Source organism: Lampetra fluviatilis, chromosome 4 (assembly GCF_964198595.1).
Source record: "Lampetra fluviatilis chromosome 4, kcLamFluv1.1, whole genome shotgun sequence".
NCBI classification, from domain to species: domain Eukaryota; kingdom Metazoa; phylum Chordata; class Hyperoartia; order Petromyzontiformes; family Petromyzontidae; genus Lampetra; species Lampetra fluviatilis.
The window spans coordinates 22,453,346-22,597,524 of record NC_136278.1 but is presented as its reverse complement, the minus strand read 5'-3'; the positions used below and the strand labels follow the sequence as shown (position 1 = coordinate 22,597,524).

Genomic DNA, 144,179 nt, shown 5'->3' with positions numbered 1-144,179 from the left:
CAAATAAGCGAAATTAAAATATATATCAAGATGCCATTCGTTTCAGGGTTTACTTGGTTTTGAACAATTTCACTCTTGAAACCCCCATTCCACTCTTGATTGAAGCACTTTTTTACGAAGCATTCGGCGATGATAATTTAGCACAATTCTTGGTCATGGTTTCTTCGAATAGACTACATAAAATGGCACGACGATAATTGTTGCCAACATAAATGCTCTTTCTTGACTTAAAACTTTCGTGACTGCAGGAATTCATATTCTTGGGTGTTTCGGTAAAGTCACGTACAACATCGGAAGGTGGTCGGATGGGAACCTCATAGTCATTTTTGACTTAAACAGGTTGATAACGTCCATCCAATGATTGCTCAGTTTCGGACCGTATTCGTGAACATAAGATAGATTTAAAACACGGTAGGACCAATACCTCGGCCGTGGCTGATCATTGTTTTTATTCGGTGGGCTCACGAAATCGATTTCTCTAAGACGAAGGTACTTTGCAAACCCACTGGCTATCAACAAAGATTTGTTCATGAAGCCATCCATATATATAGACCCAGATACAATTTCAACCGGGAAGATGGGTACAAACTGAGCAATCATTGGAAGGACGTTATCAACCAGTTTAAGTCATAATTGGATATGATGTTCCCATCCTACCACCTTCCGATGTTGTGCTTTACGTCCATTTCAAACCTTGAGCTTTCACAGTCACTTCGCAAGCCAACCCCGTGGTTGCGGCTCTGCGATCTTTCATTATCATGTTAATCTCTCTTTAACATGCTAATTTTCACCTGGCAGCCCTATGATTGATGGAAAACCAACCACCTTCGGTTTGGCTGCCCACCACTTACATTATAATTGGCTGCTGACATTTCGGCTACACCCACTTCAAACCCTTATAAAAGTTTGCCTTGGAAGCTAACCCCCCTTTTCCTGAAGACGACCGCTTGTGTTGCGATCGAAACGTCGTAGTTTTTTGTAATTTTTTGTTATTTTCTTTTAACCTATCTACATGACGTTACCGAAAGACCCAAGAATAAAAATGCAAATTTTTTTCACAACTGCACGCGTGGCAGATACACCTCCCGTATTCGTGTGTAAAATTGTATTCATTTTTGCCAGAAACTCAAGCAGCAACAAATCCGAATTGCTCAGCGTTGCCAAAGAGCTTCAGTAGTCAGGATAATATAAAAAAGCTAAATTAATATTTAATACCAGCTTAGGGAAAAAAACCACATGCATTTGGTCAAACATTACAGCTGCAGCGATTTCAAACGGAACAACATAGTTAAAACGAAATCGAAAAAAATATATCTTCAATCCAAATTCCCCTGGTTATGGTGTGTTGCATATATTATCGCTGCTCTGTTCCAGTGGCACATTGGTGCAGAGACCACAGAGTTCTGGCAACAGTGGGGGTTTACTGGCTGCATATGTAGGCAAATGATGGCTGCTGGAGTGATGCCTTCATTAGCTGCACAGTTTACAATATTTTACATCAATTGAGGCTCATTAGGACGGGCAAGCATTTTGCACGCTTTTATTCGACGCATTTTTTTGCATTGCTAATTCAGCCCTAATTTAAACACACATCTGTTTATTTCAGTGCAGTAAACCATTAAAGACAACGAAAATAAAAGTGAAAATGACCCGTACAAAACGTATATTACTGGACAAGGCAACCATGCAGAATAAGCACTGTGTTTCTGCATCTCGAACACGTAATCATAACATGCTTAATGTTGCATGTAATGAAATCATTAATAAACTTTTCAAACCCAGTAAGTACATTATGCAGGAGCTCACAAAAGAAATGTAATGCTAAATAATTAAGACACTGACAGGAGATTAAACTAAATAATGCAAAACTGCAGCCCATGTCCCAATTAGTTCAGTGTGTTCTGCAGCCATCGATGAGTGTGTATATATGAAACGTAGATTTGGCATTCGTTTTCTTGCTTGTAATGCTTTTCAATTGTTAATATACAGTACACTTATTGCCGAGCTAAGGGGCCGTCCATAAATGACCTCACGCGATTTTGGATAATTTTTGACCCGCCCCCCCCCCTCGTCACACGGCGTCACAAAAAGTCAGACCCCCCCCCTCAAATATAACGTCACAAAGCTCTGCCCCCCCCCCCCCAAAAGAAATATCAAACATGCTTCAAATCGTCTTCTTGGTTCTTTCGGTAAAGTCACGTAGAATGGAAATAATAAAATAATAAAAATAAAACAATAAAATAATTCTCACGACGTTTCGGCCACAACGCAAGCAGCCGTCCTCAGGTGGAGAACAGGTCTGTCGAGGAGACAGAGTCTAATTAAGTAGAACAAATGTCTGACCCCCCCCCCCCCCCCAGGTGCGTGACGTCATTTATGGACGGCCCCTAACTTTGGTTTGAATACGCATGGGGGCTATTTATGTTGCTCAGACAAACACTGAAGTGGCATTTTGGCTACAGCGCATGCCAAAGAGTTGTCACCAAGTGTGCAATGTGGCCAATCTTTGAAAACTATGCGTATCGCTCATTAATGTGCTACTTCATCAGACGACTAATGGTCCGACATGAAAGTAATGGCAATGGTGAAAATGTACAGCATCAGTTAAAATGTGTGTGGGTTGGGCGTTTGTTCTCATGAATATGTTGAAAATCATAAGAGAATTTCGTTATGATTTAAAAAACAACTGTTGTGAATTGGGGCGCCATATTCCACGCACTCAGGCTTATTTTGAAGGTCAGGGTCCTGTGTGTGTCATAGTCATTGAGAGTCAAATATTCTGCCGTAATTATGGCTTGAAATTCTGGCATTTGCAGCGATGTTCCACAGCTCTTTAAATGTCCACAAAACAACTACTGCAGAATTAAAGGATACGGAGGAACGGCTGTGCGATTGTATATTAATTGTAAATTTTTTGGTGGCATTTTATGTTTACCACTTTTAAAAAATATATATATTTTTTTTTAAATATATATTTTTTTAGAATCAACATGTGCATGAAAGTTGACTCTTATTAACGCCGCCACCACTATTGCCTTGTCATTTATATTCACGGACACGGCAGAAGATGGAATTATTGAATCGATTTCATTGGACGTAATCCAAGCCTGCTCTTTTCTCAACACGACAACATAATTAATTCACGCGGCCAAGTTGAAATCTCAACTTGCATGTGAGCCAGACAAAACAGGTAGCCTAATCATTCTTAATCACGATCTGCCACCCTCCCAAAAGAACACCCCCATTTCATATGCAGCTTTGTGCACGGCTACCAATTCCCAAGTTACAAAGCTGTCATGCTAGGTTGTAGTTTAATTGCGAACAACTCCACCAAACTGTGGCCACTATTTGTCACTGATTAAGTATTCCACTGCCAGTGCCTTGACCACCAAACCATTGCTAACACTAAGTAAAAGTACACCTAATTATGGCTGGTTCAGTCCAATGCATGATTGAATATTGCAGGCGTAGCACTGGATATGCACACTGAATAGCGCGAAGCTATAAACGCAGGGATGCTGTTGCTAACTGTTGTCCCAATGTGGATTTCTGTGTGTAATGTTCAGAATTGTATTTCACTTGTGTATGATGCATATCAAAAATGTAACCACCACCACTGGCTCAGGAACACCCGTGAATACCACCACTGCTTCTTTGAACAATGGGCATTGTTATTTGCAGTTGATAACTGACCCTACCTACCCTTGTTCAAGTTCTGGCTTATTTGCCTATGATCCATTGACAGTCGCCCATATTTAAATTGAATCCAAGTGTCGCTTGCTGTAAAATGTAGCTTGGAAGAATAAGCCAAATACCCTTTAGATGGGCTGTCTAGAACTCGCTGTTGTATCGTCTCTTCCGCCAGCGTTAAAATATAAATACCATACCTCCCCATATTCCAGGTCCCACTTTTATAAGGTGTCTTGAGAGGCAATCGCATTCAAACACTATGAATCCAAATTGTATTTTTGTAATTAAATTAGGTTTTTTTCTTCTCTTCAAACGTCAGGCTGGCACGGTGAATGCCTGGACAGGGACATTGCCCCTCGACTCGTCGCTTAATCCCTGTGGACCGTGACTTGCGTTGTGATAGCATCACGTGACAGCACACACTGCCATACCTACCTCCGCCTGGTGTTTGTGACACAACGGGCCTCATTCATGTTGCGTTTGTTTTGGCACATTTGTGTTAAAAAAAAATCTGGTCTTACCCAGGTAAATTCCACAACATTTATCCCACCCAATTCACCCGCCAGTTTTGGCACCATTCGCCACGTGGAATGAATGGAGCTCCATTCTGTGAGAATTTAAGGATGTCCCGATAAGACCGTTCATTAGGGGACATTGTCAAAATAGGATTTCTATCAGGATCCATGTCTTAGAACACAGTCTTGAACTGTTAGTCAACAAACTTCTCTGGCCGGTCTATCTCTGCAATGATGGAGGGCCATTGACCTATTATAGCAGTGTTATTGATGGAATTTTTTTTTGTTTAAGTCTAAATAACAAGAATTAGTTGCTTAGACGAGCAAAATTATTAAGTCGATGTCACCACTTTAAGTAAGGCAGTGACTATCATAGTAATGGGTAGAGCATTGCAAGTGGGGGGAAAGTTATCAATCAAACAGGGTGCACATTACCTAAGACCACAAAAGACGTGTTGAAGAAGAGGAAATATATATAACATGAACGGAGATCCTCTACGAAAGAATGAATACACAAAACGATGGTCAGAATCTTTGTGTGCCAGTGTGGTTCAGTACTGTAACATCGCTTGCATTTCTTAATTATATTTATTTTCAAACTAAACTATTTTTTTATTGTGCCAGGTGGGGCTCACTGAGCTATATAGCTATTTTTCATAAGCGACCCGGCCACAAATGATAGCCCAATGAAGTGGCTTATCAGGTGGAAATTAATAACAGCCAAATATTCTAAATGCACGTTTATAAATGTGGAGGGGAAAACCGGAGGACTCGGAGAAAAACCCACACGACCATGGGGAAACATGCAAACTCCAAGTATAAAGGCGTCAGTGTTAGGATCGAACCCACAACCTCCTCCATACCAGGCAAGCAAATTAACATCTCACCACTGCTGCGCTCCATCGTAGCATTGTTCAAAGGAAGCACTACGCAGCCATCCGGTAGCTGACATGATTATTGCTGCAGGTAACGGAATCAATGTGCAGCACTAATACCAATGCGCACGACATACGGTATTTTCTCTGGTTGGCAGTTATTTCAAAATGGCATTTCATTTCTGAAAAGGTTAAATGTGCATTGGCATTCTGCCACTATCTCTGCGTATCTTTAGCCCCCTTTTGAGTTAGTGAATTATTAGAGGTTGCATAAGCAACGATTTATGAAATATGCAGCCCCAGATGGCATTCCATATGCCACACTATAACCAATCACAACCATGTGGCCTCAATCATTTTATTATTATTATTATTATGATAATAGGTTTTACCCTATTTTCTGGCAACAAAACAGGTGTTAAGATGATAAAACACCAAACTGAAACCTTTTTACCAGGAATCATGTCTGCATTAACCACAATACTTGTGATCAAAATGCAAACAAAAATCACACTGATAATATATGCATTGTCCTTGAAACTGATTGGTCCACACCAGAGACAGCTTTCTTTTGAGCCTCGTCTCAAACGGTGTTAGACCAGAGGACAAAAGGCGTGGACCAATTAGTTTCAAGGACAGTGCATATATTATCATTTTGCATTCTGACCACAAGCATTGTGGTTAATGCAGACATGATTCATCCTAAAAAGGTTTCAGTTTGGTGTTTTAACATCTCAACACCTGTTTTGTTGCCAGAAAAAGGGTAAAACCCTATTACCATATTATGGTACTAGCAAAGGAGGTCCCATGCTATTATTATGTTTACGCTTTTCATTACAAGGATAATTTGCAGTGATGTGTCGTTAAGCATAAAGTTTAGGCAACATCACAGCACATGGAGTCTGGGGAATCGTGATGATTATATAGTCCGGAGTTATCCCTGGAGGCGTCCAATAAAAAACCTTGCTTTATTCAACACAGACCTGCAACTGCATACAGTTCTAAATGGCGTTGGTTACATGTGTACATTGGTGAAATTTTAAATAACCTATTCAATAGGCTTTGCCAGTAAAAGGTACATCATTATAGTGGTACGTTGGTTAGATGCGCCTGGACTATATCCACAAGAGTGAGTTCACCTCCCTCCCTGCCTGTTTGTCCAATGTGTAAATGTTTACATGACACGGAGGTGGAGAGAGTAGGTGGCAGACGTGAGCACGGACATTGCGAAGTAAATATCCCTGGGATCATTGGCTTGGAAAAAGACCAATATTTATGTGTCCACACATACAACACGTAGTCTAAGTCAAAGTTCGAGATTTACAAATCCCCATGCCTTATAGGATTGTAAATCCCATTATAAACATACAATGAAAGAATCATTGCTGCTGAGATTATGATTACATATTTACTTCTTTTCTGTTGGGTACGTATTTACTTCGCATCAATGTTAAATTCCAGAGGCTTAGAAAAGTGAAAAATGGTCATCAAACTCCTATGTCCTGTGTTACGGCTGCAGCAATCTTACTGAAAATTAAATATCTTCATTCTCCATGCTTCTTTGCACACTTTTCAGGTATCCATCTATATGTTCTCTTGATGCCCATGTTGCTGAACCATGTGTCAAAGCAGGTGGTACGTGTTGATTACAAACTTTCTTCTTTAGGCACATTTTGCTACGTTTCAACATTTTCTGCCTCTTTTTATCATCCTCAAACTCACAGCATATCAACAGCCCTCGTAGAATGCTGATGACTGCATGGGTACTGCTTGCAAAATGACCCCATGAAGAGTATCCCTCTAGAGTAATTTACTCCCTCCAGAAGAATGCTCAATAATACGAGGACAAGATGCTGATGTGGCTTCGATCCCTTCGGTCAATGTTCACTGTTGCGCCTAAACCAATTTAGTGCATCGTCCCTCTGGCATGCCACACTAAAAGTCCCAGTGTGCCCCGGTGACATATTCGTCACACAATGCAAGCTGACTTGTACTGAGACTCATCCAACCGCAGCTACAAGCCTCCCTCCCCTGGCTGCACACTGCCACTGCCATTCTGTAATGCCTGTAAGTCCCAAGGAGTACTACACTACACTTGTCAGTGAGCCAATCTTTTTTTTTTCCCACATCCAGGGTGATACGTTTATAGGGACACCACTGATTGCTAATAAACCAGAGTTGTTATACGATACCCGGTAAACAATTACCGGCTCTGAATGTGAGGAACCGGTAATCATTTCCAATGAAATTTTCGTAATGAATGCACCGATTTTGCACGTGTCAACGTACAAACCACACGGCGGCCTAAGTCACCGCATGGTACATTATTTCACCCCGTATCTTAGTAAAAGGTAAAGATGCAACGCTGCATTTGCTTGCTCACATCACCGCTGGCTGAAGGGCCTCCACTAGAGGGAGCTCTAGAGGATATTGGGCCTACTCTTCCTTGCTGACCGCAGGTCTTCGCAGAGGTGGGCATAACCACACTTTACCCAGCCACCCACATTAGCACTGGGTGAGGGGAATTCAAGACATTTGATAGATTGTATGAGTATAATATACCCTCTAAAGGGTCTCTAAAGCTCTCCATCTCGTGCAGGTCCTTCAGCAGTGGCGTGAGCAACTGCGGTACTTTTACCTTGTTTTGAGTGAATACCACATACCTTCATACATGTAGCGCTACTTGTCAATTAGACCAAGAGTGTGTATCTCTAGGACTTTGTGTGGGAATGCTTTCGAATTTGTACGCAATTTTTTACTGTGCAAGTCCCTTCACCTGAATGCAAAACGATTTCAAGCCCGGTCATTTCAAGCGACTTTACTCACCTTGTACCGTAACTTAAAAAAGAAAGAGTCCGTCTTGCCCCCCGCACTTCCAAGGAACCCAGAATGGATGGCATAGTGAGCGGTTTGATCTATGAACAATTCAACTGAAGCACAGCAAGTGTGGAGCCAATAACTCGCCCACGCTTCTGCTTTGTGCCAGCGTGTGCTTTATGCTGCTGTAGCTTAACCAGAAAACAAGGCACAATCATAATTCTGTCCGCAACTTTACATTATCGATTCTAATTCAAGTCTACATAGTGCCTGTTCGTTTTCAAATTGCCAAGTGATAAACTAAGTTCGGATTATTATGGCCACAACCATAGATTCCGTTTTCTGTGTTAAGATTCCATTTCATCTGTGATCAATATTCATTTATTACTCGTGAGAATTAAAAAAAACCGATGGTTAGTCTTGCAGAAGTAAGTACTGTAAAGGTAAAGGTGCAGTCTTGCAATTGCTTGCTGTCGCCACTGCTGGTGGAAGGAACTCCACTCGGGGGAGCTCTCGACGGCCCCTGTTGATGACGTTTGACTTATACTTCCACACTGAAAGTGAGAGTACCCACACTTTACCCCACCGCACGCAACTTGCCAATTGACTAGCGGCGGTGCACCCATTTAAGCTGCTGGGTGGACAGAGGCGAGGGGCATTTAATAAACTTGTACCATTGCCCATGACAGGTTTTTGGGTTAGATCGCGTTCAGTTATGAAGAATTCCTCCTGTTTTCGTCTTAAATGCTCTGGCTGTCGCCTGATGATGCTGGTTGTGATTACCTGCGAAACCTTGTACTCCAATTGTAGATGTTGTGGGTTTACGCACCAACACACCGGTGTGCTGAACTAGTAACGAATTTGCATATTTTGTCTAAATGACAAACCTTACTAATTGGCTGTGTTGGGTGGTGGCGGATTTAACAGCACATTTATATTTATGCGATCTAACCCAAAAACCTCTATTTTGTATAATATATACTTAAAGCTTTCGTGACTGTAGAAATTCATATTCTTTGGGTCTTTTGGTAAAGCCACGTAGATAGAAAATATAATCAAAAGAATAACAATATCACGACGTTTCGATCGCAACACAAGCAATCGTCTTCAGGTGTAAAAAGAGTGGGAAATCTGCCAAGGAAGGCTGTTTATAAAGGTTTAGAGATGGGCGGTGCAGCTAATGTTAATGTAGGAGAGGTCTCTGTAACCTGCAGTAGGTCTACACCATTCAAAGAGCTGTTTACAAATGGTTTAGAGATGGGTGGGGCAGCTAATGCCAATGTGGGAAAGATACTATGGATCTGTGCGGGGTGGCCATTGTATTGTGAGAGATTAGCATGTCAATGTAAGAAATTTGAAGCGTGGCGAGTGCTCGGACAGCGCAGTGGCCACATGGAGGTGGAAAAGAATGGCAAGTGGCCATTTACTAACATAGCTAACGGTGGCTGTGTTAGTGAATGTGGCTGTGGGGGGTGGCCATTGTATTTTGAGAGATTAGCATGTCAATGTAAGACAGCGCAGTGGCCACATGGAGTTGGAAAAGAATGGCAAGCCGCCATTTACTAACACAGCTAGCGGTGACTGTGTTAGTGAATTTAACTCAGAGAGAAAATAGCTGCTAGGTAGGATAGGAACATCACAGCCAGTTATGACCTAAACTGGTTAATAACGTCCTTCCAATGATTGCTCAGTTTGTACCCATCTTCTCGGTTGAAATTGTGTCTGTGTAGAATTATCTGGATGGCTTCATGAACGAATCTTTGTTGATAGCCAGTGGGTTTGCAGAGTATCTTCGTCTTGGCAAAATAAATTTCGTGTGTGCCCACAGTGTTAAAATAATGATCAGCCATGGCTGAGGTATTGGTCCGACCATGTTTCAGATCTGCCTTATGTTCACGGACCCGGTCCGAGACATGTCGCTTAGTTTCCCCAATATAACTGCTGCCGCAGACACAGCTTAGTTTGTAGATACCGGGGTATTGCATGTCGGGGATCGCATCCTTCACAGAAGGGATCAAATCACGAATTTTACGTACTGTGTTCAATCGTACCTGGATCTTGTTTATGTTATTATTTTGATTATTTTTTCTATCTACGTGGCTTTACCGAAAGACCCAAATAATACGGATAATATAGGTCGTGAAAGCCTCCATGTTAAACTTGTTCCTTTTTTTCAATTGCCGCACCAGGAGATCAAAACGGCGACCTGGTGTGTGAACGATCACACTGCGATAGCATCATTCTGCATCTGTATCGAGATCTAAAGAAACAGTCGGCAGCGCATGATAGCGAGCGAGATGACGCGTGTCAACCTGCCTCCAGACTCCTTTCCTCGTCCCCAAGTATCAGCTTCTATTTTACTCACCCATGCCTCTCCAGTTGAAGACACTGCCTGTGTTTGAGTGTTCGTGGGGAGTTGACTGGATTGTACCAGTGAATGTCACCTGAAATCCACGTTCCGTCTCTCTCTGTGACAAACACTCTGACGGATCCACTGCTCAGAGCCTTTGTGTGACGGTAACAAATTACATCTTGATGCTGGCCGGCTCCCCACGTCACATCGTCTTCCAGTCATGCACTGCAACGCACGCCCTCTATTGTAAAAGACAGAGGCGCCATCGAGGCAACTGGGGACTCCACGGAACATACACGGCAGTTATAATCAGAGATTATTTTGCACGCTATACGTAAATGTGTATAAACAAAAATAAACCAATTATTTATTCAACAACTAAAAAATATATTTTAAAAAGGCACGTGACAACGGAATGGTGCGTATTGTTTATATCCAAGGGATAAACGAAAAACACTGCCGACCAATTGTGCATTTTGGACAAATTGTGTTTAAATTATTAATATTACACCTTGACGTTTTCTTAAACAGATGATTTAGTGATACGCGTACTGCGTTGACAATAGTGCAGAAGCACGAATGCACAAAAACATTCGTCAATAACCATTGTTATCGATGGATTGTGAGTTTTGTTGTTGTTGTTAAAGTACGTTGTAATGACATTGAGCAAGTGTTGGTAGTGTCAGTTGTTTGTGAAAAAGGGTATTAACTGTAAAGTCATCAGTGCTATACCCACCAATGCATCCAAGTTCCTCCGTTGTCACCATTACCCAGATTAGATTTCGATTCGCTTTTCTTTTTTTCTGAATGCCAATATACGGCGGCTGCCACGTTGAATGATGTCCTCTTGTTGACTTCGGCACTCATAATACTGACAGCACTGTGGAGAAATCTTAAGAAAGCATTTCTCAGCAGATGCACACCCTTTGTATGTACTGTACGTATGGCAGACTGCACTGTAGTGCATGTGTTTGCTGGCGTAATCGTAGGAAAATGCCAAATGTAAAGATTTAGCTGCAAGATACTCGATTGGGATTATGCATAGTATCCTCACCTTCTTTAGAAAAACTACTGCTGACTGTCAAATGCAGCATATTTGTAATAGCGTTGCACTTTGAGAATGCTCCGAATACCAAATGTACTCATGATGATAATGATTTTGCAAAAGCACCACTCAGCCGCTTCAGAAGGCAAATTGATGGTAATGTGCAAAGTTTAATTCACATTGTCACACGATCTCCCAGGAATTGCCAAAATCTGATAAATGCAATCACGAGTACAGCATTTATTTCCCGCGGTATACAAAATGGCTCTTTTTTTAAAGTATAGTTTTTAGCAGGGGCGGTTTCTTCATTAGGGCGATTGGGCGACGCACCACCAATGTCATTCAACCACAGAGTCACGCTAGCCGTCACTGTGCCTCTGGATATAGTCCAATCAGCGTCATGTCACGTTCTGTGGAGTACCGCCTCTTTTTGGGCGATTTCACTCCGGCTGAGAATCGCCCCGAGTGGCCCCATAGACTTACATTCAAAGATGTTTTTTTTCGACCGGGGGGGCGCTGCAATGCATTCTCTATGGCTTCCGGGAGGGCTCGCCCTAACGTGCTTACGTCATCATACGTAAGCACGTTTCATCCAACAATATAATTTGTCGCCACCTAGTGGAATCTTTAATAAAATAAACGTGAGTGGATTGTATTAATAGTGAGTATAGAAACAAACAAGATGTATTGTAAGAGTCACTTTATTTTTCATTAATATTAAAGAAGTGAAGTTGCCTTTACATGCTTAAGCTGTTAATTTATCCATTGCATGGGTGGACCTTATCCTTATCAATCATCCAGACATTTGCCCCCCCTGAGAGATTTTGCAGGAGCCGCCACTGGTTTTTAGAGCAAACTGCTCAACTCATTTAGGAGAAAGTTGATGATGAGAAATTGTTTTGATTATTGCTTATTGATCCCTAACCTTTGGTTCTCGCAGTGGCTTTTGGCTCACCATTGAACAAAGACGGTCACATAAGACACTTCGTTCAGCTATCATTGGTGGTCAGGTCGGTTCTGAAAAAAAACTGCATATCTCAGTGGGCCTTACCTGGTAAAACAAGTGAAACATCGCCATGGCTAGCTTGCTGCATTACGTTTAGAGCATCTTGAGTTTGATTACTACCGTACTTACGGCGTGTATCACAGGTTTGATTACTACTAAGCAGCGTGAAGTATAGTGGATTGACATGGCGCTGTATGTTCTGTTATCTACCGATTAAGGTTATTTTTTTGGCTAGCCATGGAACAAAGACCGTCACTGCATCACGCGCTTTCAGATGAGCTTCTGCGGCCGTCTGGAACGCTCTTTCTTCTGATATTAGGAAGCCACTGGAGCTTTCCACTTTGAAATCATCTATAATGAAAACTCATTTCATTAGAACTGCTTTTTGTACACACTTCCGAATCTCACGGTTAGTTATGTATGGTGCGAAAGAAATTCAACATACAAAGGTAAGGCATAGAGTCTAAAACTTGCAATTTTAGAAGAAAAAAAACATCGCAGTTGAAAATAAAGCAGCACGTTGAACAGGCTTAATAACAGTGACAAAATATCATGGAATACCCGTTATCGGCTGTACAGAATTCGATGCTCTGTGAGAGCTTCCAGCAAGTACAACAACAGCCACCATTTGCCACTAAGTGATGCCACCGCAGCACTTGTGCCAGGCTTAGTGTATGTTATGTTCTTCCATTCATTACATACTCATGGTTCATGTGATGCGTATACGACTTTTGCAGAATGTCGTGGATTCGGGGCAGTGGAATTAGAACACTGAGAAATACGCCCCGTGTGGCGTGTGGAGAGGGACAAAATTTGTGGAACATTTTACCATAAATAGTTTAAACGAAGTGGGCACAACAAAGAGCGGTCTTGGGCATGGTTTCACTTTTTCAATTGTGTTTCAGTCTCACTTGTTGTATATGGTGACCATGCACTGTTGTCGTTTAGCGCATTGTATTTAATCTGGCAATCACTTCCTTGCCGAGTAATTCTCTCGAATTTCTTTCGGCGACTCGAGATGCATCGCATGGGAGGCGCGGTATGAATGATAAACGATGACGATGGTAGTCGTGATGGTGATATTACCCCTTTTGTAAACCATACATGGTGACCTAAAGTGTCTGAACGTCCTTTTTTTCTTGGTTGAATGCAACCGAGTCCAATAACAACATTGCAGTATTCGCACCCGGTAAATCCTGTTGGGCAAACTTTCCACGGCGAAACGAGGAGCGATGAGGGGCTGTAAATTAACTCGAATCGTTATCGCATTTTGTTTTTGAGTCATTCTCATAGGCTTTGACAACGGCGCTATCTTTCAGAGACGCAGCCTGCAGGGGACTATGTATGGTTAGCATGGTTGGCTACGTACGGTGCGAAAGAAGTTCAACATACATATTGCCCATATACTAACACTACCAATAGACTCAACACTGCCCTGAAACCATTGGAACCTCATTTGCCAGTAAAACATATGATAATTGTTTTTTTACCCTTTTATCTGGCAACAAAACTGACACCTTTTTTAGTTATGTTATGTTTTTTGTTTGCATTATGACTGCAGGTATTGTGGTCTATGCAAACATGGCTCCTTGTAAAAAAGGTGTCAGTTTTGTTGCCAGATAAAAGGGTAAAAAAAACAATTATCACTGCCCTTAGACTCAATACTGCACCTCCGATTAGTACGGTTGGCTACTTACGGTGCGAAAGAAGTTCAACATATGTGCATACATCTGTTAATGTACCTGCTGTATTCATTAGGGCGACCATGAAAATGGAATCTCTGCAACAAGCAGCAATTGCCCTTCTGCTCGTCCATGTTATGTCGTCTTTTCCCTGCAGATCTGTTGGCTGCGATACTTTTGCTTGAGTGTTAAAATAAAATCTAGAGAAACGTAATGGAAAAATTGAACACGAAGTGCTTTGAAAGCAGAATGGGAATGCAATTCATATAGATTTCTGCAATAATGGGGACTGGATGAGAAGCAGAGAAGCAGAGAAGTAATCAAGGCTTAATTTCTGATGCAATGTTTTCTGCGGGCACTCAGCCCACTGGGGATTATTTTCTGGAGCTCAGCCCCAGAGTGCTCTGGCTCACATTCAGCCCCTGGAAGCAACGAGAGATGAGTTGGTCAATGATGTCGCGAGCAACGACAGAGCACGTGGCAGCAGCATGACATCAGCAGAAATCCTTCATACTTCTTTTAATGCTGACCCTCAGTGCATACAAAAAAACACAATGATTCCTCTGCATTGGTTTGTCAATGCCATTGTTGCTGTGCGTGCTGCTTGCCACCAGCAGTTTCTGATGGCTGTACACTACCACTGAGATATGATGTTAAAGATTTTTTTCCCCCAAATGCATTGGCAATGCTATTATCTAACGTGCATTTCAGTAATTCGCTTATTGATATATTAAATTAAATTGCTGTCAGAAATCCCTAATGACAAGGAGATTGATTAAATGCCACTTTCACAAGAAGGAACATTGCAAACCAGGACAGTATTAGACCGTATAGATCTACAGATACTGTAGTTACACTTTACATGTGTAAAATGTCGTCTTAAAAACAGCTCTTGTCTTATATTAAGTGCAAGGAATCCGATTATTTTGCCATCACTCACTGTTGTGCTACTTCACCAATGGGCACACAACATTTTGTTGGTAAATTAAAAGCAACGAGGTCAGAACCTACACTTGTGCTCCTTTGTTAACGACAAACCTGAATATTGAATATTTGATTTCGACGGAGCCTCAGGCAAAGAATGAGATCACACTGTCACTATTTCCCTATCTGCAGAGCTCATCGGATTGACTTTGATTACGTTTAACTTTTATATAGCTGCCGGTCGTAAAAAAAAGTTCGTCTCAAGACATTTGTGTTGAAGTTCTCTTTGAAGCAGCTAACCGTAGTTTTAGTCACAGTGGCGAAAATAAATATATAAAGAGTACCCCCCTCCCCCCCCGAAAGAAAAGGTCTCTGTCAAATTATATTTTCATTTCCGTACACGATCGATTTCAATCAGACGTTCAATCAACCAACGATCTATGCGATTTAGGAACGTGGAACGAGTCGTGCGCATTAGCGCTCGACTCGAACACATCTCCCCATTGCCCAACTCGACCTGTGTTTTAAATTGTTAGAAGCTTACTTCAAGCATGGGTCGGGGCAATAGAGGAACAAAATAGAACCTGACTGTTTATTGACCAAGCTGGTGGTGGTGATGGTGAACGATTCCTTATGGAGGGAGCAAAGTAGCCTACGTTACACTTTACAGTTTCACCGGACAATTTCAGGCGATTCATTTGTTAGAAGGGCAGCGTTTATTGTTGGTTGCATACTCTTTGGTTATTTCGGTAAAGTCACGTAGGTATAAAATAAAATAAATCACGATGTTTCGATTGCAATACAAGCAATCATCATCAGGTGGGAAAACCACAGCAAGATATTTTTTTGCTGTGGTTTAACCACCTGATGATGATTGCTGGTGTTGCAATCGAAACGTCGTGATTTATTTTATTCTATATATACGTGACTTTACCGAAAGAACCAAAGAGTATGGATTCCTGCAGTCACGAAAGCTTCAAATCTAGATTGTTGGTTGCATGTTAAGCTCCAAAACAAACATAATACATTTGGTCTCATCATATACTAAAACTAAACAACTTTTTTATTTTACCAGGTAAGGCCCACAGAGCTATATAGCTCTTTTTCAGAAGCAACCTGGCCACAAATGATAGCCCAATGAAGTGGCTTATCGCGTGGAAATGTATAGCAGCCAAATACTCTAAACGCACGCTTCTAAATGTGGAGGGGAAACCCGGATGACCCGGAGAAAAATCCTAGCGACCACGGGAAGAAGATACAAACTCCAAATATATAGGTGTCAGGATCGAGCTAACATCTCACCAAGTAATGCTGCGGAAAAGTGCCGACCTAACAATCAGTCTGCACGGTCCACAAACCCTCCACAGCCGATTCAATGAGCATTGCTTCGTGAAAAGTGAATTTTAGTCATCTTAAGGATCGACTGGCCTCTGCCATGTGAATTTCCACCGCAACTTTAAGCCACCAATGGAGATGAGCACTGCCCATTTCACAATTGAACTGTAAGTCACTTTGATGTACAGCGAAAACATTCGGAGCTGTTACAATGGTCAGTGCACTTCAGTATGAACCCAGTAGCATACGAGGAGTTTAACTCTCGGCCACAGCTAACGTCCCCCCCCCCTTCTCCAACCTGCAATGACCAGCGTGGTGAAGTATGGACAAAAACCCCCATGACCAACACGGCATGGGGAGGCCTTCATCCATTGGCGGATTGAGAATGGCTGGAAATTATTTATATTATTGTTATCAGCTAATAAGAGAATGAAAACGACATCGGTACCTCACTTAAAGCTTTCTTGACTGCAGGAATTCATATTCTTGGGTCTTTCGGTAAAGTCAAGTAGATAGGTTCAAAGAAAATAACAAAACATCTACGAGAGGCTTTTCCTGAAGACGTCCGCTTGCGTTGCGATCGAAGAAACGTCGTAGTTTTGTTATTTTTTGTTATTTTCTTTGAACCTATCTACGTGACTTTACCGAAAGACCCAAGAATATACATTAGTACCTTGAGTAGTGCATTCATCTGTACTACTGCGTATGTTTTCGCGATTGTGCTGAACGAGGCACCCCAGCATGTGCAGCGAATATGGTCGTACATCAGCTGAACGACATGCGCGGCGTGATCTGAAAACACGTCGGAGAGCTATTGTTCCTTTGTGTTGCATAGTGTTTATTATTTGGTTCTTTCGGTTAAGTCACGTCTAAAGATAAAATAATAAATTAAATAATAGAATACGACGTTTCGATTGCAACACAAGCAATCATCATCAGGTATAATGAAATAGCGACATAAAATCTAACCAGAAAACTATAGACAGACATATTAGCAGACAGATATCACCAAGATACATAGCGGGAGCAACACAGGTAACAGAGAGGGGTGATCGTCTCTGTGGGGTGGCCTTAAATAGACAGAGGGGGGGGGGCGGAGGCAGAGAGAGGGAGGAGGGTTAGAGAAAAAATTAGCATATCAATGAGTGGTCAACAGACGTGGTGCTGCACGGCAAGTAAGCCTGCAAATCAGGAGGACACACTAAAATTAAATAACCTAGTAAAATATCGAAATGTAATGTAATACAACACAGAGGGTCGGTCAACACACAATTAACGCATAGCCTGGTTGATTACGTATTTCAAAGATTGCTAAGTTAGAATTTAAGTGTGAACATTCTAAAGAGGACACAGGCAGAGAAAAAAAGTCGCCAGAGAGAGAGAAAAAAGATAAGCTTAAAACTTCCCCGTAGAAGTGGTTCAATCTTAATTTTAGAACTTTCGTGACTGCAGGAATTATTATTTGGTTCTTTCGGTTAAGTCACGTCTAAAGATAAAATAATAAATTAAATTAAATATTAGAATACGACGTTTCGATTGCAACACAAGCAATCATCACGGTTGTAGATTAATTTAGAATCGCCTTATTTCCGTTTAATATAAGTTGGTTATAGAGTTGATATAAACTGCTACGAATGGGAAATATCCGGCGTTGACCGGGGCTAAAATATTATTAAAAACACCTGCAAACTTTAAAACATAACATACGAATGAAAATAAAACTCTGTAATTAAAAATTGAAACCTCCTATGCGCCAGGAATCGATTCTTTGAATCGCGCAAAGGAATCATCGAAGGTTGTAGATTCCTTTAGGATCGCCCTTAACATGTGGTGAGGGAGAGAGTGGTGAGGGGGAGAGTGGTGAGGGTGAGAGTGGTGAGGGGGAGAGTGGTGAGGGGGAGAGTGGTGAGGGTGAGAGTGGTGAGGGGGAGAGTGGTGAGGGGGAGAGTGGTGAGGGGGAGAGTGGTGAGGGGGAGAGTGGTGAGGGGGAGAGTGGTGAGGGGGAGAGTGGTGAGGGGGAGAGTGGTGGTGGTGTGGGTGAGTGGTGAGGGTGAGGTTGAGTGGTGAGGGTGTGTGGTGATTGGTGAGGGTGAGTGGGGAGGGTGAGTGGCGGTTGTTAGTGGTGATTAGTGAGGGGTGAGTGGTGAGGGTTAGTGGTGAGCATGAGTGGTGAGGGTGAGTGTTGAGCGTGAGTGGTGAGGGTGAGTGGTGAGTGGTGAGGGTGAGTGGCGGTTGTGAGTGGTGATTAGTGAGGGGTGATTGGTGAGGGTGAGCGTGATTGGTTAGGGTGAGTGGTGAGGGTGAGCAGTGAGGGTGAGCAGTGAGGGTGAGTGGTGAGGGTGTGATTGGTGAGGATGAGTGGTCATGGTGAGTGGTGAGGGTGAGTGGTGAGCGGTGAGGGTGAGTGTTGAGGGTGAGTGGTGAGTGGTTAGGGTGAGTAGTGAGGGTGAGTGGTGAGCGTGAGTGGTGAGTGGTGAGCGTGACTGGTGAGGGAGACTGGTGAGGGAGAGTGGTGAGGGAGAGTGGTGAGGGAGAGTGGTGAGGGAGAGTGGTGAGGGAGAGTGGTGAGTGGTGAGGGTGAGTGGTGATTGGTGAGGGTGAGTGGTGAGGGTGAGTGGGGAGGGTGAGTGGCGGTTGTTAGTGGTGATTAGTGAGGGGTGAGTGGTGAGGGTGAGCGTGAGTGGTGAGGTTGAGTAGTGAGCAGTGAGGGTGAGTGGTGATTGGTGAGGGTGTGATTGGTGAGGATGAGTGGTGAGGGTGAGTAGTGAGGGTGAGTGGTTGTTGTGAGGGTGAGTGGTTGTTGTGAGGGTGCGTGGTGAGGGTGAGTGGTAAGAGTGAGTGGTGAGGGTGAGTGACGGTTGTGAGAGGTGATTAGTGAGTGGTGAGGGTGAGTGGTGAGGGTTAGTGGTGAGGGTGAGTGGCGGTTGTGAGTGGTGATTAGTGAGGGGTGAGTGGTGAGGGTGAGCGTGAGTGGTGAGGGTGAGTGGTGAGGGTGAGCGGTGAGGGTGAGCAGTGAGGGTGAGTGGTGATTGGTGAGGATGTGATTGGTGAGGATGAGTGGTGAGTGGTCAGGGTGAGTGGTGAGCGGTGAGGGTGAGTGTTGAGGGTGAGTGCTGAGCGGTGAGGGTGAGTGTTGAGGGTGAGTGGTGAGTAGTGAGGGTGAGTGGTGAGCGTGACTGGTGAGTGGTGAGGGTGAGTGGTGAGGGAGAGTGGTGAGGGAAATTGGTGAGGGTGAATGGTGAGGGTGAGTGGTGAGGGTGAGTGGTGATTGGTGAGGGTGAGTGGTGAGGGTGAGTGGGGAGGGTGAGTGGCAGTTGTGAGTGGTGATTAGTGAGAGGTGAGTGGTGAGGGTGAGCGTGAGTGGTGAGGGTGAGGTTGAGTGGTGAGCGGTGAGGGTGAGCAGTGAGGGTGAGTGGTGATTGGTGAGGGTGCGATTGGTGAGGATGAGTAGTGAGGGTGAGTGGTTGTTGTGAGGGTGAGTGGTGAGGGTGTGTGATGAGGGTGAGTGGTAAGAGTGAGTGGTGAGGGTGAGTGACGGTTGTGAGAGGTGATTAGTGAGTGGTGAGGGTGAGTGGTGAGGGTTAGTGGTGAGCATGAGTGGTGAGGGTGAGTGTTGAGCGTGAGTGGTGAGGGTGAGTGGTGATTGTTGAGGGTGTGATTGGTGAGGATGAGTGGTGAGTGGTCAGGGTGAGTGGTGAGGGTGAGTGGTGAGGGTGAGTGGTGAGGGTGAGTGGTGAGTAGTGAGGGTGAGTGGTGAGCGTGACTGGTGAGTGGTGAGGGAGAGTGGTGAGGGAGAGTGGTGAGGGTGAATGGTGAGGGTGAGTGGTGAGGGTGAGTGGCAAGTGGTGAGGGTGAGTGGTGATTGGTGAGGGTGTGATTGGTGAGGATTAGTGGTGAGTGGTGAGGGTGAGTAGTGAGGGTGAGTGCTGAGCGGTGAGGGTGAGTGGTTGTTGTGAGGGTGAGTGGTGAGTGGTGAGAGTGAGTGGTGAGGGTGAGTGGTGAGGGTGAGTGGTGATTGTTGAGGGTGTGATTGGTGAGGATGAGTGGTGAGTAGTGAGGGTGAGTGGTGACGGTGAGTGGTGAGGGTGAGTGTTGAGGGTGAGTGGTGAGTGGTGAGGGTGAGTGGCGGTTATGAGTGGTGATTAGTGAGGGGTGAGTGGTGAGGGTGAGCGTGAGTGGTGAGGGTGAGCAGTGCGGGTGAGTGGTGATTGGTGAGGGTGTGATTGGTGAGGATGAGTGGTGAGTGGTCAGGGTGAGTGGTGAGGGTGAGTGGTTGTTGTGAGGGTGAGTGGTGAGGATGAGTGGTGAGGGTGAGTGGCGGTTGTGAGTGGTGATGGGTGAGTGGTGAGCGGTGAGGGGTGAGTGGTGAGGGTGAGTGGTGAGGGTGAGTGGTTAGGGTGAGTGCTGAGTTGTGAGGGTGAGTGGTGAGAGAGTGGTTAGTTTTGAGGGTGAGTGGTGAGGTTGAGTGGTGAGGGTTAGTGGAGAGTGGTGAGTGGTGATTGGTCAGTGGTAATTGGTGAGGATGAATGGTGAGTAGTGAGGGTGAGTGGTGGTTGTGACGGTGAGTGGTGAGGGTGAGTGGTGAGGGTGAGTGGTGAGGCTGAATGGTGAGGGTGAATGGTGAGAGTGAGTGGTGAGGGAGAGTGGTGAGTGAGAGTGGTGAGGGTGAGTGGTGATCGGTGAGTGGTGAGGGTAAGTGGTGAGGGTGAGTGGTGAGGGAGATTGGTGAGGGAGGTTGGTGAGTGGTGAGTTGTGAGGGTGAATGGTGAATAGTGAGTGGGAGTGGTGAGTGGTGAGGGTGAATGATGAGTACAGTCAATATGCACTGCTGTTATCATACCAGGTACCACCACCACAATATGTACTCCTCTCATCATAGCAGATACCACCACAGCAGTATGCACTGCTGTAATCATAGCAGGTACCAACACAGCAGTATGCACTGCTGTAATCATAGCAGGTACCAACACAGCAGTATGCACTGCTGTAGTGATAGCAGGTACAACCTCAGTCGGTATACACTGCTGTAGTGATAGTAGATACTGCTATCGAGTTGGTAGATACCGCTATAGTAAATACTAAAACAGTCAGTATATACCACTACAGTCAGTCAATACTGCTACAGTCAGTATATACTACTATACAGTCAGTACATACTACCACGGTGAATAGCTACTAGAGTCAGTAGATACTATTATAGAGTGAGTAGATACTGCTATAGATTTTGTAGTTACTACTATAGTCAGTGGATACTACTATAGAGTCAGCAGATACTATACAGTTAGTCGTTACGAGTATATAGTCGGTAGATACTACTGTAGGCCCAGTAAATACTACTATGGTCAGTAGTTATTACAGTCACTAAATACCAGAGGTGGGACAAAGTCATTGTTATGCAAGTCCAAGTCGAGTCGCAAGTCATCAAATTCATGACTCGAGTCTGACTCGAGTCCAAGTCACATGACTCGAGTCCACATCTCATAGTTGGGACAAAGTCATTGTTATGCAAGTCCAAGTCGAGTCGCAAGTCATCAAATTCATGACTCGAGTCTGACTCGAGTCCAAGTCACATGACTCGAGTCCACACCTCTGCTAAATACTACTACACAGTCAGTAGCTACTACTGGCTCAGTAGATACTACGGTACAATCAGTAGATACTACTACAGAGTCAATAGATACCACTTCCTCTGTTGTATGTAAGGTGTTGTTAGTATATATACCTACGAGGGGTAAAGATATTTTTTGAGGGGGGGGGGGGACCACAATTTTCGGAAACATTTTGACATCAACTATTTACCCTACACTTTCTACAACTTTTTGGACTTGTGAAAGCCTCTTATATATTTGTTGGTGGAGAAATGTACAAACAGCCAACCGGGCTTTGACAATACCTTAGTATCTGTGTATATATATGTAAGGTTTTTAAGAAATATATTTTTCACCCGGGCAAAGCCGGGTACTTCCGCTAGTGTAATATAAAGTTCACAACTTTGCAAGTTTAAAACACTTATCACAGAAGCAATATTGCTCTATTACAGCTGCACATTAATTTTAACTTGGCCTCAATTCTTGCCCGAAACCAGTTTTTAAGCATCTAATACATGGCCTCAATATAGGTTTTTTTATATTTTCATTTGTTACAAATGTGTTGCAGCTGAAGATAGTTCAACAATTACAGAAGTAGTCTATAAGTTTGAGCGGCAGTAAGACCACATACCAGAATAACGTTTTCAATTAAAAAATATATCCCAGGAAATTAAATACATGTCATATGTGCATTACAGGTGAAAACTGCAAGATAATTGCCTGTATAATTAAGAGTTCGTTGAGGAAGAGGAGAGATATGAAAAGAGATCAAGATTATAAGCAAAACATGTGACCGACAAATGTCTGTCATTTAACAAAAAAACCCAAAATGATGTCATTTGTCATTGCAAGCGATACAATCATGAAAGCAGTCAATATGAGGTGGATGACTGGCAATGGAAAAATGGCATTCCTTAGGGAGATACATTTAACCATAACACATGATGGATATGGAATTGTAATATTTGTGGAAACATTTTATGCAGGTATCTACAGCCACAAAAAAACTCGATATCTCAGAAAAAAGCTCCTAGACCAGATCTGAATCTTTATTTATACTGGAGGAATCCGATGAGATATAAAGCTCGTTTTCACAGATGTTCAGTTGGGGTAGGTAAGGAAGTTACAACGACAAACAATAAAAAAAAACACGATAGGAGTGCAAAGTATAGGAAAGGTCAGCAAATCACTGATTAAAATAAAAGTTAACTATTTTTTATTTTACCAGATGGTATCATTCATAATTGATTGTGTGGGTCAGATCGCGTGACTTCAATGCCAACGTGTGTCGTGCATCCCCCTCCACCCGTCAGCTAAATACATAAATTTGCCACGTGGACAAACCCGCCAATGTTTTATTGGCATTGTACTCACGCGCTCTGACCCAAAAATGTATTATGAATGATAGCATAGGTCGTGAAGGCCACGTGTCAAATAGTACAGCTGTGGACGTCGTCAAAGAAGCGTGACCACGCATTGAATATAAATGAGAGGACGTATTTATAATAAATGTTGAAACAGAAATGAAATACATCAACCAATCCTCAGTCGTTCATCTATTCAAAAAGTGCAACGTAAAATGCACCCATAATTGTGCCTTATTATGGTCCGAGGCGTAACAACGTGATTCTGTTTCATCAACGCATCACGGTTTATCTCCCTGAAGCGCCAACACCCTACAACATACGTAGGTTTGCTTTACAAACAGAAGCACATGTTTATGCAACCGTCAATCTCAAACCCAGGGTGTGTAAGACGCGGCATCTGTAGGTTAAGCAGCGGTGATTCTAAGTGCGCCGCGTGGGTTACACGCGACAACAGCTAGCCTATGACATTCCGCTATCGGAACAGGGCTCGACACTTGTAGAACAAATTTCCCAAGCCAGGGTTGATTGATTATATGAACCGCCAACATTAAAATAACATCAGTCCCTTCGGGCCAGGGCCCGTATGCATAAACACTGATTTATTCATGATTTCCGTGGCACAGATGCGTCAGAACCCTGGAAATGCATAACAGATGGTGCCAGATGCAGTTGTCTGCCTCACTGGCACCATGCAACACGTTTAAATCCGTCGAGCAGAATTTACTTTCAAATAAGATGATTCTTCACAAATGTACTGTCTCTTAATGTATCATGTTTCACAAAGGGCAACGTTTGAATTATGCAGCAATATTTCCAATGGCCATTTTTTTAAATCTTTCTTTTAGGTTAATATTCGTATGTTTTCTTGTACAATAATCCATGCGTTTTCGTTTATATATAAAAGGTAGAGACGCAGCCCTGCAATTTCTTGCTCACGCCCGTGGCGACGAGATAAGAGAGAGAGAGAGCTCTAGATGGATTCTCGAGAAAGAATTTCACCGATTCCTCCACGCTGTCCAAAGAGGTGGATGCACAAAGACAAAGATCCCCCGAATAGCCTGAACAGACTGTTGGGGCAAGTATTGGTAGCGAGTAGCACCGATGAAGGCCGGCACGGCACACGAGGGGGGTGTGGGTGGCCAGCATCACGCTCGGCCGCCTTTCTCTCCCCCCAGTGGCGATGTTTACACTGCACCAGGTACGCACTTGAGGCTGAGTCGACCTAAGGGAGGTCCATGGCCGGTTCAGATAATTGTCACCGCTGTTTTCCGTGTGCGGGATTCGGACTCGCACCACCGCTCCCCATGGTGGATGTACAACACACATGACCGGGTCGCCCAACAAACTGTGGCGCATACATTGATACTCCTGCGTGGATCGTGGCAGGAGGGTTTTAAGAAACGTGGTTCCACCGGTACAACTGCCGCGACGGGAGATCGAATCGAAAAGGTGCTCTCTGGATTGCAAGTTTCACCATTTCACCTCCGCAACATCCTTGTGTTCATATACTCCAGCATTATTTTCCCTTTACACCCTGACATTATTTTTATATTGCATTTTGATTGACAGCCACACAAAATCCAATGACGTTACATTGAATTAGCAATGAATTCCAAGGTGTGCGCATGTGTGTATGTGTATACATGTGCATGTACGTGCACGTTATATTGCACTGTCTCAAAGTCACATTTCGCTGCTTATGGATAAACCTGGATCTTTATCACTCTCACTTCATTAAAGGGTGCACAAATGAATCATTTAACTGCGTTACCTCGCATTATCTTTAGAGAGTTTTTAACGTCAAAGGTTTTTCACATGATATTGAATCCTGAGGTTATTTGCAGAGAAATATGCTGAATTTTATGGTTTTACAGCCTCAAACGTGCATGACTATAAGCCTTGATGACCTTGAAAGCAATTCAACCTACATCATTACTTGCTCTTTGCTGAGAGTTTTGTTGTTATTATAATCAGTGGAGAGTAGTACGATAGTACGGGAGGGATAATTTACAACAAATAATAATTCTGTTACAAAACCATGATAATTGAAAACAACGAACCTTTGCTGAGAAAGTGAAATGTAATGGCTGGTTGATGAGGATTTTATGAAGCCTTCATTGTCCATTATAGAGTTATTTATATCGAAAATGTTCAGGGAATGTTTGTATTATAGAAAGGAATACTTAAAATTCTAAAGGTAATACAAAGTGCAATTACATACAGTTATTTATTTTATTCGCACTGTTTGGTTATAAAGTAACATTTCTGCTATATTCAAAGCTTGTTACGTGAGCAGAGCTCGTTGCTATTTTGCATACGAAGTAAACACATTGGAGTATTGCATGCCTAGGGCATAGCTTCCCTCTCTAACTGATGATGCATGTGGCATAATAGGCAGCTCACATAAAGTACTAGCAGCAACGTCAAAGCAGATTTTGTGGTACCCATATTCATCCGGCGCCATGGAAATGCGTTGTTTAGACAACTGAACACGTGCCTTTTGATACTGCAGTGGCAGTGGTGTATAAGCGCAAATAGCAAAAAAAGTAAATACATTTCTCAATAACACTGTCCTAAAGATGACATATATAATAGGTGACGTTTCGGGCAATGGGTCTTCTTCATAACAGAGAGATGATCTATAGAAGTTGTTGTTTTTTGCTATTTTACATTTCGTATGCTATCATGGTGACTGCATCTATACAATATCTAGTCTTGAATATATAATAATCTCTTGAGATGTAATCATACATTTCCCACATTTGAATGAGTGTACTACTCATGCCGCGTGCACGTTAAAACTTAACACAGATCCAGAAATAAATGCTTTAACTGCAACATTTGGGTGATTAAAGTTTCATATATGAACTGTCCGTTCTGTGTTTTATAATGCACCAGAAAATGCGAGATTCTATATGACGAGCCATTGTGTCAGCAGATTTTGATTTTTAAAATGCGATGCTGATGCAGTATATGCGAGTGCACTGAACCACTAGCACATGTATCAATTCCTGTCTCGAGTGGGAGCAGCAGTGGCGCATGACCTATGAACCTGAAAACTTGAGTTTGATTTTCGGCCAAGGCAAACACAAGTGATGAGTGATATCTGAACCCATGCTGGGGCCTGCACCTCGTCAACTGGCCACCATAGCGAGGTATGGTCACGTGATCCCCATTACTGACATATAGGAGGAGGCCTTTATAAGCAGCGGATTGGCAAAGGGCTAAAACAATATATTGTAGTGTTATTCTTAGGATACAAAATATGTAGACGATCATAAATGTGGCCCGAAATGTAAAAACATGCATGGAATTGTACACTTTTTTTTAATATTAGGCACTTTGCATTTCTATTGTGTTTCTCAACCATGCTTACAACACATCGTTTACTAATAACAAATGGATAATGGTATCCATTACACCGTTTTGATTTTAACATGCAATATTTCAAAGCAGCGTTACAATTTTTATCTAACAATAGAAAAAGTACAAGTCATTAAAGTATCAGTAATTTAAACATTTAAGTAAAGAAATAATGTACTATTATTGTGTTTATTAGTGTTTTTTTTACAATATTCCTTAGTGAGATATGTGGTAATTTTGAACAAAGCCTTCTTGTCAAATTGTTGTCTGTAATAATGCATATGATTAACTTTACTCATGTTACATTGTTAAAACTTAGTCGTAAAATAAAAAAGCACAATTTCTTTTTCTATTGATGGACAGTCTCCATTTTAACATAATGGAAAAAAATGTAGGGATACTGACTTTATTGCATTTTTATTGCGGAGCAAAATGTGACCTTATGACTGTATCCAGCTGTAAGCGATAATAACTCATCAACATCAGCAGCAGCCTAACAATGGTGTTCATATGCATTGCTCAATTTCACAGAGGTTTCAATGTGATAAATTTTTATCAGAAGCAAGGCACGAATATAATACAAATGCGCTGCCTGTGGATTTTTTTTTTCATGAAGAATGTCAAACTTAGTAATGGTAAAAGATATATAAACGGTTTACAAATGTGTTATATACTAGATAACTCATTAACAATTTCAGAGTGCGTTTCAAATGTTGATAAATGAGAGATCAAATGCATTTAAGTATGCTATTACTTGAGTTGTAATCATAATAGCTTATCCACCATGTAATTATGAGATATTTTATACGATGCGAAAATGGTACTCGATACATTCATTGAAAAAAATCGTGAATGTTATTCTACGACTGTATTTTTAATGTAATGGCAGGTGGAGCAGCCGTTTGAATCCCAACCAGGACTGGTGTCAGTAGGCAGTGACATCTGAACCAGTCCTGGTTCTATCCCCCCCAACAACCTTCACCAAAGAACATGGTGAAGTACGGTCAACCAAACCTCACGACTGACACGTGGCCTGCGATCGATCTCGGGTTTCTGGGCACAGAGCACATTGTGCTATCAACTGCATTGCAGCTCCACCCCATGTGTTCCACATTGTCACTGAAATTATGTAATTACTCTGCTAACTATGTTATGATACGCGTGTGCACATGCAGACATTTAGAATGTGTTCTCTTTTGAAATAAAATGGCTTGCATTTTATCACAAGACTAATTTAAAAGGGATGTTTGTGATTCTGTTTCACTGCAAAGTTAATGTGAAGGACATCCATCAAATCTGAAAGGTTTACTGTATGTGCTCTTTTCTGTGAGAATTTAAAATCTTAGGAAGGAGTGCAAGTGGATGTAATACTGTCGCAAAGTTTGATTTGAAGACCTCTTGAGGCATTGCAATAAGTGTGCAGGGATAAAATATGTTAATTATGACATTTAATCAGAAGAACCCATATAGAATTTATGCAGTGCTACAATCATGAGCAATATCAGCAGCAGCAGCAGCAGCAAAACCACACTCACCATTACCACTGCATCTATAAGCTCAGAACTGGATTGCATTCCCAATCTCATCGTCAACATCATCATGTGTCTTCAAAATCTTCAACAACAGGAATTGCCATTCGGGATTACTGATAAGTTTCTACATTTGTACCTGAGGAGTTCAGACTCTGCTTATTGGACGAAAATTGCATGGGGAATTGAAAATGGGAAACATGCAGGCTGCTTCAGATCACTCTTGTCTGGCCTAAATGGAGCCTAGGGATGTTCTTACAGGCACTGCAGTACTGAATTATATATGAAATTGGCCACTCAACAGTACATATAGATGGGCAGAGTGCCTCTAAAGTCATTGTTGTGCACAGTGTTTGAAATACCTTGAGATGCCATGCACATTTGAGGCAGCTCAAATGATGGAGACAGCATTTCCAATGTGATCGAATAAATAAACCAATTCTTCTCTCCACAATCTCCTCCCACGCCACCCGACCCGCTGCCCGTGGAGTGTACACCACAATAATCTACATTACTGCGATGGGAACACTGCAGCGCTCGCGTACCTTCACTGTAATCCCAGAGCAGGGCTTTGATTTAGTAATCCTAACAACCGCAATATTCGTAAAATTACGTAAAATATTTGTTGCGCATCAGCACAACCATAAGTAAGTGCTCTCTTGTGCCCTGGCATGTCTCGAGTGCACGTGTAGCTCATTTGCTATTGAGGACTTTACAGTCCCTGTGTGCTGTGGTCCTTATTAAAATATGTAATATCTTGTTAACTAATACCATTATGGGAAAACGAATGCAATATTGTACGATGCATATTTTTCTGTAAAAGCCTTAATGTCGCCGGTGTGGATAGAATGTGCCTCTGTGGACAGATTTCCTATTTAATTGCTGGTGACTCTTACACTGATTGTGCTCCGTGCTAATGCAATACGGGGAGTTGTTTCAATGGCTTGTTATAACGGTTTGGATGAGTGTGCAATGCGTACTCTTGTCCGCATGGTGGCAGTCTTGAACAGCTGTAAGAACACACCGTCACTCCGTCAGTGCCTCGACGACTGAATATCTTTGCGGCTGCGTAGCGGATAACGATGACGATTTACATTATTTATCTATAGATTTGAAGCTTTCGTGACTGCAAGGATTCATACTCTTTGGCTCCTCCCCCTCCTCTTACCCTATATAACAATGTCTCATCACAAATAACTCTCGCTACAGTTATTTTGCTGTGCCTTCTTTAGACCTGATGAAGGAAGCTTGTGTTGCCTCCGAAACGTCGTGATTTAATTTCGTTTTCATTTATTTTATTTTATTGATTGTTTTACCCACGTGACTTTACCGATAAAACCAAAGAGTATTATTTATCTGATTGATTAGCATGGAAGTTATTCCTCCTCCAACATTTTCAAGTCAAACGCCAATTAGTGGAACCACTTAATGTCACGACATAAAACTAGGACTTCATATATTGCTGTAAAGGTGATGTCTTGCTCAAATTGGGCTATCGAGCGGTGATCCACCCAACCCCGATTTACAAGCCCGAGCCACATGGTGGAAATTACACATTCCTGCGGTTGGGTGAGTCCACAAAATAGTTGTCTATTTATAACCCCACAAAGAAGAGGGGGGCGAGTCAGCACCAGCCAGGGTACAGACTCGCAATTGTCCGATTGTGAGTGACTCGCTGTGGTGCCAAGCCACCCAGCCTGCTCCGACTGCTAATACAATCCCAATTAATGAAACCACTTAGTGTCACAGCATACGTCCCAGACTTGATATATCGCTGTCTAGCGAGTGGCATTTCACCACCGCTCTGGTGCTGCACAGGTAATTCAGATTTTTTTTAAACAGTATATTGTATTGTGAGGAAGAATACACTAAATAATACATGCAGGTGGAGAATGCTTAGTCCCACCTAGTGAGAATCGTGTGCCTCTGTCATCAGCTATCTGCATGTATTACAGTATCTGCAAGGATGGCCAAATGTAATTTATATATTTTCATTCTAATGGTTAATGGAAAACTCATTATTTAAAAAATACCTAATTTCCAAAAGTATAATTGTGTGTCCAAACAGCTGACACCAGTCTTAATTTAAAAGTATGTTTTGGATACAGCACATGGCAGGCCTTCATCCAGCAGTGAATGGAGCACAGTTAATGGTGTATGACATGGCTTGAACAATGATTATGGGTGTGATTATTATTTCTGTTCACTGTGTCACGTATAATAATTAACCTCATTCACCTTTGTCAATGAATTGCTGAATAAAATCATCCCCCACGGCATATCGGTCCTGTTTGTTTATACTTCACCACGCTGGTCAGGGCAGGTAGGTGAGGCGGTTAGAAATTGTTGTGCATGGCAGGTTTGAACATCACTCTCCACGGATGTCAACTTTGGCAAGAAATCTAACCAAGGCTGGCTGAAGGAAAGCACAGTGTGCCTAGCTCCCCCCCCACACCAACGCAGTATCACACACCGTATTGTAACATACTCCAAAACGATTAGCCAGAGTGGAAGAGTAGGCCAAATACCTTGTTTGGCGGCTGGCACTTTAAGCTCCCTTTAGCGAAGGGCCCTTCCGCCAGCAGTGGCATGAGTAGATAATTGCAGGGCTGCAACATGAACTTTAATTTGAATTCTCTGTCACATTTCGATTACGCAAGTTGGACTTGACCGTTCCTTGGGATGGGTGGCCCCAGCGACAACACGTACGCCGATAATGCATGTGTACAGATGTATGCGTGTACTACGACCTATTTTCAATCAAACTTGGTTTAATTAAAAAACTGAAAGAGTGCTCAATTTCACGCCTTATTTCTCTGCTCTCCACGCATCCTTAGGGGGAGCTCACGTGCAGCTTGGAGGTGCGAAATGTCACACAGTTGACTTTTGAAGGTTAGCATTTCCTGGAAACCAATCAACTCCAATAAGCCTTTTGAAAATAACAATCGTCCAAACGAACATGGCCCACATTAATGCAATGGCTCACTGCAAAATTCAGGCATATATGCCTGTAAAGAAGTACAATTTGAATGATTTCTCACAATGAGCACACTGCCATTATTTGCATTTCCGTCGTATGATTTGAGGGCCCCTTGCCTCCTGCTGCGTCAACAGCACAAATGCAACTGGGTCCTTTCATTTGCGAGAACAGCACCAACTTCCGCCGATCACGGAACCAACTTCCGCCAATCACGGCTGCTCCTTTGGGGGCGAGTTAGAAGAAAAACACTTCCTTTTGCACCTTTTTAAATCAGGTGCACGCATACAGTTTGTCACTGCCTGATTGTGTTATTAATTATCTCCAAATAAATGTGGTTTCTTTCTTTGGACGATTGCCCCGTGATGTTCGTAGATGTGCGCAGTGATGTATTTCAGCACTCATTGCATTGTACCACACACAGTGCCCTGTTTTTTTCCGGGATTGTCTTTAATTGGATTTAGCTGGGAACTCTGTAAGTCTTTCCATCCCATTAAGTCACATTTGTGTTAGTTGCATAATAATTAATACATCACTCAAGACAATGCATTTACATGTATTGCTCCACTTTCCCAGTACATTATGAGATATTGTTCTTCTCATAATATGCCCTAGATCAGGGGTCGGCAACCTACGGCTCCGGAGCCGCATGCGGCTCTTTACGGGCTGCTTCTTGACGATATGTACGTATGTACAGTATGTACTCAGATGCATTGCGGCTCTTGAAATACTGAATTTTGTACCGAATTGGAAAGAAATGGCTCTTCTTGTTATTTTGGTTGCCGACCCCTGCCCTAGATTGTTGTAACGTACAGTTTATAGATTAATCCGTACTGTGGGTGTTCTAATAGAAAGTGATTTCCTGTTCAAATGCGCATTGAGGCGGTGCCCATCTCCTGTTCACAGCACCTCAGGCAATGGTGGAAAGTCCAAATTACTATGGCGGAGGAGTATATATTTCCATCGGACAACCACTGTTGATTTCCCCAAAAAGGGGCACTCAATCGGTACTCGACCGCGAACGGAAGATCGGCTGAGTGATGAGTCAAACCCCAACCAGGAATTTAAGTCGCAACTTTCCAGCTGGCCGAATCCTCCCTATAAAGTAGCAACAATTACGACTCCAACACATCAGTGGTGTTGTATAATTGTTCACCTGGATGACCAAATGGAACAGACGCCACTCTTTTTCCTCATCCATAAATCTACCCATCTCACAGCCAATAATTGCGCATTTAGAGTAACAGAATGCGTAATATGTACGCTTCGCATGCGATGTCATGCCGTTGGATAATATGAATGCTAATAATGAGGTGTACACAGTACATATGTAGCGCTGTAGATGGGCTGAAATTACCTGCAATGGCAGACAGGGCCCATCAGGGGCAGTACCTCGTACCGGCAGGGGGTCACTTCATTCCCCAGCCCAAAAGCAGGAGGGGGCTGCGGGGTGTCCTAGGATCCCCCGGGACCCCCCCCTCTCCTGGAACTCTCTGGAAGAGAGGCGTGGCCAGAGGCTGACACAACGGAGAGGTGTATAAAAGCAGGACCTCTCAACAGGTTTTGGGCCAGTCCAAGACAGAAGACCAGCCAGCCTAGGACCCTGGGACCTCTAGCCCCGCTGTCCTTGTAAGGGCCGGGGCTCTGTGAGCCAGTGGTGAGACCCTGGGACTCCTGGCCTGACGTCCTTGTAAGGGACCCGTAGCGTGGCTGGGTCGGGTCAGATAGCCTCCCTTCGTAGCCGGAGGACCTGAGAGCGTAGCCGGTGTTAGGCACATTAGCCCGGAGGCTGTGTTCCTTGGCTATATCAGGGAAGGGCTGTTGCCTGAGTGAAGGCAGGAACTGTTGCCTGAGTGACGGCTGTGGACTGTTGCTGTTGTGCGTTATAAATAAACGCGTTGCCTCTCAAGTGGTCTCCAAGAACTCACTACACATAAAATAGCCTTGGGACCTGGCACACCTGTTTGTGAACGGCAGTTGTGAAGCAAACTGAACGAACGTGTTTATCATCAGCATTAATCACCATTCTTCAACAGACATACCAAAATAAGAAGATTCTTCAACAGACTCTGGTGTTGAGAGACTCTGTATGTAGAAACGCATACAGAGCATGCTTTTCATGAATAAATAATGTTGAATTTGTGCAATGCAAAGGTCGTGGGCCGATGGTTTGTGAAAAAATACATATACAGTACTTTAATATGGAAAAACAGAAACATGTAGACATAGTCTGCATATCTATTGTTTCCTGTATCTTTTTTTCCCGACGAAAATGACTGTTGTTGTGCATTCTTCAACAGGAGCGAGAAGCTTGAGGACAGCTGTAGACCTGAGTAGCTATAGTGGATAGGGGCATCCATACCAGTCAAGGTACTCAACAAGAGTCGAGACAAAATGTGCTCCTTTCACCAACTCACACTGAACGTGTTTATACAAAATTACAGTTAGAAGCATGCTTATCTAGGCTAGCAGACGGTGCATCAACATACATTTCTGTTTGGAGTTTGACAATAGTAGTCAAAAAAATTTAACCTGCTGTTCCTCCCAAGCACTATTTCACACAGCAATAGACTCTGGGGCACACCACATTAGTTGATGAAAAAGTCACGATATGATGCCAATTACTGGTAAGATAGGTAATAATATTACTCGCTTGGCTAATTAAGGAGACAGAGGGGTAAGCTATTTGGTAGACAAAGTCAATCACTGTTGATGTGTCCAGTTTGCGTGGTATGTGTACCTTGAGCTTTAAATTATGGTGTTGATATTGTATTCCACATGGTCTAGTGGTAGGGCATTAGCCACTTGCAGCAGAGGTCTACGGTTAAAATCCAGTGGCTGCCCTAATTAACCCTGCAGGTGTATGAACCATAAATATGCACACCGTCCACTTCACAGTGGATGTTAACATCTCAAAAAGCCATTGTGTTTTGGCGTCATGGCCTAAATTTGTTACATTTTGGAAAAATGACTGGCAAATTTCGACGTCGAAAACCGGGAAAGACCCACGTGGAAGCCACGAGGCTTTCCGGGGTACAAAAGTGAAATAACAATAGCATTGTATGTAATTCTGTATCATGATGATACGGGATTTAAAATGAGATAACAAAAAGCTGCACTGATTTTTCATGTCTCGTTTTCACATATTTTTGAAAGCTCCTCTTATTCGCTAGACAGATCATCTCACATTGTTGAGTTGGAAAAATTTTAAGTAATGCCCCCCCCCTCCCCAGGTGCTATTATCCTACAACTATTAAACACTACTATGTCTGAAGCAAATTAATTTTTTTAGAATTTAAAATTAACCAAGATTGTGCCTCTCAACTATTCTTCTTCATTAACTCCTCGCAATGTGTGCAAGTTAAAATATTGTTGTCATATCTAGGGTGGAGCACTGTTATGTCCTCACTGATTGATAAAAAAAAAACATCGCAAAGCCATTTGAGAGATGATCCAGCTCGTCACTCTGTCATTTATGCTAAACCACCTCCACATGTATCACTCTTTTATCGTTACTACCGTGTCTACTTTCCCCTTGAAGCTGCACTCATTAGTTTCTCCATTCATGTTGAGAACTACAGTACAATATTCGCTCATTATTCGCAATGGATACGTTCCAGAGATGCTTGTAAATATCACATTTTGCGGAGAATATTGGCCTAAAAAAGCCCTATCTTTTGAATGAATAACCATAATACTTAAATAACCTATTAAATACATAAAAATATTACTTTATCTCATTACTTTATCTCACCACTTTCTCGCATCATATTCTCCATCATCACTTTATCTCATCGCTTTCTTTCTCTCTCGATGCAGTTGTACAGAGTTCCAGATGCGATTCGCGGAAAGCCAAAATCGCAGATTGCAAGTTCGTGAAGACTGTCTCATTTCAGCCACATTGTGTTCTACCGCACTGTGGGTCACAAACAACACTTCTCTCGCTGCTTATTTCCTTTGCACTGCTCTACTTTGGAATTCCTTCCCATCGTGTCTTTTCCCCAAGTTCTTACAACCTCGCTCAATGCACGAACATGTATTTATTCTTATAAATTATATCTTCACACTGTCTTGTTTGTAGGCCTCTTGGCGTTTTGAACCTTAGGGCCTGAGCTCAGCAATCCTGATAAAAAAATGTCACCCATAGTTTAGTTTATAAAAAACAATGTCACCCATAGTTTAGTTTATAAAACAGTGTTACGCGTAGTTTAGTTTACACGGAGCAAATAAGAGTGCTTATTTTAGCAAATTTACCATACCATTGTGATCCTGAGCACAATTTGTTTTGAATTGGTTGACGTTGTAGTTTTTTTTTGTTTACCGTTGTGCAAATGGCCCCCATGTCACGCAAGACTGCACTCGGCAAGCCTGGTATTCCCATCATCTGTGGAGTGGAATTTCTGCAGGCAAATGTGTTTTTTTTGCTGTCTCTTTCCCCTTAAGTGAACTTTCCAGTTGAAGTCAGTGTGAAAGCAATGGAATGAACAGATATAGAGTACTGGAATTACTTTCAATGAACACATTTACAAATCTGCTGTTTGTTAATCCACTTCTGGATGAAGGCCTTCCGTGCTGTATCGATCGCGGGGATTGTTTGACCATACTTCATCACGCCTGTCAGTGCAGGTTGGTGAAGAACAGGGGTGGCAGGACTGATTCAGATATCACTCTCCACTGATGTCAGTTGTGGCTGTAAATTGCACTGGGGTCACCGGGTTCATTGTGGTGAGATATTCTCAGAGCATATATGTCAATTTGTGTTATTTACTAATGACATATTTAGAAAAAAACACTTAAAACAAATTAATCAAAATAATGTTAAGCTGGTTGTAATTGTTACGTCCCATATTTGTATTCTATAGTTTAATTTGACACAATATTTACAGTGAAGGAAAAGCCCATGAAATTGTATGGTTAAAGACCCTTCTCAGTCTACCAAATGTCTTGGTTCAGAAAGGCTGTGCCTGTGTCCTGAACTTTTGTACAAATAGGTTTACAAATTTTGATAATCCGATGACGTCTTTTATGTTGATGTGTTCTGTAACGTCTTTTTTTGTATCTTGTTTCTGCTCCACGTGTTATGTTATTTTTACCTGCATTGTTTTATATTAAAACCCCTAAAACAAGGTAAAAAAAAAAATCACAAAACATGTCCAATTAATTTGTATTACCCTCTCAAACAATGGCACCGATATTTTTTAATTTGGCAAATACATTGACAACTACCAACTCTTACGCAAGCTCTCAAAATAATGTTTTGGTCGCATGCTGAGAGAGGTTCGATTCTGTATTCCCTCGCCCAGTGTTGTTCTTGTGTCAGAATTGTCAACAATGGAGAGAGCTGCAATCTACTGACACGGGGTGATCTCAAGGGGAAAGTACGATGTCAATATGTCCCTGGTCCAGTGACTTCATTCAGAAACATGAGGTCTCAGTCCACCTGGCTTCTTTCTAGCCTATTCCCTTTGGAGACACAACAACAACAAAAAGAGAAAACGTAATTTTGTTTTCCCCAAATGTGTCAACACACTTTTGTTCAGTGCATCTCCCAGAAATCCATTAATTCACGCCAGCGCATTGCACAATTTTAATTGCAGTGATTACAATTTTTTGTCGCATCTACTCCATTTTAAGTTGTAGAAATCCATTCTCTGCCTTACAATCTGCTGTTGACATCCAAAACAAGACAACTGCCTGAGAAGATGGCTCAGCCCCACTGTACCACCCATCGCCTTCTGTGCGGCTGCGGTCACAAAGCCTTTAGGGTTTACAAAGGTGACCTTTTTTTTCCAAGACAAAATAAATTCGCGGCGCTAAGCTACAGTACAATTTGCAAGGTTATATCCTTCGTGAGGTGGGCCACCAAAATCGTTAACCGAAATTGGTTGATATTTTTTTGTTCACGATTAAACGTGACATATTTACACTGCGGGTAGTTTGCGGCGATGTGCTGTACACAATGTATGCACAACGGCACAACCATTGCAATACGGTACTATATTATATATGTGTGTATAATAATAATAAAACTCACATTTTCCCCGATACAGTGAGTAAATCTTGCAGCTTTACTTGTGACCCATCGGACAAAGGTGTTGGCCCTGTGCCAGTATTCAGCTGCTGCATTAGCGTTAAATTTTTCCACGTTACATAAGCCTCAGTCTACATTTAGGTCTGGGGATTGGTGCGAGCATGCACGTGGCATATAATCTCTTATTTGTACCAGTCACATTGGCAGGACACGTAGGATTCTGTGGAAATGCCTAAGGCTTAGATTGGACAGAGAGAAAATGTTTTTTAACCTTTATGGAACAAAACAATAAAGTACAATCATACGGTGCAGTGAACAGAAAGCAACACATCATGGCCAATATGTACATGAATTACTAAATGCGGTAGAGAGAATATTGGGGGTGGGTGGGCATGAGACATTTTGGGAGCCACAATTAAATGCGATAGGTGACACGGGATGGTTAGGCAGGGGTGTTAGTTAACACGTGTAAAGCTTCTTGGCAAGGAAAGTAACTTGTTGCCACTGTGGCAGCCTTTTCAGATGTAAATGTAAACATTCTTTTGCAATGCCTGATTCTTATGGTTGTCGTGCACAGTAATGTTCTAAATTACAGTATTGCACTAATTACGTTTCCTTATTGATTTTCATGAGGGCTGAACCAGTGAAAGGTCCACAGGAAACGGAAACAGCGTAAGTTGTGAGTAGGTTGATGGCTCTGCAGTAAAAACCCATTTAACAAGAAACGTATGGTTAATTTTATAAAGTAGCAGAAGCCACAATGCACCTTTTGTCAACAAATGCTGCCCGTGTTAACATCTGCCATCTGCTACCTTGATTGGTCCTAAATCAGGCTGGATAGCTGAGCAATCTGTGCTCTCCACTGAGCCAGCAAATTCTCCTTATAGCTGCCCTGTGATCTCTAGAGAATTGAGGTTTGCTTAAAAGTGAATAAAGACCTCGTGATATTATCTGAGAGGAATCCACTTTGTACAAATCATCATCATCAACCATGTACTGTGATTTTTTTTCTTTTCGGGTTTTCAATAGAAAACAGTAGTGCAGGAAAAAACAACAGAGAGCGATCTCAGTCCACCAATGCAACAATTTCACAAAAACTGATCTCATTGATCAATCTCTTGCCACTCCATCATTCGTCTAGAATATTGACCATCATCCCTTATCGTCATGTTTCCTGCCAAAGTCCACTTTTCTGAACATTGTTATGTTAAACTTAAATCTATTATCTGACCCATGTGTTCCTTTTTCTGTCCAAGTATAATTCCACCTCTTTTGCAGTTAATATAAAAATACATCTAAAAAACATTTTTTGAAAAAAATGTAATGTGTGTGTTTTTCTACTTTCGTCATGCAATCTTCATACATTTGGATAACGTGAGTAATGGATGTAGTTGGCAGAGGACGAGGCTGGGGCATTGAGGAGTGATGAACAGTGACAACTTCCGTGAGGCCACTGGATGTGTGGGGTAGCTATGTAAAAGTGGGGCAGTCTTCTCACCATGTGTTTAACCTCCAAAACACGTAGTAACTTTATTTAAGACAGATTTCTCGACCATCGACCACCTCCAATTAGATTATGGAAAAATATGATTACATATAATTTTGCCTTGCATTCATTGACTATGAAATGCATTTGAATAACAATTTGAAAAAGTTAAACAGAGCTAGAAAACTAATAGACTGTCACAATCGTATCACATGTTTCCATACCTGATTAAATAATGGGATCATGGATGTCTATTGGCTCGAGGAACTTGACCCATGGCATAGAACTGTGCGCGTTATTCCACTACAGAAGCAAGAACATTTTGTACATGTTGGTTTTACCATCTTAAAATATACTGCCGTTTTTGTTTAACCTTAATCTGGGCGTGAACCCAGCCCATCAAGTACCCAATTGACAATTGAAACAACAGTAACTTTGCTTCCATAATAGAGGTTTTTTGGGTTAGATCACGTAAATATATAAATGTGTCGTTAAAACCCGCCACCATCCGACACAGCTAGCTAGTAAGGGTTGTCACGTAAACACAACGTGGTAATTCGTCACAGCACACCGGTGTGTTGGAGAGCCAAGCCACAACATTTACAAACTGAGTACGACGTTTCGCCAGTAATTACAACTAGCTTCATCAGGCGACAGCCAGATTTGTGAAGGCTTACTGTTTCGTTCCTTATATTAATACAATCTAAATGCTTATTTAAAACATGTGGAAGCATATTGAGCACACTGAAACTGTATTTTCAATGGATACCATTCACATACATTATACATTGGTAGGTAGAATTATGGGTGGCATCAAATATAAGCAGAATTATTTTCTCTACAAAATAAAAAATGCCATTAGCAAACTCTTGATTACTAGATATAGCAAACTCTTGATTACTTCTTCTTGTTCATCCATCAAAGTTGATGATGACCATGGCACGTTTGTCATTTTGTTGGGTTTTGATGAGTGCGCAGATGGCTGAAGAGGCCAATCCGAGCCTGGAATTCCCTGTGGCACACTGGACAGGTCAAGGAGGATGTAGAGCTCTGAGGTGCAGCCACACGTCCTTCCTTGGTAGATATGCGCTGCTGCCTCTTCAAGATGGCACAGGAGCTTCTCCTACTCTCACAGAGGACTGCACCGTCCTGTACTTTTCTTCTCCAGGCAGGTCGGTCCTGTGCTAGGGATTCCCAGCTTTTCAGGTCGAATCCAATGCTCTTCAAGGAAGCTTTAAGGGTGTCCTTATAGCGCTTTTTGGGGCCACCTTGTGCTCGCTTGCCATTCTTCAGCTCGCCAAAGAAGACTTGTTTTGGAAGTCTCGCGTAGGGCATTCTGGTCACGTGGCCAGTCCATCTAAGCTATTCCTTCGCAAGCAAGGTGTAGATGCTGGGGATATTTGCCTTGCTGAGGACTTCCGTGTCAGGGATTCTGTCTTGCCACTTGATCCTCAGCAGTTTCCTCAGACAGCTCAAGTGGAGATGATTCAATTTCTTGGAATGGCGCTGGTAAACTGTCCAGGCTTCGCACCCATACAGAAGAGTTGGTAAGACAACAGCCCGGTAGACCTTCAGTTTTGTCTCTTGCTTGATGCCAGTCCTTTCCCATACCGAGTCACGTAGACGTCCAAAGGCTGCACTGGCCTTGACAATCCTGATGTTAACTTCATCATCTATGTGCACAGCGCGAGACAGTGTACTACCAAGGTAAATAAACTTGTCAACGGCTGAAAGCTTTTGCCCATTCACAAAGATGGTTGGCTCAGTGTAGGGTTTCCCAGGAGCAGGTTGGTATAGGACTTCAGTCTTCTTTGTGCTGATTGTTAGGCCGAAGTTGTTGCAAGCTGAGGAGAGGTGGTCCATACTGTCCTGTAGATCTTTATTTGAGCCAGCAGCCAGAGCACAGTCATCAGCAAACAAAAGTTCTCGAACAGTGACTTCCTCCACTCTAGTTTTGGCTTGCATCCTCCGCAGATTGAATAGCCCACCGTCAAAACGGTAGATGAAGTTAATCCCAGTGTTGTGGTTCTGGAATGAATCTTTCAGCATGGCAGAAAACACCATGCTGAAGAGCGTTGGCGCTAAAACGCAGCCTTGCTTCACCCCGTTTGTGATTGGGAACGGATCAGAGAGTTCTTGCTGGTCTCTGACGCTGGCCATCATACCATCATGGAGATTGCGCACGATGCCAATGAACTTGTCTGGACACCCATACTTGGCCATGATTTTCCATAGGCCCTCCCGGCTGACTGTGTCGAATGCTTTTGTTAGATCAACGAAAGCCATATATAGATCAACATTTTGTTCTTGGCATTTCTCCTGTAACTGCCGGGCAGTAAATACCATGTCAGTGGTTCTGCGGTCTTTTCTGAAACCACACTGACTCTCAGGTAGCAGACCCTGGTCTAGGTTGACAATTAGGCGGTTCAGAAGGATTCTTGCCAAGATTTTGCCAGCGACTGATAGTATGGAGATCCCTCTATGGTTGTCGCAGTCCTGCCGATTGCCTTTCCTTTTATATAGATTGATTATAGTAGTATCCTTGAACTCCTTGGGAACGGCTTCTAATTTCCACAGAGACGGGAAGAGGTCGGTCAGTTTCTCGACTAAGCGAGGCCCTCCAGCCTTGTAGATTTCTGCTGGAATGGCATCGGACCCTGGAGCTTTGCCTGATGAGAGGAGTGTTATGGCTTTGCTGGTTTCCTCAATGGATGGTAGAACCGCCAGGGACTGGTTTATTTCAACTTGAGGCAGTCTCGCAATTGCCTCCTCATTTATGCATGATGGCCGGTTGAGGACCGCGCTGTAGTGTTCGACCCACCTTGCAAGTATTTTGTCCTTATTATTTGGTTCTTTCGGTTAAGTCACGTCTAAAGATAAAATAATAAATTAAATTAACTAATAGAATACGACGTTTCGATTGCAACACAAGCAATCATCATCAGGTATAATGAAATAGCGACATAATATCTAACCAGAAAACTATAGACAGACATATTAGCAGACAGATATCACAAGATACATACATAGCGAGAGCAACACAGGTGACAGAGAGGGGTGATCGTCTCTGTGGGGTGGCCTTAAATAGACAGAGGGGGGGCGGAGGCAGAGAGAGGGAGGGGGGTTAGAAAAAATTAGCATATCAATGAGTGGTCCAAAAGAAAACGTGGTGCTGCGAGTACGATGGCACAGCAAGCAAGCCTGAAAATCAGGAGAAAGACACACTAAAATTAAATAACCTAGTAAAATATCGAAATGTAATGTAATACAACACAGAGGGTCGGTCAACACACAATTAACGCATAGCCTGGTTGATTACGTATTTTTGTCCTTCTCCGTGAGGAGTGTTGTTCCATCTGAATTCAGGAGAGGTGAAGTTCCTGAGTGTTGCGGACCATAGACCTGCTTGAGTGCATAATAGAGGCACTTGGTGTTGTTACTGTCAGCGTAGGATTGAATCTCCTCAGCTTTTGCGCACAGTCAGGCGTCTTGCATGACTCTGAGTCTCTGCTGGACAATCCTGTGAATGTTGAGGAAGGCAGTTTTCTTTAAACTTGAGCTGCTGTCATTCAGATATGCTTTATGCAGGCGGTGTTTTTCGTCAAGGAGTGCTCGGATTTCTGCATCGTTCTCATCAAACCAATCTTGATGTGTACGTAATGGAACACCAAGTGATTCAAGGGCTGTAGAATGCAGCACGGTCTTGAGAGCAGTCCAGTCTGCCTCAGCGTCTGTATGCTCGAAGCTTAGAGACTCCAGGTGATGGTCTAGAGCCTCAACAAAGGCCAGTCTGGTGTGTTCCTGTTGTAGGCAAGTGATGTTAAGACGCTTGACACGTCTTTTTCCTTGTAGGCGTCTGGGAGGCTTAATCCAGATGTTAAGTTTGGAGATGATGAGACGATGGTCAGTACAACATTCAGCACCACACATTGCCTTGGTCACCCTGACATCGTGCCGGTCGCTCCTCCTCATGATGACGTAGTCAATCAAGTGCCAGTGGTGTGAACGAGGATGCATCCATGAAGTTTTCTTGCGCTTTGGTAGTTGGAATATCGTGTTGGTGATGAGCAGGTCAGCAGTAGAAGACCGTTGCTGTTACATTTTCCAATGCCATGTGCACCTATGACTCCATTCCATGATTGATGGTCACTTCCAACTCTGGCGTTGAAATCACCCAGTATCAGGAGTTTGTCCGAGCTGGCTGTGGCAGCAATAATGACTTCCAGGTCATTATAAAACTTGGTTTTGATCTCGTCAGAGTTGGTCATGGTAGGGGCATAGGCACTGATGATGGTGGCCGCATTTTTACCCAATAGGTGGAGCTGTAAGGTCATTAAATGGTCGTTTATCCCCTTGGGTTGACTTGCGAGTTGGTTGACCAGGTGGTTTTTTACTGCAAAACCAACACCAACATCACGTCTCTCCTCCTGGCCTCGTCCGCTCCAGAAGAATGTGTAACCTGCACCCACTTCAGTCACTTGCCCAGTATCGGCCAGTCGGGTCTCACTAAGGGCAGCAACATCCACATTGTATCTGGCTAGCTCTCTGCCCACGAGGGCGGTGCGTCTCTCAGGTCTTTTTGATCCAGATGTGTCCATCAAAGTGCGCACATTCCAGGCGCCAACAGTGAGTGGTATCACTTTGGTCTTTTTCATTTTATTTGTTTTTCTTTGTGTTTTTAGACCGCAAGTATGGGATCCCGCCAGCTGCGGTAGGCTGGCCAGGATGTTTTGAAGCAGACAATGTTTAGGGTACCTTTTCTAACCCTTTCCTCACTACGGAGGTGAGCAGTGCGATCCTGAATAGGGCTGCTCAGTCGCTCAGGGTGCTGCCGGACTTCACTGCTGCTTCGGTCCAGTGAGGGAACGACCAATATCCTGAGCCGCCTGCGTGCAGGTTTGCGGCTACAGCTTCCAGCATATCCGTGCCTGCTGCTTCGTCGCTCACCCATCGCCACAGGACTTGGATAATGACGATGGTAAAAAAGTGCCATGACTTGCACAGAGAACTTGGATTTAAGTGAGGGTGATTTGCGCAGCATTCAACCTCACTCTCTCGACCAGCCCCATCTGTACCCAGTGGCAAGACGTAGTCAAGACGACTGGAGATGGTCCTGGTTGCAGTGGAAGGTCCAAAGACCCGTTTTGGTGGAATTTCCTCCACCAGGGGTTCCACACGCCCAGGCTCAGACAAGCTGAGTTTTCCGGGTTAGTTAACCGCCGCCCGGGGTTCGGCGTTGGCAGCTGCTGACTGTAGCGACTCACCAGGGATGTTGAGCCTGGTGTGTTGTCAGCTGCTGACTGTAGCGACTCACCAGGGATGTTGAGCCTGGTGTGTTGTCAGCTGCTGACTGTACCGACTCACCAGGGATGTTGAGCCTGGTGTGTTGTCAGCTGCTGACTGTAGCGACTCACCAGGGATGTTGAGCCTGGTGTGTTGGCAGCTGCTGACTGTAGCGACTCACCAGGGATGTTGAGCCTGGTGTGTTGGCAGCTGCTGACTGTACCGACTCACCAGGGATGTTGAGCCTAGTGTGTTGTCAGCTGCTGACTGTACCGACTCACCAGGGATGTTGAGCCTGGTGTGTTGGCAGCTGCTGACTGTAGCGACTCACCAGGGATGTTGAGCCTGGTGTGTTGTCAGCTGCTGACTGTACCGACTCACCAGGGATGTTGAGCCTGGTGTGTTGTCAGCTGCTGACTGTACCGACTCACCAGGGATGTTGAGCCTGGTGTGCGCCTACGGTAGCAGCTAGAGGGCCGGGCCAGATGGAACAAGCCTGAGGCACAACTAGCTGGTCAGACATCAGATATATTGCGAAGAGCATAGTGTTTATATGGAGTTATTGTGCCAATAACATCTGATAATTAAGCACGACCAATGCTGACGAGACCCCAAAGATCCCATCTGGTTCTATTTGCTTAAATTCAACTGGATATTGGTGTGGAAAACCATTTAAGCATGTTGTATGTGGGAACTCAGAACGGGGTTCTATATATATGTTCAAGCTAAACTACCACAAAGGAGTATGAAACTGCTTTTTCGTAAATAAGTGACCTTGGCGAGATGTTAACTATCTCGCCTGGTATACAGGAGGTCTTGGGTTCGATTCCGACCCTGACGCCTGCTGTGTATTTGGAGTTTGCACGTTCTCCCCGTGGGCGTGTGGATTTTTCTCTGGGTCCTCTGGTTTTTCCCTCCACGTTTAGAGTATTTGGCTGCTGTACATTTGGACGTGATAAGCCACTTCGTTGAGCCATCATTTGTGACCACGGTGGCTTCTGAAAAAGAGCTAAGTAGCCCAGTGGGCCTTACCTGGTAAAATAAAACAAGATATAATAGCCGACGATTCGGGCAATGGCCCTTCATTTGATGTGCTGTGAAAAGGACAATCTTCCGACACGTTGTCTGGTTAGGGTATTAGTCATGTTAAGGCCACACAGTGTTGTTATTGGTGACTGTGTTCGCGTGTTTTGTTTATTGTGCTTTTCAACTACTGCCAACGTAGCAGCAGCATCACCACCAAATAATGTATTCCACGTTAACTATTTTGGTTGCGAAATTAAAGCGACATTTTTTTATTTACGTAAAAACACAATACGTACGGGGACATTGCGAACAAGGTTATGCGGCGCGACACGAAACACGCTTTGCGGCACTCGAGGTCACCCGGGATTTAGCTGGCGTTGCTTATTCGTTGTACGAAATACAATTAGAGCCGTCTCCGCTCAGCGCTAGGACGTTAGTCCGAAAGGGGAGCTTGAGATTGGAATTCCTAGCGCGCTTAAGCACGGGCGCGCGCCCCCTCGCCCTCCGCCCCCCGCCCCTCGCCCCCCGCCCCTCGCCGCCCGCCCATCGCCCCCCGCCCCTCGCGACGTCTTCAATCGGGCGCACAGTGAACCAATGGTAGGGGCCGAATCGGGCCCGACACCACGTGCTTGAAACAAGCCAATCGTGTCGCGGAGTACGGCGTCCGTAGCCCCCACCACTAGCCCCATCGTTGCCACCCCATGCGGCGTCCGTACGAGCGCCATCATAGGTAGGGGAGAGCCACAGTTATATCGGAGACCGAACCCTACGTCAATAAATAAATGAAATGTCACCCCTCCCCCGCATGTCACAAGATCGTCGATGTAACAGTTAAAACGTGTATCAAAAGGGGCGTCAAGTGTACGATCAACAAATGCAATGCAGCTATTGAGTCCATGTTACCCCTTAGGAAGATGGCTACCGGAACTCACTAGAATAAATAGTAACATTTTCTTACGTGCCAAAATATCGATTAAATATAATAATAATAAAACGACGTGCGTACAATGGAATTTACAGTACCACAACACTGTCAGTGTTTTTTTTATCCCTTAGAAACATGGCCACCGGACGTGCTCAACATTGTCGAGAGTTTTGCCGGAAGTAGCTGCGTCCACGCGCCGCAATGCACGCCGGGTAGTCGGCCCGGCCGGGAGAGGCGAGATGGCGGCTCCGGGCAGGAGGAGGCGGCTGAGGCTACGAGACCACAGCGGCTGCTCGCAGTGGCTGTGAGGAGCGAGCGAGCGAGCTAGGCTTGAGCAGAGAGAGATCAAAAATATATAAACAACACGCGGAGCAGAGAGCGGCGTCGCTGGTGGCGCTCTCGTGCCTTGTGAGCATCCACAGCAGGAGCGACGAGGTGAGGAGATGCAGAGGGGGCTGGGGGGTCAGGCGCCGCTTGGCCTCTGCTGCTGCTGTTATTCTATTACGCGCAGTAAAACACGCAACGTAATGTGAGTGTAGTGACAAGTTAACTGTGCTGTCGTCCTGCATATTACGCAGAGGCTGCAGTGTTTAACGTTGGTACCGTTGACGTATAACCAGCGTGCGACGTGTTTCGTACGTGTACTGTCAGCGGTGTGGATATGGTACAGTGTTGTATTATGGTGCTAATAGAACACAGATCCTCCACTGTTCGTGCAGCGCCGTGCGTATTACACAGACGTGCATTCCCTGTGTCAGTTCACTGCTGCGTTGGTGAGTCTACCTTGCATAGCAAGTTTTCAAGGCTACGAGGCTACGTGGTTGGGCAGCAGAGGGCAATTCAGCAGAATGCATTGCTATTCTGTACTGTACTTCCAAGTGATCGTGTTAATGGGTCCCTACTTTAATCAACTGAACGGCGTGGTGAAGTATGGCCAAATAATCACTACGACACGGACGGATGACTGTACATTTATAAACAGTGGTAATGCTCTACAGTACCTATGGAGCACAACATGCTGTAGTCATACGATGAAACATAATGGAATAGAAAAGTAGACAATGTCCTCCGAAACGTCGTGATTTTTGTTTTTATTTTATTTTACTTTCTGCGTGGCTTTACCGAAAGAACCTAAGAAGATAGACAATGTCTCTATATCTCCACATGAAGAATTGAAGTGTTTTACACGACCCAACGACCCCACTGGCTGTCTGTGAGTGCATAATTCCGGCAAGATTGACTAAATACAAGCAAACTGAACCGCTTGCAACGTAATGTCTCAATAGCAAAGTCAGGCTTGCTTGAATCAATGCTGGTGAACTGCCAAATATAATAGGCAAGGGCATGGGTCCTATTCCGATGCAAAACATATAATACTACCACACACTCATCGGCGTCGTTGTGGAGCATATGAGTAACAAAATAGTTCAGCGGGCAACGCGTCCCCTTAATATTTTCTGTTTCACTTGTTCATAATCAACGTTTTTTGGGTTTAGATCGCGTTATTTATAAATGTGTCGTAACCCTCCACCGCCCGACACGGCCAATCAGTAAAAAACTGTTTCACTTGTATTTGGTCAATTCCTCTGAAATGATGCACAAGTCCGTGGGGCCATTGATTTGTTAAAAAATGTATTACTCTTCATTTTTACGTGGGGAGACGGATATATTGTCTTAGCAATTTTGTCACTCATAATTTCGACGACACAGGTTATTTGTATTATTGATTGGACATGGTAAACATTGTATATACAAATAAATACTTCTACAGTTATTTAGTAATGTTACCAATCTTAATACTGTGAGACATGGAAAACTGCTTATGTATTATACATACAATACATATAAACTATTTCACAGGTAGTTAAAAATACAGTACTCTACAATAATGTATTGAATTTGATAGTAATAGTATGCACTATTTAACGCATGTCTTCCAGTGCTTATTCTGTACTTCTATTGTTAACCACAATAAACATTCAGTATGCCTTAAATTATTATACTGCATAGGCTTCACTCGTTTTATGCGGAAGATGCGTTCCAAAAAAAGGCGCAGAGCGAAACCACACGAGACTGCTACCTTGCCGATTTGCGCACACAATACACAAACAATGTTTACCACGTCCGATCACATAACCGCATATGAGTGAAATCAAACCGAAGCCGCATAAAGCGAGTGAAACGTGTTCTATTAAAAAAATAATCTATGCTTCGAGTGTCCTGGCTGGCTTGCTGGCTGGGCTCCTTTCCACCCCAGCAGAAACTCTGTTGTTGTTAGTGACTGCCGGCCATTGTCTCCAAACTAGCTGAGTACTTGGCGAAATGGATTTTCAACGTAACATATTAACATTGAATTGAACATTCGAAAGAATGGATTACGATACTAAAGAGGTGGGTGTAATGAATTCAGAAGACGGAGACACTGTTTATTTAAAATTGCTCTCACTTTTCAATTTGTGCTCCTAGTAATGTAATTATTTAACCATAATATTACGTAAACTCTAGAGAATATAATAATAAAAAACCTAAATACATGCCATTGCCATTCTATCACATAAAAAAGCAGATTACGTTTAGTTTCCCGAGTGCAGAATTGTGAGAAGAGTTAAAATGACAGCTATTTCTTAATTTCCATTGCAGAATGCGGTAACGGGCTCTCTATTGGTTTTTCGATCGTAATTATTTGCTCATGCTGTAACTTAAAATGTGGTGTTCAAACACCATATGTTATTATTGGTAACATTACTGTATTGTGTTTTGTAGGCTATTCATGATAGAGGTTTTTGGGTTAGATCGCGTAAATATATAAATGTGTCGTTGAAACCCGCCACCACCCGACACAGCCAACTAGTAAGGGTTGTCACGTAAACAAAACATGCCAATTCGTCACTTGTGTTGGAGAGTCAAGCCACAACATTTACTAGAGAGCCAAGCCACAACATTTACTGTGTGGCTTAGCTCTCCAACACACCGGTGTGCTGTACTAGTGACGAATTAGCATGTTCTGTTTACGTGACAACCCTTACTAGTTGGTTGTGTCGGGTGGTGGCGGGTTTTAACGACACATTTATATATTTACGCGATCTAACCCAAAAACCCCTACCATGGATGATATTGGTCGCGAAGGCCTACTTGTTAAATTGTAGGCTATTATAAATACAGTAAGTGCAGATTATTTTTGTTACAGTACTGAAAGATTACGTGCTTGCTTGTTTTTTACTTGAATAGCAAACCATACTTGTCACATCACTTCCACTTATATTAACAGTTCATTCAAATTATACCATTTGAATTTATAAATCACATTTTCTAATTAGCTAGTATGAATTGTTTACATGTCTATCTTTAATTTATATTGCTACTGTATGACAAATTTTTGTTAATCCTTTTTTATTCATAATGGAAAATATTAATTCCACTGAATAGGTATTGATTTTAACATGTAATACTACTTGTCAAATGTTTAAATTCATATTACATGTTTACAGCAAAGGCATGTCACATTTAATCTATTTTCATTTCGTGCAGTTCACGTTCAATGACTTGTACGGTTCATGGAATCACTCACGTATCATTTACATGCAGTGCCTATGCACATATCTTGGTGGTGGTGCTTGTCAACGTTTGTACAGTACCACTGGCCCGTACTGGTGGTCAGTAGCTTGTTTACACAACACGTTAAATGTGTGCTTTATCCTTTCTGTGCTTGTTTCATGCCCGTGTTCTGCCATTCCCTTGACTCAATAAGGAAAGCCCATGTTATAATTGGTGGATCCAAGCCAAGACCTCTGGTACCCATTTATCCATGCCTTCTCCAGAAACGGTCATGCTATTACTGTGACCCCCGTGACCATAATTCACTAAACCAAAACATGATCGAGCGCAAGCGCATAATAACACTTGGCAAGAAAAATCTCTCGTAGATTTTCTCTGTAAATAACTTTAATTTTTTTTTAAACATTGCACCGTGCCTGCAATTAATGTACATTTAAAATGGACGCAATAAGTTAAAAGTTATCTGGCAGCATTTATACTTTGCATGGTTAATGCATGCAGGCCACGGAATGCGGTAAACAATGACAACGCTGTGCGAAACTACGTCAGCCCCCGAGGTAGCAGCGTGTATGCTCCGTAGCGTGGTGTGTTCTGGATTGTACGGCTCCGTGAGGGTCGGGCCAGTTTTCGCCACGTGTTCTTCAAAAGAGGTTAGCAAAGGTTGATTCACTATACAAATTGTCATCTCACGTTAAGGTAAATGCACGTACTTTTTTTCCCAAGCGTAATCACCTTCGATTATTGATAGAAGGTATAAATATAAAAAAATATAAAGTGTATTCAAATGATTAATTATCCAAAGACGGCTATTGTCCGAGCAAATGACGCTCCAAGATTGATGTCTTGTACTGTACATATTGTTTTATTTGTATTCCATATTGGATTGGTGATCAACATGAATAGCAGGTTGTCTTTGGTTGTTTCAGGGCTAAGCTATATTATGAGCAGTGCAACAAAAATTCAGAATCAAATTCTTTATTTTTACTGGAGGAATACGATGAGCTATGAAGCTCTTTTTCATAGATGTCCTGTAGAACACCTTCAACCTGCACTGGCCAGCAGTGTGAAGTATGGTTATATAACCCTCACAAACCACATGGTATGGGGAAGCAAGCAGTGGAAACCTCTAATTTAAGGAAAAACAGATGACACGGTTGAATAGACGACAACCACAGTGACAGGTTAACGTACAAAGATTTATATAATTTTTTCGTAATTTTTTTGTGATTCAAATTTAAGGTTAAAGTATGTTTCATTGTTGAAGTACAGGGTCCCCTCAGATATGTTGCAATGAGCTTTCTCTGCATCCTATTTGCAAAGTACACAGTAATACACGAGCTAAATAGATGTTTTATTTACACCACTCCCCACCACTCAGCCTCACCTATATGAATTCCCAATTAAAGTGCCTGTTTTGGCCAGACACTAGGCCACTTTGGGTATGGAAAGTGGGTGAGAGTGACGATGGCTTTTGGTATTTTGTACTTATTTCGCATAATGCGCAGCTAGCCATGCGAATTGGAGGTGTGGGAAAGGACAACATCCTAAATCCAAAAAAAGCTTTTGTAAAGAAATTAGTTTTCAATCTAAATTTAAAAGTCCATATCTGCAGTGGATTCCTAATATCGGAAGGAAGAGCGTTCCAGACGGCGGCAGAAGCGCATCTTAAAGCACGTAATACAGTGACCAGCTTTGTTTGATGGTTAGCCAAAAGCTGCTGCTGTGACAATGACCAGAGTTTGCATGATGGGTAGATAGGTTGAACCACTGGAACTAAGATCTGTAATTTGTGGCAACATGATGGGCTGAGCATTTCACTGTTCTGGGTACTCTTTAAGACTCATGGAAACATTTAACGGGTCAGAACAGTGAGAATCAATTGCTGACCTTGTGCACTTTTTGTCAAAAAAATGCATTTTACATAAATGTCAAATATAATATCAAAAGTGCATAAATCTGTTTATGCACATTGTGGGAGAGCCACTATCATCGTATTAGAGTACTTGCAGGTATTTATTTACTTATGGCGAAGCATTACGTGGACAACAACATTATTTACCTCATGCTATTTTTATTTCCTAATGTTTTTATTCTATTCAGTGCTTAAACAATAAATAATATATATTTTCCCCGAGTATTGGAGCACAAGGTAAATCAATGTTCGGGTTTTTTCTCATGTATCTAATTTGGGTTCAAATGTATTTAGCATCTGGCAGAAAATCACATTCTAAGGTTACTTCTTGGAAAATACAACATGCTGCACTCGTTTATTCAAATTTTTAACCTTAATTAGGCTATTGTTAGGTTTAGGCTCATATAAGCCTCGTAATTAAATAAGATTCACTCGAATTCACCCTCTTATGTAAATAAGAAATTGGGCCAATTAAAAGCCAAAATGGAGATGTCCCACAATGAGTGTGGTTGTTGACACTGGTGAACATGCCTTATGCCACTGACACTGTAAACTGACATTACCTTGGGCTAAGCATTACGGTCCGATATGTTTAAAATGCAATTTTTCTCACTTGGCATTTTTTTAGCGCCCAAAAACATCTTGCTTCATTTTACTATTCTTAGAAATCCACATTAACTTTAAAGTATGTATTTTTATTAAATGTATTTTTGCAAACACAAATGCAATTCTGATTGAAGTATGTTTATTACATATCTGGATAACAGGATTTATAGTATACAGTGTGTTCTACAATGTTCAACACGGCAGAAATTATATTGTAGATTCCGTTCTCAGATCAAAACTTTATTGGTTCACAATTAAGAAGGAAATTACACCACGCATTGCAATTTCACCATTACCGTCTTATCATGTGACAAATAATTAGCAACACATTTTAGTTTGTATGGGACAGCAAACACTTATTAAAACTAATGTTGCCTCAGAATTGATTATTGCACGATTTTATTTTTCTGTTACTCATTTAAAATGCCCTTTTCATTGTAAGGATGTCATTGTTAAATAATGGTTTGTACAGCACTAGAGCTAAATAGGTGTCCATAAATGGATTAATGACAACTTTCCTGGGTTGTATAACAGCCGCTTTCTCCATGGCAATACCTCACTTTGCATTTGCTATGTTTAGTACTGTATAGTGTCATATGAAGTTAATTTATAGTGTGCATTACCATGGCCTACTGAGCAATGCCCACTTTTTAATGTGGGTGTGTTATGCAATTTTTTCATGTCTATAGTTTTGCTTTCAGTGTTTTATTTCTACTTGGTTTTATATTATTTTGTTCTCAGATTTTATGTACATATTGTGCTTTTGTCAGTTTAACACGTAGGCTTTCACGACCAATATCATCCCTAATAGAGGTTTTTGGGTTAGATTGCGTAAATGTATAAATGTGTCGTTGAAACCCGCCACCACCCAACACAGTCAACTGGTAAGGGTTGTCATGTAAACAGAACATGGCAATTCGTCACTAGTACAGCACACCTGTGTGTTGGAGAGCCAAGCCACAACATTTACAAACTGAGTACAACGTTTCGCCAGTAATTACCACTAGCTTCATCAGGCAACAGCCAGATTTGTGGAGAAGTCTTACTGTTTCGTTCCTTATATAGAGGCGTAGATGTGTTGACCACCCTTTCTGCGCTCTTGCACAATGTGGGGGGGGGGGGATGGATTACTGAGGCAACGTTCATTATGCATGTGCATTATGCGAGCCCTTTGAACTTGTCCTTCCTGTCTATTGTGTTTATTAAAATAGCTCTACCAACGGTAATCCTTATTGAAGTACGCTGCCGTTTGTAGGCATGCATTTAAATAATGTATTATTTGATAATTCACTTCCACGCAGCACTAATTGAAAGAAATCAAAATAACTTTAACCGTTCGGATAGCTACCGTCTTAGTGCTGCGTGGAAGCGAATAATCAAATAATACATTATTTAAATGCATGTCTACAGACGACAGCGTACTTCTATTGTGGTTGTGCTTTTGTCTGTTCAATATCATGCATTACAGAATTATATCCAATAATTTTAATTTTAATGTGAATGAACATTGTCATCTGGTCTGTTTTGGTTTATTAGCTTGTCAAATTTTGAGATTCTGAGGATTCAAATCGGTACAGTTGCATAGGTTTTGGTTGACTTATATTATTCGTATGCATACTTCACTGCTCTACAGCCAAAACAGTTTATCAAAGCGGTAGCACTGTTGATCAACACCTTATGTAATCAAAATACAGTGCAGTAGTTGAACCTTGTTGAGTTAATTATGTCAAAGTAACTGAAGTCCTGCAATTACTTGCTCACACCACTTGATGGATCGATGTGTCTCCACTGGAGGGAGCTCTCGAGATTTGTTTAGAGGCTCTGGCCTTCTCTTCCATGCTGGCCAGACATCTTGGATGAGGTTGGAGTACCTAACTACGTGACCTGCTGATAAACCGACTGATGTACCCATTTATATTTCTGGGTGGATAGAGGTTGGGGGGATTTAAGAAACTTGCTCCGTTGTTTTAGCTTCTGCACAGGAAGATCGAATCGACCGGTCTACCTCTGAATTGCAAGTCCATTGGTATAACCTATGCACCACGGCATAATGCCATCAAGTTATTTACGAGCAGAAAAAAATGTCTGCAGCATCAACTGAGATGTTTATGTTCAACAAAAAATTATGTGAGTTACAATATGGCTTTTTTTATGAAACCGAATAATAACAGTGCTATATTGTGAAACTATTTTCTTTCATGATATTGCAATTAAATTGGCCTTAAGATAGTGTTTTCGCTGGATTATTTGTCTAATTATTGACTTCGTCACATGCCTTTTTTATAGAAATGTGTGATGTCATACCAAATTCTCAGTATCCACATATTTAATTTTCTGTCAACCCATGTGACATCCTGATTACCAATTTCGGTTTGATTTAGCTAAAAATTGCATCGTTCATGGGGCATAACCTTGGTACTCTTGTGCAATATTTTTTGTTCCAGATTTTTCCACCTGATGGCAGATATATCACATGTACATTTTGGCAGTGCCCTTGCACAACTGCACATTGGATGAACAGTGAACTGTTGATGTTATTTGTGCTTACAGTGTAAAAACAAAAAAGTTATGTATCGAAGAGTGAAATTGCAGTATACTGACAACTGTATGAATCATGGCGACAGTTGCAGTCAGGACATGGACATGTTTGTGATGACAATAGGACTGGCTCTGAATAACAAGTGAGTGGGAATTAAGGATATGTCAGTAGTAGAGAGATACATGTGTGAACAGTTTATTTGTCCATGATGAGTAGATTTTTTTTTTAACTGGGCATTTACAGGAGCTGGGTATATACCAAATTAACAGTACCACACAATATTGGCCTGGTAAACATAATATCTAGGGTTTATTCTGTTGCTCAGAAAGTCATATTTGGTATCTTTAGGATTTTAAGAGTTCTGTTTGCATGACCCTCGGAGCCAGAAAAAGGCACCTTTGGAACTAAGGTTCCACTGTTAAGGTGTTTGTATCAGATGGACTCGGGCACCTGCAAAGTCATTGATACGGCAATGAAACAAACAGCCAGACTAAGGTACTGTCAGAATATTTTGGTTAAATTTGTAATGCTCAATGCAAAATAAGTGAAAATGAAGCACATAAAGAAATTGTATTTCCAAACATTGTTTAAGCAAGTTTCAAGAGTGGCATAGCCATGAGTTTGCATGTATTTTGCAAGCATATAATAATACAACACATATCCAGTTACCACCACGGTGTTGTTCGACATCAATGAACACAAAGCTGCTTTGTTTTTATGAATTTAGTGCGGTGATTCCTGTGTGTTGTGTTGGTATCCTGGGCAACAATAGGCAAACTGTCCCAGACAATTAACAGTGACATTTTACTCGAATTTTAAACAATTCCCATGAAGCATGCTCAAAGACGATGTGGCGGTTCTTTCTCTTTCTTTACTCAACGCGATAATTTCATAAACACTGCAGTTTAAACACTCTACACGGACCAAGCAGTTTAGTTGGCAGTTATTATTGTTTAATTAATTACTCCCAAACAAAAACAATTGCTTGGTAACTTGACAAAATACCATATTGTTTTTGAACTCCCTTGAACTGTGTATGCACTGGTTGCAGTGGAGTGCTTTTCTTGTCTGTTTGAACGAACATGCGTGTTTTGACTGTGTGAAACACCATAAATAGTACGCACTCCATTAACCCTTTGAAACTAACCTAATTGAGGCTACTATGCATATTTTAGAAAAGCAGTACATTCTGTTCAAGTTGAAAGGAACTTGGCAGTACCTGTCTTTGACAGTCTTTGTGATTCAATATATGTTTGGTTGTTGCTAATATCCCCATAAACCATCCTCCATTGACCTCTGCAACCCAGCCAGATGATGGGCTGATTTGACCCCAAACAGTTTTTTTGTTATTGGTAAATTAGTTCTAAATATATATACTAACTCTCAGTGTACAATAATCCCTATATCGCACCAGTGTTTGATCACAGGAAAGTCGGAAATGCTTTGATAATTATTAATCCATACACATTTTTACTTGTAAATTGTCAAAAACATTGTTCAAGAAAGAACACCCCTACGCCGCCACTGCCTGGGATCCCTTGTACTGCTGCCATTATCAACTCGCACAACTTTGAATCGCGTGGGCCGCTCTGTGACTGGAAACACGTTATCTTGGCTCCTGTGCATGCGTCCTTCAGTCTTTTATTGCCGTGTATAGAGAGCAAAAGCTGAGATCAAGGCTGCACTCAACATTTTTTAAATTAGTTTTACCTTAGGTTGTTCTGTGGGCTCAGTGGGGATCTTTATACAGCAGCAATCCCGTGGTCTAGCAGAATTGTTCAGTCAAAAACTCATGGCCTTACTGCCTGCGTTTTTTTGTTGTTAAAATGGCTTCTGATTCTAGACTTGACGTTTTCGTGACTGCAAGGATCCATACTCTTTGGTTCTTTCAGTAAAGTCACTTAGATGAAAAAAAATAAAAATAAAAAAATAAAAAATAACCTATTTTTTTTTCATCTACGTGACTATACCGAAAGAACCAAAGAGTATGGCTTCTGATTATTCCTGGGTATGGAATCGTGTCTTGATTTTAGTGCTCATGTTATTAAGAAGGTTGTTAGAAGCTATATATGAAGTACTGTACAATACCATTTGAGTATATCGTCAACTGTATGTATATACACACACACATGATGTACTTAGACTGGTTGGAAGATTCGTGCAGGAAAGGTCAACGCAAAGTTGACTTGTAGTGTATAACAGTGACACTTCCGATTAAGCATGCCTTCATCCAGTGTACTAAAACTATAAACAATGTGCTGTGATTTGCATTGCAGAATGTGTATTGTTTCTAGTCAGCAGATTTGCATTGAATTCATGAGGAACGTGTAGCCTTCATTGTGTTTGACATGGCTATCCCTTTTAAACAATTCCAGGGGCAGACAAGCAAGGATGTGGGCTTTCCTTGCTGGACAGATGGCACCTATCTGATCGTACTGATATCTTAAACCCAAGTAGAGCCTTTCTAGAGAACTACATGCAATGTAGTAGTTCCATTGACATTAAAGGTTCTTACCTCTTTAACTTTCTTTCTTTAACTCATGTATAGACATACAATTTCCAAAAAACATTCCAATCTTCTCTCCCTGTTTGCAAAGAATGAAGGCTCTCACCTGACTCACATAACCAGCCCACAGTTCCGGCCCACAACTTCTACGCATCAGCACCGATTGCTTAACATGAAAACAGATGGGACCCAATTATGTTAAGTGTATGGGTGAGTGCTCACAGGATTAATTGAAGCCACCTTCCTTACCACAGGCAGCAATGCACAAACTGTGTTTTAGAGCGATGCATTTGTAGACAATTCTATTGCCTTTTTAATGCATTCCATCATCTTTATTTAAAAATTAAGTTGCATGTTTGTCATGATGATGGTTTGCCAAAGTAAACATTATTTTTTTCTTTATATTTTATTTACTAACAATTGGCATCCTGTGATGTTCCTAACCCTTCTAATTTAAATGATTTGCACAAGAACAAAAGGTATACTATTGTGATGTCCATATTGCATACACTTTATATGCGGAACGTATAGATAAATGCCATCAGCAATTTGAACCGATGAAACTGTTGTATAAAGCTATTAAAAACCACACGTTATCTCATAAGCATCCCTTGTGGATATACCAAGAAAAAAGCATTGTAGTTTTAGATTAATGCAAAAAAAAACTCTCAAGACATTTTGGTGAACTAAGCACATAATATAACAACTCGAACACGTTTCTTTTACAAAACATGCGTATTCGCAATAAAATATTAATTGTGAATCTAATATTAATGTAGGCTCTCTGAAATGTGAAGGCAAAAGTAGAGGCCGTGAGATGTTCGCAAGGGGCCTATCCTTAAATGGAATTCTTAAGAATAAGTAATGACCAGTAATGTCTACAATGTTTCATTTATTGAAAGCTTGCTCATTGTACAACAATCACATGAATAAATGTATTGTTTAAGAAACTATTAAAAGTGCTTGTGTTTAATATCTGGAATGGCACTTGCCAAGTCAAATCATGATTATTAATTTATATTGTAATGTAATGTTTAGTCGGAATCAGAAAGTTGTATTGAATAATATACTGTGCTTTGCCTCCTAAATTAAAATAACACAATTGGTGTCCCATCATTGCATTAGGAAGCTGTTATTTATTTGACCATATTCTTGGGTCTTTCGATAAAGACTTTCGGTAAAGACTTTACCGAAAGACCCAAGAATATGAATTCCTGCAGTCACGAAAGCTTTAAGTCAAGATTTATTTGACCATTTACAGTCAATTTGGCAAATAAAATGTCGGTATAAATGGTTAATATGATTTTTCAGGTAGAACACTTTTCATTGTCTTACATTTTCCATGAAGTAGATGAAAAACGTAACTTTACACATTGAAAAATATGATACTATTACATAATTTTTTTAAAAAAATTTACTTCGTTACTTTTTTCAAGCAGGTTTAATTTTTTTTATAGATGTTATTCTTGTGGGCATAAAACCTGCTCAAACTAAATATTTTCTGAACATGTTTTGCTATTACCGTTGTGAATATTTTACGTGATATAATATATCATGTCTTGAATTGAAAATTTGCAACAAGCAACTTGAAAATGTAAATATTCACATCCATAGCATACGTTTAATCATTCTTTTCATTGGAATGCATGGCAAATCTGTCTAATTCGCTGTTTATCAATAAAATATAAATTCTCAGCTGCAACACACTAGAACGCCATTATGTAATTTGACAACAGCTGTGTAGAACATTTGGTTGACACTGGCAGTCAAAAAGGAATGCGCCTGTGAGGATATTCACCACAGAAAGAGCTATGAAGTTAACATTTTGCCTCCGTGGGATGCTGACGTCTGTTGTATATTTGGAGTTTGCATGTCTCTTTCCTTGTCACCTGGATTTTTCTCCGGGTCCTCCAGTTTTTCCCTTCACATTTAGAATCAACATGTGTTTAGAATATTTAGCTGTTATAAATTTCCACGTGATAAGGCACTTCGTTGAGCTATCATTTGTGGTCATTCCACTTCTGAAAAAGCTATATATCTCAATGGTTCTTACCTTGTAAAATAACAGTTTAGTTTTTAGTAAGTGTGCAGGAGGTTGTTGGATTGTTGCTTTGCCAAACATGCAGGATAGCGACTGCCTTGGGAGGCCTTCGTCCATCAGTGCATTGATCATGGCTAATGATCTTTGAGACACCAGTTATACTGTTTTCTTAAAAAAACAGTATAAACCAATTGCTTGAATTAATAAAATAATGCGTACATGTAGTTGTTAAGCTGAAACTTTTGACTCGTTTTTCTTTCCCTGATCGTCGATTATTAATGAGTTTTTAGTGAGCCTTTTAAATATTACATAAGAGAATTCATAAAATATAAAAAAATATATATATATATAAAATCTGATATGTAAAAAAAATCTTTCTATTTGTGTCATTTCGAGCTATCTGATTGATGCTGCTGTGTTTCGGATGATGCTTTGTTTAGACATTTGAGAATCACTTCGAGAACATAATTTATAGTACTCCAGCAGAAAGATATGTATCTTGTTCCAAGTGTTGTGAGTCCAACTGAGCCGCAGATGTTGTCTTGGGAGCAACACTATTTATTCCACCAACTCAACATAACATAACACAACCTACACTTGGGTGTTGAATGCCCATCTAGTCATGCTACGGCAGAACTAGACACGATTTGCTATCCCGGCCCGGACCACAAGCTGGGTCCTGGACTGCGTTGCTCGAGGCTTTTTTAACCGGACATGGATCTTCTTCATCAGCAACCCAAAGAACCCCGAGCCCCTCACGGGGTCCTCGTTATATCGGGCTGGGGCTGGCTCCGCCCCTCGCCCCGCCCACCTTCTAGATCTCTCGAGCTCTTTCCCGAAGGCTCCCCGAGAGCTCTTTTATACCACGTGACCGGCCAGCGGCTCGCATCCACTGGTGACCCCCCTCCAATATCATCCGGTCACGTGTCGGCAGGTCAACCAGCGTATCATGCCCCAACGTAACCCTGGCTGGCTGACGCTCCCTCACCGGGAGCCCGCACCGCACACTGTACGTGGTGCCTCCTTGCTGACCAGCGCTCACCCAGGCCCCGCGAGGGCTGTAACTACACCCAGTAAGCGGGCTATACATAATGCCAACACATTATCCGACGTGACTTCGTAAGCCCGGCACCACACAGTGACATTCACAGTCACTACACAAGTATGAAGAAAATAAGATGTAAATGAAACGTAGCACAGATGATTATTTTGTATAGTTTGCGGAGCGCAAAGATGAATATGCTGATGTAATATTTCGTGGTCCTTTAAAAAGGACTGGAATCTCTTACATTTCCTCATTTAATTGAATAACATCATTCTGCATTTGAATGCTTGTAGGAATATGTACGTATACTTTTTTTGTCAATTTTAACTCGATGTTTCAACTAGATGTTTTATAAACCTTTTATTTAGCTTTAACTTATTGTATGGTACTGATTTAACCTAAAAATATATATTTCAGTACAAGTAATTTTAAACCGCATTGTTTGTGATCATATAGGCATTTACAGTCATACCTCATTTAATGCGGTTGGTACGATCCCATGGCAGGGCAAAGAACAGATTAGGGTACACCGTGTACCGTATTGTTTTGCGTACTGTGTCATCACTCGGCTGCGCAGCTTCAAGTAGTCAACCACACAGAAACCGCGTTGTGTGACGTGTTCCCTAATTGAGGAACCGTGTTATAGCGAAAATGTGTCGTATGAAAACACGTTTGAGCGAGGACATACCGTAGGTGTGAAGTGATAGCAAAATTCAGTCATGTTTTTTGTCCACGTGTGGTTGTTATTTATTGATTTAAATTAATTCAGTATTTTTTCACACTTGTAGAAAGGTGTGGAGGTGATGGTTTTGGCTTCTAATGCATGACATACAATTACAAAGTTGGGGAAAATAGTTGCTTGCCATCGTGATATAGCAAATATTCATTCAGTAGCCAAGCACTCCCTGAAGCATTATATAATTACTCAAAAAGAATGCTAATGGTGGCTAATTATCCATGTCATCCCTGGGTTACTCCCCTTCATGCCTGGTGAACATTCTAGACAACATCACAATGGGTGATATGCATGCAGGCATTTCAGGGAGGCTAAATTGCAATAGGCTGCTAAGTAGATTTCTCTAAAGTCCTCGTGAAATTGATTAATTAAATGCATTCATCACACTCAACATCTCAACCTGACATTGTGTAGCGCTAGATTTTCAAAAGCCATTTGCAAAGGGCATAGTCGACAGACTAGTACATATTGAATGTGCTCATTTCACAGTGTTATTCCAGCTTGTTATGTACGCATTATTTGGCCTTTTTGTTTCATCTGATGAATAATGTATATGGTAATGTGCATACATATCACGCATTTTTTCAGTATTTAACTGGTTTAATGTTTTTTTAATGTTTTATGTTATTGGCCAAACCTTTGTTCTTACGTCATGTTTTTTTGTTGAATCTCATGCCAACAACATAGATTTCAATCAGAAGCTACTATGAAGCCAATATTGCCTATCCATACTATTGAAGTGTCTCCATGCAACACTAGTTGAGAGTTGTAGATGACCTTGCAGGCAGTGACTGTGTTTAAAGCAAGGCACGTCATCCAGTCGTACGTCTTGGCCAAATATATTAAATAAACAAATTAATGAATGGAACGAATGGATTAATGAACTCGTATATCATGTAAACGAACACCATCCATCAAAGCTGTTCATGCGTTGTTGAACTTTACTTGTTTTTAAAATGTAAATAGTTTTATTAATATGTTTTGGGTATGTGTTCTTATGTTAGGTAATTAGAAATTGAGTGTATATTGCCGCAACAGGACAATATGAATTTGTCATTAAATAGGTGCGTCACGCCAACCTGCGACTGTTGCGCAGCGCCTCGTGTGAATTTGCTTGCAGCCCCGTGGCCCTATTTCCACTACATATCTGATAAACAGCAGCTTACGAAGGCTTCATTACTTAAGGTGCATGTGTCACGCGACGCAAGCACGCAACCCTGCCACGAACTAAACGGCAATGAATTCTAGCTAATTAAGAGCCTCTACGGTTGTGTAACGGGCCCCGCTTGTTTTTTGGTCTTCCCTCCTGCCAGGTTTGGCTCTTGCGAGGAATCTAATGACTGCTGCAGGGCCGTCTGCTGCTGGGGCCATCGGAGCGACAGGCGCGCAGCCCTCTGGCTTCTGAGAGTTGTTAGGGGCCTCTTCTCCCAACTCACCTGCTGGCACGTCAGCCCCATGCGACCAGCAGGTTCTACGAAGTAGAGGTGAGCGGGAGGTGTGGCGCTAATGAGGCGGGGTCTTTAGAGAATAATTTTGCGTTCGCGTGGGGGCCTTTTGCTCTCTGCCACAGGTCACGCCAACAAGCATTGGGATGTAGTTTTTTATTTATGGCACAGAAGCGCCGGCAGAAGATCGCTTAATATGCAATTAATCCTTTGTGTCATTGGCCCTGTATGTGTCTCCAAATGCATGTTAGCTTGGGTTATCCAGAGATATTGACTTTTTGTAAATATAATAAAGGTTCCCTCAACATGTGCTTAACTGTCCAAATTGTCTGGTATTTTTAATTTACATTGGGGGCTTAAGTGTGCTTTATTTTTCTTTCGTTACATTGTCAGCTTCATATAGTGAATGAGCTTCATTGTGTTCATTCACTGACTGTCCTTCAGTATTGCAGCCCAACTGAATGCAGAGTGCTTGCATAGTGAATCACGTACTGTTTAACATTACACACGTGCTGTAACATTAAAATTATATTATCTAATTATATATTGCCTGCTAAAATAACAATGGGTAGATCTAAAAGAGCATTCTCAACTATATTGATGTATTATTTTTGTTTATTTTGCTTGTGCACCACTGCCAAAGCAACAGCATCAAATGATTTGTGTGGATATATTTGATTGGTGCCAAAGATTGTTGAAACATTTTTGTTTTGGCATTCGTCTGTTTACAACGAAGAAAGTTAATGCTCACACGCGAATGTTGTGACCACGTGATGTAATTCATGAAAAGTGGATATCACTTGAACATTTTATAACCATTATTTGTTTCTATTTGCACAGAATTGTTTGTTGTATTTTAATGTGCAATTGCCTTTAGTCTTTCTTTGAAATGTTAGCTTTACATTGGTGAAATGCATGTGGCTAGTTTTCCATCCACTGACCAAAATAAGCATCCGTTTTACAACTCACAATTATCCACCATAATGAAGGCGACAACATCTGCTTCCGACTAGACCTATGACCGATTAATTTCTTTTTCCGTCCATTTTCTATCAACCCAGCTGCTTTATGGGGATGTTCTCAACACCGTCATGAGTATAAGAAATATATGAATACGATTATTTGAGCATGTTTCATTAATGAACACTTTATAGTATTCCTCTGATTTAATTAGCCCTTTTAACTACTTTGCATTTATTGAATCTTCAACTTACTGTAGAGACTCATCCCAAAGTTGTACTAAGACAAACACAAACCGCAACATCAAATTAACATTATGTTCTGTTAGGGTTCATGTGGCTCTAATCCATAGTTTCATTCATGCAATGCACGATTTGAAAAGGGCTTTAATTGGACGGGCTGCCCTCCGAGACTGGTCCATGTGGAAAATATTACAATACTTGTGTAATTTCCCATCATATGAAGGGTTAATAGAATTTCATTTAATGAAAAAGACAAAAAATTAAAGATTGTATTGAATTCATTTAATCGAAAATGTATCCGTAAATCACCTTTATCATAGCGTTCGAAGAACTGTTTGATTTACCTTACTATCAGGAAGTAAACGAAATGTTTCAATAAAAAAATGGTTTCCAAACTTAAATTTTTTCTCAACTGTCAGAGTGAATAAAACAATTCAAACAGGTGTTTCTCGAGTTATGTTTGTTGCAAATGTGCAATTGTTGTAGGAAAAGTATCGACTTACTGGATTCTGTATTGATGTGAATACAAAAACAATAAACTATTTATAAACCGAAATGACAGGTTGTTCACTAATTTTCACACATTTTTGCAAAAAATGTGAGGTCGCTTTTGCCAAAATGAATTTGCACTTGGTAAAAATAACTTACTGGTTTTTGAATTCATATGAATTAGACAAAAGTTACTATTATTGATAGGAAGGGGAGAGGTCAATGTTAATTAATTTTCACAATTTTTCACTCTGTGTGAGCTAAAGAGATCAAAGTGAATCTCTGCTGAATTCAAATTTAAAGTGATTCCACTTCTTGATTGAAATTCATATTCGCTGTTCAAAAACAACTGTTGTCACACAATTTAACTGACTAGATTATAATTATTATTTGTTATTATTATTCTGTAACGGCATGCAAAACGAAAAGATAAAATACATATACAGGAGCGCACATGACTTTTATTAAAAGCGGTGCTGGTATATTTTTGGAGATAATTGATTATTCTTGTAAAAAAACACTAATAATTAGTAACAATTTTACTAAGCCTTTCATGAAAAACTAAAAAAACAAATTGCACGAAAATCCACGTAGCCTATCCGGCGTTACGCACATAGTGTCAGGTGTTAGACACAGATCACCAAAACTATATATTTTTTACTCTAACCTATAAAAGGAATTTTTTGTCTGTGTGGCTGATACTTGCGAGGTATTTCGCTCACGAACCGTGGGGTTTTTTGTTTAAAAAAAAATACCCAGGTAGCACGCCATAAGCCGCGTGGTGAGCCAGCGCTATTTGCGTCTGTCACCTTTAAAGTAGTTTAATTAGCGATTTAGTGCTGTATTTGGTTATTTACTTATTAAAGTTGTGCCTTCGAGCGCGCCAAAGCATGCAATTGCGCATGCGCGGCCCTACCAAGTCACACGCATTCCGTGAGGGGGAATTTCAGTAAAATGTTTCAGGTTCATTTATTTGGTATAGCCCTGTGAGCCATTCGGCTCTTGAATCGGGTGCAACCGCAACAAACAAAAACATGAACAAGAAAACATCTTAAAGTGACTATGCGCAAACAGAAAATCCAGGAAAAAACTGCAAAGTCTTCCAGAAAAAAAGCACCATACACCAATGCTGTGCAAAAATCCCAGTGGGATGCAAGTGAAACAACAACAAACACAAGACAACTTAGATTAAAGCCATCATTCTAACTCCGTACTACAACAAACAAACATGGCCAAACCAAAATAACTTTTCTAAATCACCAAAATAAAACCATAAGCAATGTAACAGTGATCATAGGAACTGTGACCGAAATTTCACAGTAAACGACATAAACAACATGTACCACCAAACCCTGTAGCCACTGTACAAGACAAGGCAGATTTACAGCTCCCTTAGAACATTTATTAAAATTACTGTTCACTCATTGCTATTACTGCTATTCAATATTAAATGATTTAAACTTGTATATATTTTTTAATGCACCACTCGGCACGCGTGCTGGAGCCTACCAACTCACACGCGTTTGGACGGGGGAGGGAATTCTCATTCGTGTGGACACTGCACAACGTAAGACTCACATTATTACAGCTCCCTTAAAACATTTATAAAGATTCCTGTTGACTCATTACTGTTATTTTATAGGTTAGATGCTACACAATAACCAATGTTTTATGATAGTTAATCGAAGTAACACGATTTTTCTCCCTGAGTAGTAAGTACTCTAAAATTGGTTTACAAAATGGTTATTCCCCACAAACTTGCTTTAGCGCCCATGTCTTTTTGTGAGGCAATGACACAAATGCACACATTTTCTCTTTGAAAATAGGTACATTTCTAAATATCACTGTCCTGCTCACAAAAACAAGTTTTAGGGGAAGAATAGCCTTGTTCTGTACTCTTGAGGCATAAGCAGCCACCTAATATCACTTACTGCACAGGGGCAAAACAAATATACTGATTACTATTACATCTTCATTCTCACATTTACACGTGCCCCCTCAGTACGGGGGTTGAGCAGTGACGGTATACCAATTACGCTTGATTGGTGCACATCTGCCTATCATCACAGCAAGGATTAATTGATTTATTATTCGTTGACTTTCATTTTTTTTGCCAGTTTTGCTCGCGGAAAATGTACTAAAATGGCGGAACACCCTCGTCGTCGCTCTTAATTACTTATTATATACACGTGCATTTCCCCTCTCCCTTCTTTCGCTAAAGTCACATAGATAGAAAACTATTATTTAAAAAGTTAGTAAATGTAAAAGTAATAGTGTGTGGTGTTCGTCGATGTGTGCGTGTGAGTCCATATATGTGTGTGCGTGGTGTGTGTGCGTCGATGTGTTTGTGTAAGTCCATGTATGTGTGTGTGAGTCCATGCGTGTGTGTGCCTGGGTATTTTGTACCATCGGGCACTCCATTCCCACAACTCCCAATCGGTGATGGGGCAGTTGTGGAGAGAGTGGAGAGTTTCCCATACCTGGGCAGTGTGCTCATGGCCGGCTCCGATTTAACAGCAGAGGTCTCACTCCGAATCAGTCGAGCGGCATTATCTGTCGCTCCGCACGAAGCTTCGGGTCTTCTTGGCCACAGTCATTCCCTCCCTTCTCTACGCTTGCGAAACGTGGACCCCCCTAATGGAACATCTCTGCCGGTTAGAAACATTTAGGCTGGCCTGCCTACGATTAATCCCGGGTTTAACCAGGCTGGATTGTGTGAGGAGCTCACAAATCCTCGACAGATCTGGACAAAGTCCCATCGGTGAGCTCCTCCGGCAGGCAAAGCTGTGTTGGCTGGGCCATGTAGCCCGCATGCCCAATCACCGTATGCCCAAACAGCTTTTGTTCGGCCGGATCGATGGGGCTAAATGGGCGCGGCAAGGGCTAGAGAAGAGATGGAGTGATGTGGTACAGGAGGATGTGGAGCTGAGTGGACTTGCCGATGACTGGTACCAGCGGTGTCAAGATCGGCCTCTGTGGAGGAGGCTCGTGAAAGACGTTACTGGGCGGTTGGAGGCAGTCGCCCTCCAACAACAACAGAGGGTGGAGGAGCGATGCTCACAACAACGAGCGGAGCGCCGGGTGGCTAAAGCACAGCAAGTTGGCACAGTAGGGGGCACAGGAGGTGCATCAGCCAGTCATCTCAGTCATCTCAGTCATTTGACCTGTGGCACCTGGGTCTGCCCCGTGACCTCCTGCCAGCAGGCGTTCGACACTTTACGTGACCTCAAGGTGCACATAGCCTGGCACAAGCGTCGTTGTTGTACGTAAGTCGCTGTGCGTGTAAGTCAATGTGTGTGTAAGTCGATTGTGTATCAGTCGATGTGTGCGAGTCGATATGTGTGTGTCAGTTGATGTGTGTGTATGTGGGTCCATGTCTGTGTGTAAGTCGATTTGTCTGTCAGTCGCTGTGTATGTGGGTGGCTCTATGTGCGTGTGTGAATCGATGTGTGTGTGTGTGTGCGTCTATGTGTGTCAGTCCATGTATGTGTAAGTCCATATGTTTGTGTGTAGTTCGATGTGTGTGAGTCTGTATAAGTCCATATGTTTGTGTTCAAGTCAATGTGTGTGAGTCTATGTATGCATGTGTGCGTGTAAGTCGATGTATGTGTGTGTGTAAGTTGATGTGTGTGTGTGGGTCGATGCGTTCGCCCGGGCAATGCCGGGTACTTCCCGCGAATAATTTCATACATTTGTGAAAGTTTCTTGTTTGTTATTGTGTAATCGTTTTATTCAGTTCAGTTTTCAGTTTCATTTATTAAGATTTGCCCTGTGAGCCATTCGGTTCTTGATTTGGGTGCAACCGCAACAAACAATAAAATTACAAGATACACCTAAAATTCATTGTACACAAATCTAAACATCACATACATAAACAATCAAATCCTACAGAAAAAGCACCACCCGTCCATGCTGCGTATAAAAAGTGCAAAAAATTCCATTTCGATGTTTGATCCCAATAACCATCATAATACAATACAGATCAAAATGTTAAGTATAAATCTATACTAAATAAAAAAAATCGGGCCAAACCAAGCCCCTTTAAAACTTACTAAAACAATGCTATATAAACAACGTAACACTTACAAAGACATATTTGGTTGAAACACTTTTAGGGCTACAAAGCTCATATGTTAACCCGTGCGTTTATATTTAAACTAATTTCGACATAGGTGGCCATCTCTTGAAGCCTTAACATGTGATAGTATTCAAGGATATATTAGCCCCTATTCCCACCCACATTATTTAGCACACATTCCTCTAAATATAACCCTCGTGCTTTACATCCATGACCACTGGAGTGGCCCATCTAGCCGCATTTTCTTCTCCCAACGTTTTAAGAGCCACGCTGCTCCATCGACTTGGCTCCTACCTAAAACATAATACTAGGTTTAGAGTTCACTTTGGTTAGGTTATGCTATCCCAAGCTAAAAATATTTTGCATGTTTTTTCTACCATCTTTTACGTCATGAAACTCCGCAATGAAATTGACTGCAGTAGGATATGCCATTGACTATGCTTCTCACTTCCAAGTTGACCCTGTGAGGTCACAATTAATCAGAGGAAGGCCTGGGTGAAAGTGTACAGTTCCCGAAGTAACAGGTACTACAAAGCCCACTAAAAGCCAGTCACACGACTTTGTTAGCGCTGCCTTAGTCTAATAAGGCTGCCATGGGAATCCAGTCTGAACCCACTGAACCCACTTGTCCAGTGCGTGAACCTCATCAGCCTGCATTGCACCGCTCATGGGAATGTGGTGATCGTGTAGACATACTCTTCACGGGGAAAGACTGAAAATGATGATACTGTGAACATTAAGCATTGCTTGCATGTATGTAGAACTTATTTCTTACCATACATAGCCAACCTTGCTAATCAGAGATGCGATGAAAGGAGTTGTAAATAAATTAGTTTCCAATTGAGATTTGAAAGTGCATAGCCCAGTGGCTTCCTAATATCGGAAGGAAGAGTGTTCCGGATGGCTACAGAAGCGCATCTGAAAGTGCACTATGCAATCTGTTCAATGGTTAGCCAAAAGCCGCTGCGAGGATGACCGTAGTTTGCGTGGATGACCGTAGTTTGCGTGATGGTTTTTGCTCCTTGGTGAGATCAGCAAGGTACTGTGGTTTATTTGTGGCAAGCACTTTGTGTAATGAGTGTGACCAAACATCAGTATCTGGGGCTACAAATTTCCCTTCATGAAACCAGAACCATTATTATTATCATCATCATCATTCTTTACCATATTCACTATTGCGAGGCAATTCCTCTAGCAATTATTTTCGAATCCCACAATTCAACTGTGAACGATTCCTGCAGAAATCACAATTGACTCATGGCTACATCCCATATTAAATTATACATTCACTTGAGTGGGATTATAACAGGGTTAGCATGTGGTAATACGATACTTAGATTCACCATGAGAATCGGTGATTATATTTTATATTGAGGAAATTCCTTTTTAATGAATAGGGATTTAATAGACGATTCCTAGGGTGTCAAACAAATCCCAATTCATTTAAATAGAATCCCTGCATCTACATTTATTTAATGAGTAGTCGCCTTAAGATCATCTCAGAAAATATATGTTTTTATTTGAATGGGAATGCAAGAATTGCCAATTATATAAATGGGGTTTCTCTTGATGAATCCTAAGTTGGTCGATCTCTTTCTTTGATTCACTACACGTGAATCAATGGTGACTCACGTGTAGTGAATCACTTCGGAGACACTAGTAGGAGGCACTCTCATTTATTCCAGCCATGACAGTCACAGGGGATAACTATATACTTGGTCAGGACAGCCGGCACACTGCCTGACCAACAACGCCGAGGAGGTGAAGACGAGGACGTAGCACGAGTTCCATTCCAGACGACAGCCCCGACCCAGAGTCGGGGCCTCCCTTTTATCCCCCCAGCGTGGCCTTGCTCCGCCCTCGGCCACGCCCCTTTCTGAAGGTTCTGGGCTTCAACTCACATATCCTCTCTGTCACCTTTGCCCCGCATCCATTTCTCCGGCCTATCATGTGCCCTGCTAGCAGACTGGGCTGCTGCACCTTCAGATCCCCCTCTGCCAGCAACCAGCGCTACGCGCCCAAATGACCCGTTCTATGTCACTACACTTGCATCATGCAATTACTTGATATTCTGGTGGAAACTTCAAAGATTTCCGGAGAACACACTGGAAATTCCCCATAGACTATACTGTATCCTCATGATCCAATTAGGAATCATATTGAATTATTTTGGGCAAGGGACGTAATGGAATTTCTCAGCAGTAATTATATATCACCATCAATCATAAATGTCCTCATCTATATAAGTACTCTTTACAAAGTATAGGCTGGGTTTTTGGTGTCCTGGCAGGCATTCAGGGAGTATTTTATTTATTAAGTGTGGCAAATCTCTCCGTTTTGTATGATGCCAACACACATTGGCATTCTGAAAAACACTGTCCAGGTGATTTTTCAAACCAACACATTTTGGAAGACTGCAAGTTTATTTCATTCTAGTTCTGCAACACAGTTATTCGCCTTGAATGCTGAGTAAACTTGAATCCTCAACTCTGATATCTTGCTACCAGGGCATTCCAAATAAAACAAATGACAAACTATAGCATTTTAATAGCCAGCAGTTTACTGCCACTCTCACAGTGCTCTGTTTTTCAATGGTTTCACTTAACTTGATTCCTCTGTCGTGGTCAAATCTTGTAATAAAAATTTCGTCCACTTCCCGTTGTCCAATCAATTCCACATTGTGCACACGTACTCAGATCCCGTGACAACGCATGCCTGTATCAATTTCGGCATCAATTATTCAATTATTTCGCTACTTTAAAGCAATTTACATTTTGTATGGACATCTTATTATGTATATATATTTGTGTAGGTCAAAAATGCCGCGGTCCCTAAACTGTGGAATCGGCTCGCACAAAAAGCAGACGCCACTTGTCTCAGGCTCTATTAGCATACTTCTCAAAGACCGTGAGTTAAACGAAGTTGTTAATAAAATCGTTGTTTAAAAAAAAAAACTTTTTAATGGAGTTTATTGTCTGACTTGCGTTTGTTCAAGGGGATGGGGGGGGGTGTAATTAACAGAGCAATACTATGAATGTTGTTAATACTTTATCCTTTAAAGTACATTTTATCCAAAGTATGTGTGGGTATACCATCCAAAGTTGTTTTTTGCATGTTTTCCAGTGATAGGCAGAACATTTGTAAACGGTCTCCCATTTAATAATTTGGAAACATGCGTTTATACTATTTCGATTATTTTGCTGCTAGGAATGTCTAAATGATTAATCACTTTGTTGAGCTATCATTTGTGACCAGTTCCCTTTTGAAAAATAAATTAATGCCTCAGTGGGCTTTGTCTTGTAGGATGTGGGTGGTTTCGTTTTATTTGTATGTGTTGGGGTGATTTGTTTACCTTGTTCTTTGCACTCCTGTCGTGTTTTTGTATTGTTTGTTGTGGTAATGTTATTACCTCCCCCCACTGGACATCTGTGAAAAAGAGCTTCATAGCTCATCAGATTTCTCCAGTGTTAATACATATTCTGATTCTGATGATATGATGTGCAGCATAGTGTTGCTGAGATTAAAAAAAATGCAGGACTGTACACAATGCCATTCTATGGTTCTTTCGGTAAAGTCACGAGATAGAAAAAATATATGACAATAAAATAATAAACAGAAAGTGAATAAAAATATCACGACGTTTCGATCGCAGCACAAGCGGTCGTCATCAGGAACAGGGAGGTTAGCCTCTGGGGGCAAGCTGTGTATCAAGATTTAGAGATGGATGGGGCAGCTAATGTTAATGTAGGAGAAAGCTCCGACACCGGCAGTAGATCTACACCAATCAAAGCATTGCACCTCGCTCCACACGCCCACACTGCTGACGGTGGAGGTTGACAAGAAAACACAAATCAAGTCATGACCCAAAGTGGTTGATGACATCTTTCCAATGATTGCTGAGCTTATAACCATCCTGTCTGGTGAAATTGTGTCTGTGAATATGGATGGCTTCATGAACGAATCTTTGTTGATAGCCAGTAGGCTTGCAAAGTACCATCATCTTAGAGAAATCAATTTCGTGTGAGCCACTGCAGAAGTATTTGTCCTACCATGTTTCAAATCTGCCTTATGTTCACGGACACGGTCCGATACATGTCGCTTAGTTCCCCCAATGTAACTGCTGCCGCAGATACAGCTTAGTTTGTAGACGCCGGGATACTGCATGTCAGGAATCGTCTGTCACAGATGGGATTAGATCACGAATTTTATGTACTGTGTTAAATCGGAACTGGGTCTTGTGTTTGTTCATAATTTGGGAAATATTTTTGGTTACCCCTGCTATGTATGGCAGGGTGGTGGTTCTATCTACGTGACTTTACCGAAAGAACCATAGCATATGAATTCCTGCAGGCACGAAAGTTTTAAGTCAAAATGTACAAAATGTCTATACATTTCATTTGTTCATGTCTCTGCAATTTGTATAAACAGGTTCGGTGTAAAGTACCAGGGTGAAGCACATGTTTAAAATGTTTTTTTATTCATAAGTGCTTTATTTGCACACCCTTTGTCAGATAGTAAACTGTTTTAATATAAGATACAAATAAATGATCAAGTTCCAATAAATAAACTAATAAACTGTTCATCTGTCATATGAATAATACGTAGTTTTATTAAAAGGAAAGGAGGAAACATAGAACGTCTTGCAATGGAGAACTACTCGTTAGACTTGCCTCCAGCCAATTGCGTGTTTTGTGATTTGACAGCCTTGGCATTCAGTCACTTACTACGGTGAATAGTTTTCGTACGTTGTGTAACCCACATGTTACGTCGATTGTAGGGAGTGAAAGCTGTTGTTTTGAATGCTGGGGGGTTGCAGCCACTGTAAGTGTGCCTGACCACCGAAATTACTACGAATTTTCCATTCCCTGACTGTCAGTTAGATGGGCTTTTAGTGCTAGGGCTATGAAATTAGGTCATCGTGCTATGGAAATGTTGCCCCTGAATTGGGTCCAATGCATTTTTTTCCCTCCTGTGCGTAACATTTACACTTCACTGTTCTTTAGACTGCCTGAATACAGGTGTTAGCTCCAAGAGCTGCAAAGCAATTGCCCTTTAAATTTTCAATAAATAACTTAAAGGCACACTGTGTCCACCAATGAGATACGTAATTAGAACCGTTTGCCCCAGGAAGCCCACCCACGAGCAGCTTACATTCGATTAACATTTTTATGTGCACAAGCAACGTTAATGCATTCAAACATGCATGTCAGCATAATTATTGGACTTGATCCACTTATTGGTTGCTTTAATATCAACATTGATTTTGTTTCTAATTAACCAACAATTCTTGGCTGTCAGGTCAATTGTGTAGATCTCTGCTTGGCTAAATGCAACACTGGATTAACCCTTATATATCATCACAAATGTTTAATGAACACGAATATAGCAAAAATGAATATAGAGCACGTTGTTGAGATTCAGTTAAGCAGCCTTAATTTAGTGAGATAGTTAAGTGAGCCTAATGGCACATATTTAGGGATGGTTAGATATGACGCAACCATTTCTGAATTTGACATCTTGTTCATTTGCAAAGTGGCTACAAAAGGGACCAATGGTCAATGTAAAAAATGTTCACAATATGGCAGTGGCTCTGTGGACATTCCATTTGCAGTCTGCACATGTGAAGGTTTTCTACAGAAAGCTATGTTTAGACATGAATTGAAGGGGATACAAGTACATTGTCTGAATGAAATGACGAGGGCAATTTTGAGTGCAGCATACACCCGGCAGAACCGAGTACATCTCCTGACGGCAAACTTTATATCCTGTGATGGATTTATTGTTTGCCAACTTGGTTGAGAGCACAAGTGCCTCCCCCCCTCTCACAACATTCTACTGTACTCTGCTATTTAATAATAATAATTGACATTTCATCCATAGAGCCCATTTTGCTATGTATGGAAAGCAGGAAATAAGCAGAACCAGGGTAAACGGCCAGAACTTGTGGGGGGTAAAGGCCAATTTAAAGAGGTGAGCTTTCAAGACAGACTTGAAGAGCTCTCACGACTGATTGCCTTATTACCAAAGGCAAAGCTTTCCATAGTCTGGGAGCTGCACTGGCAAAAGCCCGATCGCCCCAGGAACAGAGCTTTGACCTCGGAGTACTTAGAATAAGGCGTTCCGGAGAGCCCGGGGACCTCTTTGGAGTGTAAGCATGGATCAGTTCCTTCAAATATTGTGGGGCTAATCCTTTGATAGCCTTTTAGGTCAGCAGCAGGATCTTATCGTCCACTCGATACTTGACTGCTGGTAGCCAATGCCAAGAGGTGAGCAGGTGTGGTGTGCTCACGACACGGTGTGCACTTAAGGACTCTAGAAGCTGAATTCTGAACCCAAGGTGGAGTCTACCCAGCACCTTACATGGAATCACAAACAGTAATACAATGTGGTGGCCTATGATTGGAAAAGTTTTTTTTTTATTTTAAATGGAAGTGTATTGAGGTCCTGGTAAGTTAATTAGTGAAATTAGTTATTGGTCACTCTGCTTATTCATGGTGCTTCATTTGAAACTAGAGCTTTTTGAAGAATGCACCTTACCGCCACGCCACGACATTTATTTTGTAGATGGATGGATTATAGGGCAGCTTTAAAGGACAGTGAAAAGTCAGCAAATGTGACAGCTTAAGTAGGCGACAATCCAGTGTCTGAAGGGGAAAAGCAGTATGGAAGGTGAAGTGCCAGTAAATAATACAAAAAATGGAAGCAATTGTCGTGTTTAATTAATACATAATGATGTATTAATTAAACACGACAATTGCTTCCATGCACTAAGAACGAATATTACAGCCTATTGTGCTATGGTCAAATTCAATCTACTGACTACACTGTTATACTGGTAGGTGGGTCTTGTCATATATTTCTTAATTATTATTGTCTCGAGATTTATCAAAGACCTTTCCATATTCATAGATATGCCAGCAATCGTATTAAATACACGGACACCAAAATAATTTTCAGGCAACCAGATCATTGTTTTGGTCCATACATTTTAGCATGTTAAAATTAGAATGTTTATCAGTACTACAGATTGATACTCTAATATACTTGTTGAAATACAAAGTTTAAGTAAAACCCAACGAACTAATGCAAACAATACAATGCACACCAGGTGGAGATGGAGGTTACATAAGCATTCACTTAAGTGGCTCATGCTTGGTAGTGAGGTGCCATTCATGTTTTTTAAAGTTTTTTTACTCTTAATAGCATTGGCTTCCAGCTCATCAAGTAGTGTAACCGATTGAGACAATATCTTCCGAGCAGTTTGCTCATATTCTTGTTTCCTATGTTAATTACACAGCTTATGCGGCTGCACTGCATGTTGTAGCCTGTTCTCTTTCATCATGAGAATACAGTCATTGCCTAAGTGAGATGGATACAATTGTCATTGACGTGCTTGCTTGGTTCGCCAAGGGTGCAGCGGCATGAAGACCCGCGACGCAAGGTCAAGCCGACTCGTCCGCATTGGTGGACGGTTCGTTGCACTTCTCTGCAGCCTCAAGATTCTCACCGTTGTCATTATTTGCTTCGAGCAAGACAGTTTCTTTGTTGAATTACATTGCCTTCTGGGTCACGGTCGCTTAGTTTTACGTTAGCGCGTCACTTCAGACTAGACTCGTCAAGGATTGCTTTTTGACAAAATTGCTGTGGTTGGTCTGCTGGGCAATGTTTATTTAAACAAAGAGCATTGGACCTGATAGGATTTTCTTTTTTTACGGCAACTGATCGCATTTTCTGCTTTCACCCTTCTCCAGTAGAATATAAGGTCAGTTTGGGTCCAGTGGGGAGTCGGAATAAGGAAACTTGGTCTTCAGACTGGGACACCATAGTACTGCAGTAAATTGTAGAGTGGTTTTCATTTAACTCATAGTATTGTTAAACTTTTTAGTTATATTTGTCACCAAGGTCTTCCTGAGTTGTCATTTCACATTGATAGATATGACGTAGGGCCCCGGTAGAGTGACACTCATCTTGTTAAGTTTTTAGTCTTTTATGTTAGGTATAACATAACATGCATATGATTGCCTTACAAAATGAGGTTTCAGGTGAATGCAACCGCAGTGTGCCACATGCAACAGCTTAATGTGTTTTATAGCCATCTATGATTATGTAATATGTTGTGGCAATATCAAAAAGGTCAAATGAATCTTAATGGGCTACGTCACATGAAGAGGGTGTGGCTTGTAAGACTGCATTCTACGCAATGTTCCGATTCGCATGGTTGGCTATGTATGGAGCGAAAGAAGTTCAACATACATACAATGCTAACATTGAAACAGGAAAGCCAATGAGCACATTGTTTATTTTTTATGTGATGCATTTGCCGTGACAGTAATTATTTTTGGCATTCACAGCGCAACCAATCGCCAATCAGTAAACATGATTTCTTTACAGAATGTATGCGTACATTTATATATTTTTAAAATGTCAACGGAAAAATGCGTCATCTTAGGAGATGAGATGTGAAATGCATTTGGATTTAAGTATTAGCTCAACACATCTGATTTGCCCTCCACCAGAACAATCCTGCATTTGTGAGTTAGCTAGTTTACACTTGCTTGCTGGAGAGCCAGGAGAATTGCACCAAAGCAAAACACTCGGGCTTGTTTTTTTGGATGTGTCCGTGGCAACAGCGGTGTTGCTAGAGAAACGGACTGCCGTGCCCATGGAAACTCTGCTCTGCACTATAGGGAGTGAGTCGGCAAGGGACAGGAGCTGCCACGGTTATCCGGTCCCCTTGGCTCACCCCTGTTCACACTGAATACTTTGTCCAATCCGTGCTTAAGCTGTGGTCTCGGAAGCCACGGGAAGATGAAAAGTGATGTCAAAAACTAGAGTTCGTGTTGTAAATTTGCTCATACACTTGTTCGTTATGTTTGATTCAAACCACAGTTGTGTTTTATAAGCTGATTCTTTTTCTGATTTGATCAAATGAAAAAGACAACTGTCATCATTTTGTCTGTCTTTTGTAAACTATGAAAAGGCATTTTCAATCGGTTCACCCTTACGCGTCGCGATTCACTTTGCAGTTTGTTTCTGCCAAGGCTCCACCCCTATCCTAGGCGTGGCTTAGTCCCCCCTTAAAGTTGCCTCTGGGTCATGCCCTCTCATATTTTGTTTTAGCGTGTGGGTTCCCCATGTGAGGCTCAACACCACCTTCATTATTTTGCTTTTTGCCATGTCTTCGTCTTTAAATTGTTTAGCGATGGTCGATAGTCGCCACTCGGACCCTTAAGGCCACCAACAATAGCCTTTTATTCAAGGCCTCCACCAATAATTCTACAATCTCTGCTACCCTGCAGGATACTGGGTTCAGACCCTTTGCTTGGCCTCATGTTCGAAAATGTTCCCAGTGGAAAGTATACACCCGCCAAATAGACTGTCGACTGGATTTCGGAAGTAAATCTTGCATCCCTTTGTCCAGACCAAATCTGGAGAACCTTGCCCTCAATTTCCATGCCATCACGTTCAAAGCCTGCAGGCCCTGAAACCAGACTCCCTTCTGTGAGAGCAGGTCTGGTCTTGGCTGGAGCTGCCATTGTTCGCTTACCATCATGGACATCAGGTCTGAGAACCAGGAGCTCCTTGGCCATTTCAGGCAGTCAGAATTGCTTGAACTCCTTACCTCGCAATATTTCCAACACTTTGGGACTAATGGGAATAGGGGGAAGAAGTATTCCAGTCCCCCCGACCAACACATTCATGACCATAGCTTCCTGCTGTTGATGCGTTGAGGCGAATTGCCTCACTTTTAATTTTCCTTGGACACAAACCAGTCCATCCGGTGGACCGCGATTCTTCTGACAACTAGCTGAAAAACCCTGGAATGCAACGGCCACTCGCCCGGGTTCAGAGTCTCACGACTTAACCAACCTGCTGATTGGTTGTCAACCTCGGAGAGGCGACGAGCTAGCAGTTACCCCCCCCCCCCCTCTTATCCACCTTCCTTGTCAGGAGGTGGGCTGACTCGCGCATCAGCTCGTCAAACCATGGAGAGTCCTGCCGGTTCACCATGGTTACTGCCGTCATGTTGCATCTAACCAAGACATATTTTCTTATCACTGTTGCTCCAACAGCACCACTCATTTCCCTGAGCTCGAGGAGATTGATGCTCTTATTTCTCTGCTCATCATTTGACTTGCAACACTGCTCTGGCAGCATGCCCTCCAGCCGAACATGCTTGCGTTTGTCTCCACCTCTACCTGCGCCCTGAAGGGAATGCCTTGTGTCCACCAAGGAGACTTGAGCCATCACAGTAGGTCCTGCCTAGCTGACTTAGAACTTCACAGATTGCTGCATGTCACCCACAAAGGGGTCCTGAGTGGCTAGGAGGCACCATGGCAGGGCCGCAATATGGATTCTGGCCCAAGGGACCATGTCCAACGTCGCCATATTACCCAAGATTACCATGGAAGTGTCTCCCCGCTCCACCATCATTGTTCACCAAACTGACTGCGTCTGCCCTGATTCATCTGACCTTTTCTGTGGGGAAAAACCCTTCTTTGGAGGGTTTGGATGATGGCCCCATAGTGTTTATACCTCCTTACTGGCTGCATACTGCACATGGGGGCATTCACGACGAGCCTGTGCACCTGCAAGGTCCACACCACCTTGGCCACAGACCTCTACACAGCCCGCTCGGACTCTGCTCTTATCAAGAGGTCATCCAGGTATAGATACACATGGTTGCCACCCTTCCGCAGGTGGGAGATGACCACAACCGACACCTTGGTAAAAAGCTTGGGGAGGCCTATAGCTTGAATGCAGAAACTTGGAACTCCCAGTGTCTCCCTCAGAAGCTGAAACACAAGAATTTGTGCTGATTTCTGAAAATTGGCACATGAAGGTATGCATCATTCGGGTCCACTGACACCAACTAGTCGCCTGGCTTCAGGGCTTTTTTGACCGATGCCAGCAAATATGATGTCTTTTGAGCCGTTTTTGATCCAGAATAGCCCTGTAACCCCAGATGCTTTTGGGGACCATAAAGAAATGAGTAGAAACTCGACTACCACTGCCCCTTGAGACTTAGCCCCTATTTCCAGGAGTCTCAACAACTATGCTAACAAGGCTACCTTTATACGTTGTTCCAGCAGAAGGTGTGATTCTTTCCAAATTGGTCCTTCTTTACAAATTGATCCTGAGGCATGCCCCGTGAATTCCAACCTGTAGTCGAAGGTGGCTGCACTTTGGACCCACTCGTCACGAGTGGTTCTCTCCCAGACTGAGGCGAACGGAGTCAGACATCCCCTCCAGTCTCTTGGTCGCCGGGATCAGCAGACCCTCAGCTCCCCCTCTTCATTGCTGAACGGGGTGGGTTGAGAGGCCCTATTGTCCCCACCCCACAAGAAGCCTGCAGGAATCACCTTGGGCGCCTCAGCTGATGTGCTGCAAACTGCTGCTTTCTCACTGATCTATTCAATTGTCGAGTGTTGTGCTTCAGCCTGGTCCGGGAGCTTGTACACAATACGGCTAGATGCACAATTAAATAACACGATGTACATCATAACAGGGATTCTGAAATCGACACCAATCCCCTAGCTCCATGTTCTGGCGACAATTTTGCCACCAAATATCCAGAGACGAGGAGTTTCCACGTATTCTTGCCAATGGCAACCTACCCATCAACCGAAACCTCAACAATATTCCGATCTCCCTTCTGGGATCGTGCTGTCACCATCCTATAATCTCACCCAGATCCATAAGAAAGCTGGCGAACATTGGAACAACGCCAATGTCCAGAATAAACACCTCATTCTAGACCCAAACAACGACCACCTGGATTTGAAATTCCTCAAAGACACTGGTACCATCAACTGTATAAAAAAATCAGTCTGTGCACATCTCCTTTATAAATGTAAAATTAAAGACAAGCCACAATGCGACTGGCTACGCAACCCAAACTAATAGACCATTTAGTACACCACTGTAGTCTGGGCTCCTTTATTGGAGGAATAGCAAAACTACACAAACTTTCCTGAAGCCCTGTTTTGGTTAGCAGACCTCGGACATTGACCTTTAGCTCCTGAACATATTGCAATACCCAAGAATGTTGAACTTCTTTCGCACGTTACGTAGCCAACCATGCTAATCGGAGAATAGAATGTATCCTATTTAGCAATAAACCATATTTTTCTAGAAACATTTTGAGTAGCCCTTTGAATTGTAGAGCCACCATCTTTACTGTACTGGCAACGATCTTGTTTTTCATTTAAGTCCAGCACTTTTCCCATTCGCTGTTTTTACTTCTTTGGCAGAGATAACTTTTCATTTCCCAAAATGCATCACTTAAAATCCTTAATGGAATACTCACTTTAAGGTTAACCCTGTTGATGTTAACCCGATGTATTTGTTAATTGACAACTGAGAAGTTGATTAAGTCTTTCATGATACTGGACATGATGAATGTCATATGGCTGTAAAAGTCCATAATAGAGGTTTTTTTGGTTTAGATCGTGTAAATATATAAATGTGTCGTTAAAACCCACCATCACCCGACACATCTAACTAGTAAGGGTTGTCACGTAAACAGAACATGCAAATTCGTCACTAGTACAGCACACCGGTGTGTTGTAAAAGTCTTAAGTAAATACTGCCGGCTGTCCTACTCTTTGGCCTATCGATGTGCAATTGCACTTTGTTGATGAAGCCAGCCTGGCTGTTTTAACGAAAGTACTTTTCTCGATTACAAGTCTACTATGCATACTCTTAGGTTTTTCGGTAAAGTCACGTCGGTAAAAAGTAAATAATATAATTGAAATAATAATAGAAATAAAATAATAAATCACGACGTTTCGGAGGCAACACAAGTCTCCGTCATCAGGTGGGACCGTCACAGCTAGATTTACTGTCTCAAGTGAGGCAAAATTCCAAGAGTCAAGCTCTTGAATACAAGTTAAGGGGGAGGGAAGGGGGAGGGGGTTATCTGAATGTGGAAGCCAATGAGTGGAACGTCTTGGGGGGGGGGCGGGGCTAAAAGAGAACAGTTGGTGCATCTTGTTGATATTTTACTCGATGTTGGTTGGCAATCCAAATGCAACAAAGGAGAGGAGAGTGCTGTTAAACGCTGGGGATGTCAACACTGGGTAAAGTAGAATAGTACCTGTCAAATAAGATGGTCCAAATATGTGCAGTTAAATCTTTTTTGCATGGTTATTTCTATTATTATTTCAATAATATTTTTATTATTTATTTTTTACCTACTTGACTTTTCCGAAAAACCTAAGAGTATGAATCCTTGCAGTCACGAAAGCTTCAAATCTAGAATCTACTATGCATCTTTAGTACTGTGGTTGATATCCTGTGTGTGCATAGTGCCCCCTCAGAGGGTGGAGGTTTCAACCGAGGTGTTTTTTTCTTTTCTTTTGGTAGCCACACCAACTGAGGTGCTTCATTATCCAGAATTGTAGCCCACCTTACACATTCTGCGAACAGCACCCTGTGTTCTCATTGTGATGTGTATGGTCACTATGACCTCAATGTACACTATTGGCCTAGTAGCATGGTTACGATGCTACTTTGAATAATGGTGTTTTGTGTGGACATTCATGTTACCAATTCGATTTTCTTTGGCAAAATATTCGTGCCTTTCACAACTATGAAATCTATTTTTACAATAATTATTTGTAGTAATAATACATAGCAAGCACTTTCCCCAGGGATAACTAATATGTTAGTTTAAATCCAAATAATATACAGTGAAGTTTCCATTAACCGCATTGATTTTTGGGGATGCCATTTGTGGGTCATATTTTCTTTATGTGTCTACGAAGACAACTATGTTTTGTGCATTTTATCGCTGGATATATGTGGATAATAGGAATAGTTTTTGGAACTTGTGGGTGATTCCTTGTATCTGTAGAAGTTTTTATTTATTTATTTTGGTGCCCATGTGTCTAAGTAACTTGAAGAATTTCCTTTTCGTGTTATACCATTTGCAAAAATACTAGCATTTTAATGCTCTTACATTAGCACACCAAGCCACGCATAGTGTGGTCATGTGAGTCGGTGAAAGGTTACTATTCTGTTTTGCACATGACACATACACAGCAAATAGAGCTCTAATTTTTGGCTAAATTAATTGATGTACCGTATTTTCCCGCATATAGCCCACATACGCATATAACCCGCAGACGCATATACCACGCAAAAATAGCGTTTTGTGTAAAACAAATTTCAGATAGCCCGCACCTCCATATACCCCGCATGCATTAATATCTTTAACGTCGTTACCGCAGCTTAATTCCATCATATTAATACGAAGTTTACATTTGTAATACATTCCACTATCAATTGTTAACATTAAAATCATAACGTGCACAAAGAAAACTAACTAACCGGAAACGAGTGAACTTAAAACAGTAAATACGTAACAAAAGTAAATATCCAATAAATAAGTAACACATAGCGATAAGTAAGTACAGTTTTAGCACTGGTAGATTGCACACTGCGCAGACAATAGCGGCACTACGGTAACGCCGTTGCCTCCCCCCCCAACCCCCCCACCTCTCTCTCCTCCCAGCTCTCCCGTCGCAGGTAAACAAAGTGCCCCCACTTCAAACATTGTCGTTTCATTGTACAAACAATTCGAATAATTTAAAACGTGACAACATGTGCAATTTTAGTGCGAGTCGTTTATTCCGCAGTGCTTTAGTCAAAGGTAAGTGTTGCATAGTGGATAGTCCTACTATGAAAACATTTAACGAGTTATGACATGTCACACGTGTAAAATATTCTTGGGATAGCCCACACCTCCATATACCCCGCAGGGTCTTGATTTGTTTGTAAAAAGTGGTATACCCCGCGGGTTATATGCTGGAAAATATGGTAATTTAATTGATTTCATATAAAGTGTCTGGGAGACCACTGCCGAATTGCTCAAAAAGTGGATAATGTGAATTTGCCACCACGTATAAGTGACTATATTATGATGACTTGAGGAATACTGGTAGACCACTCGTGGGAAACTTGTGAGTGGATATATTTATGACATTTACGCCACTGCTGGATTACTTTTCCAAGAACAAATGCATCTAGAAGTAATCTGCGACAAGATTACTTCATGGTGACTTCTTAAAAGGGCTGCAGAGAAGGGGAGTTTATTTTAAGTGTCATGTATTTTTTTTCTATCGTCGTGGATTCTTCTACTTCCATAAGTTCCGTACTTTTTCTTGCTAAAGGCATATCTCTCTTGGACGGTGCTGTTTTTAAAGAATGTGTAGCTAGAAGGTTTGCAGCTGAAATCAAGTGTGTCAATACATACAGTGCACGGCAATGTGTGCATACAGTCCACAGTTCCCCTCTTTATTTACATCTGTATTTACTTCTAGCCATTGCTTTTGAAACTTCATTCCTCTGCCTTGTTTAGCTTTATGTATACAAACATTGACTGGCATGCATCCGTTGAGTGGTGGACATGATTAGTTAGACCTCTTGGGTTAGGTTATGTTGTTCTGTACTGTAGACCAAGACCACTTCACATGTTATCAAGAACAAATTAACCCGTAAAAACAAAGTTTTTCACTATAAATCCTTTATATGCGTGGCGGCTAGAGTCCTCTCGTCCTCTGGCTTGAGATGGCTGCCACCTATGGGTCAGATGATTGCCTGCCACCATTAAGAAATTGGTAATTAAATATAATAAAAAATTTTTCCTTAAAAGTGTAAAGTTATATAAAAATGTTTACAAAAATAAACTGTCACGCACAACGAGTCTGTGTGCAAAATGTCAGCTCGATTGGATCACGGGAAGTGGGTTAAAAAACGACCGAAAGATTTGCACGGTCGTAAGCGCGCAAGCAAGCAAGTGAACTTAATATAAAGGATTTTAAAAACAACAACCCATAGAGCAATTCACTCCTAAGTTTACCGCCAAAGGGGGGTGGCACGGTGGTGCAGTGGTGACACTTGTACCTCACAGCAGGACGAACCTAGGTTCAATTCCTGACTCCGGTGCCTTTCTTTGTGGAGTTTGTATGTTCTCCCTTTGTTTCCATGGGTTTCCTCTGGGTTCTCTGGTTAACTCTATCGCTAAAACTACCATACAATGTAACTTTTCTTGGCCAACTTCCCAATGTTGAAAATTTCCTTCATATTACTCAGGATGAGAAGCAGACAGGGATGCTCCTGAGAAAGAGTCATTGAGACTTTTACATGCAAATAATTGTAATCAGTTAATAAATAAACCACACAAATAACCAATGCCAGTGACTAGATCTATACAATTTTGTTTGGCAACAAAGTACTTTATAAAAAAAATGCTGTGATGTGTATCAACACAACTAGCTCACATGTACTTAATGCATGCACTGGGGATTGAGTGTGCAGCCCATCATGTTCATCAATTTCAATATGCCTTCGCTCGTGTTTTATACACAGTACAGTGCAATTTTTTTACAAAATAGAGGAACTCGTAATGCATTTGTTGAGAGGTTTTTTTACACTTAATTATGGGGTCTTGTACATAGGTAATCTGGCATAATGCACAAAGTGATAATTAACAGTTACCCTGTCTTTTAAATGTTCTGTATATTGAACGGTGGTAATTTTAGGCACAAAAAAATGCATTAAATGTATGTCTTTAAATTGCCTAACTTTGGTATGCATTTTTATCGTCCATTATTGGAGATGAAATGTAATGAAATGTATGTAATGTGTTTGCATTTTGAGATGAACACAATAAATAATGCTCTACCTGTTGGAGTCAAAAGCTGAGGCATTGGGACCCCCCTGCATATTTAGATGCACACGGCTGTTCTCAGTGGTCAATGTGTTGTTCCCATTGCAGGATTTGCCTCGCACACGATGAGTACTCTCAGGGAAAGTGCCGTGGATCCCGGCCTCTCCGAGTCGCGCAAGCGCAAGTCCTCATCCTCGTCGGATCCACTCAAGACGAGGTAAGGGGGTCCATTGCATTGAAAATTTGTGTGACCTTTGCCGAAAAATATATTTGCCGTTGTAAATTTGTGGACAGCGCTCCTCGTCACCGGTGCAACTTTACACGTTGATGCGGTTCCTTCACGAAGGTGCTTGAGGGGACTGTCAACCTTATTTGCTCAAAAGACATTTGCTCGCCAGTGATAGGATTGGAATATATAATTGCATGTATTCAGAAAGAGGTCTAATCACATGAAATTATAAACTTGCATAGTGTATTTTTTCATTGTCAGCCATGGATAATCCGCTTATGGATGAAGACCTCCCCAAGTCACCGCCATCTCTTGATCAGCTCGCAGTTACGAACGAGCTGATTTCATTGCACCATCTCCTTGTTGGGCATCATCAAGACGCGTTTCATTCCTTGGCGGCCCCTCATTCATTATTCTGCATCATTGATTTGATTATATGTTTGGGAAATAATGCAAAAGATCAAACTTGCATCTTTTATGCATGTATTGAAGTTTGTGATTACGAAAAAATATTTTCTCAAAAATTCTATATACGTATTCAATGTTCCTCCAGTCATGGTTTCACCTTTGTACACTTGTAATTATATTCACCAATTATACATGCACATAAACTAAAATCCACTTACAAGAGAATGTGCAGTGATAATCGTAATAACAAATACACACCAAATAAATGTGCATTACATTTGTCACAAAACTCATGGTGTAGTCTCCCTTGCAAGCTAATTCCATTAGTCATGAATTTTGGCAGGGTATGTAGCTTGTGCCTTGAAGCTGTTTTGATTTCAAGGGTGGAATTCTGAAGATGGCAATCCTGGCCTCATTTTTTCACTTTTTTTTGCAAAGCAGCATGCTGTATGAGCGATGCTGTGAAGAAGGGTCCATTGAAACCTTTTGATGTTGTTTGGTCCAGAGGAAAATAAAGGATTGCCCTTTGTGACTATTCTTTAATGTTTTTCTTTAAAGTGGACACTTGCAACTCCATGAAGGTTTATGAAGGGAACAAACCCTGCTTGAAATGTACACAGCCAAGCTTTTTGCTTTAAAATGTTTATTTTTTCCGCCAACACGACTCCTTCTTTTACCCTCTCTCATGAATACATTTGTCAATTTGTGAGATACGCCATTGCTCTGCAGCAATCATGGCGTGGCAGGTGATGCCACTTATTACCCACGCATCTTTCCTGTTGGTTGTTTTCAAAAGGGGAGCCCGTAAATGGCTCTGCCTCTTCATTAAAAGAGGGTGTCGGCGTTAGCTAACTTCACATTGGGTTGCCTCGGGACCCCATAGCACAAACAGTAAGTCTAGATGATCGGCGGTCTGACCCTTGCCACACAAAGCCCCACATGGCTTCTGGAGAAGATGCTTGGCAGGACGTGGACAGTTGTGGCCTAAGAAAGATAAATGTAGTTGACCTCCTTCCTACAGCAAGACAAATGAGCAACTTGTCCAGGCCAGTGGACACAATGCATCCATGCACAATAGCACCTCATTATTTGCCCTTTGAACAATGTTTCAAAGTTACCAAGCGAGTTGTAAGTTTTGAGAAAATTAATTGTGCCACCCATGTAAAAGTCTAATGATTAGTACCTATTCATATGATGCTGCTGAATTCTTATATTTCAGTTTATATGTGCCATTTGCAAAGACAAATAATGACTTCAAAAAATTACATCGTAATGTTAGCGTTCATTACACAGAGAGCAATAGTGCACTGTAAGTCCATGAGCATATGGGCACTCGAAATATGACGAGTCTCTGATTGAAGGTGCTCCAACTCAGCGAGTTGGAGAAGAAGCAAGATATCTGGAATATTGGTGACTTGTTTTAATGGATGGAAGCTTAAAGTTTTGGTTTAAATGTCGACAAAGACAAGGAATGCATAATGGCTGCGGTGTTGACAAGAGTTGACCCCGGATTTTATAACTAATGGAAAATGCCAACGAAGCAGTACTTTTTTTGTTATAGCACGTAATTTTGAGTTTCCAGTGTTTACTGGCAAGTTCAAAGCATATATAGCTCTCCTACAACATAAATGAATCCACATGTGGAGCACTTTTATTTATATGTAATGCTTGCCATGCCTGTATTTTCTTTTTCCAACTTTTAATTCATCTGGGATGAATTCAAGAGTTGGGGATGGGGGGTGGGGGATCTTCTTTTGAGAATTGTGATGGAGTCCCATCAGGTTTCTTAGAGAACTTGTACACCAATGATTGTGTCTATGCAGTCAAAAACCACTTGTAGCCATAATTAAACCAGGAGGGCAAACACAGATTTCAAGCTCAAACACGTTTTCTCAAAAGCCAAGGAGAATAACATACAGTACAAAGCAAGCTTGACGTGTGCATGACCTATATTTGTGTAAGTAATGGATGTCATGAAAATGGGATGTTTCTTACTGCGTCCCATAAGTCCCGTCATCGCATTTCCATGTCCTGCTGCACATTATCATGGGGCAATCTTTACATGTCATCTCTTCCATGAAATCATTCACAGGTGCTAGAATTTGGGGGTGAGGTTAATCATTATTTTGGTTCATATTGACACAAAATACCCAAATGTGAAGTTTTAAAATGAAGGATTCCTTTTATCAGCAGCAGCAACAGTCACGATCTATCCACTGCTCGTTGCAGGCCTCCCCAAGCCATATATCACATTGCGATGCGACAACCAATCTGGCTCCCGCATTTGAGTTGGTTTATTTGCTCCATCTCCACCTTGCATGTTGCCTTGGGAATATCTCACTGCCACCCTCCTATCCCGTTCACCTCTCCGAGGAGATCTACTTGTAAGGTTCTGGCCATGTTGACTTCATTGTCCTTTTTCCATGGGCACAGGCGAGCTGATCCAACACCGAGCCCTCATTGTTTGAGCTTTTCCACTGGCTAATTTCCGTGCCGAGCTGTGACCAAACCATGGCACTCTGGTCGCATAAAAAGTCTGGATCTGGCTCGGTGGCAGGCAGGGCCAGGAGTGGCACTTATGACGTGTTAATTGCGCATAACATCAGTAGTCCGATGACGTCATGGCTCGGGTTTTTCAGTGCATAAACAACTCGCTGCATCTTGAGCCACACTAGTCTAGCTCAGCACGGCCTGATTATTGCTTGTTGGTACAGTGAACAAAAACTTTTAAGGATCTCCATTTGGCAGGCGGGAGCTGCTCGGGTCATGGGTTGGTTTTAATCTCTTTGGATGTTACTTGGAAAAGGATGACTAACCTGGATGCAATTGGTGGAGAGATTCTGTGGTTTAGGACTGTACCATGATTAGCATAGCATGAAGTGGTGGGGGGGGGGGGTAAAGGACTGCACCAACTGCTAGTGCCCTCGTGCATGCATGCACTGCTTGGGGTTATTGGTAATGTCGAATAGAAGTGTACTCTCCCACAGTATATTATGTCTGCAGGAGGCTGTTGTTAAATAAAATAATAATTTGATGAGATCTGGCTGGTAGTGTAACGAAACGGGAGTCCCCTTCTTTGTCAAATGTAGCTGTGGTACATGGGCAGGGCACATCGCCAGGATGGAGAACCACCGCTTACCTAAGATTGTGCTGTATGGGGAACTGTCCTCTGGCCATCGTGACATAGGGGCACCACGAAAGCGATACAAAGACTCCCTGAAGAAGTCCCTCACTGCTTGCTGCATCGATCACCGTCAGTGGGCAACACAAGCAGCTGATCGCAACTCCTGGCGGCACACAGTCCACCAGGCCACCTCCTTCTTCGAAGATACCCGCAGGGCCCATATGGAGGACAAAGTAGGAAGAGGAAGAACCATGATCCCTCAGCACCCATCCTAGATCAGACCTATACTTGTAGCCGTTGTGGCAGGACCTGCTTGTCCCGCATAGGCCTCGTCAGCCACCAGCGTGCTTGCAGAAGACGTGGATATCCTTCCTAGATCTTCGTTCGCGAAGCCAAGCCATGATGATGACTGACATGTGCTATACAAATATAATTTTCCAAATGTTTAAGTTTATCTATAATTCATTCAGCAGAATATTCTGGTCATCCACATTATCTACCCCCATGTTTGTCTCTGGTTGAAAGTAATAATTGTAATGCATGCATTACATTATATTAGAAGCACAGGTGGGATACAAAGGGTCTTCAAACAAAATGAATACATTTTGTAGTACAGGTCTGTGAATTATTGCAGTTTCTTTCATGGTGGTGTCATTGATTCTGAAATGTTCTGCTGAAGAATAACACTCCACATAGGTTGACAAAAGTATTTTCATTTCTGTTGCTACTTTAAATTTGTAACACTTCCTCGATTAAACCCAGCTCATATTTTAATGCAGCGTAGCTGTAATTTCCAAATTCATTCATGAATCCTGTAGGGCAAAATGTATCTAGACTAGCAAATTGGCAATGTAAGTCCCAACGTGCCAAACAGCCCATATTTCAATGTCATTTAAGAATAAAAAGATTCATCTTCTTGATTCTTTCGGTAAAGTCACGTAGAAGGGAAATAATAAAATAATAAAGATAAAACATAATAAATTAATTCTCACGACGTTTCGGCCACAACGCAGGTCTGTCGGGGAGACAACGTCAGACGCTGTCTCCCCGACAGACCTGGTCTTCACCTGAGGACGGCAGACCTGGTCTTCACCTGAGGACGGCTGCTTGCATTGTGGCCGAAACGTCGTGAGAATTAATTTATTATGTTTTATTTTTATTATTTTATTATTTCCCTTCTACGTGACTTTACCGAAAGAACCAAGAAGATGAATCCCTGCAGTCACGAAAGCTTTAAATCGAAATTTAATATTTTATTATGTAAAATTTGTATTCTTTTATTATTTCCCTTCTACGTGACTTACCGAAAGAACCAAGAAGATGAATCCCTGCAGTCACGAAAGCTTTAAGTCGAAAAATAAAACGATACTGTGCATCCATAAACTATGATGATTAACAACTGTGTTCGTCTTGACGGGTTCTTATAGGTGCACATAGTTGCCTCTCGTGTATATACACAAATTGAAAGTTGTGAATTATTGCACCTTGTGCCCTTTACTGCCTTGCCTATTTGCCACAATCTTCTGGAGATGGTGACAAAAAACAAAGAGCCGCATGATTGACCTTCCGACTTGCAGTGCCAGACCACGAAAAGACTGCTGGGCAACTGAACTTTTCAGCTTGCATTTACGTCGGCATTTGCATCGGTCGTGACTGCAGCACAGGTACTAAGTGAAATTTACAATTGCCTTCCCATCGTTACCATGGCTACCATATTGGATCCTCACGCTTTGGTCAATTTAAAGCGAGCCCCATCGGTCGCGGGTAAGTGTGACAGTGGCCGTAGTGATCAACCGCTGTTTTTAATTTACAGAGATGATTGTCTTCATGTGCCACAGCCCAAGAGCTGTGATATAGTCTGATGCGTTGTGTTCAAATGTAGAAAAATCTGAATTTTGTAAGTCGTATGGCTAAGGCAGAAGCTTGGTGGGTGCAGTGATAGCCAGGCTTTCTGATACACATATATTTGTTTTTGTATGCATCAGCATTTAGCCTGGTCTCTATACATTGGATTGTCAGACTGGCCATACATTTCATCAGCTGAACCATGAATGTACACGGTAGGACCAACACCTCGGCCTTAGTTTATCATTGTTTTAATGCGGTGGGTTCACACGGAATTGATTTCTCTAAGACGAAGGTACTTTTCAAACCCACTGGCTATCAACAAAGATTCGTTCATGAAGCCATCTATATATATAAAATCGCAAATCTGTCTGTCTGTGTGTGTGTCTGTGTGTCGCCGGACCATACGCAGTTTCATTGGACGGCGGTTGCCCCTGGCAACGGGTAGCGACGCATTCGCTGCGGGGTGGACGCCATTTTTAATTCCCGTTAAAAATATGCGCACGCATTAACACGCGACTCTGAGGTAAATTCATCAAAGTTTCACGTCCTCTTCACTCCCCTCCCACCCCAATGGGTGCAATTACTATTATAGGGTCGGTAGATAATAAAATTATAGCGATTACACAGTATTATTGTAGCGCGGGGGGGGGGGGTGGGAACGGCACCCGTACCCAGCCTCAGCCGGGTGGGCAATTTAGGCGAGGCCGGAGGCTCTGCACGGTACTAGGCCTCGACACCCACCACGCGACTCTAGGTAAATTCATCAAAGTTTCACGTCCTCTTCACTCCCCCCCCACCACAATGTGTGCAATTACTATTATAGGGTCGGTAGATAATAAAATTATAGCGATTACACAGTATTATTGTAGCGCGGGGGGGGGGGGGGGTAACGGCCCCGGTACCCAGCCTCAGCCGGGTGGGCAATCTAGGCGAGGCCGGAGGCTCTGCACGGTACTAGGCCTTGACACCCCACCCGTGTCAAGCGACGACTTTGTGGTATAAACTCGATATACCCAGCGTTGCCCGGGGGGAAAATACAGTTAAAATCTTATGAAAACTTTCAAACATTACATACCAATGAAAAAACAACTGTCTAATTACTTTTAAACCCGACGCCCCAAGAATCGATTCTTTAAATGTTGACTGTACAAATAGTCATTAAGTTGGGTGAGCGTACTGCCAGTCCATAATGTAGACTGTAGCCTGCTTATTCAATTGGGTGAGTGTACTGCCAGTCATAATGTAGACTGTAGCCTGGTTATTAAGCTGGGTGAGCGTACTGCCAGTCTATAATGTAGACTGTAGCCTGGTTATTAAGCTGGGTGGGTGTACTGCCAGTCTATAATGTAGACTGTAGCCTGGTTATTAAGTAAAGTTAGTCAATTTGTAACACGTAGGCTTTCGCGACCATTATTCATAAACAACGTTATTGGGTTTAGATCGCCTTATTTATTAATGTGTTGTAACCCTCCACCACCCCACACGGCCAATCAGTAAAAAAGTGTCCCGTTGATAAAAGACTAATAGTTCACTGCTTTAGCCCACCGGTGTGTTCAAGCGTAAAACCACAACAATTACCATTTCTGATGAAAAAACAACTGTGTAATTACTTTTAAACCCGACGCGCCAAAAATCGATTCTTTAAATGTTGACTGTACAAATAGTCATTAAGCTGGGTGAGCGTACTGCCAGTCTATAATGTAGACTGTAGCCTGCTTATTAAATTGGGTGAGTGTACTGCCAGTCTATAATGTAGACTGTAGCCTGGTTATTAAGCTGGTTGAGCGTACTGCTAGTCTATAATGTAGACTGTAGCCTGCTTATTAAGCTGGGTGGGTGTACTGGCAGTCTATAATGTAGACTGTAGCCTGGTTATTAAGTAAAGTTAGTCAATTTGTAACACGTAGGCTTTCGCGACCATTATTCATAAACAACGTTATTGGGTTTAGATCGCCTTATTTATTAATGTGTTGTAACCCTCCACCACCCGACACGGCCAATCAGTAAAAAAGTGTCCCGTTGATAAAAGACTAATAGTTCACTGCTTTAGCCCACCGGTGTGTTCAAGCGTAAAACCACAACAATTACCATTTCTGATGAAAAAACAACTGTGTAATTACTTTTAAACCCGACGCGCCAAAAATCGATTCTTTAAATGTTGACTGTACAAATAGTCATTAAGCTGGGTGAGCGTACTGCCAGTCTATAATGTAGACTGTAGCCTGGTTATTAAGCTGGGTGGGTGTACTGACAGTCTATAATGTAGACTGTAGCCTGGTTATTAAGTAAAGTTAGTCAATTTGTAACACGTAGGCTTTCGCGACCATTATTCATAAACAACGTTATTCGGTTTAGATCGCCTTATTTATTAATGTGTTGTAACCCTCCACCATCTGACACGGCCAATCAGTAAAAAAGTGTCACGTTGATAAAAGACTAATAGTTGACTGCTTTAGCCCACCGGTGTGTTGAAGCGTGAAACCACAACAATTACGTTTCGCTGATGCTGGATGCAATTACCAGCAAAACGTCGTACTCAAATATCTGTCCGTCTGTGTACGCTCGCTTGCGAGGGATTTGCCAGGAGGCACGTCCCGTGCCCTGCGATGGGAATAGGCATGTCAGTTTTTTTTATCCGTCACCTTTAAAGTGGTTTAATGATCAATTTAGTGTTATTCAACTTTATTTATTTATTTCATCTGCGTATATATGTAAGGTTATTAAGAAATATATTTTTCACCCGGGCAACGCCGGGTACTTCTGCTAGTCCAGATATATAGACACAGACACAATTTCAACCGAGAAGATGGGTAAAAACTGAGCAATCAGTGGAAGGATGTTATTAACCAGTTTACGTGATAACTGGCTGTGATGTTTCCATCCTACCACCTTCCGATGTTAGTTGTTATTTGCGGCTCTCTGATTTTACATTAACAGGTTAAATTCCTCAGCCACCTTGTGCACCGACGTGGCTGTGGCTCTGCGATCTTACATTACATGCTAATTTCTTTCACATTAACAGAGCCACCTCTGCACACTCGTCGTGGAGGTTGCCCTCCGATCTCCCATTAACATGCTAATTTATCTCACATTCACATCAATAGCCCTGCCAACTTCGTTTATGACGCTTGGGCTCCACCCATTTCAAACCTTTAAAACAGCCTGCCTCGGCAGCTTTCCTCTCTCTTTTCAGCCTGATGACGACCGCTTGCGTTGAAATCGAAACGTCGTAGATTTTTGTTATTTTTATTATTTTCTTTGAACCTATCTACGTGACTTTACCGAAAGACCCAAAGAATATCTATATAATCATGTTAGGAATATAAATGTCGCCATGTTTTTCTGCTTCCTAATGAAACCTGACGGACTATTTTTTTCCCTTTCAAATTGTGTAGGGTTGAATGTATGGCTGTTCTATTTGGTTGAATACCTCAATGTTGAAAATAAATTGCATGGTTTAATTTTTGTTTGGTACATTGTAACCATTTCCATCACTTTGCCTTGTCAAGAGGCCTTTACTCAGCTGTCCACTGCCAGAAGAATTTTACAGACTTGTAAAGGGGCTTTTGGTGCATTGTCTCCTGCAAGCCTTGCCAAGGACAGGAATGTATTTGTGTCAGATCTGTATTTGCGATTGCAACTAGTGTTATGTATGTATGCATGTTGAACTTCTTTCGCACCTTACCTAGCCAGCCGTGCTAATCGGAGGTGTGGTGGAAGGACAAAATAGTGGTTGGTTGTGTACAGTGCGAAAGAAGTTCAACATACATACATGAATCCTGCAGGAATCACAATTATTCTATTGCTGATTCTCACGTTGATTTAAGTATATACACACATCAATGAGTGAGCATGTTTGTGTGCATGCAACCATAAATCAGATAACATTATGTATATTATAGTCTTGGTTCTTTCGGTAAAAATCACGTAGAAGGGAAATAATAAAATAAAATAAATTGTTGATATTTTTATTATTTTATTATTTCCCTTCTACGTGACTTTACCGAAAGAACCAAGAATATGAATCCCTGCAGTCACGAAAGCTTTAAATCGAAATTATGTATATTCTTTGGTTCTTTCGGTAAACTCGCGTAGATAAAAAAAATACAAAAACATGTAAAATACAAATAAATTCCACACGGCAACAGGGAGAACATGCAAACTCCAAATATACATCAGGCGTCAGGGTTGGGATCGAATCCACGACCTGTATACCAGTCGAGGGAGACAATATCTTGCTACCGGGGCATTGACCGTACCTGCTTTGTTTTTTTCTCTTTCTCTATCTCTGTATTCGCAGTGCGAAATGCACGGCGGAAAAGCTACGTCGCGAGCAGGAAAACAAATACATCGAAGAGCTTGCAGAGCTCATCTCGGCCAACATCAGCGACATCGACAACCTCAATGTGAAGCCCGACAAGTGCGCTATCCTCAAGGAGACCGTCAACCAGATTCGCCAGATCAAGCGGCAGGAGTTGGGTACGTGCGACTCATAAGCTGCTCAAAAGTAGTGCACGCTAGAACAGTTGTGGTGACCACGACGGGAAGGTGTGCTGCTGTCGACCACTCGTGTACACTCGCTAATTGCCCTCAGAGCAGGCACAATCGGACACATGGTATACACGTGTATGCTAATGGATAGCTCTGTGTGGTTTTGCAGTTAAGAGCGCTCGGATGTTTTTTTCGGGTTTAAACGATTGTTGTTCAGCACGATGTCCGATGAATGCGCTTCCAGCACGAGGAGCAAAAACGTTTCATTAGCTCCCGGCATGTGGAGTGAAACGGCGGACATCGTATCGAAAAAACACCATGGTAAAGTCCGAAAACGTGTGCTGTACACTGAACAGAGCAGGATATTAGGAGATAGGTAATTGTCGATTGTTATCCAGTGCTGGATCACAACGCACCTGATTAGCACGGTTGGCTATGTACGGTGTGAAAGAAGTTCAACATACGTACACACAACATGTACATGTGCCTAAGTGTGTCAATAAAGATGCATGCATATTCGAGTGTGCATTTTTATTAACACTATCAGCTTGTATTTGTGTTTTTAGAATTTGTCAGATTGTGCCTGATTTTGAAGACAATATTATTAAGCTATTGTAAAGCTACAACGTTACTCAGTGTTGGAATAGATTGCTTAGTGCTGAATTCTGACAGCATAATTATAGTCAAGTCCGGTGTTGTAACGCTGAATATTAAAAGTATGTTTCATGAATTCATCAGTCACATTCAGTTAATGTGGTTGTCATGTGGATATATTATGCAGATGTTCTCCCTGGTGTACAGCATATCTACATGAATTATCAAGCATCTTCTTTTGATGCCTTTTATTTAAAAACATGCATATGAATGAAATTATCAAATATATTGTATCTTAATTGGTAGCAAAGTGTTTGTGTGTTGTGCAAAACGATTTGTATCATGGAATGTTTCAGTCAGAGCTGGAATGATTAGCATATCAAGTCCACTAAAATTTCTCATCGGCTACTTTATTGTTGTCGATTAAGCTGTGACCCCCTTCAAAATATCGGCTGTCATGACAACCCACAACCAGCATGGCATGGCTGATGATGCTGATGGAGTCATTAGGTCCTTCCCTTTATCTCCCATCCAGTAGCACACATGGACACAGGTAAGACTTGTAATTCTCCAACTATTTTCGTAATCAAACTGATAACAGGTAGAGTAATCGATTATTTAAATAATCTTATAGTCCGCGTCGAGCTTTACTTCCTTAAATGAAATTTTACATGACAATAAAGTACAGTGACCAATGAAGAAAAGTCTATCAAATGTATCTCTTGCCAGTGGCAACAGATAATGTTATTCCTGACATTAAACTCGAACACAGTGCACACATGTATTTTCAGGGACACTCAAGATATTCTTTATACAGTGCCATTGGATTTTTATTCCCAACATTTGTTGAAATACAGGCTCCATGGCCATAATTGTGTTTTCGCTGCATCGTTGGAAAATTTCAAAGCAGAGTCTTTAACAAGTGTCACAAATGAAAATCCCAGTGGGCCTCTCAGTCACACACTTTTGGAAGTGGAGCTTCTTACATCACAAATGTAGATATAGGATCACGGTGGTAGAAGGTGACCATGACCTGTATGATGTTTCTTGTAATATAAACTGCACAGTCTATTTGATTTCCAAAACATGGCAGGCAAGTTCAATAAATTAAAAAGGTGTACAATTTCTTGTTTTCATTTCTGTTCCCAATCCCTCAACATGAATAACCAAAAATGTGCACTTCTTGTCACCAGGTAATCTTTTGTAAACATTGTAATAGATGACATTTTATTAAAATTATATTCCCTATAGCATAACCTGGCCTAGCCAAGGATTTTTCCTAAACTTTGGTTTGTTTCAACAGTATCATAAACTTTAGAGGATCGCAGCTATCTTTTCTGCGAATGTAGAACTAGATTATTTCTGCTTACCTCTCATCCCTTTCCCAATGTCTAGATTTTTAATTGGCAAGGAGTGCTATTCCACGTTCACCAGAACTCTTCTGGTCAGCTTGAGCTGCAACCTCATTGCATGTTTTTGACAAATGTTCAAGTGTGGATGTAATTAAAGCAAATTTTATAAGTGGGCACTGTGTATAAATGCATTAGCAGACCTACATTATCCATTTGCGTCGCACTGTTTGAAAACAAGCGTAAAATATCATGATTTAAAAATGTGTGTCTGAACCAAGGCCGTAAATATAATATATATTGGGGGACACACATCTCCTCAATATTCAAATATGCTCAAAATGTCCCCCCCAATATATTGCTTTAAAATATATTTCTGTTTATATGATTGTGATTATGGTTGTACTTGATTAATCCCTAATCTCTGCCATTACATACAATGAAACAAGAAAAGGCAAAAAAGAAAAACAGCAATGTAATACAATACACTATGAGACATTATTGTAAAAGATTAATAAAAAGTCCATCGTATGTGTTAGTGAATTTTTTTATAGTTTAGGCAGGAAATGGCAGGAAATTCATTTCTAATTAAGATTTGTTTTTCTGGGGGAGGACCCGCAGACCCCCTGGAAGATTTTGTCCCCCCCAATGTTGACTCCATGGCTACGGCCTTGGTCTGAACCTACCTCATTCCTTTGTCCTTTTTTTTTAAAGTAGATATATGCCTACACTTTACTAGTGTGATTCAACTGTGCCATTGATTAATCTTACGAATCATAACCCATTAACCTATCTTCATCCATTCACACGTGGCCACTGCCTAAGTGCAGTACATAGTGCCGAGAGCCCATTGGAGTTATTTCTCACAGGCATTTAGTCATCTGACAATAAACACTCAATATTGTGCCCACAAGACTATCCATTGGTTTACCCATTTCCGGTCTGCTGTGGTGATTGGCTGACCTTTGGGAATGATTGGCAGCCGAGATCGATGGATACCCACTGGGGAATGTAGCTAAAAGTTTATTTAATGTCGATCCAGTTGGCTCGCTCGATGTTAATGGGGCCAGGGTTAAATGAGCTGAAGAAGTAAATATTTTGAAATGGATATGTAAATAAGCAGTGATTTTTTCGGTTTAATTTGTACATTGTTGGCAAAGCCTGAAAGTTAATTCAAAATCACATGACAAATGGCAGCTTGCAATTAGAATTAGCATTTTTGTTTTGAGTCAACAAACAGAATGTTCCTCATCACTTGTAATCAGAATCATACTTAAGCTGCTTTATATAAATTGGATGTTACAAAACAAAGTTAATTTTAAGTTATATTCTAAAATAACAATAATAAATTACAGTCACTTCATGTGAATACTATAATGTAAAAATAATAATGAACCTCTATCAATTGATTGCATTTCTGTACATTCTTTTGGAAATGTGAAGAGGTGATCACTGGGGAAATATTCTGCAAAATAGCGGCTTGGTACAGCAAAGCGAGAGTCGAAGTCCTCAGCATGTTGCACTTTGGGAAAGCATCATTAAGTAGCTGTCACTGCTATCGACGGGAGGAAAGCAAAGCCCTGCCACAATCGATCATTTAGAGAGCCTTTTGTAGACATGCTTGGTGCGGAAGGCCTTGCCTATGTGCTCTCTGTTCAAGTTTCACCTTTCCTCTTAACCTCATTTTAAATGGTTTACTCTTTTGTTAAGTATTCATATGTTTATCAGCACACTAAGCTTAGAATTGTGTTTTTTTATTTACATGTAATATGTATACCGTATGTTATTAGGGTGCTCTATTTCACAGTGCAGAAGCCACTGCACATATTACTATGCTAGGAACGAACGGACAGCACGTTATCGTACTCTTCAGGAGGGTCAGACCCCTGTCCCTCTGGTAATTTAACATCATTGTAGTAAAACGTCTCAAAGCTGGACTCGAGTAAGCCAGAATTCAGAGGGTTTGCGGGAAAGTTTTAACTGAAGTTAATGAGTATGGAAATTGACCAAACAACCCTCAGACTAGTTAAGGTGGTCGGCAATGCTCTTGCAAACTACAGGGAAGTGTAAGATGCTGCCACTGGCCATTGCAATAAATACAATTGACGTGCGTTTGTGAGCTGACAAAGGACCACGTGTTTATCTGTCGTGTGGAATGAATAGAAATTTAACACAAGCTCAAGAAGTGAACTTGGCCAATGCTGTCGATGCTGCTCACCTTGCCATCGTTTCCTTGAGAACTCATGCTATGATGTGGTGGTGGTGGTGGTGGTTGGTAGAGCTATGACTAAAGCAACCACTTGTCTGTGGTGTCATCTCTGCTTTTGTAATTCATTACATCAGGGGTCCTACAATTATAAACGAGTCCCTTTATCCACCATGCCTAGATGACTTCTATGTGTCATTTTGCAAATTCACACGACGAGGCCAAGATTGTTAGGAGAGAACATACGATTAAAAACATAATATGTAATGACCAGTACCATTGAGAAAGATAGTTTATGGTAGACTAATGTCCTGAATGGAGTCACTCTGTTGAGAAAGCATACATGTTCTTGTTTTTTTACCTGAAGACGGCTGCTTGCGTTGTGGCCGAAACGTCGTGAGAATTGTTTTATGTTTTATTTTTATTATTTTATTACTTCCCTTCTACGTGACTTTACCGAAAAAACCAAGGAGATGAATTCCTGCAGTCACGAAAGCTTTAAATCGAAATTTAAAAGCATACATGACTCGGACTTATGTTTGGTCTGAAATCTATCAGCATGTGTTGGCAGTTATACCTCGGTATTAGTGGGTGCAGCAGTTTTTCTGGCACAGTCCAGCATGGCCCTGTATGACCTGGGGATCTAGTGTCTTTGAGGGGTTGTAACAATACAGGGTTGGCATGGGGTTGTTCTCTTGACATCTCTGCATCGCACCTGTCAGAAGGGCCTTATCCAAAAGAAGGCACATCCCGTATGCAATGCTTGCGATGGCTTGTGCTGCTGTTTTCCCTGCTGGCCCTCGAAGCTTCTTGTCTGCGTGGCTTATATTTTCTGGACAGCGTTTCCCCCACTTGGGATCTTCCGAGCCACCCCACCTCTTAACAGCACACTTGGTGTCAAGCAGTTCTTTTTTCATATTGGGCATGTTGTATTGTGTAATCAGACTAATATACATTTTAAGTACTCTCACTGGGCAGGGAACAAAAACATGTTTCAGTATAATAAAAAAAATGGTTTTCCACCCAAACATTTCCTATTTACAGTTTTGAGTCAGTGGTGGGAATTGCACATTTGTATGATATATGTCGGACTATTCTCAAAAACAGATATATTTTTTCCCCTTTCTCTTACATTTAGAACTTTTGCTGGTGTCCCATTTCACAAAATACAGTTTTACTCTTTGGAACTCTCAGCTTCAGTTTCTGAACAAGCTAACCTCCTATGCCTTGCAATTTACTGTTCCAGGAATCATGCCTAAATGCATTACGCTGTTAAAATTTGATGAATATTGTAATTTGTTCAAATGCACCATTAAAATGTATGCATATGGCTAACAACACTAAATCACACATTTCAACATGTAGAATCAATCATCGTGGTGCAGCTGTATTCTGAAGCCAATGTAAAAATGCTCTGAAATTGCATGAAAGAGTGGTCCTTTATAAATGTAACGTTTTTATATGGTAGGCCAATGTAACTACACAGTGTAAAACAAAATCCGTTGACATAGTCAAAAAAATGCTCTTGGAATTGTGGGCAGCGAAGCTGCAACATTTTATGATACGTGTAATTGAATGTAATTGGTAGTTGTAATAATGTATCTAAAAGGGGTTGTTTACATTATCAGCTGTGTACATTACCCAAAGTAGTACTTTGGGCCAACATCTCTCCATGCACCTGTGCTCTGGCTGCTTTAATGAGGCCACCTCCAGCTCGCTTGGCACAATATTCAGGTGTTCTGAATAATGAAGTGCTTCACAGGTTAAGAGATTCATTTCCAGTATATGTCAATGCTTTAACTTTTCTCGTATCTGCCAAGTAGACCATTATCATAAAATGTTTAATGTCTTCTCACTGCAAAGCAAGTCAAATGTGGCATGCATACACATGTACATGTTACATTTACAACATTTATCATTTGGGTTTCATAAGTTTTGGCTATAATGTAATGGTTCCTTTTCATTGTAATAATAAATAACATTGGTCTTGCTTGTAACGGGTGTACCTTTGTTTTTAGCAATCTAGTTTGCTGCCATTTAGTGACACCTATCCGTTTTATTTCAGTTGTTTCTATGATGGCATGGTTATTTTCATTAATTCGGCTGATTAAACCAGAGCACACCAGGTACTTTTTAAATATGGATATAGTCGCTCCAGTTGATACACATTTTTTTCTGTTTAAGTTAATTATTTTCATTACAATGTGATCAACTATAAGAAACCATTTTTTAGTTTTATTTATAACTGCTATATGCTGATCAGTACTGACATACCGATGGCCATACATTATTGCACAGTAGTGAAATGTGAAATAGTTTTCCAGCTTTAGCAGGATGTATTTCCTACAACTTAGCCCCATACCTTTGTACAAACACATGTTTAGCCAAAGGCAAGATTATTGCGGGGACAGGAAGTTCCCTTTGTAGCAGGTTGTCTTTTAATATTTGCATTTGCAATGGATTTCTTACTCTTTGGTTTTTTCGGTAAAGTCACGTTTTGCGGTTCCACCTGAAGACTTGTGTTGCCTTCGAAACGTCGTGATTTAATTTTTTTTTTTACCTACGTGACTTTACCGAAGAAACCAAAGAGTATGGACCCTTGCAGTCACGAAACTTCAAATCTAGAATGGATTTCTTGTTTGCTTGCTCATTTCTATTTTCGGGTTGTGGTTTGTGAAGCAAATCTGCCCCAGTAAGTTTTGTTTTACTTTGGCAGCATTTTTCACAATGTTTTTCATGTAACGTTATGAGTAAATGTGTACTGGTGTGTATATCAAGCTGATACCCCGATGAGTTGCCTAACTCAAACACAACAACAATGCAGTGTGAATAGGTAATAAAGATATAACATATATTTCAATGCAGATGTATAAACCTACAGGTTATATTCACATTTTAAAAATGCATTCTTTCATAAAAGCGAGATGTAAATTTTAAAGAAAATGTGACCACAGGTGGCCATATGGAATGCCATTTTCAACGGAAGCATTTCTGCAAAGTAGAGATGCCAACGGAGGGAGGCACAACCAGCTCACCTTGCGTGCTGCGATACAAGACGCGCGCAGGTGTTTATTGCACATCGTGATTTGCTCTTGCCTGTGATAACCTGACTGGCACAGCACCTGGTAGTCATTTATTTGCTGGCAAAGTTGTGTTGCAGATGTTTGGCACGGCAGGGCCACTGGTGATTAAGAGGAAAGGTGTTTGCCTCACTCACCGAACGTGGTAGAGCACCTTGCTAGTGCTTCAGCAATTCATGAATCGGATATTCCAAGCCTAATTTTTTTGCCCTTATTTGTTGTTGCAAGTGAATAGCTAATTATTTTAACACCCAATTCCCAAACCATACCTTTGAAAATTATTCCATGGTTTCCTGACATTTGTCTTATGGCCTGCAGAATAAAATAAATAATACTGTGGATTCTGCCCATGATTCTCAGAAGAGATGGTGATTTCATGTTGGATTTGTTTCTAGTAGTAGCTAAATCCTTCTGAGGTGTAAATTAACATTTGATATTGTGAATTGATTTTCATTTAAATTAAGTTAGAGATCACATTAAAACATTTTTCTTGGTTTCACATCTCTAAAAAGTGGCATTTCAGGGTATTTACTTCAAAAATAATATAAAATATTGTCCATGATTTTATTGCATTGTTGAAACTATGATGGTTGACAAGGTAGTGTTTAAATATTAGGCAGGTTATTATTCAGACTTTATATGTTTGTGGAATCACTGTAATCCATTTCTGGAAGAAGAAGAAAACACATTTCAGACTTGACCTGAATAAGGGCCCCGTTATTGGACTGGATATAGTCCCGGTGGACCTCTCTAATTGTGATGATACCAGCTGGCTCATCTATAGGCCACTGTGTCTGCGTAAAATGAAAAATGATGGGCGCATTGCATGTTTAATAATAGCCCTAGAAATGCCTCTGCTTCAATCCTAGTGGGAATCTGCATAGCAAACTACATGAATAATTCAGGGGCTTGGAAAGCCCTTGAACATTATTGCAGCATAGCAAAGCAATCATTGTATGGCTGCTGTACTCCTGGGCTTAAGAGAATAGAGGGAAGCATGCATTCTGCAATGGCTAACAATTCGAAATCTTATAACATATATAATGTTAACATTCCCCTGGTCTCAGTAGGGTCTCGGAATGAGAAATCACATTCACTCTTACAACCAATTTCCCACTGTTGTTTGCTTCTTTGGCTGAACTAACATATTGCTTTTTCTATAAATCATTCCTTGTCCTTCGTGGATCTCGCATTAATAAACTATTGCATTTTTGACCTTACACCTTTATCTGAAGTAATAAGGTACTTTTCAACTACGTACAGTAATGCCTCGACATCCGAAAGTAGAATTCGCAGATGTAGATCCTATGTTTATATGGGGGGAGGGGATGGGGTTAAATTATTGTTTCTGACTGAGCATCCAGGAGAAAATGAAAATGTTTCATAACATGAATCCTCTACTGTACACGTAAATAACATCCAGTGTACAAGAATACAAACTAAATAAAACAATACATTTTACTGTAAATTTGCAAGTTTTATTTACCTTTGCAGATGGGGGGTGTAATGATGATGGCGATTGTGTTGGAGAGGAAGTCGAAGTGATGACTCCTCATTTAATTGCAGCCAATAGTAGATGCACAATCACCAACAACTCTCCGTTTCTAGCTAAACTCATCACTTTGTTCTGCCTTTACTCTTGCTCTCGCGTCTTGCACTCACTCGACGTTTAAAACCCCGTGATCGAAACAAAACCCACTACAAACAAGACAGAAATAGCACAAAAGGCAAGGGGGGCACTCGCCGTCAGATGTGGATCACGGTATCACTGGTAAAATGGCTTGGGTTCGCACACACGGGAGCCCACAGTCTTCTACAGCTATAAAAGTACCCCTCCGCCATCATGCCATGTTGCCAACTCACGAACAGTCAAAGGAAAAGGGTGCAAAACCGAAACTAGTATGCAAATATGAAATCGCGAATCATAAAATTTGGCCAAATAAAAATCTTCGAATGAAGACGTTTTACTGTACATGATAAATTTATGAAATGCTAATTATAATTCCATTTGAATAAATTATGGGTAGAATTGTTTTTATTTGTACCATGATACAAGTACCTAATGGCTTACTCTTGTGTTTAACTTCACGGGATCATTAACAGTTACTTGTGAAGCTGGGGGGGGGGGGGGGGGTGGTGGCGAATTTTTACGGCTAATGCATCCGCAGTAATAACACGGGCGGCTGCTGGATTCGAACCATGAACCTCTTAAACAAGCGACAGTCGCGCTCGGCCTGGGCCATGGTCACTACCCCTCAATGTAAAAATAAATAGAGAATTATTAGCAAAACCAGGAGAAAAGTGCCAGAGATGTTTTATTCGTTGTGAAGCTCTTCAAGGAGGTCTGAGTGGTCAGTGGTCTAGGAGTGCCGCGATGGAGACAGAGCTGTGAACCATGAGGGCTCTTCATTAACCACACAGAGGATGGCACTCTCAGTCGAATAGCCTTGGTGTAATATACGAGTGGATTGGTCTAGATGTTCAAATACCATACAATTACCACCATCTCATCACAAGAGTATTAATTAGAGCATTGTTTAATAAATGCTCAATGCATGTAGGTATGACATTTGTATTCATATTCACGGAATAGATGTGGTTATTGCAAAAGAAAGTAAAAAAGACAGACTTTTTCCTGTGTTATGATTGGCACTATTAAATGAATCAGTTTTAATTCAACTATTCAATAAAATAAAATGCAGTGTTTTGATGAAGCAGCTGAGCTCTTGATATCACTCTTGAAATGAGTCATTGTTTGAGGTCAACGAGTACATGGAGGATGTTATTTTTCATAACTGGCTGCTTGGTTTTCACCCTGTCCAATGTTTCAGTTACTTTTAACATTTTTCACTTTGGTCATTTTCTGCCAAGCGAATGTGGGATTTTAGATTGGGGGAATACAGAATGGCAAAACATTCGCCGAAGGAGCCTAATGACTCACATGCGCTCATATGCAGACACCCATGCATCTACTGAATGTGTATGTTGTTTGAATATATCGGTTATTGGTCCTTCTAAGTATTTGTATATCCTCCAGCACCTTAAACTTGGTGCATTTTTAAAAGAGGTAACTTAGTTAAAGGTGTGTTCAATGATGTGCTACGATAGTCATCTCTTTGGCATGATGTCAGCTTAACATCATGCTGGTCAGCGTCTAAGTGGATCTTTAATTCCATTGATATAGACAATAATAGAGCTCTGACTTGCCATGTTGCTTCCAGCAGACTGTTGTTGCCCAGAGCAACTGACCACTACCGGTGTATTTTTTTTACCGGCAGCATGTCAAAAGTGTCTTGATATCCACATGTATGTAAATTGGCTTTTGGATGTGTATTTGCCAGGATAGATGGAATTAATTCATGTTTTGCATTGCGTGTGCCTTCTCTAAAATACAATATTTGCCTATACTAGACTGGGGCCATCCAAACCATGGCCCACATCATTTAATGTGGGCCCTGGTGTCATCCAAGCCTATTGTTGAAAATATCTAGCCAAGGCTTTTGTCACTGCTGAATGCAACTCCTTCCTGTCTCACGCTTTTATCCCTCGTGTGAATACACATCTCTCTTATCGCTTACATTTCTCTCCCGAATACATATATGTGCTATCCCTTTTATCTTCTTAATACATTTACTGTATCTCTCATATCTTCTAAGTACAATTCTAAGTTCTTGTGTTGCGATCAAAACGTCTCTCTACGTGACTTTACCGAAAGACCCAAAGAATATTATTTTAAATAGATCTTTCTTCTGAATACATTTCTCACCTGCCTCTCGTATACATCTCCAGACAATGTCGTTCTTTTTCTCATTCATCTATTTTTCATTTATACATGATTTGTACATGACCCACAGGTCTTATCATTTTAGTCAACCCAGCAGCACTCATTGCAAAAATATGTAAATCGCCCTGTGATACACCATAATGAAGATGTGTAAATATCATCTCATATTGTCAATATTGAGACCTCCAAATCACCGTAATACTACTTTCCTATCTGTTCCGTTTGTGATCTTTATCTTTCACTCCACAAAATATTAGCAAGATCTTAATTTTGAAGGTTTGTATCTCCCTTGATTTGATTGAATTGACATGGAATGACCCAATCGAATGTACTCAACCGTGAATGCTTTTTTTTCTGGCCATGGCGTTTACAGAAAAAGTCATCCCTAGCAGTGAGGAGGTGCAGCAGTCCGATGTGTCGTCCACTGGGAAAGGAGTGATTGACAAACACAAGCTGGGACCTCTCCTACTCGAGGTGAGCTCTTGTGATTACATGTTCCCATAACCTGTCAAGTAGTGCACTTTAATCGCCACAAAAGCAGAATTTTTTATGCAATGAGCAGAAATATTTATTTTACTTTGGAAACGGTGCCCTCTTGATTGTGTTTTCATTATTTTTCCGATTTTGCCACACAGGCGCTTAATTTTTATTAAACTGTGTCCAAGACAAATGTTTCCACGTTACGCGGCTCAAATTTATTAACATTGACTTATTCATTAAACTGGACTTTGGTACACCATGTTATTTGATATTGCTAATTTTATTTCTGGAAAATTGCCCCATCACTTTATATCCGAGGGTGAAGCCCCCATATCAAATGCTTTAAAATCATTTTGATTAATGGGTTAAACAAATCTTGTTTTGACTCATATGCTATACCACTGCCTCCCCCCGTAGGCCCTGGATGGATTCTTCTTCGTGGTCAACCGGGAAGGCAACATTGTGTTTGTTTCGGAGAATGTAAGTCAATACTTGCACTACAATCAGGAGGAGCTCATGAACACCAGGGTCTACAACATCCTGCACCTGGGAGACCACTCGGAGTTCATCAGGAATCTTTTGCCCAAATCTTTAGGTGGGTGTCATTTACATTGGAGAAAGATAAATCAGTGCCTGACGCTTGTAACTGCCTTTGAATTGATCAGGATTCAGGAATATGGTTCGGTGTTAGTCACATCTTAATGGGGATGTGTTTATACTTTACGAATATAGACAATGTCACATTACACTAACTACTTAGATCGTAGCAGTGCATTTGAACACATTATGAAATACGAAGAAGAATGTTTATTTGAGAATGTATTCTAAAGATGTGTGAGGGTACCTGCCATTAATTTCTCCACACCAAAGAGCCATGCTTATTGGCAAAGGTATCTTTAAAAAAACATGGTTGCCATTATTTAAATCCTGCTTAATTATTGTAGGAATTCATAAAGGTGGGAAGTTACTTTTTTACGAATTTGCTGCTGGCTGCTCAGGGCTTCTGATCATCATTGATTGGTGCATCTCATTCCTGCGGGCTTTTGATAATCCCCGTTGGTGTACAGCATGTCAGGCTCTACATTGTAAAATCAACCAGGCATGACTAAGTTTGCTGGACATGCTGAGGTTTCTCCATGAAACATTGTGTTTCTTTGTATTTTATTTAGCCCTGAGTATCGGGGACAAACTTGCTTGTAAGACGAGAATAGTAGTGTTGGAAGCATTAAGTTCATCCAGGTTTGTTGCAAGTTGAAAACTAGGCCAGTTCCCAAGTTCTTTTGAGGGCTCATTCCGTGAGGGCAATCGTCATGTCCTGGGCATGCAGGTTTGTGTGTATATTGCTAGCTTGTGTAATGTGAGACTTTTCCTTGGTTTTGCTATTGTGCCTCATGCACTTCCGCAATCCGTGTAGTTAGTGTGATGTAGATATGTCTGGGTTGCAATGGCAACTACAATGCCACACGTAAAAAAAATGCCCATAACGGTTTTATTATAGCTCATAATTGTGTTATCTATACAGTTCAAAGGAAATACACGAGTATTATTGTTCTTTTGATCATTTTGTAAAGTTTCATTTGTTTTGTATTCATACGTTTTAATTGCTTTGCTTTGTGTTTGTTTTTTACTACCAGTTCACTCACATCCCCCTACCCATGCACACTTGTTTCCATTGTATTCTATTTTTGTTTTCAATTAGATGTTTTTGCTTACATGACACTATTATTGTTTAAAATTTGCGTTTTTCCTCATTCATTGGAGGAATGTTTACCACAGCGATATTTAATTTGCTGTGGACAGGTCTTCAGTGACATGATAAATATCCACCTTCACACGGGCCATGTGCCGTATGCTTTATTAGTTCCTGTTTACTCGTGCATTTCATAGCCCTGAAGACAGCATCGCAGCTTTGGCACCAGCAAGCACCTGTATTACCCTCTCTGGCTTGCCAAGTTTGGGCAATAAATTTGGTAGCCAATTTGATTTCCTAAAAAGAACACTGCAGCTAATTGCACCGTATTATAATCAGCATGTTTGTATTTTTGGCAGGCCTCCCATGTGATAAACTGGCATGCAAATGCATTATATCCTTTCCTTTAAACAATCCCATTAAATATTACCATATGGACTTTAATGGGTGGATGTGAAAGTGATGTTGAGAGTAGGAGACCAGAAATTGTGAACATTTTTAATTTTCACTAGCGCACACACACTTTTATGAGTTCTGCTAGAGTCAATCCCTCATTTAGATGAGGTTTGTTGACGATGTGCTAAGCTCTGGCACAAATCGGCTCAACTCCTTCCGAGTCAGCTCAGTATTCTCAACATTAAAATCAATTAGAGTAATTGCGCTGCAGAAGTTCTGGCCTAATAGATGCCATTGGTAATTGGTTCTTTTGTACATAGAATGGTCATATCTATTGCAAGCTCCCCAACAATGTTTTGCTTTGCATGTGTAAGTGGGTAGGAAGGGAGAGCGAGACTTCACTGGAGGCAACACGTTTATTATAACAATAATAAACCTTAACACGAAGGGGTAACAGCCCCTTCCACCCGATACTCTAAGGAGGTATATCCTCCGGCCTAATGTGCCCTAACACACTGGGGAGGCTAACTCCGACCCGACCCCAGCCAGGGTCCGGGTCTGTGTCTTCAGGCTCCTCTTCAGGGTGACGGCTCCAGGTCTTCAGGTGGCGGCTTCGGGTCTTCAAGTGTACCACAGCAGCCGGACCCGTTCAGGGGTCCGGCTTATATAGTCAGTCCCGACTTTCCCCACCCGAGCCATGCCCTTGTTCTCGAACCTTCGAGAAGAACCTGGGCTGTGGACACGTCATCCCCCCAGCCCCCTCTAGGGGGTCCTGGGGTCCGTACCTCCGGTGACGAGCCCTCCCCCCCCCCCGGGTTCAACCTGAGTGCCACGGCCCAACTTGGTCCAGGCACTCCATCCAGGGAGCAGTGGCATTCGTGAATCACACCCAGTAATGCCACTACACATGTACGTTGAATGAACAAAATGAACATTATAAAAGGTGCTGTCAATATAATGAAGTAAATTCCAGCACAGATGCACGTGCTTTTAGTACCATCAACCATGTCACCGTAATCATAGTTACATTCCTCTTAATCACTTTTAACTGTATCACTTTGCTAAAACAATGGTCATCGGTCAACTTTTCCATTCAGGCATGGAGTACAACATTTATGCATTTCAAATTTTTAAAATTGTACTTTTATGAAACAAGATATTTTTTTTAGTACTCCATGAAACTAATATTTCATCATCAACAGAGAGTTGTTATAGCGGTGAACAATTTAATACTGTTATCTTGAATTCAATCATTTAATTTGTCCTCAATCTTCATAACTAAATGGTGTAGCTTACCATATATACCAAGCGCAATTCACAGTAAAATGTGTTTTGTAACATTGTGATTTTTGTGGGTGATATTCAATGGCATCCAGCTGGATTGCGCATAGGTTATAATGTTCCGCTTGCAGATTACTCACCCTTCTTCACTCATCTGGTTCAATAAAATAGCTACCACTTTGTGGGAGGTCAGCAATTGATGTCGTGTGGATATACTCACCCCTGCAATGGAAATGTGGCCGCAAACTGCAGATGCGCGCCCACGCTTGTTTTTGTTCACAAAGCGAGGATCATGCACGTGAATAGGCAACTTTATATGAAGTTTGGTGCATAGGTGGCTTTTACATGTAATCAATTCATTTTATCAAACTAAACTACAAACGAAAATGTTAGTATTTTACCGAGTAAGGTCCACTGAGCTCTATTACTCTTTTTCAGAAGTGGCCTGGCCACAAATGATAGCTCAACGAAGTGGCGTATCATCACTTGGAAATTTATAGCAGCCAAATACTCTTAAACGCACATACATTGTTTGTTCTGTCTATCCGAAGTGAGAAACACTTGATTTCTCCTCATTAACGCTGTTTGAAGAGTTGGTGGCCTGAGCTACCAGAATACCGACTTTGATCACTACGAGATTGTGTGTTCTGCTGCATGCTTCTTGGGTAGTCTTTCTGATGTGCTCTTTCACACCATGCCCAGGATACAGTAAAATGCATAGTTTAAGAGATCACTGCCCTTCTGACTGCATCGTCAAGTTATCTGATACAGTGGAACCTCGGTATACAACCGCTTTGGAATACGTCGAATTTGGTATATGTCGTGTTTTTTCGAGAAAAAAATGACTTGGGATACGACGTCTTGCTTGGGATACGACGCGCTTGCTAGAACTTACATGGGTCGGGATGAGTCACAGCGTACAGGACTCGCGGCGTGGGGGAGAGGGGCGGGGGACGTGGGGGAGAGGGGCGGGGGACGTGGGGGAGAGGGGCGGGGTACGTGGGAGAGAGGGGCGGGGGACGTGGGGGAGAGGGGCGGGGGGCGTGGGGGGGCTGCCCCCATGGAGGGTGGAGCCCCGGGTCGAGGCGCGCGACGTGAGGGGTTGAGGCACGCCACGTGACCAGCGCAGATGGCAGCAGCGCGGTCACGTGGCTTCTGTATGCATTTTAGTAATTAGTGTATACATTATTTTATACAACCCCATTAATGTATAATATGCCATGTAAAATATCATTTCTTTTTCTCTGGAACAGATTATTTCCTTTCCCTTTATTTGTTATGGGAAAAATTCGTTTGGTATACGTCATTTTCGGTATAAGTCCTACCTTCTGGAACGAATTAACGATGTATACCGAGGTTCCACTGTAGTTGATCGTTTTTTAAGAGATTGAAAATGATTGCTCTCATGCCAAAACTATTTTACCTGACTTGCTAAATTTTGAAAGGCCACTGAAATGTTTTTCATTTCCATCAAATGTTCAGCAAATGAAAACATAAAGCGAGACTGCTTTTTAAAAAGCATGTAAATTCAATGCCGGGCATGATGTTACCATTGAAGGCCAGGTTGGGCTGTTGCTGATTTTAATTTTCTTTCTCTTTTATCACATGTGCATCACAGCTGAACCCGCTTTATTTGAATACTTGCTACTAGTTAATGGACAGGGACATTAGAAATCCATGGGTAAAATAATGTTCCTTACATTTTGTTTGAATGTTCTTGTAATATGGGAAGAATTTTCTAATTAATAACATTCCAGTAAGCATGCTGGAATTTTTCTGCAGTACTTTTTTCTCCAGGATTGTACCAAAAAAAACTCATGGTTTTGTCACAAGCTGCATTTGTACAGGCTAATTTGACTACCATTGGGGCTTTTATGTATGTTTTATCATTGGCATGTAACAATTCATGCTTCTGACGATTTGATTGACTGTCTTGATGAGAGGGCACGATTTTATCCTACAATCATTTTTGTCTTATTTGTACTGTTGGGTCTTGCATGTTTTGTCTTATTCATTTGGCTTAAGAGTCCATTCGCGTATAATATTAATTGTAAATAATCAATTCTCATGTGCACAATGTGTTGCATGTATGGCGGATAGCATGCTGCGTGTCTATTAATCAGCTTGATGTTGTCCACGTTGTTTTTTGCTTGTCATTGCTCATGACAGTGAATGGCGTGCCGTGGCCCAATGACGTCACTCGCAGAAACTCGCACACCTTCAACTGCCGCATGCTCGTGCGTCCCCCTGACGACTCTGACGACGAAGCATCCAACTGCCAGGAAGCGCGGCAGAAGTACGAGACGATGCAGTGCTTTGCCGTCTACCAGCCCAAGTCCATTCTGGAGGAGGGAGAGGGTAAGAGCTTATCCGGTTGTTAATCCTGAGTGCAATTTGATTATTTAAGAAATGGAAATCCCTACGGATATTTCCACCTGCATCCTATACGCAGTAAACGTGACAGTGATAGTGCCAAGGGGTGTGATAATGAATACAATAGTGGTATACAAAGCTGAATCAATTTGGGATGACAGATGCCAATGCTGAATGTAAAAGCTGGGACAACATCTTGTATTCAGGAGCTTCGCTTGGATAGTAAACGAGAGCCTTGCACACAACATTCACACGCTCTCATAACAGAATCTGGATTTGTTACGCATTTTATGTACAAATGCATGTTGAATTTATCTCGCACCGTACGTAGCCAACCGTGCTCATCGGAGGTAATCGGATCTCAAGTTGCTGCACAAGAGATGAGACACATTTGGATGAGTGGGGTTAATCGATAATGGGGGGGGGGGGATTTGAACGGAGGAATACTGTCCTGCACGGTGAGGTTGTGGCAGATGGACCAGAGAGGAAGGACTTGGGTCCAGACTTGAACATGGGAAGGGAAGTCTGCCATGCGGATAATTATAAGATGGGATGTTCTCGACCCTGTTTGGCAGAAGTGGAGAAGGAGCGACCTCCCAATGTGTGTGGCAACATCTTCTGTAGTTTCTTAGGTTTTTTTCTGGAGGATGGAGGTGATAGTTCCATGATTTTGGGAACGGTATTTGGATTTACAATCTGAGATCTAATTTTAACCTTGGATGTAAGCCTTATTTAAACTCAAACAATTCCAGCAATGAGCCTTCTACGATAAGAGACATGGGAAGAATTCGAGGTATATATTCGCTCTGCAAGGAAAGGGTAAACATGAATTGGCTTTTGAAGTTACAATGGTTGCTATCACCTTGAGACTAAACACAAACTCAAACATACCAAAGTGATAATATTATACTGACCTTAATTTAAATCTAAAACCAACCCCATGCCTTCAAGAGGAATATCATTTCCCTGTCATTAATGCGAATACAAAGCCAAATTCTACATTATGCCTACTTGGACATTGCTCAACAAAGTTTCAGTTTAATTGTTTTGCCTCATGGTCAATCATGGAAACGCTATCCTGTTCTTTTAATGACTTGTTGACTTTCATTGCCCTCATTATCTATATAATCTAATGTTCTTAAGGCAAGAAAATTGCCCAGGTTTTGGTAATCCAGCAAAACCAAATAGATTGCTGTGATTTATTCTCCATGAATGACGATACTAATTCAATACAAATGCAGTAAATGATACCTGGGGGGAAAATATGGCCCGCATAATAATTGTATGGCGATTATATATGGCAGACGGTGTAATTGAGTAGCAGCTGTTGACGGATAAATGTTGTGATGAACTTACTTGTCTTGGATCTCTCTTGGCAGATCTGCAGTCATGTTTGATTTGTGTGGCACGGCCTATTCTGACCAAGGACAGAACTCAATCCAAACCCACACATGAAACATTTACCACCAGGCAAGACCTCAGAGGTGAGTTTGAAAAGTAATATCGCACATCCAGATCATTCATTACTGTTTTCCCATGCGTAGAACGTTTTAATGCTTTAGAGTTTTAGTTAGAAATTGAGTATTGAAATGAGGGGCATTGTTTTGTGAGTGCTTGCTTAAGTTTGTATTTTAAATGTATGATACAACAACGTAGTGTAAATCTTGATGCCTTGTTATTTTTTTGGTCTTTTCATTTTTATAGCCTGGTATTATTTCACTATTTCTTGTTTGTGCCATTCATAAAATGTAATAAACACTTGACTGGCAGTTTTTGAAGCATGTTTTGATACCTGCTGGTTTTGAATATACAGCGCAATGCTGTGATGCATTGAACTTAGAAAAAAAAATGTATCCCCATTTATAATTTGAAGATTTATTAATAATACATATAGAGTTCTCACTTGTATAATAGCTTCAGTTAGTTGTCTAACACATTTGTGCTATACGCATAATGCTAAGAGTAAGGTGGAAAAGCTGAGGGTTTTCTTACAACAGCCCATCGGTACATTCCTTCCAATACAGTCTTCTTACAGCGCACGGAGTCTAACCAGAAATCTTTAACCAATAACTAAAAAATATATGTGTCTTAAGCTTTCGGGCCTTGCCATCATTAAATATGTGATCGTTAAAAACTGTCCGTAACCCACCTCAAAAATTTTGCTCTTAAATTCGAATTTCTACCACGACACTGTAAAAATGTGATCTACAACCATATAAAGTCATGTTTTTTGGTCTTCTCTCTGTCTTTTCTTTCTCTGAAGAAACACCATTGTCCAAAACAATTTCTTGTTCTATATGGTTTTGTTATTCAGTTGTATTAATAATACTCTTCGGTCTTTTTTTCTTGGGCTGTTGTTGAAAGCAAAAAGACAACACACACTGCTCATGATAGCAATAAGGTTATTCTAAAACATCTGTTGAGCCACATGATGAAGCAGGCCCTTAAGGAAGTTACAAGTGGTTCATGTCACGTGTTGACCCGTGTCTGCCACATGTGCACAGGGAACATTGTGTTCATTGACAAAAATGCCGCGCAAGCGTACATGAAGCCTGGCTGGGAGGAGGTGGTACGACGATGTCTGCACACCTTTTGTCAGACCCGTGACAATGAAATGTCACTTGCCAGACGTCACAACCAGGAAGGTAGGTCTGTCGCTCGTGACTTTAGAGGTCATTCTCTATGCAATTCCCAACCCCGTGCGATGCCAAATGATGCTGGATAGAGCACAGTAATAAAATGAATAAAAATAAAAATCACGACGTTTCGGAGGCAACACAAGTCTCCGTCATCAGGTGGGACCGTCACAGCCAGATTAGATTAGCTGCGACGGTCCCACCTGATGACGGAGACTTGTGTTGCCTCCGAAACGTCGTGATTTTTATTTTATATTTTATTTTTATTAATTTTGATGTTTCACCTATGTGACTTTACCGAAAAAACCTAAGAATATGAATCCTTGCAGTCACGAAAGCTTCAAATCTAGAAGTAATAAAATGAGTGGACTAAATAAAAACACATTTGTTCTGAAAGTTTCCATTATATATGACTGCCCATTGGCTTCAGGCCCTATGTCATATGAAAGTCATAATGCAGATTAAGATGCTCCTTTCCATTAGTGCATTGTGGAAAATTGGCTAATACAAATGTAAATTGCTGAGTAGTTTTTATATTTGGATAACATTGTTAACATTTGTTCTAACTAAGTTACATATTTTCTGTAAGCTCGTACATTTTATAGCAAACAAAACATTTATGTATATGTTTTAACTCTTCTTTCCAACATCAATTCAAATCCTTAAGACAGCCGACAATTAAACAACGTGGTTTTAATAATAATGCTAACAAGGAAGCATGTTGTATTTTTTATCCAACAGTACTGAAGTCTGGCTTTGCTCACAGCCCCTTCTACAAGTTGATGTTGGCAGATGGTACAATCATCTCTGCCCAGACGAAGAGTCAGATTCTGCGCAATCCAGCCACCAACCAGCCACACTTTGTCGTGTCTATGCATACCGTCATTCGGTAAAGCCCCCTCACACACATGACATGCTGTAACGCATTACACACATGACATGCTGGAACGTATTTTGTGGTTCTCAAACTTTTTGCTTCGGAGGCACCCTCAATCGAGATTAACTGGGTCCCCACAACCCAAAAAACACAACTCGGGTTCCTAAGGCCACAATGCACTGAGCAATGACATGTCCACTCCTCTAGCCAACGTAGCATTAATGTGAGAGGCATTTGTTTCACGCTGCGTATTTGTGGGTTTTGTCACTGCAACATGGTGGTGACATTGCCCGCAGACATTCAAAACTTCTCCTGTACGGTATCCATACAACATTATGCCTCCCCACACCTCCCGACCGCCTGAAAGGATTTTGTGACCCAGAGGTTATGAAACCACTGATGTAATGTGTCTGTGACCACTTGAAGAGTGCTTTCGCTTGAATTTAGCCATGATTAGGGCTGGCATGTGAACTGCTGTTTTGTCTTATTCGCCCTTTAAGTTTTTTTCTAGCATGCAAACAATGTGACAAAGCATGGTGGTGCTAAATGTCTTACTTCTGCTCTTATGAACAAATGTATGTCATAAATTAAGAAGTATGTAATCAACTAATAATATTAGCGCAGAATTTATTAGAATGTAAAAAATGAAATGTTTTTTTTTGCTATATTCCATAATGGTGATAAAAGCTGTGTTCCTTGTTTGAACAATAGTATTTAAAATCATATATATATCTCAGAAGGCAGTAGTTTGCATATGAAGGTCTGTATAGAATCGTCAAATAAATTGGAGCCACAAGTTAAATTGGACCTGTTCACACCAATGTTGATCTGAGTTAATGCTTGAGGTTGGCATTCTGCCACGCTTGCACAAATTTCAGTCATGCAGGAAACGTACATTTAGAACTTAGTTCACAGGGACACGGATGAAGACAGTTGCCAATTTTTAATATGGTCTGTATCGAAAGAGGGCGTCAAGGGACTGGAAATGTTTGATTATAGTGAAAGTTAACTTGGGAACACTAAGCATGTCTGAGTTTAGTACTGCCCCTGCTGTCTGCTCTGCCCTATTATTCTCTGCATTGCTGACTCTCTCTCACGCTCATGTTCATACAAGAGATGTACCTTTTCTATTTGTCATGATTAACTGCCTGTCAGTCTTGATACTAGATTAACTAATCCTCGTCTCAACAGTTAAGAATGTTTTTGACTGTCACCATACTTCATGAGCTTAATTTATTTCACCAATTTTCTAAAACTTATATCCCACTGCTATAAAACATAATTAGATGTTGTTGCATGTATATATTTTGGACGTTACATTTCTTTTTATCTTAATTACATTTTTTTCCTATTTCCAATTCTTCTTCACAAGGGAACAAGCGGACATGACGGGTCACAGCAGTGTAAATTCAATGGCAGGCCCGGCCATGATGTCCCCAACCACTCACAGGGACATGGCCCAGCAGGGCGGATCGGGACAGCAGTGCCCTCCCTTTCTGGCAAACGCGAACCCCATGGGGGATCAGTTCCAGTTTTCTCGTGTTCCGCCCATGGACCCAGCCAGGTTCGGTCCCGCCGGCATGCAGGCTAACAGTGTCACACGCAACCTGGCCAGTCCTGGGATGGGTGGAGCTGTTCACCAGCAACAGCAGCAACAATATCAACAACAGCAGCTTCAACAACAGCAGCAGCTTCAACAGAAGCAGCAGCTTCAACAGCAGCAGCTTCAACAGCAGCAACAGCAGAAACTTCAACAGCATCAACTTCAACAACAGCAGCAACTTCAACAACAGCAGCAACTTCAACAACAGCAGCAACTTCAACAACAGCAGCTTCAACTTCAGCAGCAGCAACTTCAGCAGCAGCAACTTCAGCAACAGCAGCTTCAGCACCAGCAGCACCACCATCAGGGCTTCCTGATGTCACCGCACCACTGTGGCAGCCCTGTCATGGTCGGTAGTCCTAGAATGCCAACTGGAGGGCACTTCTCCCCGGGATCCACCGCTCAGCAACATCCGAGCTCTATGTCGCCAGCCACAAGCCACGGCTTTTCGGCGAGTTCTTCCTTGAACGCTCTTCAGGCCCTCAGCGAGGGTGCGTGCGTCCCCTCGGTTCTTTCTCCGCTGTCTTCCCCTCCACCCACTCCGGCCTCTGGTCATGGCCACAGACTTCCGAGCAGCTCTGGTCAAAACTCACCCGGGCAGCAGCAACGCTTGTCCACGCCACAGACTTCTCCAGCACTGAGACTGCAGATCAACCAGCAGAGCTCACCAGGCCAGCAGCAGAAGGTACCCAGCTCATCCCAGCAGAGCCCTTCCAATCAGCAGAGGGGCCCTGGCACCACCCAGTTCCCTCAGCAGAGCTCGCCAACTCCTCAGAGGATGTCAAGCCCGGGCATCTCGCAGAGGGTCAGCCACTCCCAGCAAAGTCCTTCGCCTGGTGGACAGAGGTTTGGCAACCCGCAGACATCACCGGGCCAGCGATCGGGGAACCCACAGAGCTCACCTAGTCAAAGACTATCAAAAGCGCAGAATTCTCCAGGGCCGTGGATGGTGAACCCAGCCAGCCAGTGCTCCCCGGGGCAGCCAAGAATACCCCCGACACAGCGGAGGGGCAGCACGGATGGGAGCAAAGACCCACCGTCGGGACACGTTGACCCTCCCGACGGCTCGTCAGATATGTCGGCGGACGGCAAAGGTGAGGCGCAATCGGGTGACCCGGATGAGCCGAGCCGGGCGTCGGACAGCAAGAAGCATACGCAGCTGCTGCAGCTGCTAACTAACGGCGGCTCCGGTGGAGAGCTTGTGAGCACCACATCGGCGGCTGGAGATGCTACCAAGGAGGCTCTGTTTGGGATTACCTCGCCAACCACAGCAGCATCCGCTGGCCTCCTGGCGAATATGAGTCAGAGTGCAGCGGCGGCGGGACAATTCTGCCCTGCGGCGACGGCATCCTCGACATCTCTATCCAGCAGCGCCGCCTCATCTTTAAAGGTTATACACCGGATTTTAACTTGCCTTATAGGGGCACCTTCCTGTTTTGTCGCTGCCCTATGCTTGATTATTTGAGTTTGATATTTCTCAAGCTGTGTTGTTGTTTCCCTCCTTGAACCACGCTTCCTCACTCTCAATCTTGTCTCGTATGTAAAGTAATGTTCCCTCAAATGACTGGTAAACAATGAAAAATCAGCTGCTGGAAAGGTAATTGCTGGTTTGTCTGATCTCTTGGTTGTATGAATCCTGCATGGTCTGCAAAAAATGTGTACGTAATTTAGCAGTTTGCTTCATCAACTTTTTAAATGATTGGATTCATTTATAATGCTGTTAAAGGAAATTTATTGATAAACGTGTGTATTACTTTACGGAGACACATTAGCTAAAGCACTGTCTGTGCAACATTCCTGATTCAAACTAAAGTCATCTTTTCAACAGTGGTGCATCAATTAAACAATGTCACATGCACAGCGCTATGTGACATCTGAAGAAATATCCATCAGAAATCGTTCGTTAACAGCGACAATTGCAAGTCATTCTCTGCTGTCCTGCAATTTGCACACGCGTGCGTCTGCGCACGTGTTCGTTTTTTTTATATATATATCTGGCTCCGCTAACGTCAAGAAGGAGCGACACAAGATACTCCACAAGCTGCTCCAGGACAGCAGTCCGCCCACGGAGCTGGGCGACAAGCGCGGCGGTGGCGGTGTCGACAAGCCGCCCGCCGAACAGCAGGCCGGAGGCCTCTGCAGTATCGGCTCGGCGGAGAGCGGCGTGAAGCAGGAGCCCGGCCTGACGTCTCCCACCACCACCACTGCTGCCGCTGCTTCCACACTCTCCGGTTCAACCCCCGGCGGTGGCGACGGCGACGGCAAAAAGAAGGACCACGACCACGTGCTCCTGCGGTACCTCTTGGACAAAGACGAGAAGGAGATGGCTGAGGCCGGTGGTGCTGCGTCACCATCCCAGCCGGCTCCAAAAGTAAGCGGAGAATGTTTTAGTGTCTCATAGTCGCCCTTCAACGGTGCATTTAGCATCGCTTGTTTTACCGCACAGCCGATATGACCGTGTCGGGAGATTGCCATTGTATGAATATAACTTGTTGAAAGTGGGTTTCCTATTCAAACAGAGCGTGAATATGGGGGGGGGAGGTGCTTATCTTTTTTTAAAAGTTTGAAGCGATTGCACAAATAATCCACATTGCTATGGTAGAGGGCCAAGACATCGACTGGTGATTTCCAAAAAAAACGTTTGCACTAAGAGGAATGTACGGCCAAGTTGACCTCTGATTGGGATTTCAGCTCGCAACCTACACATGTAAATTCCTGAGCTCTAATCACTGAACCACCTGGCCAAATGGATAATAATTAGTTGGTTAGAATTTTTTTTATTTACTTCAAAAGTTGCATAGCTTAATGTAGCTCAGCGTAATCAAATCTTTATTTATTCGCCACAAATCTGTCACGGTGCAGAGGATCCCATATGCTCTAACATCTATGAGCAGTTAAAATGTGTGACCAATGTTTGTCCTAGCAAACGGTGCTCCCTAAGCCTAATTAATGCTTTGTATCTTCACACGGTGACGTCAAGCTTAAAAAGAGATCCATATTACAGCAAGATTCAAGAAACGAGTGAGAAATCAGACTGCATACGCTGCCAGGAAAGCCGCCTCCTCTCCTACTTATCCCTCCTCAACCGGCTCTGTTAAATGAAGACATACACCGTAAAATATTTGATTCACCCCTTGATACCTCATTCAACCAATACCCACCATATGCCGACCTCCAAAGGCTTAATATACCCGGCTCCCAGCATGCACCAGGTGTTGTGCCCTAGATGCACGTCTGCGTCCTCTAGCGCATGTTTAAATGAAACGACAAGTCAGTCCAAGGTGACGTTACTAAAAGGGAGGCACTCCTGAAAGTCGCGTCTTCACTTTGGACTTGTTTTTATCTGGGATATTCATTTTCTTTAACTGTGACAGCAGTTTGGAAGCGAGCGGGAACAACTGGAGAGCATTCTTCAAACGCTGGAGGACGCCGGGCTGCAGGTCCCCTTCTCGCGGACCGAGTGGGAGTCCGGGGATGCCAGCAAAGCACCCGGTCTCACCGATGCCTTCCCGATGTCCGGAAACTCCCCCGGCTCGAGGAAAGTGGCACAAGGTTTGTGGTGCACCTGGCAGAGCAACGTGAAGCTGAATTAATCAGAGGCTGTCACAGCTTTCACCTGCATAACCCACTCATTACTGCCGCCAAAGCTCGGCGATTAACATTCTAAATTGCCTGCATAGATTTTTCACTTCCTCTGGTGGCAGATATGCGTTGCGGATATCACTGTCTGGGCTGTAAATGAAATATTTTCACATGCATGCACATGTTCACAGACACTAATCTAGCGATTAAATCTGCAGCCCTTTTTGCTTGGCGCTTATGGTATTGTTACAGTCTTCACTGACATCTCACTCTTAACGAATAGACACCTTTGGTCCTGGCTGACGTCAAGGTCCTGCACTGTTCATTGATAGAGGGGTATTGTCATGTTTTCTAAGTAGGTTAGCTCCACCCTGCCAATAAACAGTGATGTCACCACTGTTGGAAGCAGCCACCCTTACTTTTCATCATTGCTTATGCCGTGACCTTATAGATCATCATTATATTGGATTTTAACATTCGTGTTTTATTTTACGATAAACACAGATGTCCCATTTGTTAGCAGACCATGCGTCTTAGATCTGCCATGCAACTCTCTCTGTTGTGGCTTTGATTCAAAGTTTTTTTTTCTTTGACCTCATTGCAGGGTTAATTGGGTCACCAGAGTTGGCAAATGTTCGCCTTCCATTTAGCCGAGGTTCCTCAATGGAGCTGAATTTGCCACCCCATGGAGGCAATGGGTCAGCTCACTTCTCATCGGGCCATGCCACCATGTCAGTACAGGCAGCTCGGGCCTCGGCTGCAGGTGAGGGTGGAACGTGTTGTCACTAGTCTGTTCATCAGCATCATCGTGAAGAACACCTTCAGCTGGATACATACCCTAGTGGTCAATATGCATGGCACTGAGCTAACCTGGCCATGTTCAACCATTTGCAGGCATCAGCCGCTCTGTAATCCTGCGAGGTCTAATATATGTTTGATATTTATTGCCTTTTAATGGCATTCATAACAGAAGGCAATTTGTCTTAGTCTAAACCAGAGTTGTTCTCATTTGAAACTTGCATACTGAAAACAGTTTAATGTTAAATAACACATCTTAGTATAACCAGGACATCCTCTCTGAATCTGCAATCTGAAAATATTTTTTTAGACGTGAACGCCTTTGATGAATATGGAAATAATAACCTCTTTGTGTAGATAGTAAATCTACTTTTTGCTTATACCACCAATCTACCCGGTCTTGTGCAGCTTTTGTCTCATCTTACTGCCGCTTATTCCGTTGCATAATCTCCCATTTGGTCCTGCGAATGAGCACTCCTTCGCTCGACTGCCGAGTTCGTGTCGAGGCGTAGATGTTAAAGCCACATGACAAATATTAATTTGGTACTTTGAGTGCACGTGAAATAAATAAATATCGCTGCAGCAGTTTCTTCCCAGTCTGTACATTTTGCTCCAGCTGTCTCGGTGCCCTTCATGAGCCACCAGTGTGATATGATGGTACAATGTCAAATTGATTTTTTTCTATATTTGTGAAAATAATTTATAGTGTCAAGTTGAGTGTTCAGGAAATTTCTAGGTATATTGTTGTTTGTATGTGCGGCTGTTAATTTTTTAAGTTATTTTCATTTAAATGATCCTACACACGCTCTGCGTTATGTGCATTTTGTCGAGACCCATCTGTTACTAATCATCTGCTTGTATTGCCATGCATACCACTGGTACCTGTTGGGAGTCTGAGGCATGGAATTCTTCAAGTGGGAAAGTATTTAAATAGACCCCAGCCAAATATGAACTTAATTGGTCAGGCTTCGTGTCCACATTAATAAATGTGCCAAGTTTTGTTCTGCTTTTGTTAAATTTGTTTATAAGCCCTAGTCTTTATATGCGTGCATGTATTCTATTAAACTCACTAAAACACATTGGAGTATGAAAAATATATGTCTGGGATGAATTAATCATATAAGAGCAGCAGATTTGGTTGATATGGAATGCCCTATATATGATCAAATGAGACCCCATTGAGACAAGAAGTCTCCAACAGATTCCTGGGTTTGAATAAGTACAGCAAACAGCAAATTCCAATGGTCACACAGAATTATATTTGTGATATGATTTATCAAAGTCTTAAAAATGAATCCTAAGGTATGCAGGCACAGAAGAATAACCTCGTAATATGCATGGTGCGATGGAAACAAAATTACATTTATTGCCTAAACTTCTGGAAAGGAATGTCCTGAAACACAAAAATCTGCCCCAGCCAGTGCAGTGGATCAACCTGCACAGCTATTTATGCTCATCAGGATCTATTAGCCATTATGAAAATGTTGATTAGATTTATATGTGTGTGGAAACCCTGCAGTGCAAGTGAAAATGCAGTGAAGTGTATTGCCTGAAAGGAAATGTGAGTTGGATTTGAGCTCATATCCTTATTATAAATCTTATCTCCTCACTTATCTATTTATATGCCTGAGTTATTGGCAGGGTTACATTGCTTTACACCCTTGACTTTGTCTTTCTGTGAGCCCCCCACAGGGCCACAAAATATAGAGACAAATGTTATAATTTGTGTCATCTTTTGTCACGCCGAATTTAGAACTATTCAGACATACAAACAGAAGTGACACACCAAGAGCATTCGGTGCTTTTTAACTTTGCCAGCATGTCACTTTGACTTCCCTCTAAACTTCCAGTGAGAGCCTGTAGCCATGCTGTGAATTCACAAAGTGGATGAAATTAAAATTGAAGTTTGCTTTCACGCGTGTTTACTGCCAGAGTTGCCTGTGCACAGCGCCAGTGTGGGCGAGGCAGAGCTGTCCACAACAAAATCAACGGTAGAAAATCAGAATTGTCTTAAAAAATGATTGGCCATTCACTGAGCTCCGCCTGACGCTGGTGCACGATGCAAACTCCACTTGAGCCTGATGAGCACCTATAAGTGAAACCCTGTGCTGCCAATGCCTTGCGTTAGAAATGATTGGCAGGTTAAGCTAACATTCCAACTTCCTCGCTAAGAGCATTCTATTGATTGCCCCCCCTCCCCCTGCACAGAGATTGAACCACTTTCCGCGACTGTGCCAGCAGCGCCACTTGCCATCTGCATTACTCGCGGAAAAATAATTAATTATTATATCCTTCTATCCTTGCCTCTTTGTCTGGTTTCCATTTCCACCCGGTAGGCGCGCTCGATAACCGGATGATGCGTGCAGAGGACGCATGGAGCCAACAGAGCCCCCCTGTGGCCGGCTCGAGCAGCCCCGCACTGTCCCAGCCTGGGCCGGCTTACAGCCCCTTGTCGGCCGGCATCGTGAGGAACCCCACCCCTCCGCTGGTCATGCGGCCCAGCAGCCAACCGACACCCAGAGCCATCCTGCAGCATCAGCAGCAGCAGCAGCATCAGCAGCAGCAGTCCATCATGAACATTGGTATGCCCTTCCTGGCTGCTCTTTTGAAGTGATGGAGTTGGCCCACCTCGTGTTTGAACTCTGAAGTGTTGAAGGCCCGGATGTCTCCTGTGTTTAGGTTTATCCACATGCATGCATTTAATTCCGAATTCCATTGAATGCATAGTTTGCTGTGCACCGAGCACTACCTTCCAATTAATCAGATTGCAGTTACATTTTATACTTTTTATTAACGAGAGGCTATTGAGGCCACACAATTATCATGCATGTAAGGTATGACTTGAATGCAATCACAAAAAAAAAGATAACAACATCTAAAACTTTCGCAAACGAAAAATGCTTGACTTTTTGTATCATCATTCCAACATTGTTCGTGATGATGACATTTCATCGTAAATGTTAAATCGCAGGACCTTAATGGACCACTTGTGATGAGACCACGCTGTGTGTATGAATGTGTGCTGCCATGCCTCAAATATTGGAACAAGTAGTCACCCCCTGTGAGTGGCTGGCTGAAGTGCCATCTTTTGGGGAAGTACAGAAGGTGATTCAGAGTCTGAGACCAGGAAAAGCATCGGGCAGAGATGATCTCCTAAGTGAAATGCTGAGGGAGGGTGGCATTTATGCGTAGACTGTCCTACATGACATCATAATAACAGTCTGTACCACTGGACGGGTTCCACAGGATTGGAAGGATGCCGTTGTCATCCCCTTTTTTAAGAAGGGGGACCGCACAGACTGTAACAACTACAAGGGCATCTCCCTCCTCAGTGTGCCGGGAAAGGTCCTGGTAAGGGTTATTCAACATCGCCTTGCCAGGCACGCTGAGGAGAGGCTTTTGCGGAGCCCCAATGTGGTTTCAGGAAATAAATATGGCAGAGATGCCATATTTTATGTCAATTTGCTACAGCAGAGGTGTTGGGAATTCCAACAGGACTTACATCTCTGCTTTATAAAAGTAGTCAAGGTCTATGATACCATTAGTAGGCCTGGGCTCTGGGTTGTTATTCGTGCTTTTGGGGTCCCTGACTCTGCTCACAATCATTAAGGACCTTCATGATGGTGAGCAGGGCCGGGTACAACTACGTGGCCGGGAGTTATAGCCATTCCCTGTTCACCTTGGGGTGCGACAGGGATGTCCTCTATTTCGACCATGTAGTTCTATCTGGTACAGATACAATGGGAGGCTGATCGATGCCCTGGTGTGGTCAAGGGATGGCTCCCTATTGGTCAACTTTGTTATGTATGCCGATGATCTGGAGTTGTTGCTCACTCAGAAGAGTTGGAGGTGCTGCTGCTGAACCTCGAGCGTGCCACGAAGAGGTGGGGCCTAACCATCAGCCCTACCAAAACTTAAGCACCTTGCCTGGGTATTTTGTACAATAGGACACTCTACCCCGACAACTCCCAATTTGTGATGGGGCAGTTGTGAAGAGAGTGGAGAGTTTTCCATACCTGGGCAGTATGCTCATCACTGGCACCGGCTTGAAATCAGAGGTTTCACTCCAAATCAGTCGAACGGCATTATCTTTTCATCGGCTGTATAACGCTGTGTGGAAGCTACCCGATCTGTCGCTCCACACAAAGCTTCGGGTCTTCTCGGCTACGGTCATGCTCTCTATTCTCTATGCTTGCGAAACGTGGACCCCCCTAATGGAACATCTTCACCGGTTAAAAACATTTAGACTGGCCTGCCTACGATCCATCCTGAGTTTAACCAGGCTGCATTGTGTGAGGAGCTCACAAATCCTTGAAAGACCTGGACAAAGTCCCATTGGGCATGGCATAGGCTTAGAGAAGACATGGAGGATGTGGAGCTGAGTGGACTTGCCATTGACTGGTACCAGCGGTGTCAAGATTGGCCTCTGTGAAGGAGGCTCGTGAAGGACGCTTCTGGCCAGTTGGAGACAGTCACCCTCCAGCAACAATGGAGGGCAGAGGAGAGCGGAGCGCCAGGTGGCTAAAACACAGCAAGTTGGCACAGTAGGGGACAAAGTTGGTGCATCGGCCAGTCATCTCAGTCAGTCAACCCATGGCACCTGGGTCTATCCCGTGACCACCTGCCAGTGGGCGTTCGACAAGTTACGTGGCCTTAACATGTGCATAGCCTGGCACAAGCGCCGTGGTGATGTCACCGCCACTCAGAGGCAAATGGCGGTTGTTCTTGTGCCTTCCAGGCCCGGTTGATATGGACATGAGCATGGGCAGTCCACAGTTCCCAGGTGCATCCATTGGAGGTGGTCCACACAGCCCCTGGATGGACAGTATGATGGGCAGCACTCCCCTTGCAAACCACAACAGGTATCACACTCAAATACTTCCCACGCCCGTGTGTTCCTATCCACTCGCTTGAAGTTTCTTTGCCCTGGTAAACCAGCTCACTGGGACATTAATCCCCCCCCCCGTCGATAAAGGGATGTTTGATGGATAAGGCTGAATTCTAGAACATTATTTGATAGTCATTCTTGCTGTGCATGAACCTCATTTTTTTTATCTTCGTTTATCTCCATCATGAAAACTAACATTTAAATGTTGTATTCTCTAGTATGAGACGAACCCCTTGTTTGGTACCAGAGAAACCATTTGTATTGTCTAACCGGCTTCAGTGGAGTTGAAGAACGCAGCAGAAGCAATCCGCGCAATCTTGTCTTGTTTCTCTTCAGCCAAGCATTTGGTTCTCTGGACGAGCTGCTGTGCACGCCGGTTAGACCCGAGTCTCAGAACGACGAGAAGGCCCTCCTGGAGCAGCTGGACTCGCTGCTCAACAGCACGGATGAGCAGGAGCTGGCGGAGCTCGATAAGGCACTGGGCATCGACAAGCTTGTGCAGGTGATGATGCTCCTGGAGCAGTGGCGACCCCCCCTATTGCACCTCGTTGCCGTTGCAAACCATTTATAGGAAGCCGCGTGTGGTAGATAATTCAATGAGAGTTGAATCGTTCACCTATTGCTTCGTGTAATGTTAATCAAAGGATTCCGAAAGGTGGCACCACGAAACTTCTTCTGGCATCGCATGGAGAAGCGTTTCGCTACCCACCTCGCATAATCATTGTGTATGGAATGTACAGTGGTACCCAGGAGATCGAACTTAATTCGTTCCAGAAGGCCATTCGAACACCGAATTAATTTTCCCCATAAGAATGAATGTAAATGAAATTAATTGGTTTCAGACGCAAGAAATCTCTCATTATAAAGCATTTTTACACGAAGTTTACAGCAATTACATGCATAAAATCATACAAAAAAACAAGAAACACAATAAATTAATAAATATATGGAATAAATGAAATTAATGAACATTGAACTTCACTTTACCTGTAGTAAGGAGAGTTGATGGCTTGAGTGGAAGGTGGTGAGGAGGAGGAGGTGGTAAAACCATGCACGCTGGCCATACGCGTTTCAGCCATACAGGTTCTTTCAAGTCGCGATTGCCCATTCGACCTCCGAATTTCGTTCGGTTTCCGGGGCAAAAAATGTTCGGAAATATTGTTCGAACACAGTTTTGTTCGAGTTCTGGTGTGTTCGATCTCCGAGGTTCTACTGTATTACCTTCATAGTGTGTATCATCCTGGCTCAGAGTCCGTACGTAACTTTTTCCTGTGCTGCAGCACAGAACCCAGACAATCACTAATATGTGTTAATATTTTGAAATAATTAAACACTTTGAGGCATTCTTTCCATGTAATGGGCAGGAGGGGGGAGGGACCGCCCATGCCACGCCCCTTGGGACAGAGTGGGCGGTCCCGAACTTCCCACACAGACCTTCCTGCCCATCCTCCTCAGTGCTGTTCTGGGTTCGCGCGGCAGGGCAGTGCAGGGCTCTGGTTTGAGCTCCTGTGTAGGTAGATTACTAAGTGTGAAGTCTTAGTGTCGGGGTAGTTTCAAACTTAATTCCATTGATTAAAGTAATAACATAGATTGTCTATAAACATGTTTCGCGGCCAAGCTGCGTAGTTTGTTTGGCGCTCAGCCACCGAGTATAACATTTATTTTATTACGAGCACACGGCACGTGGAGTTGGCGGCAAAGCGAAGTATAGCCGATGGAACCAGGTGTCGCAGCTGCGGTTCCACCCGGTGAGCAGGAGACCGCCATGAACAATGTTTTACAATCTCCCACAAATAAAACTGTATAGGACGGACATGTAATTTATATGGCAGCTTCTTTCATGAACATTTTCCTGAGATTGAAAAAAGAGACTTTTATCCACACAGCTTCAGAAACGGACATTTACCAGGTGATTCACAAAGTAGTTGAGTTGGTACAAGGATTAATAATGTATCATTTATATTTGCAGAACTTATTTAAAAAAAATTTCACTCTGGTTGGGATTGATGAAAGCATTCTTGGCAGGTTGGCATATTTGTTTAACTTTCCGTAATGTCAACTGCCACACATTGCTACGCATTTATGAAGTCTCTGCTGCAGTTTTCAGAATCGAACAAAAACACAGTGCTGCAAAGGAAAACAAAACCAAGTATGAGCGAAACATGTTCTTGTTTAGTCAAGTTCAGCCGAAGGGTAGACCTTGTTGTTTTAATGGACACAGTGCGAGTGTAAGCAAACATATTGGGTGCCTGCGGCTGCCGTATGCACATAAAGCGTTTCACATTAGCTACCAGAGTTCAGACTAGATTGCTATACTGCTGTGTTGCATTTTTGTTTATTCCAAGAGCACAAACTTAAATGGCTTCTGGTGTTCCCATAAGCATTGCGGCTCATTTCCATATGAGCTTTTTAAAAAGTGCTTCCCCATACATCAGTAATATGAAGCATCAGAACACCGCCTGTTTCTGTTCCGGCCAAATGTCTTGAGCCAGTCGTTATTGATGTCAACAACGGTGGATGACACGCTTTTCTGGCCAGTGGTCAGCCCACATGGAAACAAAAAGAAATGTTTATCCCTTCCTAACCATTGCCTCACGGTTGTCAAAACTTTGGCAGAGTGGCACCCTGGCGTTCTCGCAGTCGCTGTTCGTGAGCCAAGAGCACGTGCTGCCAGTCGGCATGATGATGGAGCAAAAGGTGATGTACGGCCAGCCGTACCCCGGCGGCCAAATGCAAGGCCCCGGGCCCTCACCTGGCCTTTACGGCCAGGTTCCGGGGCAGCCCTGCGGCCCCTACGGCCCCATGGGCTCGCAACGTGGCCTCTACCCTGCCCAGCAGCCGCTCCGCATGGGCGCCGTGCCAACCAGGCAGGGCATGGTGGCCATGGTGAGGCCCCCGCGGGCGATGGCATCTGTACAGGCAGCACCGCCGCAGCCCAACCAGCTGCGGCTGCAGCTCCAGCAACGTCTGCAGGGCCAGCAGCAGGTACGTACCGAGCGCTTGCCATTGTCCTCATCTCCACTTCTCTCTGTCCTCATTCATCTTCATCCGCGTCCAATCGCTTACTCATCTGTTTGTCTGGGATATCTCACAAGGTGCACATGCTTGTCATGGCCTTTTATTGACAACCTCAAGGTTTGCTGATAAGGTGTCCATAAATTCGTAGTTTCACAGATTTCTCTTTGCGCACCTCGTGTTTCCACCAATGTCAGTAGCTAAGTTGATGCTGAGTTCATGGTTGTCTCATATTTGGGGGGAGGGGGCGGCAGAGGGGGGTGGCGGTGCATCTCAAGTTCTCCCAGAAGGATGTAAGCTAGCTCGGCTGCAAGCGGTGGACTTAAAGTGTGGCTCCAGAGACAAGCCCAGAGCAAGGCGGGTTCACTCGCATCATGAGCTGATCTTGTCAGTCCTGATAAAATAGCCCTAACATGCGTGTGACCTGAAAGTTGATTATAAACCTCAAAGCAAATTAACGTATTGCATGAATGTATTTATTATTTAAGTGTGAAGGAGTCACATTAAAAGGGAACTGCTATTTATCTGCTATTTATGTCTCTTGTGTTGTGCCAATGTATGCGATTTAGTGTTTGATAAGCACGATACTTATTTAGTGGACAAATATTTATAAAAATATCAATATTCTATTCACACAGCGCAACAAAATTCTGCACGTCAGTTGTGACTATTTGTGGGATAGCGTGCCATGCTACTATTGTGCCTGCACCACCGTGGGTTATGTATGTATGTATGTTAAACTTCCTTCGCACCGTAATTAGCCAACCGTGCTCATCGGAGGTGCGGGTTAACAGTGCAGTATATGTACTAGACATTACATGTGTAGTGACGTAAATGGAGTCACTATGGCGTTCAGCGCCAGCTACTGTCTCAAGAGTGGAACTGTGTGTCCTGAGCCTCTCTCTGGCACCAGAGTAGATATGGCAAGGAAGCGGGCCCTAGGGGGCATGGTTCTGGTGACGGTCAGAGAGAGAGCAAGTGAGGACGTGACAGTCTGGGTTAACCCGAGAGGGCACGTGACCGGGACAGGGTAGCGAGGGGGCCCAAAGGATGGCTTGAGGGACACATGGTGCTCGGTCGAGAACCTTCTGGTAAGATCCAGGAGGGGGCGTGGCCGAAGGCGGAGCGATGCCACCCGGTGGTCTTCTGGAATCAACCCGCTGTGCTACGTCTCTTCGGTCTTCGCTCTTCGGTCGTCACGATCGGCTTCGCGGGTCAGGCAGTACGTTACTGACTGACCCGGTTATGTAGTTACCCCGTTGTGGGGTGAGTTAGTCGTGGTAGTCACCACCTATGTCGTTATTCCGTACGTTTATGCAGTTACCCTGTTGGGGTGTTATAATAAACGTGTTAACCCATGGTGTTGCAGGCGCAGCAGAAGGGCACGTGATGTACTGTAAACATCTGCTTGTGTCGCTCACAACTTCAGCATTTCAAATTAGATTTGCACCGAACGTAAATTTTGCAGGTTGTAAAGGACACCATTGCCAGTTCATTTTACTGTTGCTCAAATTGTCCATGACAAAACACAAATTGTAAGCTATGAATCCTATTTGGTTTGAAATAGTAAATGTATTTTTTATATATATTTGTAGGCTGCGCACATGTTTCACTTAGGAGTTTTTTATGCATTGCATGCTTTGCAATGACCCCATTACATTGTCAAAACGAATAAAGTTTACTGTAAATGTAATATGGCTGCTTGGAGGTTGGCTTTGGAGGGTTTCTTTTTTAATATGGGCAAGGGGCGGGGGTTTTAGCTTTTGCCATCGCACTTGTCACTTTGCAGTATATCATGAGGGAAGAGGCCTGACCATAACTCAGACCAACCAAACCCCAATGCTGGCAAGCATATGGGTTTGTGCATGGGCAGTATGTGTGCCTTGGAGTTCAGTGTTTGCCAGTTTGAATCCAAACTTTCCCACCTCAGAAAATGCTGCACCAAAACTAGCGAATAAATACACGTGTGATTTGTGATGATAAAAAAAAAATCCACAACCTTATTGTACTCACAGAATGACGGTACGGTACACATGTTAATGATAAATTGTTTCAAGAGTGCTTATGAATGCATTACTATTAATCTCTGTAAGTACTGTATTGAAGGTTTTTTGGTGAACTACAAATATATAAATTCAGCTTTGATAGATGCCGCAGCGATGAACTCATTTACTTTTGAAATGGATGCAAGTAAGTACATGGTGTCTTTCAGATCATCAATCAGAACCGGCAAGCGATGATGAGCCAATACGGTGTTGCTGCAGCTATGAACCCGGCAATGAGGAATGCTATGCCCCCACAATCAGGACAGGTAAAAGGAACAAGACGTACATTTCACAAACCCCTCCAGATCAACACGACTGCTCCTGAAATAGCTCACTCCATGGTTTCCAGCCAATAGCCAGCCTTATGTTTGAAGCCGAAGGCAAAAAATGCCCTCGGCAAAACACTTTTTTGCGCGAACATCATTTACTTTAATGAGTAATGAACATTAATTTAGAATACAATGTACAAATACGCTATTTTTCACTGATGTCACAGTTGATCACATTTCAATGTCAAGAATTGCATTTGTGTCCACAATGTATTCAAAGTGCTGGTCACCCTTGCTTTCCATTCTCTAACACTGACTCATACTGTGATGCATTCAATATTGCGTACCTATGTGACATGGCCAAATACCTATGCAGCATACGTAACGCCATGTCAATGTTATTCATAAGTAAACAAAACCACACCTAACTGCACTTTGAGTCGAACTCCCTAAAAGTAAGTGCAACGTTTTATGAGACAGAGCCCCTTCATGGATCTTCAGCATATAGCATTTGCTCTATCTTAAGAGATTAAATGAAAAGGAAGTAAATGTAATTCATGCAGTTCAGCCACACTCGGTTACTTTTAGGAGGGTCGTGCATTTGAACATTTAGCCACTTTTAAAGGAGTGCTTTGTAGAGTAAACTGGAGTACCCAGAGAAACCCCCTGTATGAGACAATTCAGAAACAAGGAAAAATCAGCACAGATAATTATTTTGGCCACCTCGCATCCCAGCGGGTTTTGGAGCATCCATCACCCAGAATCTGAACGATCCATCAACAATTATTACGCCAACATGCCTGGCTTGGAATTGAATTCCATACGGATACATATAATGAGCAAGTGATTAAACAAACGCCTTGGATGATTGCAGGGAACGCTGAACGCCCAGATGGTGGCCCAGCGGCGCCGCGAGCTGCTCAACCAGCAGCTGCGGCAGAAGCAGCTGATGCAGCGCGCCATGATGCTGCGGCAGCAGGGCTTCGGTGCTCCTCCAGGCAGCATAGCCGGCCCCGTCGGGAGCATGGCGGGCATGCAGGGGGGCATGGGTGGCATGGGCACGGGCGCTGGCGCCGTGGGGCCTGGCGCCATCCCGAGCCACGTGGGAGCCCGCATGCAGCAGCCCCCCAGCTCGCAGCAGTTTGCCTACTCCGCTGCGTACGCCGCGGCGGCGGCGGCAGCAGCGGCCGCGGCTGGCGCGGGGGGTGCCGGCGTGGCGGGCGCAGGGGGGGGGATGCCTGGCAGCGTGGGGAACACACAGCCGGTGCCACCGCCATCCACGAGCCCCTTCCCTCCGCTGTCGCCGTCGGCCACGCCACAGGCGGGCGGTCACGGCGCGCTGAGAGGGGCGGCCACGACGCAGGCAGCCCGCGGCATGATGGGAAACCCCGGCGGGCAGTACGCACCCATCGCCAGCCCACAGATGAGCCAGAACGTGTTCCAATTTCCTTCCACAGGTAGGAGTCCTGTAATGCATTTGATGTTGTTGGTGTATAACATTTTATTTTATTTTGCCACCATTGATTATTCACTAGTGACATATTCGCCACCTGCTACCAAATGTGATCTGCCAATTAAATTATACAAAAGGGTTCTTTCAGCAGTTAAACCCTGCACTGAAGGTGCTCTCTTTATACCAGTGTTAAATAGGTTTAATTTTGCCGATTGTAACATTTTAATCAGTTGGATAGAGAAAATGAAATCTGTATATAATACATTGTTACATTGCTTAACGTTACAAATATATCTGGATACATTTATGCAAATAAAAGAGTTACATTTATAGCTTATAAATGTATGTGTCTGTGTCCAGGAGTGGGTCAGCAAGCAGAGCCTGGCTTCGGAGTTTTGGGCAACCCTCACAGCCCGCTGCTGTCCCCAGCCATGAGCCCACTCGTCGCTCCCTCTCAGGGGGGCTCCCGTTACTCGCCAAACCCTGACATGAACGCGTGGCCGCAGACGATGGCACACAGCATCAGTCCCAACGTGGCAGCCAACATGAGGGCCAGCATGGGATCCGGCATGGGCCAGAACATGGTGCCAAACATGGCACAGAGCATAACGGCGAGCATGGGGCAAAACATGGCTCAGACAATGGTTTCCAGCATGGGGCAAAACATGGGACCCGGCATGTCGCATGGCATGGGGCCCGGTGTGGGTCACGGCATGGGTGCTGGAAACAGCATGGCTGGGGCCATTGGCGCAGTGGCTCAGGGAGCCATGGGCAGCAACATGGTTGGCGGCATGGGCTCCAGCAGGTGAGCGGTGGTGGCTGCGTGCTGTGTGACGTTTGCCCATTGGACAGTTGTACGTGGAATAAAGTTGCACGAATCGGAACCTGGTACATGAAAAATGGTATGTTGCACAAGGAATAGGCAATGTCACGTTGAGGGTGGTGAGTAAACACTACATATAGTTTGTAATGGCCGTACCCATGGTCATTCAGTGGTTGAAAAAATTAATGTAACGTACAGTAAAACCTTGGATTGCGAGCATAATTCGTTCCGGAAATGTGCTTGTAATCCAAAGCACTCGTATATCAAAGCACTCGTATATCAATTGTGATCACGTGACGTTCGGCAGACAAAGCGTATACACGTACTATTCATATTGCAAGACCTCGCTCGTTTATCAAATTAATATTTATTTAAAAAAATTTCTCGTCTTGCAAAACACTCGCAGACCAAGTTACTGGCAATCCAAGGTTTTACTGTATATAGTTTGCTAAAACGTCTGAAGTAATCGTTATGATTTTTTTTAGCAATGTCATTTCAGAGCAAAACAATTCCAATCGTGAACATTGTTGAGTTTTGACATTCCATTGACTCGAGTGGAATGAAGGGGCGAGTTTGGAATTTGAACTCAAAATCTTAAAACTGAAAACTGCGCACTCTAATTGCTGTGCCAGCTAGCTTGCCCGTAAAAAAAAACTCATCTTTAATGTAATTTGTGAAAAATCACAGTGACGGAGAGCTCTAAGAGATCTGCCTCTTTACTTTAACAGGACCCAGTGAGGCTTTATTGGGCAAGTGTGTTAAAACAATTATTCCCTCGTTTTCTGTGTGCCGTAGGGGAGGTCCCTTCCGTCAAGCATCACCGCAGCAGTTCATGCAGCAACAGCAGCAACAGCAGCAGCAGCAGCAACAGCAGCAGCAGCAACAGCAGCAGCAACAGCAGCAACAGCAGCAGCAACAGCAGCAGGAAGGTGCCGGAATCTACGTTGGCTCGGTGAGGGGTACTGTGCCAGGAGACTGCGGCACGTCAAGCGCAAGCAGCATGGAGCAGCCACCCCCGCACATCGGCACCTCGTCCATGAGCAGCACATCCTCGCTGCCTCCTGAGCAGGTGCACATCAAGATGATTGGCATCCACTATCCACAGCTACACATTTATGCACAGTGGTGTGACTGCTCTTTTCGTGTTCATGCAGTGGGGAGAGCACGTAACCGGATGGCTGCAAGTTCAAATACGGATCAGGTGTCGACTTGGCCTTTCATCCTTCTGGGCTTAATACAATTAGTACTGCTTTGTGGAAAGTCAATGGTGGTTGTCCTGTACAATGAATTGCATCCATCATAGGAATGTGTAATTTCCACCACTGGTTCAGGGCTTAAAACAGGAGTTCCACCACACTTTTTGTTTTAGAACATTGATTACGACTGGGCCAAGTCCCAATGATGATGTAGGTAGCCAGTCTGAACCAGGGTTGACTCTGCCCCTACATTATCTCAATTATCAGTAAAACTATAGCCACTTCACATTTAGTCATCCGTACGGTGCGAATAAAGTTCAGCATAAAATGTAAAAACCGCTCCTTGCCATAGGACTGTAAAATGTACACCGTTGCAAAAAGGTCCGTGTATAAGGACCACTATCTAACACTAATGTAGGTGTATTCACGGTTACTTTCTTTGATTTTTTTGCTTCAATGTATGTGAATTGTATATAGACTTGCATGTTACACTAATGCCATCAGCAACGAACCCTATCTCTTGAACTGCAACGCCAAGCATAGCTGCGTCCGCTTAGTACCCAGCTGAGAGGCACTCTGGAAGTGCCAGGAGTTGAAAAACACCACATACCTATAAGAGCAGCTATCATGAGTTCGTTATGGGCAAATCTGCCACAAGGGAATATTTTGCATACAGTAAGGAAATCCTGGTGAAATCACGTTGATACAATGTGTGGTTGAACCCATTTTACTTGGCGTGTGTGCAAAGAACTCGGCTCAATTTTACTGATGCACCCCCTGCTGGTCTGTGGGAGGCAGACGATTCCTCGAATACAATGTTTATATAAAAGAAAGGACATGCTCCAGACATATGAACAATCCTTAGTACTCTTGACTCAAACACAGGCACACCACCTCTAGGTACTGCGATCAATGTACACGTGTTCAAAGCTGCAAATGTATTTCCCATGTTATGTTTAGAAGATATTATTCGCAATTAGCGGTAAATATCCTCTGCTTGTGTGTGGTTGTGCTATGTTACTTATACTCTCTGGTTCTTTCGGTAAAGTCACGTAGATAGAAGAAATAATAAAAGAAAACACGACGTTTCGGTCGCGTTTTTGTACATAACATGAACATGTCTGACATTTTAAGCATCGTGCACTTTTAGTAACTATAGTTTTGTAATAACCCACAATTGTCAAGTTGTCATTTAAAATCTGGGTCACAATCATCTCAGCCCTTCATCCCTCTGGAGTCAATAAAATGAATACCACTTTGTAATGAGTCAAATATGGTAAAAATTCCACTACCAAAATGTGCTTTTGTCTTTCCATTGGCTGAGGAATATGAATAGATGAGCTCCAAGTGAGTAAGAATCTTGCTTGATGGACTAAAAATGTGCTGAATCTTTTGGGAACATTTTCATTGCAGGTTATAGATCGAGGTATGCAAGCGTCCCCCTTATTCAGAAACCGACTGGGATCTTCTGACGGTATGAAGTCTGGGAATGAGAATTCACAGGTGGGAATTCTCCGATTTATTAAATAACAAGCAACTCACACTTTATTTTGTTATGGCTAACAGAGGAGAGTCACGAATAGCTGTCACTCGATATTTAGGAAAAAAATCACATCACACAGATATTTGAAGATGTTATAGCAAGCATTGGGAATTTGAAAGTAGCTAAAAGGATAATATTTGGCAATTCAAAATGGTAACCCTTAGGGCTAAAGATTAAACGAAAACACGATAGAGATATAATACCTTTAATTAGTTCAATGTATGTACATCTCTAACAAAAAAAGGAATCCGTTTTTGGTTTGTGTAAATTCCATGTATCTCCCTCTTAAAAAAGTAATCACAGCCCTTCACGGTGTGAAAAGGGAAAAGCTCCAAGACAAGATGGTATAACTGAACATAAAAGGGGGAGCATTCATTGTAACAAAATTTATAGACGTTTTCACTTAATGGTTGCACAGAAATGATAACCTCAGTTGTAGAATGCCTCGGCCATATTCATGTGGAGGTTCGCCAACTGTTTAGGGATGCAGACATGAGCGCTGCTGCCCACCCCCTTGGTTTCTACATCTGGAATACTCACCGAGTCTCAAGATTTTTTTCAGGAGGGGCCTGGATTTGGGTTGCTTTTAAAGATTTTTTTTTGTGATTTCCGTGTCAGTGGAAATTGGAGCACTCGCATATTAGAAAGGATAACACCGAAAAGTTCAAACGATGGGTTTATGAACCCACTTGCTGTAATAGCATCTCACCACCTAAGACCCTAGTAGATTTGAGAGTTAACAAAGCTGTGATCATCCAAATCGCGTCTGCCGAGTGCTGGATTTCACGCACGCGACTATCATCCTTCCCTCCTACAAGTGGCGTTTGCACAGGACTGAGATGTTTCCGCCACAGCTGTTACATTTCATTCTTTTGTATCTCCCCCCCCGCCCTCTCTCCTCCCTCCTGTTTCCCGACTATTGTCGGGGTATATTACCCTGTGCAGCCATTGCAGCAGGTGCAGGTGTTTGCGGATGTGCAATGCACGGTGAACGTGGTGGGCAGTGGCGGAGACTCTTACCTGGGTCAGGCAGGGCCGCCGACACCGGGCCAGAAGCAGCAGCAGCAGCCTGGTGCAGGGAATGTGACGGGGGCCCAGGCCGCTGCTCAGGCTCAAGGATCCAGCCTCCTGCAGCAGCTTCTAACTGAGTAGCGTTCACCAGGTCCCGGGCCATTGCGCGGCCATCCCTGTTCTTATATGCGGAATCCCAGCTTTGCAGGTTGTCTCAATCGACTTCTCACTCACTCGTAGTATTTATTTTCAAAGATGACCCGGCTCTCACATATGACCAGTTGGATCTTAAAATGCCTTCAGAAGTGTTATATCTTTTACTCTGTATGTTTGTCTTCAACTTCAGTGTGATGGGACACGTGATATTAAACAAAATGTACCTTTTTTTCTGACCGCCAGACTGTAGCTATATGTGTATAGATTATTTAACACAGTCTGGTTTAAGACTTTGTCAAAACCTAATGAGTACGTTTGTAGAAACTGAAGTTTGTGAACGAATGCGAGGGCAATTTGACAGGAACTGTAAATAGACATGAAACACACTTTCCAATTATGTACGTTACGAGATCCCTGTAGCCACTGGCCATATATGCAAGTGACGGGTGTTGACGAATTTAAAACAGGAAGCAAGACACTTTATAGCAGTGAGCTTTAATGCCCTTAGAGGAGCTTCTGCTAGCTTGTGATGTGTGACTGTTGGCAGTGCAGTAGTAACTTGTTATTGTGAACATGGTTTTTTTGTATAATATATGGCAGTGGCTTACATAGCTCAGATAGATGGTTGTAGTAGAAACAAATCTAAAAACAGTTATCACCACGCTACAATAGCCATTGTGTTTCTACCTTTGTATGGAGTAATTGGGATGTCACAAACACAATTTTTTCTTAACTTTGTGAATAATCTGAACTCTTAAAAACTGGAGCTTGTTTGCTAAAAAATGATGTGTGTAAAATGTTCATGTCACCCATGTGAGAAATGCCACTCTTGGTTGTAAGCAAAATATCATGTGACAGTGGCTTTTGAGAAGCTACCTTTTTTTTTAGTTTTACTGGCCTCATGGCTTTAAACCTCAAATTAAAAAAAACCTTATTATTTAAATGTACTTCTGAATACCCTTTTCGGAACATAACACATGTACGATAGAGGTAGTATGACACTTATTTCTAACAAGGTACATACTTTAAAAGTTTTGTAAATTATTGTTGTGCATAAAACTTAATGTTCTTAAATATGACACGTCAAATAAGTAAACAAATACGTAATTTTGAAAAGAGCTGGAGGAAGTGGTGTACAAATGAAATCTGAATCTTTTTCACGAAAGTGCGTCTGCAAAAAGTGGTTGCTTGTTTTGTGGAATTTGGCCACAGCAGTGAATAAAAAGAGTAACCAAACCGTAGCGAATGGAGACTGGAGTTGAAACCGGCTGCTACCCTCCCTGATATATGCATTCACCTGAAGTGTGACTTACCGAGGCGTTTTGCCAGCAGAGACCGCCTTCTTGCTGTAGAAGAGAGAGACAATTTACTACCTGAAACGATGACAAGTTTTCCTCCTTTTTACATACAGGTGTTTTTGCGTTTCTCTACGTAACTTTACAATATTTCTAAGAGTCTCATGTAGGCAGTCACCCAATGGCTGCAGCATCCGGTGTCCTCGTGCAGTTTTATGGAAATACACAATTAAATTGTATAGGAGTGAACGTTTAGTGTGTATTTGCCTTCGGTTGTCAGTCTCAGTGCTAGCCTAATTCGTCTTCATTTCCTTGGCCAATATACTTAAGTAGAGAGACCAATCCATCCTCTGGACTTTTAGTAACCGTATAAAAACACTTGCACATTTTCATTGACAGAACCCGACATAGGTCACTTGAACTGAACTCTGCCAAGCAGCCGTTCCTTTCTCCTACAAGGAGCAATATTGTGCTTAAGGAAGTGTGTTTCTCCATGGGTTTCTAGTCACCGTGTTTTTATAATGGCGTGCGTGTTGTAGGAAAGGCCATACCCAAAACCGATGGGTACTCTTTTATGATGCGATGCTTGTGGTCAATTAAGCCTAGACATCGGAGAGGTGCACACTGCCATCAGTGCTGCCACGTGAACTGACACAGCAGTGGGATTGATTGGTGCAGCTATGTAGTGGAGCTTGGTGCGTTACAACTTTTGCAATGACTTTGGATCCTTGCTTTCCAGGAATCTTGCCAGTGATAATCAGTGGCCGATACCCCAGTTTCCCCATTGCCGTCACCATGCCCTTACATCTGCTTAGCGTTGCTCAATAATAATAATGACGCAGATTCTGCAATCACGGTATCGGGTTGTAGATTTTGTCAAGCCAGTCCGAAGTAAAACCAAATTGTCTGCTTTTTAATACAGAGTACATGTCTAAGCCTGACCCTAGCAAATAATGCTCATAAAATTATCACAAGACCAGTTTACTGTGGGAGTCAATATTGTATGATTAAAGAAATATACTACAATCACTTTTATAGAGCACGTAAAAATAATTTGCTTAAGCTTATGGTTGCCATTATAAGCTTTTGTTGATAATAATTTTAGAGCATAATAAGATATACAAATAAGTTTGGAAGATGTTATGAAAACTCAAGCAGTGACTGCCATCAGGTCCACATTTTGTACCATGTAACAAATGACACTCAAGCAATAATTTTCAATGTAGCTTATACAATCGGATCCGTTTGTAAACTGTTTACCAATCACAGGTTCAAAATGTACGAGCTGCAACAGCTGTGCGATAAAGTACGATGTTTAATTTATTTTAGTTTTGTTTTTTCAAGACAGGGTTTAAACCTCATGAGCATGACTTTATTCGTTGTTTTTTTTTATAACATAGGTGCCCGCACAAGCGATAAATGTCCCTTTGTCCCAGAAATGCCTCGAAGGATAGTTTCAACACAAGGCTTTGCGAGGCATACAAACTTGGCATATGCATTGACATTTTTGTTGTCCAATGCCAGGTAACGTAGCTTGAGATGATGCCTTAGCTCATTGATATATCTTAGGTTTCAAAAGCCATCGATCGTAAACATCCACTGTTAAACATTATTTAAATTGTGTTTGCATCCCACACAGGTCCACGTGGTGTATAGCCACTGTGTAACTACATAAGGGCAGCTAAGATGATTATATATATTTTTTCCTCGCATTGTACTAACGCCATCACTGGCAAATTAAAAGGTATTTCATCTGAGGCTGTGGCAGTTGTCTCAAGAGTAGCAACAAGTTCATTGGTCATTAAGGTGCCGATTTACTTTACCAGTTGGTGCTGGGCCCTTGAATCCAAAAACGTCAAGTTGCGTATTTAAGTAGGTTAAGTAAAGAATGTATGTTTTTAAGGCAGCTTTAAACTCAACAAGCATTCTCCTGATTTGTACTAGGGCAAAAAAAACTACCTTTACTAAACACTACAATGCTGCTTTTAAAAAGGTAATTTCATCTTTTGATTGAAAATGATACGACTCTAAGGGGAGTGGTGGTGCAGCGGTTTGTGAAACTTTGTTATGAACCCATTGACCTGAGATCGATTCCCAGCCAAGGCTAACATCAGAGGGGAATTTGTAGAACCAGTCCTGCCCCCCCTGCCTTTACTGAACAGCGTGGTGAATTATGGTCAAGCAACTCCTATGACAGCTGGGCACGGGGAGGCCTTCATCGATTGGTTGACGAAGCATTGTGCACGATTATTCTTTTGGCTCTTACAGAATGAGTCAGTTTGTGACTTCTATAAACTTTCATGAAAAAAATTACCAAAATAAGTAAAGGCTTAGTCCGGTTTTGGAATACGAAAGACAGTGCACAATTGAACAGCCCCACATTTTTTGTGTAAGATCTGCAGAATCTTGAGTCACAAAATGTGTTTCCAGTTTCTTGCATAACACACATCCAATTGTATTATAGATTTTTTGCTTTTTGTAATTTATTTTTTACGAGGCTCCACTTTGTTCTATTGAGCTGGCATAATGACGTCATGTCACTTTGTATACACTTAAGAATGCAGATGACATTAAGGCACAAAGAAATCACGTGATGGCCGATTGCATTGCTGTGCATTTGTTGTGCAGCAATCGGTGATGCGGGTATTTTAAACCAGGTTCTTTACAGATGCAAACCGACTGGTAAAGTGAACTGTCGCAGCGATAGAGCACGAAAGGTCAACACTTGGGTGTTACTGACGGTAAACGTATGAACAAAATGAAACAGGTGTGATTTCCGACTTAAAAAATGCTGTTGCCCTAAAGCTTCATGTCTTAGCAGTGCAACGCACCTTTATGCTGTGTTCATCCGGGTATTGATTCAGTCGATGCCTACGTTGAGAATCTGTGTTTACGCTAGAGTTATATATAAATATATATCCATGCTGAACATTGCTGTTTAAACTTGTGGTTGCGTAGAAATGAGAATGGAGGAGTCCAACATTTTAGTCCTTTTTTCGTGTTCTAGAAAGAAAAAAAAACTGACCATCACTGGTCACCAGAATGTGAATTTTATTTTGCAGCTAAGTTGTCGAAACTGACAATTATTGATAATACTGTATTTATCATATTTTATGCTTTTTATTTCCATTGTTGTTTTAGTCAGATGAGCATTAAACTTCCTGCACCCTTCAAGAAGTCATGTTGAGCAATGCTACATGCGTTTGGCTCCATAGCAGTAAGTGAATCGAATCCTGCTATAGTTTGTTGGTAGTGTTTCTGAGGTTTTTTCTATTTTAGATATCATTGTTCTTTTTGTGTAAAAAAAAAAGCTAACTCGAATGTGTACGATTTAGACAATGACTCGTTTAGACTAGTTTCACGCATTGTGTGCACGTGTTTATGCTTTCCCCAACTGGTCTCCAAGATTGTTTCTGTATTGTGAATTGAAATGTTTTTTTTTTGAGTGAGGTGCATTTGTAAGTTGACCTAAATGTACAGGGTTAATGTTGAATAACGTTGCATTAGTTCTGCATCTTTTAAGCAATATGTTTGAAAAGAAGTCCCTTTTAAAGGTGGCGGACAGTGTTAGCTGTTTAGATGTATTCAGTTCATCAACTTTTATTTGTTTTGCCTGTGTTTATTGTAGCCTAAGCATATTCTGACCATATTCAGATTTAAGCATCTATCTCTGTTAATCTAATGGCCTTTGCTTATAGATTATATTTGCTAATTTGCTGTAAAATATTGTAAATAAACAGGCTATCGGTTAAGATTTTTTTCGGAGTGCATTATTTTAATGTTTCTTATTGCAGTGGTTATGTGCCGTTCATGGCAACAGTGATGAATGTTCCACTTCGTTCTCCTGTACAAGACTGGGTCCAATTCATCTTGTAAATAGGTCACTGCTATATTCCCATGGAACATAAAAACACAGCACACTGAAGCCTTTGTGGATATATAATAATCATCACCTCCTTGCATCTGCCACCAACAAACCATTGTAGTTAACCAGGTGAGAACTCAGGAGACCCAATGATCTAATTTTCAAGGGTGACCTGAGGTCACGAAATTCACAAAAGCAAAACAATACACAACATTATTAAAATAAATAGTAATCGGTAAAAAACCTGTCACGTGAAAAATGTAAAATATTACGCAAATGTTAATTTCCTTCTGGCGTTAATCGGCGTGGGAAGTTTATGTTTTGACTGAGTATCGTGCAATTGCAAATTACGTTACAGAAGAACTAAACATTTTTAGGACGTGTACTGATATGTAAACAGACAAGGATATACGGTCATGCAATCGCAAGTTATAAAGCAGACGAATTCGTATCAAATTGATTTAGCCTTCCACATCCAGTCAACCTTCCACCTCTTACATGGTGATACTAACTTGATTTAAGCGACAGTGATTTTTAAACGTCTTTCTTATTTTTAAACAATGCAATTTTTTTAAAGTGGGAATTAATTGTGTGAAATAGTAATTGCATGTAATCTAATTGTAGTTTTTTTGCAATTGTACGATTGTTTGCGGAATGCCACAGACATCCCCCAGTAACCAGAGGGCATCTTGACACATTGTTTTTGGCACCAAGGAGATCTTTAATGTAGTCCCATTCACTCCACGAGCGTACATTATATTTTAGTATACAGTATACAACATTGCACAAATGGTGAATCAATATTATTTATATTTTTTTTAGTTGAAGAAATTACATAGTCTCACGACTAGGGGGGCGCTGTTAAGTTTAAAATCGCATGTAATACGAAACATTTTTTTAAAGTGTTTAGTTCAAAAGCATGCGGGGTCAACCTGGGCTTAAAGCAAATGCAGGTTAAAATATCATGCAAAACTCATACAACACCTGCTCAAAGTACTCAGAATTAGACTCATACTGTAGGGGCGCTCGCTGTTCATATGAATAAAATCCATTAAAACACAGTTATTACCCAATAAGTCACTTAAAACGTATCGCAAATGCGGGGGTCTTAAACCTGGATCAACATAGGAAATGCAGGGGATTGA

At 42.2% G+C, this 144,179-nt stretch overlaps 1 protein-coding gene and 1 pseudogene across 3 annotated transcripts; one reads left to right on the top strand and one right to left on the bottom strand.

Annotated features, from left to right (window-relative positions):
• Window positions 1–39,531: 39,531 nt before the first annotated feature.
• Window positions 39,532–43,238, bottom strand: LOC144931401 (uncharacterized; annotated as a pseudogene).
• Window positions 43,239–46,023: 2,785 nt separating this feature from the next.
• LOC144931681 (nuclear receptor coactivator 2-like) lies at window positions 46,024–142,921 on the top strand. 3 transcript variants are annotated; one of them, XM_078855826.1, is made up of 23 exons: window positions 46,024–46,252; window positions 62,071–62,241; window positions 84,755–84,863; window positions 94,556–94,734; window positions 106,133–106,233; window positions 106,657–106,834; window positions 111,776–111,964; window positions 113,359–113,463; window positions 114,484–114,624; window positions 115,357–115,504; window positions 116,865–118,485; window positions 119,113–119,466; window positions 120,470–120,647; window positions 123,812–124,057; window positions 126,214–126,337; window positions 126,700–126,865; window positions 128,980–129,348; window positions 131,591–131,689; window positions 132,567–133,149; window positions 133,506–133,950; window positions 134,764–135,037; window positions 136,578–136,667; window positions 137,653–142,921. In XM_078855826.1, the coding sequence occupies exons 3-23, from the start codon at window positions 84,772–84,774 to the stop codon at window positions 137,857–137,859; spliced, it is 5,889 nt and encodes a 1,962-aa protein (XP_078711952.1). In that variant the 5' UTR covers window positions 46,024–46,252; window positions 62,071–62,241; window positions 84,755–84,771; the 3' UTR covers window positions 137,860–142,921. The 3 variants fall into 3 exon arrangements, with proteins under 3 accessions (XP_078711952.1, XP_078711953.1, XP_078711951.1); XM_078855827.1 differs by having other exon boundaries at window positions 119,110–119,466; window positions 120,473–120,647; XM_078855825.1 differs by having other exon boundaries at window positions 119,110–119,466.
• The last annotated feature ends 1,258 nt before the right edge of the window (window positions 142,922–144,179 follow it).

Coding starts and splice junctions, on each gene's coding strand:
- LOC144931681 (XM_078855825.1), top strand. CDS start 84,772: ATGAGTACTCTCAGGGAAAGTGCCGTGGATCCCGGCCTCTCCGAGTCG. Junction 115,505..116,864: donor TCTATGCATACCGTCATTCG/GTAAAGCCCCCT, acceptor CTTCTTCACAAG/GGAACAAGCGGACATGACGG. Junction 129,349..131,590: donor GTCTGCAGGGCCAGCAGCAG/GTACGTACCGAG, acceptor GGTGTCTTTCAG/ATCATCAATCAGAACCGGCA.